Consider the following 113,087-nt stretch of genomic DNA (forward strand, 5'->3'; position numbering starts at 1 on the left):
CAGTCCTAAAGGAGTTGAAATCTTCAGATTGAACTTGGGATTTAGCAGCCCCATTTAAAAAGGTTATTTTTGGCCTAAGGCTCCATCCAATTATGAGACAATATGCAAATTCCAAACCAGTGATTATCCAATGCACACAAATTCTAATTCCATTTGTAATATGACACCTCTAATAATACCATATCGTACATGTCCTATGTACTTGGGTTATGCCTATTATTATCAATAAAATTCTTATTTACTAAAAAAAATAATAACATATCATGAAAACTAAAATGCCATTTTAATGGACTTAACTTTCATGGTTTCCTCGTATTTATTTCTTCTTCTTGCTAGGTATTTTCTCTTCTATACATCCAGTGTACTTGGAATACAACTATTGATGTTATATGTTTTTTTAACTACAGAAAAAAATATATCACCACAATGCCAAATCTAAAAGGCCAACATAAGTGATTCATTCTGATAGGTATGTCAGGGAGCGTATGCGTCGATACGTTGAAAAGGATGGCCCATACTAGATGCATGCCCCATAACTGACCAGTGACAACATTTCCGCAACCCACCCTTCCTCGAAATTAGGCGATTAGTGAACAAGGCATGTGCTTGATGGTATATGGCTTAATACAACGACTAATCGCATGGACTTGATTGCACATCACAACCATTTTAACTACTGTGTGAGCTGGGAATAGAAAGAAGCAATTCTCCTCAATTCCATCTTAAGTTCAATTTTGAGGGAAAAAACCTCATCTAGTTCACAGTACAGAGGTAAAAGCTCAAAACATGACTACAAGTTTTTCTGATTCCACTTTCCAGCCCAATGGTTTCCAGTATAAGCCACTGGCGTTGATTGATATGCTGACTAGAACGTCCCCGCATTTCTCTATTATGGCAGCAAGCAAAATTTGTACGCGTGTCAGTGATAGTTTCTTCAAAAGTTTTAGGTGCCTACTCACAACCAGTTGCTTCAGGTACAGTCACTGGGCAGATTATTTCTCTGAATAAAAGCAGCTTACAATATTTCAAATAGAGATTTCAAGGTACAACACCAAACTTTAAGCCTTGAAACTCGAGAGTAATTAACAATTGATCAAACTGTTTTACATGCTAGAAAAAAGTTAGCAAACACATCTTGCAATTGAACTAGATATGCGCAATATAAAGTGAAGGAGCAAAAACCTGTTCCGTTAACTGACTTGCAGCTTCTGCACAAACTCTCCAGTCTTGCTGAGCTTTGCCATCTGAACTTGATCTCACATGCTTCCGCCTCTTGTAAGTTTTGAAGCTCTTGCTTCCACCAGAGTTCCACTGACCACCATCATTCCCATTTCCAATTGCAGACCCATTATTCACGGCTTCACTCTTCAAGCCCTCAGTGCAGTATGTTCCATCGCCGGTACCAGTTCCCTCTTCATCACCCATTCCCTCAGTACTAAAAAGAAGTTAACAATTAGGGTTTCAAAGTCATTCCCACTTTCCGATATTGGAGATTTAGGTGAATTATCAGGACACCCACTACACAAAGCCAACAATAATAGCCAAAACAACCACAAACTAAACCAATTTTGTAAAGGAAAAAGCTACTTGGACCGAGATTTCTTACCAAGAAAGGCGACAGACTGAGGTGAAAAAGCCAGATGGCTATTTACGAAAAAGCTCCCCGAGACCCTCTCTGCTCCACATTTGAAAATCAAAGACAAAACAAATTACAAAAGAACAGTGCGGGAAGTAGGAACAGTAGCATATACTCGCCGTTCATCTCTCTATCTGTCTGTGTATAGCCTCTCTTTTTACTTTGCTTCCAAAATTCAAAGTATATACCTCTATCTATCTCTTTGAAAATGCGACATCAGAAATCTTGAAGGATTCTGTGGGTGATGGAGGGAGGGAGGGAGGAGAAAGAGGGTTTAGGGTTATGAGGGAGAGGGACGGCAAAATGAGGCAGAAATTTCGTTTTCCCAAGGGTTCAGACCAGAGACGGCAAAAGGAGGGAGAAATCTTTTTCTTTGTAAATACCCTCGAGCACCGTTTGGTAGCGAAAAAACGCAGGAAAGAAATTAACATGGAATTTCGAAAACTAGCGTTTTCTCTTGCTTTCGGTTTCTGGGGAAACTAAAAGTTCGACTAAAAAGGAAGCCCAACACTTACGCCTAACTCCTTTGAGTGAAAGAAATAGCTTTCTACTATTTCCTAGAGTCAGAAACACCGAAATTCGAAAACTAGCGTTTTCTCTTGCTTTCGGTTTCTGGTGAAACTAAAAGTTCGACTAAAAAGAAAGCCCAACACTTACGCCTAACTCCTTTGAGTGAAAGAAATAGCTTTCTAAAGTCAGAAACACCGAAAAGTATACATTTTCTCGCTTGTGTTCTTTTCTTTTGCTACATTTTCCACAGCATCATGGAAATTAATAAAAGAAATTGAGAGTCCATTTGAGGATAACAGAGAGAGAGAAACGCTTACCTGAGTGGAATTTTGATTCTTGAAGCCCTAATGAGATAATGTTTTTGCTTTTCTGGAATCCCTAATGAGAAAAAATGGGAACCCCAAAATATAAGAAATTGGTGGCGTTGGGACTCTGCCGTGGCTCTTCCGACTGCCGGTGCTCTGATCCAAAATATTTTTAGTATCTTTTTAAGAAAATAATAAAAATTTAAAAACATAGAGAGCGGTAATTTAGTATTTCGTTTGTTTTTATTTTATTTTGTTTATTAATATCCTTAATATGAAAAAATAAGAACGAAATATAGGAGGAGATTTTTTTTTTTTTTTTTAATGAAACATAGTAAGCTTTATTGAAATAATCAGCAAATCAAAGGAAGAATACATAGAATGACCTTCCTCCAATCTAATCTCATCCTCTTGACTCTCTAAAGCATACATGGCCAACACATGTACTGTCATATTGACATTTATTCTCACATGAACTGCAATCTAGTGATCAAAATGAGACAAAACAAACTTGGCATCTCTTAAGATTACTCCCAAAATATGGAACTGTGAAGAGTTAAGATTGATACTGTGAATTACTTGCAATGCATCCCATTCCAAGACTATGCTTCTCAAACCTGTCTCTTGTAAAGATGATCGCCTGTAATGCTCCATATACCTTTGCATGCTTCTGGAAGCCACCACCCTTGCTTCAAAATCCCTTATAACAATATCTATGCCAACTCTACCAATCTCGTGTTTGACTGCAACATCCCAATTCACCTTATAAGTGCCTAAAGGAGGAGGTTCTCCGCTAATATAATTGCTTCCTGAGTCACCCTTGGAAACTACTTTTGAAGCTTGGCCTTCTTGATATTCTGATAGTAATTGTTTTACCTGTTGCATTACCAAGTTTGGATGGATAAATTTGTCTTGAAAAATGAAAGAGTTTCTCATCTGTCAAATTTTCTTTGCCATCATGATAAACTCCTCTAAGGAAAACTGCTCTAACAAGTCAAACATATCAGCTACCAAAATCACAAAACCTGATGCAGACAAGGCACACTTCTGAACTTTCTTAGAAGAAATGCTTCATACATCCTTAGCTGCAGGACAATCCCATATTGCATGAATGATCGTTTCTACTTCTCTCAAACAAATGGGGCAATCTGGAGACTCTACAACTATCTTCTTGAAAAGGTTAGCTTTTGTAGGTAAAAACTCTAAGCAAGCTCTCCATGTAAATAATTACCTTTGCTGCATTAGGGATATTTAGCTTTCATATCTTCAGCCAAACATCTTATTGAGAATTAGAACTTGATCCTTGTCCTTTAACCCTTTCTACCATGTCCTTGTGCAAATGATATGAACTCTTTACAGAGAAAATACTAGTTTTAGAGCATATCCAAATAACCCTGTTTGGATAGTTGTAAGCACTAATAGGAATTTTCTTAACAATTTCAACTTCTGTACTTAAAAATATGGAATCAATCAATGGAGTATTCTAGTACTTGTGATCTGGATCAATGGCAAAAACACACTCATCACCATCTAACTCCTGCACATGACTTTGAATTCGAAAAGATGATGGTTGAGGAATCCATCTATCTTTCCAAATTCTCACATGTTGTCCCTTGCCAATCCTCCATAAAGATCATTCTTCCACAAAGTTCTTTGTTGCATGTATACTCCTTCAGATGTAGGAAGGGTCTGACCCAATTTTAGCTTCAAAAAAATTAAAAATGGGGAAAATATTTCAGCTTCAAAATCTTACTTGGGAGTGCATCAGGTCTTTGTAGTAATCTATAGCCTCATTTTGCAAGTAGAGCGTTGTTAAAACTTTTTAAATCTCTAAATCTCAAGTCACCTGCAAACTTTGCCTTTCCCATTTGACTCCATAAGACCCAATGAATTTTTCCTTCACTATGCTGCCGATTCTACCAGAATTGCTTCATAATTCTATTGATCTCTCTTAACAAAGAGAAAGCTTAAAGACTCCCATACAATAAATTGGAAGGTATTGTACCACAGCTAACAAGATCTCCTTACCAGCCTGTGAGAGGAATTTAGGTTTCCAGTTACTGACTCTACTTCTCACCCTATCTAAAATGCTACAAAAAGCCTTTGCTTTTGATCTACCTATAAGAGCAGGTAAACCAAGATATGTTTCATATGAATTTGAAGCCCTGACCCCTGCTATACTCAGGATAAATCTCTTGGCCTCCTCCTGTAACGCCCCGATCCTGGAGGTTCAAAGAGTTATTTTTGTCACTAAAAAATCATATTTCAACCATACAGTCATAGACTCCAAACTTTCAATGACTCATAGGACTCTCTGTTTCAATCAACTACTCTAATATAATTATTCTAAACACCACAAAATCTCAAAATAAATATCAACCTTCCAAAATATCCAGTTGACAAAGCAAAACAAAACTACTGAATAAAATTCTCTAATAGCCAAAGTACGTACCATATTTGTACTTAATCCACTATTCTCACGCAGCCTTATACATGCTTCCAATTCTTGATCCTCAGCTGAAACATTCAAACATCTAAAAATATTGTGAAGATAAGAGGTGAGTTATCAACAACTCAGTAAGCAGAGAACATATACTAATATGTAAATATAAGACTTTTCAGAGAGTTCAGAATGCATAAATAAATTATTTCAGTTTCAATATGCAGATTTAAGAAACATGTTATCAGAATATCAGAGTGACTTTTCAAACTGTTCATATTCAAAAACCAACTGTTCATATTCAAAGATCCTTTGGCATAACATGACTAAACATTTTCATCTTATCATATCATTTCATATCGTATTGTATCATATCACCATATCATATCATATACTATGTTTAACTCTCGTGGTAGGGTTGTGCTATCCCCGGTGGCCAAACCAGATAGTATCAGAATGTGAAATTTTCTCTTATTCATTCTCAAACTCTCAAGTGTGCACATAGGAAAGAACACCAGCAAAACCACTTTGTTCCCAAAGTGGGTGCACTCATATCATATTAGAAGAATTGGTACCAACCATATAACAGAATCAGAAGTATCATATTAGAACCAGAATCAAAATCAAAATAAAAACAGAAAGTCATGCCAAAAGTTTTTTAGATGCATATCATATCAAACAAAGTGCTGAATATATTCATATCATTTTCATATGATCAAAAACATATCCAAAGCATTTTTGTATAACATTTACAAAAATTCTCAGATTTCATATTCGCTCTTTAACACATTTCAGAAACATGTAAAATATTACTCATTTCTACATTATTCATGTCAAAAAGCATTTTTTCTATTTCATACAAATTTCATGAGTGAATATATAACAAATAACTGGAATTGTTTTCACATTTTCTTTTAAAATATAACATACACATTTTACAAACCAATCTCATTTCATTTTCCTTTTTAATGCAAATCTAGCATAGGAACTCCACTTACCTAAACTTCTAACTTTTATGAATTTTCTCACAACAATGCCAAGAGAATATCAATTATCATCTATAAAATAGTCATCAAGTACCTTCCGTAAGTTTTTCATTGAACATGTACTACGTAATTAACATCTAAGATATTAAAATATCTATATTTCTCTAATGTCTAACATTCTCAAAACCCTAAATATCATCACTTCCCCACTTCATCACTATCCACTTAATCTTTCCGACTAATAAATTAAACTCTAAATTATTTCTATAAAATAAAAATATATGGCTACATGTTTATTCAATAAAAATTAAGCTCATCTAAAATGCGTCTCCACTTAATATTCACTTAATCCAATTCTCACTCAATCACAAGTCTATATATCTAATTAAGCCCAAGTCAAGATACATATTTTTTAAAAGTCAAATCCAGCCCCAGTCACTTGTAAATCATGCTACACCTATGATTTATCCATTAAGAGCAATAATATAAAAACATTTAAAAGGGTTGTCGAGGGCTTTGCTGATAATCACATCACCAAAGTGTTTGATGGCATTTTTTTGTAAATAGCTTTAAAGGCATGTTGCTTTTCGTAAAATGCAAAAGTCACTTTTAGATTGTAAAGGACAAATATTCACTAAAGAGACCCAGGGGCTATGCGACGGAGACTCACCGAGAGGGAGTGGCAGCGAGCAGCGAAGTGGTGGCTGGCTGGGGTTGACGGTGGAGCACGACGATAGTGCACTATGAGGGAGAGAGAGAGAGAGAGAGAGAGAGAGAGAGAGAGAGAGAATTACGTACGATGGAGTATGGTGGCGTGGGGAGTAGCACGACCGATTTGTGGGGGTTGGTCGATGCAGAACCTAAGACAGGTAGTGGTTGTTTATGGCGAGAAACGGTGGCTGAAAATGAGGGACATGGGGTCTTGTTTTCCCCTTGGTCATGCTCTATTTTCGTGTGGTGAACCAGGGGCTGTTGTGGTGGTTTACAGAGAGTGGTAGTGAGGGTGCACAATAGTGACTGAGTGGTGCAACTAGGTGGCTGAGCTGTGGCGTCAATTTTATGTGAAGGAAGGGGCTCACAATGTGGAGGTTCTACCTGTGGAGGACGCCGAAAGGCATCCTCGTAATGCAACGACCTACCTTCTTGGGGGCTTCTGTTCCATGCAACAGGGCTGAGGAGAGGAGCTACGGGTGGTTGCTCAGATTTTGGTGATGGTGGCAAGGTGCTAAGGGGGGTGAGAGGTTGCTAGTGAGCAGTGGTTCAAGTCACTAGTGGTTGTGTGGATTTTTCGTGCATTGAGGTGGTGACCATAAGGAGGTGCAATGGCTCTTCTAAGGCAGTTTAACTGCGAGCTAAGGTGGGGTGATTTCTCTGGGTTTGCCTTTGTTGTAGCTAGTGGTTGCTGTGAAGTGAAGGAGGTTTGGCGTGGGAGGTTGTTGCGGCTTGCAATTGGGATGGCATGGAGAAGAGAGTGCGACGTGGGCTTCGATTCTTTTTTATTCCTTGAACGTGGAGGAAGGGTGCGGCTGTTCATCTATGGGGTCTACAGAGTGGATCTGTAACTTTGTGTATTAAGCGTGTGTATTAATATAGAAAACTAGAAACCCTATAGGAGAAAGGGAAGGGAGAAACGTGCATGCCATGAGAGACGTGCATGGGCGTGGAGTCTGAAATTGGTTCTCACGGCTTGGGTTTTGGACGTATGTGGTTTTGCCTTCCCGTGAGTTATGGGTCTCAACTCAACCTCTATAAATAATTCAGCTTGTCCTATAAAATTTTCGGGCCAATTTTCATTTGATCCATTAAAATTTGTATCCTAATTATCAAGCCCAAATAAAAATTCATATACCACCAAAATACTTTTTTGGGCCCGTAAGCTACTCCAAAATTACTTGTTAAATTTCAAATGAACTTTTCATACATATTAACCCAAAAGAAAAATTTTATAGAACCTGAAATTAGATTAATCTTGGTGCTAGATCTGGGTGTTACACCTCCCTTGCTAAAATGAATAGAAGTCTTATCTTTGTTAAGCCTTTGTCCAGATGCTTGTTCATAGAGGCTTAGAATTTCAAGCATTAGACTCCACTCCAATGCATTTGATCTGCAAAACAACAAGCTATCATCTACAAAAAAAAAAAAAACAATTGGTTAATAGAAATTTTACCACTGGCAATTGGAATATCAGTGATTACTTTATTTTCCTCAACTTGGTTAAGTAGAGCACTCAAGGTCTCTAAGCAAAGGATAAATAGGTAAGGTGATAAAGGGTCACCCTGCCTAATACCCCTTGTGGCTTGGAAAGTAGTTTGAGATGAGCCATTAATAAGAATGGAGTAAGAAATTGAGTTGATGCATCTCATGATCAAATTGACCCATTTTGAATGAAAGCACATCTTGGTCATCACAACATGTAGGAACTCTCACTCCACCATATCATAAGCTTTACTTATATCAAGTTTTAAGGCCATAAAACCATATCTTCCCTTGAATCTCTTATCCATTGAGTGCATGGCTTCATATGCAACAATTACATCATCCATTATTAATCTCCTAGGAACAAAAGCACTCTGAGTGGGGGATATTACCTCTTGCAGTACTCCTTTCAATCGATTGGCCAACACCTTTGATATTATCTTATAAAGAACATTGCATAGGGAAATTGGCCTGAACTCAACAACCTTTCTTGCATTCTTCATCTTTGGGATGAGAACAATATGAGTCTCATTTATTTGCTTGATTTCACCACCTAAGTTAAGAAAGTCCAGCACAGCTCCACATACCTCATTACCAACTGTTCTCCAGTGAGTTTGATAGAAACCTGCATGGAAACCATCTGGTCCTGGTGAACTGAGTGGATTCATCTGAAATACTACTTCCTTCACTTCATCAGCCGAGAAGGTCTTAGTCAAGAACAAGTTCATGTCTTCTGTGACTTTAGTCTTTAATCGCCTAAGGCAATCTGCTATATTAACAAGATTTGAAGAGGAAAACAAATCCTGATAGTGATATAAGAACATTCCAACAATTTCCTTTGAGGAATTAGCAACAGACCCATCATCCCTCTCGATAGTCTTAATGGAATTAGTCTTTCTCCTTTGATTTGCACAAGGGTAAAAAAATTTGGTATTCATGTCACCATCTTGTAGCCATCTTTGTTTAGCACGTTACTTCCATCTGATATTTTGATCCTCTTCTAGCAACACATCAACCTCCCTTTGTTTCTGCTTAATTCGCTCAATGAGATCTCGTGTTAGAATCTTGCAAGCTCAAGATTTCTTTCAACTTCTTTAGAATGGCTCCCCTTTCATTTTTTGCATCCTTCTTATACCACTTAATCAATGATTCCTTGTAGTTTTGGAGACCCTTTGTGACTGCCATCAACCTTGAAGAAAACAAAGTTGATTTCCTCCAACTATCTTCAACAATCTTCTTACATTCCTCATTCTTATCCTAACTCAGCTCATATCTAAAAGGCCTAAGTCTATTAAAGGCTATGTACCTGCTCTTGCTCACTTCAACCAACTGAGGACTATGGTCTGATGTTTGAACCAACCCACCATATCACTTTTGAGTAATACTATATACATTCTTAAGTTTGCAAGTGCAGTACACTTTATCTAAAAAAAATGTAGAATTTTTTATTAAAAAAATTGTTTTTTCATGTAAACTCTAGATTTATTCACTTTTTTCAAAAAAAAAAAGGAAAATGCTACTTGCCCTGCTGGGGGCTCCCGCTGGGCCTGTAGCATTTTTTTATTTAATTTTTTTAATTTTTTTTATATAGATATTTTTAATAATTTAAAATATTTTAAAAAATAAAATAAAAATTATAATATTATTAAAAAATACTTTCTTAATCATAAAATATAATAAAAAATAATATTTATTCTACTTCGTGATTAAGGAAATATTTTTTAATGATTTTTTTTTTACTTTCTGATTAAGGAAGTGTTTTTTAATGATATTTTAAATTTATTTTATTTTTTAAAAATATTTAAAAGTGTAAAAAAATCAATATAAAAAATAAATTAAAAAAATACACATAGAAAAGTACATGTTAAGCCCAACCGGAGCCTCCAATGAGACTGTAGAATGTCCATTTTAAATATTTTTAAAAAATAAAAATATTATTATTAAAAATAAACTCTTTTTCTTCTAGGATGAAATCCTAATCGAAAGTTTCTAACAAATTTAGAAAAAAACAATTTAATAAAGAAAATGCAAAAATTATCAGTATAAACTATCTCATGCTTCTTTAACTTTATTCAATAAGAGAGAGAGATAAAAATCGTACCAAAAATTCTCATTGTCATCCATACACCACACAACTTGTATTTTGCAGCTCTTCGAGCATCAACATGCCTAGTGCAGACTTTCAGCTCATTAAGCTCCTTGGACTTGCCACTTTGGATTGAGAAAATATTCAACTTATTTCATTATTATAATTTTTTCAAATTTTTACTTAAAATATAATAAATAATTCAACTTTTTTAAATCTCAATTTAATTTTTTTAAATATCAAAATAATAATATTATTAAAAAATAATAATTTAATAATAATTTTTTAATTTTTAATTTTTATCTAAAATCATCTTATTTCATCTCATCTCATCTCATCTCATCTCACTATCCAAACGGAGGCTTAATTTATCCATAATCAGATACATGATAGCTTGATATGCAAGGTTGGACTGGCCTTCGCATTGCCAAGGATCTAGCCGAAAACAATGCAGGCGCGCGTGTTCTTGTCTTGTGTTCCAACATCATCACTATCTTTTTCATGCACCTTGCCAAACCCATACAGACATCTTGATAGGCCAAGAACTTTTCACAGATATATGGTGCAGAGGCTGTAATCGTTGGTGCCAATCCCGACACCTCAATTGAGCATCCACTCTTTGAGCTCTAGTGTCGGCCAGGCAATCGATTATCCCCGACTCTGAGAGTGGAATTATAGGAACTGTACGTGAAATGTGCCTCACCTTTGGTACGAGTGATTGGAACTCCTTGTTTTATGTAGTCCATCCCGGTGGGCCTGTCATTCTTAACAAGATCCAAGAAAAGCTAGATCTAAATGAGGAAAAACTCAATGCTAGTAGGCATGTGCTAAGCTAGATCTCAACCATAACTTAAAAATAAAACACTACTTTTCAATTTCAAATTTTTAATTTTTTTATCTAATTATTACAATTTTTTCAAACTTTCAAACAAAATATAGAAAATAATACAACTTTTTCAAATTTAAAAACATGAGAAATAATATTAAAAAATTCTATTCAAACAATTTTTTAAAGGCATATTGAAGATTTCAAATACAACAGATTCAAATATGATAAAAGAACCATATCCCCTACTTCAATCATCATGAACTGTTCTTGGGATTCTTCTTTTTATTTAAACAAGAACTGCCAACCCCACAAATTTATGTACACAAGTACAAAGTAGGGGTGTAAACTCAAACCGGAAAACCGGACCGGACCGGACCGAACCGGACCGGTTTTACCGGTTTTGAACCGGTCCGGTCCGGAACCGGTTTTTAAAACGTAAAAACCGGCCGGTTCCGGTCCGGTTCCGGTTCCGGAATTTTTTGGACCGGACCGAACCGGACCGGACCGGTTGATTAAAAAAAATAAAAAATAATATTTTTATATATAAGTTTTATACAAAATATTTTATATATATTAAATATTAATATATATAAGTTTTATATATAATGTATAATTATAAATTTTATGTGAAATTTTATATATAACATATATATTCATATATGAAATAATTTCTTATTATAATTTATAAATTATTACATAAAATGTTAATACTAAATCACTAAAAGTTTATAACTAATACTAATATATAACTTATAACTATACCAATAGTTTAATATTAATACTATTATATAGTCTAATATATTAATAAAAGTATAAAACAGTTTTTTTTAAATCAAATTTTTTTTTTTTTTTATAAACAAATTTTTAATGACAAATTGTGAAATTTATATTTTTAAAAAACCGGAAAACCGGACCGGACCGGATCGGAAACCAGTAAAACCGGAAGTACCGGTTTAGGAGGGTAACCGGTACGTAATCGGTTTTGAAAAATATAAAACCGGTACATACCGGTTCGGTCCTAGATTTTATCCAAAACCGGACCGGACCGGACCGGTTACACCCCTAGTACAAAGCAACAAATTAAACAGTAGCTCTCAGAACAATCACTTTTGGCCTAACTGGTATCGTGTTTCTGTTCAATTCAGCAGATTCAAGCTACATATATTGTTTCTGGCTCTGCTGACCAGTAATATACAACCTTCAGAATCATATTTTCCCCAGTTTATGGATCAAAAAGTCAGCAAGATCTAACATTCCACAACCTACACATACCAGTCAATTTAAAAATGTAGTGAAAATAAAATTCTAGGCATTGGGAGATACATGTAAAATTAAAATCAATACTTGCCAAAAACCATCGACTTTACATCTCCCAAAAAGGCATGCTTTCTATAGGCCGATCTCAATAGCACCCAAATTCTCTTCAAACTTTAGTGTCTTTGCTGCAGTTAAAAGCATGTCCATCCCTCCACTTTTTTCTGATGCCTCTTCTCCTTTATCATTCCATCTCTTTTCAAGATTTTCAACTGGCATAGACCCCACTACACCCTTCTTTCTATGTTTAATTTCTATAGTCTCGTAAGCTCTTTTTGCTCTGCGTATTGCCTGGATCCCTGCATTACATTTTCTGCAGAACCATTTCCCTCTTGGAATTGATGTGCGCAGTGGTTTTATGCAATAGATGTGGTATGCATGATCACAACCATCACATAGAATGATCTTATCATCATCTTGATCAGCAAGGCAAACCCTGCACAGACAAGAAGGGCAGTACCAACGAGGGCCATATGATTTTAATTGCTTAGTTGTCAGGCACCTAGCATGATAGTATTTATTTGGGCAAAAGCTGTGACCACAAGCCTTCAACTTTTCACCATCTTCTACCTCATTTCCACAAATTTTACAGGGTAAAGAGTTTTTTCCACCTTTTGATGGTTGAAGCACATCGTCCATACCACAATTTGAGTTTTCTTCGATGCCAATAGAAGTTTCTTCATTTACGGCAGAAGTTTCATCATCACCTCCATTACTTAAGGACTTGGGAGCAATAAGCCTATCGCACACTTCACAATTTTGATGGGGTGATGCGATTCTACTTGCAGTGCAAACGGCACAGTACCAGCTCTTTGGGGGAATCTCTTTGATGGCAGGTTCAATGCAGGAGATATGGTACATCTCCTCACACGAATCACATAATAAATAATCCCTTCCATCTGCCTTGCCTCCGCATTGCCTGCAAGTGCAAAATTTGAACACACCACAATCTTCTGTTTGCACTGGTTTAATCTGAGAGTCCGATTGCCGGGGAAGAAACTGTTTTGCAGTGAAATCCTAGTTGAAAATACGTATTATCCAGAATGCATATAGTACAGATGAAGAGATTTGAATATAAGTCAAAGAGGAGAAGAATATGCACAATTTATCACTAAAATTGAGAGATTTACACCGTATGGAACAAAGAAAGAAAACAAAAACATGAGACTCTGCCTTAGCTTATACCCAGCAAAACTAGGAACGCCAGAGACAATTAGCTATCCAGTCTTACAGATAAAGTAACAACTAAAACCATTGCACACCTCAAATGTAAAGCAGGGAAAAAATGAGACCTTAGTTAAAAAAGAAATTATTCGATTGCCCAAGATGAAGAATAACACCATGGCTTTTAGGCAAAGTGGCTCTCAAGGACAAAAGTTAAAACTCTCAAGTACTGCCTCCGTTGAAAATCTTGCGGCTAACTCTTTGGTAGCCACTTACCGAATACAGGACAGGGATCCACATGTGTATGGGATTTAGTTCTAAGCGCAAAGAGCACAGGAAACCTTGTAAGAAAAAAGGGGAAAAAAGTAGCAAAACAGCTTCTTTTTATTATTATTTATTAGTTTTGGGAGGAAAGTAATTCAGAGTATGAGATATTTTGTGCTTGCAATCAGCTCTACAGAACATATGACTTTCAATTTGAATGGCGGCTCAAAACATGACATCATCGGGAGTTTCCAGAAGCTTTCCTGAATCTATCTTCTTCAAAGAACTATGCAGCCTAATTTATCTATATTAGTAGCTCAAACATCAATCCAAATTCATCTAGAACCAAATGCAGCATGTTAATATTAATGCTGATGCTGTTGAATAAAGAACATAGTAATACTATAATACGTAGAACCTCCCTTACCTCATGTTCACCATCTTCATATGGGCTGTGTATTCGTCCTCCCACCTTGGAGACAAAAGTAAAAAAATTGAGTTGAGATAAAAATAATATCAAACCATTAATAATGTATGAAGTGTAAATGATAATACCGGAAATAAATATATATAACCAAAACTCAAGGCACTTGGATTGGCTTAGCAATCTTTGAAAATTGGTCTGTCTCACCTGCTCATGATAGGCAGTCCTTGACATGTTTGAAAGGCTCTTTGCAAGAGAAACAAACTCACTTCCAATCTCTTGAAGCTTACGCCATACCTAAAAATATTAATTCAAATTTAAGGCATATCCAATCACAAAAAGAAACTGAATACATCTGGGAATAAACATATGTCCTTATTGTAGAAACTAAACATTGCATATGTAGCATGGTGGCTTCTAGATGAATACACTTGTGAACTGGGTCTATTTCGTTGTGCAGCATCAATGCAACACAGCAACATCCAGAAAATAAGATTTCATTACCCATCAATTCTCATGGATACAAACACACCCCAACATCCGAGAAAAGATCAGAAAAAGAAACGTGCTTAAAAACTTTAACCTAACTGCAGGCTTTTACCCCTTTCCAGACTTTTTTTTTGATAAGTAATAAGGTATTTTATTTATCAAAGAGTAGGCATATCCCCGGTACACTGGAGGTATACATGTGAATACACCTAATTAGGAACTAAAACAGTTACAAGGAAATCATGGAAGCTGAGACCATGCAAATCTAAAGCAATGGCCCACATAAAAAGAGTCTTCCACATAAAAATCCTAAATTCTTCTGAGGAACGTTCATGATCCTCAAAAAGTCTATCATTTCTTTCACACCAAATGCACCAAAGAATACATAAAGGAGCCATCTTCCACATTACTGCTATCTGTGGTGTCCCAGTAATCCCTCTCCAACTTGCTAGTAGTTCCACCACTCTTCCCGGCATTACCCATGCAATACCCATTCTACAAAAGAAATAATTCCAAACTTCTCTTGCAAACTCACAATGTAAGAGTAGATGGTCCACTGATTCACCACTATTTCGACACATACAACACCAATCTGTAATAATTAAACCCCGTCTTCTAAGATTGTCAATAGTCAGAATCTTCCCTAAAGCTGCTGTCCAGACAAAGAAAGCCACCTTTGTAGGTGCCTTACTCCTCCAAATGTTCTTCCAAGGAAAAATCTGCCTATGTTGTATGGTAGAAGATTCATAGTAGGAGCGTACAGAAAAAATCCCTTTCCTAGAAGGTCTCCATACCATCTCATCTTCATTTGTGACAGCCATATCAGCAGTATACAGCAAGTTAAGAAACTCCACCAGCTCCGCCACTTCCCAATCATGAGTATCACGAGTAAGGCTAATGTTCCATTCTTGTATGCCATTAGTAATAACCCTCAAGTCAGCCACCATAGCTTCTTTGTCCCTTGTAATTCTGAAAATAGGGGGATAAGCCTCCTTCAATGCCGTGTCTCCCATCCACACATCATGCCAAAAGCTAATCCGATTGCCATTCCCCAAACATAGCTGAGTATGACGAACAAAGGAGCACCAACCTTTCCGTATGAACTTCCATAGCCCCACACCATATGCCCCCCTCCCCTCTCTAGAGCACCACCCCCCCCGAGTACTTCCATACTTCATGTCTATCACCCCTTTCCACAAAGCTTCCCTCTCCTTATTATAACGCCACAACCATTTGCCCATTAGAGCCTTATTAAAAGCCCTCATATTCCGAACGCCCAATCCTCCATCTCTCAAAGGGGTACACACCTTATCCCATCCTACTAAATGAAATTTAAACTCGTCTCCTATTCCGCCCCACAAGAAGTCCCGATGAAGTTTCTCTATTCTATTTGCAATGCTGATGGGGAGAGGAAAAAGAGACAAAAAGTATGTGGGAAGATTAGATAGAGTACTCTTGATAAGAGTGATACGCCCGCCTTTGGTTAAATACAATCTTTTCCACCCAGCCAACCTACGCTCTATTTTCTCCACCACCTCCTCCCAAATTGTTTTAGCCTTAAAAGGAGCCCCCAACGGGAGACCGAGATACCTCAATGGCAACGAAGAAACCACACATCCCAAAATGTTCGCCAACCCCCTAATGTTACCAACATCTCCCACCGCAACCATCTCCGTCTTAGCAAGGTTAATCTTCAACCCTGATACCGCTTCAAAACAAAGTAAGATAGCCTTCAAAGCTTGAACATGATCTACATCTGCCTCACAAAACAGCAATGTGTCATCCGCAAACAAAAGATGTGAAATAATGATGGACCCATGATTGTTATCACCCACAGAAAATCCTGAAAAAAATCCCCCATCTACCGCAGCCGACACCATTTTATTTAGAGCCTCCATGATGAGAACAAATAAAAGGGGTGATAATGGATCCCCTTGTCTTAGTCCCCTCGAGCTATTGAAGAATCCCACAGGTTCACCATTTACCAATACCGAGAAACGGGCCGTTGACACGCAATGCTTCATCCACATCCTCCATCTTTCCCCAAACCCACATCTATTCAACATATAGAGCAAGAAGTTCCAGTTAACATGATCATAGGCCTTCTCCATATCTAGTTTGCATAAGATACCTGGTTCACCCGACTTGATTCTGCTATCCAAACACTCATTTGCTATAAGGACCGAGTCCAAGATTTGTCTCCCTCTAACAAAGGCATTTTGAGTCGTGGAGATAATCTTATCCATAACTGTGCTCATCCTATTAGCAAGAACTTTGGAAAGTATTTTATAGATGCTTCCCACTAAACTGATAGGCCTAAAATCTTGTACCTCTAAAGCACCCGCCTTTTTAGGGATTAGTGCAATAAAAGTAGCATTCAAGCTCTTTTCAAATCTGCCCAAACTGTAAAATTCCTGAAAAACCTGCATGACATCCTCCCTTACCACCTCCCAACAAATCTGAAAAAAGGCCATAGTAAATCCATCCGGTCCCGGAGCTTTATCCTTGTTCATTTTTCTGATTACCAGCTGAACCTCTTCCTCTTCAAATGGTCTCTCTAGCCAATCCATACTACTTTGATCAATGGTCTCAAAAGTTAGTCCATCTAAAGTAGGCCTCCACACATAAGGTTCCGACAATAAATTTACAAAATATCCAGCCACATGATCCTTAATCTCAGCTTGAACATTAGAAGTGATTCCATCAATATTCATGGACTCTATAGTGTTAAACCTCCTATGTGAGTTCGCAACTCGGTGAAAAAATTTTGTACACTTGTCCCCCTCCCTAAGCCACAATGCCCTTGACTTTTGTCTCCAAGAAATTTCCTCCAATAGTAGCAGCCTTTCTAGTTCAGAAACCACTTGCTCTTTTCGGTTTAGCACATCTCCTACTCCCTCCAAACTTTGTAACTCTTGAAATAAATTCTTCTTTTGCAAATTTACATCCCCAAATACTTGCTCATTCCATGTCTTCAATTCCTTCTTCAAAGCCTTTAATTTTCCAGCCAACACATTGCTAGGAGTACCTTGAAGTTGAAAAGAATTCCACCATTGCCTAATCAAATCCACAAACCCCTCTGTTTTTAGCCACATATTCTCAAACTTAAAAGGCCTTCTACCCCCTTGAATGCCACCACAATCCAACATAACCGGAAAGTGATCCGAGCTTAACCTTGGAAGCCTTTTTTGACACAAATCTGGAAAATGAATCTCCCAAGAAGGAGATATGAGAAATCTGTCCAATCTTGACCAGCTTTGATTATTAGCCCAAGTATAGTCACCTCCCATCAAAGGTAAATCCATAAGACCCAATTCAAAGATTAGATCCGAAAACTCCACCATAGCAAGATTGTGCCCCTCCCCTGATCTTTCACTAGGGAACCTAGTCACGTTAAAATCTCCCCCAAAACACCAAGGTACATCCCACCAAGAACATAGACCAGCAAGTTCATCCCAAAGAAACCGCCTCTCGCTATCTAAATTGGGACCATACACCCCTCCAAAAGCCCATTTAAAGCCATCCTCTGTGTTTTTGAAGCTACACCCCACCGAATATTCCCCCACAAATTCCTCTATGTTTTCCACTACCCTTTTGTCCCACATGACCAAAATTCCACCCGAAGCCCCTTTCGAAGCTAAATAAGACCATCCTACATATTGACAGCTCCATATGCTTCTTATAATTTTCCTGGTGATTAGCTTCAGTTTAGTTTCTTGTAGACAAACGATATCCATCTTCCATTGTCTTAAAAGAGATCTAATACGGAGGCGTTTGTTGATCTCGTTCAGCCCCCTAACATTCCAAATCAAAATTTTGTGCATCATTTTACAACTGAACCAGCCCTCCCCTTATTTCTTCCACGGCTTGCACTCCCCTCTTTCCCCTCATAATTAATGGACCAAGTCAGCCTCTTCAACTCCCTCTCTCTTTTCGACTCTACACCATGATGACCTGCCTCCATTGCTATTATCAGTGCCTTAAATTGTTCCTCGTATCCCTCACACGAAATCCCCATACAACTCTTAAGTTCCTCCACCTTTTTCAAAACCCAATCAGATGGAAGAGTAGGGGAAATCATATTTATCGGTATAGGGTCATCTTCTGATGGTTCATCTGCTGAAGATGCGGCTGGTTCAACCCTAATCAAAGTGCCTTCCTCTTCTATCTCCTTCTCCTCTGACCCACCCTCATATTCCCACACAACAAGCTCTTTCTCCCCCCTCTGCAACAGCTCAGGACTCTCCTTTGTCAGCCCGCAGCTTATCTCCCCTCCCTGTGAACCTCCCACTTTTGTTGAACTCTCCACCAAGCCTTCGAAATTCTCCTCTACCTCTGTCGGCATCAAGAATGACTCTGTCGGACCACCTCTTGGGTCACAAGTGACCATCGCCCGATTCTGTCCCACATCCGACCCAAGAGACTGCATCGGGTCAAGCAAATCGGGCTTGTCCTTCACTCCCGAGACTTGCTGAAAGTCTATCGTGTCGGTCGCACTGCATACCCTCTCCGCCGGACCTCCACTATCCTCGGAGGTGTCCATCGCCCAGTTCTGGGTAGGATTCGGCTCGCTACCCGTTACCGAAACAAGAGTTTCGGGCTGAGCCTCTAAACCCGATATCTCCTCCGATACAGCTGCCTCCTCCGGTTCTGCTACTGTTGCCGTTACCACTATCTTCGCCGGTGGCCGCAACCCCTTCGCCGTCACCTGAGGAAGAGCCCCGCCGTCCACAACTGGTCCCACCGCAGCATGTGGGAGGGAGGCCCCTCGTCTCCTCCAAACAGACCCGCTGGGTCTGTTTTCCAGTCTACTGGGCCTTCGCCCATCTGAAGGGCCAGGCCTAAGCTGGGCCTTGCCCTTGGGTTGCGCCTTAGGCCCATCTCGTGGGTCCACAGCTGAAGGCCTAAGAGCAGCCCCCAGTTGACACTCCTGCTCTTCAACGCACTTCTTCAAAAAGCAGATCTTTTCTTGCAGCTCCCCCAATTGATTTTGCATGTCAGACAAGACACGCACGACCATTTCCTTTTGAAGACCAACAACTCTCCTGCCATCTTCCTCACCTACGGACACGGCACCACTGACAACCCCACTAACAGCCCTCCTGTCCAGTTGATGGGATTGGTTCCCAGGCCTCCATTGTTGAAGGGCCTCCTTGTATGAAGCAGGTTTCAATGTCTTCATTGCCGCTGGTGGTGCCTGCCCTCCTGAACCAGAAGCCTCCCTTAACAACTCCGCCAGCTTCCACCATCCTCTTCCATCTTTCTCATCTGGGACTAGAATGCATCTCCGACGTCCACCCCCTTGATACTCTTCCATCACCATGAACTCTCCCTGAAGATTTGCACATCTTTGCACCATGAAACCTCTGTCCCCTTCCCGATGGCTTGCATAAAATCCTTTTCTCCTAGCATTTCTCTCATCCTCCAAGGCTTTGCTAAACCACCTTGCTGTGGCTAGCTCCATTCTCATACTTATCACAAACTTCCTCCCTTTTTCTGTGAGAAACAACCATCTACCCTCCCTAACTACCTCAAAAGATTTTTGTTCAATAACTACAACTTTCACATGAGACATGATTCTTTCTAGCCAAAAGAAGCTAACAAAAAACCATCAAATTTCATGTAAAAATTTTGAGAAAGAAAGTGTACGGAGAGGATTTTCTCTCACCACCAATATGCAACTGATTTTCCCCAAAGAACACTTAATGCAAACATCAAGATATCTATCAAACTTACATCCCTTTCCAGACTTCTCCGCCAATAGTTAAGGAGCTTTCATAATTGACATGCTAAGAAGTGTTTCAACACTATCTGGTTTTATAAATCAAGACAAAAATTAGGGTAACGAAAGTTCAAAAGAAAGGGAATGAGGTCCTATAATCTGCGTAGGAGGCATATTGTAGTATTGGGATGATGTTGTATGAGAAAGCAAGACTGGAAATATTGATCATCTTCTACTACATTGTGAGATGGCTAGGAGCTTATGGTGGAGTTGTTGAGTGGATTATGCCCTAGAGGATGGTGGAGTTGTTGGCTTGTTGGCCTCTAGTCCTTATGATGGTCACAAAAATTCAGATGTTTGGAGGATGGCTCCTTTGTGCTAAATGTGGTGCATTTGGCAAGAACACAACGCCCAAAATCCTAAAGACCATGGGAAGATGAATTTGGAACTAAAAGCCATCATTTTCACCAATCTCTGTGTTTGGCTGAGTGCTCACAACGGCTCCCAAATCTCCAGTTTAATATATTTTTTGGAATTTTGTTAGCTTTCTTCTCCTTGCTAGATGGGTATATCCCTTTCTATGCTTCTTGTGTAAGTACTCAGCTTGCACCCCTCTATGCTTTAATATAATTTCCATTGCTTGTCAAAAGACAATTGACTTCCAAAGGTAAAGATACAAAACCTTCATCAATTCAGTTCTCCATTAATTTGGGCCAAAGCTCACAATCAAAATCCTAAAGACCATGGGAAGATGAATTCGGAACTAAAAGCCATCCTTTTCACCAATCTCTATGTTTGGCTGAGTGCTCACAACGGCTCCCAAATCTCCAATTTAATATATTTTTTGGAATTTTGGTAGCTTTCTTCTCCTCGCTAGATGGGCGTATCCTTTTCTATGCTTCTTGTGTAAGTACTCAGCTTGCACCCCCTATGCTTTAATATAATTTCCATTGCTTGTCAAAAGACAATTGACTTCCAAAGGTAAAGATACAAAACCTTCATCAATTCAGTTCTCCATTAATTTGGGCCAAAGCTCACAATTTTTTTTTTTTTTTTATAAGTAAACGATTGTATTAGTGAGAATTGGCAATGCACAAGTACACAAGGGTGTATACAAGAGGTAACACCTATTTAGGAGGAAGATAGAACAAAACTTCAAGCATAAAGGTTATGATTGGTTATGAAAACTGTAAAGAATATTTGAGAATTTTTTACATTGGGTTTTGGAAAAGGAGTGAAAATTTTGAGTAAATAAATATATATATTTTTTTGATAAGTTATATATATATATTGTTAAGAGGAAATGTTTGTAATTAGCATAAGTGTGTGAGGGTATAAGTGTCAATTGTATGTAGTGTATATATATGTTTGTACATCAATATGAAATGGATAAGATCTTTCCCATATGATCTACATGGTATCAGAGCGTGGTGTCGTTGGATAGATCTCAGTAGTGTTTGAAGTAGTTTCCGGCCACTATCTGGCATCTTCTCCAGTACTGGGCACCAGGGGTGGACTCGCCGGCCTTGTCTGTGGTTATTAGCATCGTCGCCGCCGCCAGGAAGGGCCTCCGTCGCTGGCAAAAGGTTTAAGCCCAGAGTGTTTGGTTGCAGGTATAAATTATCCAATCCTTGAGTTTGAATAGCCAAAACCTAGAGTCAGAGTGTATTCCTATCAGGAATAACACATGTTTGGTAACATGTATACGGCATTCTTATCCTCGTTTAGGATAGCTTTTCAGCTTAGTTTTAAACTGGTACCGGTCCAGACCCAAAACACAGCCAATACAGACCCGAAACAACCCGGTTAAGACCCGAAACAGGCCGGTTCAGCCTGATACAGACCCGAAACAGGCCGGTTCAGATCTGAAACAGACCGATTCAGGCCGATATAGACCGATACAGGACCGAAATTGAGGTATTCGAGTTGTTTTTCGGGTACTTGGGCTAAGTATCTACATTTTCAAATCGTGTTTCTCGGATTTTTCAAGTTGAATTGTGTTTTTTCTTAGATATTGTGTGGATTTTCTCAGATATGACAACTAAATTTGAGTCACAGTTATATGATGCGGTTACCTCTTATGTTGCTCCTGGTGGGTATGGAAGTCGAGGTGGTAGAGATGCACGTGGGGAACGTGGTGACAAAGGTAATCGCACTCGAAGTCGAGATCCTTGTAAGTGTACCCATTGTGGCCGCACTAACCATTCGGTGGACTATTGTTGGGATCTACATGGTAGATCATTTGGGTCTGCTAATCAGGCCATTTGCCAAGATGCTATATCACAACCAACTAGCTCTAACTCAGGTACGATTAGTATATCAAAGGATGAGTATGAGTGGCTTTTGGGTCACACACGGACTTCATCCTCCACAACTACTATTACCCACTCAAGTATAGCATCCACATGTCTTTGCCTCATCCATTCAAGATCCGTGGATTATTGATTCAGAAGCTAATAAACATCTGACTGGTCTGTCCTCTGTCTTATCTAAGTTAGATACTGTAATATCTCCAAAAAGTGTTACCCTCGCTAATGGTTATCTTGCTAAAGTTACAAGCATTGGATCCACTAAGCTCACTGACTCTATATCCTTGTCATCTATTCTATATGCTCCTAGTTGTCCCTTTAGTTTGCTGTCCTTCAGTAAAATTACTCAAAGTCTTCAATGTTTAGTAACATTTTATCCCTCTTCATGTGTCTTTTAGGATCTCAAGATGGGAAACAAGATTGGTACGGCGCATGAAGTTGATGGCCTGTATTATCTTGATGTTAAACAATCACCCACTCAAGCCCTTACATCCACATCATCTGCTTATGAATGTCATCGTCTTCTTGGTCATCCCTCTCTTTCCCTTTTAAAGCGTCAGGTTAGGAATCTAGAAAATGTGTCTCCCTTTCCTTGTGAAGTATGTCAAATTAGTAAACATCATCGTGTGTCGTTTATACCTTGAGTTGATAAACGAGCCTCGAGTCCTTTTGAATTGATTCACTCTGATATATGGGGACCAATCAACATTGAATCAAACACATTTCAATATTTTGTCACATTTATTAATGACTACTCTCGTGTAACATGGGTGTTTCTGATGAAGGCAAGATCTGAACTTCTTTCCATATTCAAAGTGTTTTAGAAAGAAATTAAAACTCAATTTAACAAAAGGGTTCAGATTTTGCATTCTGATAATGCTCAAGAATATCTATCTAGTGTCTTTGCTACTTACTTAAGTAGCAAAGGAATTGTTCATCAAATTTCATGTTCTTATACACCCCAACAGAATGGGGTGGCTGAACGTAAAAATCATCATTTATTAAATGTAACCCGAGCACTTTTACTGCACATGCATGTTCCTAAACGATTTTGGAGTGATGGTGTTCTTACTGCTTGTCACCTTATTAACTGTATGCCTTCATCAGTTTTCGATGGTTCCTCTCCTTTTTCCATCTTGTTTCCTTCATCTCCACCATTTACCCTTCTTCCAAAAATTTTAAGTGTGTTTGCTATGTTCATAACCTTGACCCAGGTTTTGATAAGCTTGATCCACGTTCTACCAAGTGTTTTTTGTTGGTTATTCTCGGACTCAAAAAGGATATCATTGTTATAGTCATGTTCTTAGACGCTACTTCACGAGTGCTGATGTTACCTTTTTTGAGTCTATATCATATTTCTCTGACATAGCTTCGAGTGTTGAGTGTAATCCTCTACCATTATCTAATCTTACACTTTCCCCTCTTGTCGCGGGTCCTCCACCTCCACCCCCTCCCCCAGATCCTTTACAGGTTTACTCGCGTCACTCGCAGCTACTGGCTTCCATGCCTTCACCAATCATGTCTCCATCTTCGGATCCTCAGTTAACTAGTATTTCAGACTCTCCACCTATTGCTCTCCGCAAAGGTACTCGATCTTGTGTTACTCAACATCCGATTAATCAATTTGTCTCATATCATCCTTTATCTCCTTTATTTTCATGTTTTACCTCCCAACTTTCAAAACTTTCTATTCCTAAGAAAGTTCAGGATACCTTATCTGATCTGGGATGGAGGACAGCTATGAAAGATGAAATGGATGCCCTTCACCATAATGAGACATGGGATCTTGTTCCACTACCACCTGGTAAGCAACCTATTGGCTGTAAATGGATATATATAATCAAATTTCATCCTGATGGTTCTATGAAACGTCTGAAAGCCCGTTTGGTTGCTAAGAGTTACACTTAAACATATGACATTGATTACAAGAAGACTTTCTCCCCGGTTGTCAAAATCTCCTCTGTTCGAGTGTTGATCTCTCTTGCTGCTAATTTAGACTGGCCCTTATTTCAACTAGATGTTAAGAATGCATTTCTGCATGGCGACTTGCATGAAGAAGTTTATATGGAGCAACCACCTAGGTTTGTTGCTCAGAGGGAGTATCGAGGTACTGTATGCAAGTTAAAAAAGGCATTATATGGTTTGAAACAATCTCCTCAAGCATGGTTTGGGAAGTTTTCTGATGTTGTATTGGCATTTGGTCTCCATAGATGCCAAACAAATCATTTGGTATTTCACCTACATAGTGATGCAGGTCACATTTTGTCAGTTGTATATGTGGACGACATTGTAATTATTGGGAGTGACTCTACTGGAATTGCTAAGCTGAAACAGTGTCTACATGATCAGTTTCAAACAAAAGACTTGGGCAAGCTTAGATATTTCCTTGGAATTGAAGTCAATAGATTTAAAGAGGGTATCAACATATCTCAGAGGAAATATGTACTTGATCTTCTGGAAGAAACTGGCATGCTGGGTGCACGACTTATTGACATCCATATGGACCCAAATCGTAAATTCTTGAAAGAGAAATGGGAGTTGTTTGGAGATCCAGGTAGGTATCAAAGACTTGTTGGGAAATTGAATTATCTCACTATCACTAGACCAAACATCTCTTTTGCAGTGAGTGTACTGAGTCAATTTTTACAAACGCCTAGGATCTCACATTGGGACGCGGTAATTCATATTCTTTGTTATCTTAAGTGAGCACTTGGCCTTGGATTACTGTATCGACCAAATAGACATCTTAGGGTTGAAACCTTTTCAGATGCTGATTGGGCAGGATCCTATTCAAATAGAAGATCTACTACTGGATGTTGTACCTTTGTAGGAGGTAACTTGGTTACATGGAAGAGTAAGAAACAAGCAATAGTAGTCTGATCTAGTGCAGAAGCTGAATATAGGGCAATGACTCACACTATTAGTGAGCTGACATGGTTGCAACACTTCCTTCAAGAGATTGGGTTTCCAGCTCCTACTCCTCTTCAGTTCTTTTGTGATAATCAAGCCGCAGTGCATATTACCTCTAATCCTGTGTTCATGAGAGTACTAAACATATAGAGATTGATTGTCGCTTCATTCGAGATAAGATACTAAGTAGTGACATTGCTACACCTTTTGTGAAGTCTGGTGATCAACTCGCAAATGTGTTTACTAAGTCTTTGTGTTGGAGTCGATTAAAACTTATTTGTTTCAAGCTAGATTTATATGATATATATGCCCCAGCTTGAGGGAGAGTGTTAGAGGACATGTTTGTAATTAGTATAAGTGTGTGAGGGTATAAGTGTCAATTGTATGTAGTGTATATATATATATGTTTGTACATCAATATGAAATGGATAAGATCTTTCCCATATGTAACTACATATATTGAAGATAAGTGTTGTATTGGCTTTTGTGAAGCAAAGAGTAGCCAGATCCAAACTTTAAGAGCATTGCTACTTTGCTTTGAGGCAGTGTCGGGGCTAAAGGTGAATCTGGGCAAGTCTGAGATGGTTCCTCTGGGTGTGGTTTCTAATATTCTCAGGTTAGCTAGTCTCCTGGATTGTAAGGTGTCCTATTGTCCAATGAAATACTTGGGTCTCCCCTTGGGAACAACTTTCAAGAATAAAGCTATATGAAATGGGATAGTGGAGAAGATAAAGAAAAGGCTGGCTGGCTGGAAACAGGTGTACTTATCGAAGGGAGGCCGTCTCACTCTTATCAAGAGTACTCTTACTAATCTCCTCATTTATTTTTTATCTTTGTTTCCTATGCCTGTAGGGGTGGTGAACAGGGTGGAAAAACTCTTTAGGGCGTTCCTATGGGGTGGAATGGGAGAGGAGAAGAAATTCCATTTGGTTAGATGGGAGACTGTATGCACCTCAGTTTTGAATGGAGGGTTGGGTGTTTGTAATTTGAGAATTTTCAATAAAGCTTTATGGGGAAAATGGCTATAGAGATATCATTTGGAGGGGGGGTCATTGTGGAGGGACACTATTGATGCTAGACGTGGTGTCGATTGGGGTGGTTGGTGCTCTAAGGAAGTATGTGGGGGCTATGGGGTGGGTTTATGAAAGTATATAAGGAAGGGGTGGCCATGTTTTGTAAATCAAGTTCGCTTTACAGTTGGTGAGGGCAGTCGTATCAAATTTTGGAGGGATGTGTGGTGTGGAGTCCAGGCTTTGGAAAGGGTTTTTCCGGCCTTATACCATATTGCAGCTGATCGGGAAGTTTCAGTGGTTGACGTGCGTATATTCTCTCATGGTGCGCATATGTGGAATATCCTTTTTAATAGGGATTTCCATGATTGGGAATTATCTATTGTTTCAGAATTTTTCAACTTATTATATTCCACGGAGATCCCATTGACACAGCGAGATAGTTTAAAGTGGAGGTCTAATAACCATAAGTTATGTACAGTCAAGGCGTATTATAGCATCTTGACAACACAACTTGAGATTACTCCGTTCCCTTAAAAGAATATTTGGAGGTCTCGTATGCCCTCTAGAGTAGCTTTCTTCGTTTGGAGTGCAGCTCTTGGGAAGATATTGACCACAGACAACTTGAGGAAGAGAGGATGTATAGTATTGGACTGGTGCTACTTGTGTAAGAAGAATGGAGAATCTGTGGACCATTTATTACTACATTGTGAGGTAACAAGAGTGTTGTGGGATGAGATCTTTCTGAGGGTTGATATTGCATGGGTTATGGCTATGAGGGTGGTGGATTTGTTGGGATGTTAGTCAAAGTTGCAAGGTTGCAAACAAGTGGCAGCAGTGTGGAAGATGATTCCGCTGTGTATTATGTGATGTATTTGGACGGAAATGAACGCGCATTGTTTTGAAGATAAGGAACACACAAATACTAAGTTGAAGAATTTTTTTCTCCACACTCTAATGTGTTGGTTTTCCACTATTGTATTACATGGGGACAATGTTCAGGAATTCTTGTCTTTAATTTATCGCTTTTAGAATGTTTTTAGGAGTTCCTTTGTATACGTCCTGTGTACAAGGACTATGTTTATTTCATTCATATATATAATATCTCTTTTTACTGATTAAAAAAAGTGTTGTATTGGAGTTTGTGAAAAGTTGTTTTAATACAATTTTTAAGAGTATTTTATTTTGAAATTTGTAAAAGCTGTAATGATTTTTGTTTTTGGATAATGATTGAGTAATAATTGGATAAAAATTTGATATTGGAATTTCTTTTAGATTTAAAGCTGTTTCGTTTGATTGATAAAATTTTTGAAAGATTTTAAAAAGTTTTGTGAAACCAAACATGGCCAAAGTATTCTTTATGAGATAAAGTAACCGTTATCACCACACGATTACAAAAAATGTATACCATATTTCCCTAGCATAAGAACCATGAAGCATAGAAAGTGTCAAATATGACCAAAGAACTTTTGAATGGGCTACGATACAAAAAAAAAAAAGTGTATTAATCAACACATACATCAAGCAGTTTTGCTATGCAGACTCATTGACTGCAAAATGAAGGACTTTTTAGAAATTATTACAACGAAAAGTTTTTCCAAGATGTAAGGCCAACAATCTAAAAATGAATAACACTAATCAAACTCCACAACACAAGTAACCCACGAGATAGAAAAAAAAATATCTGAAAAAAAATCAATTTTAAAAGAAGGCATAACCAGTTGTTTATCAATCTCATAGATCTCAGGAAGGGCATAATTTTAAATTACTGTTTTGTCTATCTAAGGCCAGGCATTTGATACAGAAACATCATGCTCAGGATATAGAAACATACAACAGGAATAATGGCTGGTATATCCACCCAAAAGTTGTAAATGCATAATTTCTTTTCCAAAAAGAAAGGAACATTTATGAATACACTGAAACAAAATGCAAACACCAAAAGAGTGAAGTTGAATAGACCTTGAACTATTATTTCGACAGCATATATACCACATAAAAGAGTATGAAATATAAGAGCTAAACCCAAAAAGAATCTCGAGATTACCTGTTGAATATCTGAAGAGAAAAGGACAGGTGAATGTTCATAAGCTCCCTCTTTCATCCTCAAGTTTATAATACTAAAGTCAAAAAAGTCAGCCTTGATGCCTTGGAAATTCTCAAACAGCAGCTTGCACAATGAGGTGAACTTGTCCGAAATTAAAATATTAAACAAAGCACGCTGACACTTCTCAGTATTGTTATTGTGATCAGATTCATTTAAACATCCACTAGATATAGCACCTGCATGTCCATTAGCTGCTTTCTGGGATCCATTCGGCATACACCATGTTTGTGAAGCTTTGAGCCTGTCTTCATCACAATGGCCAGATTCCTGCAAAACAACCATGAAAGAGAAACGATTATAAACACAAATGATGACTATTTTCAGTAAAACACTGCAACTTTGGTTACCTTAACCACCATCGTACCATCAGTTCCATGATTAGATACAAGTGCCTTCCAAATGCACCCCCGTATACAACTTTCATCAACGCTTGAGGACCGATACATGTGCTCCAGTATAACATTTCTCCAGTGCCTCTGTGAACAGTCATCTGAACCGTCCATAGGAAGATGGACTTCTTCAACAGAATTCTTTTCTATAACCGTGTGACCAGGTTCTTTCAGAGTCTGCAAGATTTCAAATATAATTTGAGAAAAGGTAAAGAGGACCAAACCATAGGCATACAGTACCATATCCTAATGTTTCGCCAATTTCTATTCACAGTATCCAAATTGTATCATCCCCTTGTTCCCCATCAGTATTTGTGCTTCTAGGTATATATGCATAACATCATTGACCTAAAATCTCAAAATATATATGCACCGAGTTGCATACTTATTTGAGTATACAATAATGAGTGCACCATATGTTTGGATGCTGCGCTCAATGTCTTCCATTTCCGTAGTTTTAGGGATTTCAAGGAATTGTTCTTTTTCTTCTTTTCCCTAGTTGGGTGCATATTGTATACTTACAATGTACTTGGGTGCATTGAATAAGATTGCCTCACTTATTCAAAAAACACCCAATAAAGATCTATCTTAGAAATTTTCAATCTTCTCGTGTAAGAGTCTTGAAAAACATGTAAAAGAAGTGTTTTGTCCAAAATGCACAGACATTCATGTACCATCTTGCTAAAATATCACCACCACCAGCCCTAAAGGAGGTGATCACAGCTACCTTCAGTACAAGAGATCTCTGTTCAGATTCAACTTGGGATTTAGCAGCCCCATTTAAAAAGGTTATTTTTGGCCCAAGGCTCCATCCAATCACGAGGCAATATGCAAATTCCAAACCAGTCATTATCCAGTGCACACAAATTCTAATGCCATTTGTAATATGACCTCTAATAATTCCATATCGTATATGTCCAGTGTACTTGGGCTATGCCTATTATTATCAATATAGTTTTTATTTACTAATAAAAATAATAACATATCGTGAAAGCTAAAATGCCATTTTAATGGACATAACGCTCATGGTTTCCCGTATCTTTTTCTTCTTCTGGCTAGGTATTTTCTCTTGTATACATCTGGTGTACTTGGAATACAGCTATTGATATTATATATATTTTTAATTTAAAAAAAAAAAACATATCACCATAATGCCAAATCTAAAAGGCCAGCATAAGTGATTCATTGTGATACGTATGTCAGGGAGCGTATGCGTCGATACGTCGAACAGGATGACCCCTACTAGATGCATGCCCCATAACTGACCAGTGAAAACATTTCCGCAACCCACCCTTTCTCGAAATTAGGAGATTAGTGAACATGGCATGTCTTTGATGGCATATGGCTTAATACAACGACTAATCACATGGACTTGATTGCACATCACAACCAATTTAACTACTGTGTGAGCTGGGGATAGAAAGAAGCAATTTTTCTCAATTCCATCTTAAGTTCAATTTTCCATCTTAAGCTCAATTTTGAGGGAAAAAACTCATCTAGTTCAGAGTACTGAGATAAAAGCTCAAAACATGACTATAAGTTTTGGTGCTTCCACTTCCAGCCCAAGGCTTTCCAATATAAGTCACTGGTGTTGATTGATATGCTGACTAGAACGTCCCTGCAATTCTCTATTATGGCAGCAAGCAAAATTTGTGCGTGTCAGTGATAGTTTCTTCAAAAGTTTTAGGTTCCTCATCACAACCAGTTGCTTCGCGTACAGTCACTGGGTAGATTTTTTCTCCGAATAAAAGCAGCTTACAATATTTCAGATAGAAATTTCAAGGTACAACACCAAACTTTAAGCCTTGAAACTCGAGAGTTATCAACAATTGATCAAACTGTTTTACGTGCTAGAAAAAAGTTAGCAAACACATCTTGCAATTGAACTAGATATGCGCAATATAAAAGTGAAGGAGCAAAAACCTGTTCCGTTAACTGACTTGCAGCTTCTGCACAAACTCTCCAGTCTTGCTGAACTTTGCCATCTGAACTTGATCTCACATGCTTCCGCCTCTTGTAAGTTCGGAAGCTCTTGCTTCCACCAGAGTTCCACTGACCACTATCATTCCCATTTCCAATTGCAGACCCATTATTCACTGATTCACTCTTCAAGCCCTCAACGCAGTATGTTCCATCACCGGTACCAGTTCCCTCTTCATCACCCATTACCTCAGTACTAAAGAGAAGTTAACAATTAGGGTTTTGAAAGTCATTCCCACTTTCCGAAACAACCACAAACTAAACCAATTTTGTAAAGGAAAGAGCTACTCGGACCGAGATTTCTTACCTAGAAAGGCGACCGACTGAGGTGGAAAAGCCAGATGGCTATTAACGAAAAAAAAAAGACCTTAGCTCCCTGAGACCCTCTCTGCTCCACATTTGAAAATTAAAGACAAAACAAATTACAAAAGAACAGTGCGGGAAGTAGGAACAGTAGCACATACATCTCTCTCTCTCTCTCTCTCTCTCTCTCTCTCTCTCTGTATAGCCTCTCTCAGTCTCTTTTTATTTTGCTTCCAAAATTCAAGTATATACCTCTATCTATCTATTTGAAAATGCGACTGTCACGGGCTAATTTGGGAGTCGAAGCCAGAAGGGAGAAGACGAGGAGGGTCAGCCAAGGCTTGGGCCAATGCAACTACGTTCTTACTACAGCCGAGGATGGGCATCCCATCTTAATATTAACGAGTAAGTAAACAGGTCGAGGCCCAGGTCCAGTTGTCAGGACCTTTCCATTGTTTTTATTACATGATTGTAGTAAGAACGTGGAGGAGGACAAATAGAATATTCTGTAATAGGCTATTACAAGTTTGTTGCCGTTGTCCATTATATGGACAGATTTTGGCTGAATGGAAATCACTAAGAATTGAATGACAAATAAATCGTCTTCTTCGCTCCTTGAGGTTACTCAGTCTCCAAGTGAGTATGTTATTTCCTCTTCCCCTGAGCTTGAAACAAAATTGGTATCAAAGTCTCAGCCCTCTAAGATCGAATGTAATGCTTCAGGGAAGGCTATGGAAGCTGTCCTTATGTAAAAAAAACACCCGCATTGCTTTTTTTAGTCAAGCCCTAAAGGGTAGAGCACTAAATATGTCTACCTACGAAAATAAGCTCTTTGCACTAGTCATTACAGTGCAAATGTGGAGACCTTACCTTCTAAGGAGGACACTCATAGTGAAAACTGATCATCAGAGTTTGAAATTTCTCTTAAATCAAAAAATAGGGACTACCATGCAGCAGAAGTGGGTGAGTAAATTACTAGGTTATGACTTCTGGTTGAATATAAAAAAAAATGGCAAAAAATAGAGCTAATGATGCTCTTTCGAAGAAAGTTGAGGAAGAAGATGAATATGTCACACTTACTATGGTCTTTGTGCCTACATTGGAGCTACTGGAAGAAGTTAAGCAACACTATTCTGAAGATGCAAGTGTTCAATAACTACTGCATAAGGTGACTAAGGGCGATGCTAGCCCAAAATACTCCATAAGGGAAGGTTGTTTGTATTATAAGGACGCGTTGTATATTCCAAAAGACCCTACCTTTAAATTTAAACTTCTCCAGCTAGTTCACGACAGTTCTACTGGGGGCCATTCAAGGTTTGACAAAACAGTCCATACAGTCAATAGGGAGTTCTACTAGCCCCACCTAAAGGCTAAAGTCAGTGACTTTGTGAAGGGGTGTGACACCTGCCAACGTGTAAAACCATAAAACTCTTTACCAGGAGGTCTCCTGCAACCCCTCCCAATACCTTCTAAACCCTAGACCCATATCACTACAGACATCATTGAAGGCCTTCCCACCTCTCATACATTCAATTGCCTATGGGTAGTCGTAGACCGCCTCACGAAATTTAGTCATTTCACCCCTCTTGCCCACCCTTACACTGCATCTAATCTAGCCCACTCCTTCCGAAAAAACATCTTTAAAGTCCATGCATGCCCCATTCTATTGTATCTGATAGAGACAAACCTTCACTAATAGGTTTTGGATGGAATTGTTCAGACAACAAGGTGTGGAGCTGGCCTTCAGCTCAACCTACCATCCTCAGACTGACCATCAGTCTGAGGTAGTTAACAAAACTGGAAAATTATTTGTGTTGTTTTGTGGGTGAGAAGCCAAGGGGTTGTGCCTTATAGATCCTATTAGCCAAGTGGTGGTACAACACCACTAAACATTTCTCAACACAATTAACCCCCTTTGATGCCCTATATGGGTACCCCCCCTCTCCGATTGTTGAGTTACTTACCTAGATCTTCGTAGGTGGAAGATGTGGACTCTTCCCTTCACTCCAGAGAACTGATCAAACAATTGTTGAAACAGAACCTGCAAAAGGCACAGAGCAAGATGGAGAAATATTCTAATTTGAAGCGAAAGGAAAGGGAATTCAAAGTGGGGGATATGGTCTACCTATGGCTTCAACCCTACCGGCAACATTCTGTAGCCCACTGCCGCAATGCCAATCTCTTCTTGAGATTTTATGGCCCATTCAAAGTGGAAGAACACATCAGCGTTGTGGCGTAACGCCTAGAGTTATCGGAGACAACACACATACACCCCGTGTTCCATGTTACATTACTCAAGAAGAGGTTGGGCACCTCGATTGCGCCCGTTCCCCTACTTCCCCCAGTGGATTCACAAGGAATACTTAGACCAGAACTAGCGGAAATCCTAGACTGACGCCTCAGACAGGTTCATAGGAGAGTCATAACCAAGATCTTCGTGCGTTGGAGAGGGCAGACGGAGGAAGACGCCACCTGGGAACCCTACCACCATCTGAAGTACACCTACCCCCACCTTGTAGGCAAGGTGTTCTAAACGAATGGGGTGTTGTCAGGGGCTAATTTGGGAGTCGAAGCCAGAAGGGAGAAGACGAGGGTCAACATCTAGGCTTTTGGGTTTAATGGGCTCAAGGCTTGGGCCAATGCAACTACGGGCTCTTTTTCTTATGAACTAATGTAACAGACAGGATGTGCAACCCATCTTAATATTAACTAGTAAATAAATGGGCAGAGGCCCAGGTCTAGTTGTTAGGATCTTTTATGTTGTTTTTATCACGTAAATGTAGTAAATGCATGGATGAGGACAAATAGAATATTCTGTAATAGTTTCGATTTGGAACAGGTCATCCACTATATGGAGATTATCATAAGCTAATAAAATCTTAACACATTAGAGGAATTCATTTATCCATTATACACTACACCACATTATAGTGGAATCCAATTAACCTTGAAAACCCATCAGGAAGAAGAGGAAAATTTTGCCTAGAGGCCTTGCCACTCTGTCGCATGACCAAAATCAATAGACAAGAAATCGGCGCAACCCATTTTGTCATACGACCTCCAACACCTCTTTGTGTAGCTCCAGACCAGACCGGCGTAATCCACTACTGCTCATTCTTCCAAACCGGCACAACCCATTACTACCCATTCTTTCTTGTTCAGACCAAACATGGTATGCATTCCTTCCATTGTTCACAAGAAATGTTTCTGATGATGTTCATCAGAAAAATTTCTCATGCCTCCTTTTGTATTATAACCAACGGGGGTCGCAGACCAACGAGGGAAGAAAAAAATGTTTTAGAGAGAGATGGGGGATTCAAGAGGCATTCGGGGGGGAGGGGGGAAGAAGAAAATGGGAGAGAGAGAGAGAGAGGAGACCACTGTGAGAATAAATACTTTTTTCCTCTCATGAATACCATGCAACTCTACTGCCAAATGCATACCACAATAGATTTCGTGTTTGGCATACGTTGCATGTTTTCATTGGACTCTATTATGTGGGGGAAAAATGAGTTTGCCTGTGTGAATTTATTCTCATTTTGTAACAGGTTGTTACAAGTTTGTTGCCACTCTCTGCTATATGGACGGATTTTGGTTGAATGGAAATCATTAAGAATTAATGCCAAATAAATCTTATTTTTCTTCTTCGCTCCTTGAGGCTACTCACTCTCCAAATGAGTCTGTAATTTCCTCTTCCCCTGAGTGTGTAACAACGACATTAGAGATCTTGAAGGATTCTGTGGGTGATGGAGGGAAGGAGGAGAAAGAGGGTTTAGGGTTATAAGGGAGAGGGAAGACAAAATGAGGGAGAAATTTCGTTTTCCCTGGGGCTCATACCAAAGACGGCAAAATGAGGGAGAAATCCCATTGGTTAAGAGTCTTCAGACCACTTTCGTTTTCCATCCACGTTTTGTTTTTTTTTTTCAAAGTCACGTGGCTTGCCAAATCATTCGGTCAATTTTCTCGATCTTATATCTCAGTACTTGTAACATCACCCAAATTTTTCTATAATTTGGTTAAAAAACAAATTTACTAAAATATTTTTCTAAATTTTACTCATATTTAAAAAACCTCATACATATCACTCCATATTATTTTTCTATTCTATTAAAATAATCTTTCTCTATTATTTCTTTATTAGTTTTTCTACTCATTTATTTATATATTTTTAACTACTCATTTTTTTGGTCTTTAAAGAAAAGAGTGGAAGAAGATTTTTTTAACTTTTTCTTTCACATTTTTATAATTATTTAATTATTTTTGTACCCATGTTTTTAGTTTTTCATCTGTAATGATTTTTTTTAAACTACTTATTTCTCTAAACAATAATATTTTTAAAAGTAGTACTTTTGTAACAATAATATTTAAAAAAATTCATATTTTCACAATTGGTTAATTTTTATTTTTTATTTTTAGAAAAGATCATCTCAATAGTGACATTTTTTTCAAATTTCAACTATAATAAATATAAGCAAAAAAAAATATAGATGATTAGAAGAAGAATTTGTTTTATTGATTAAAATAAAATATTTGTAAAAATGAATTTATAGATAAACAATAACTCTCCATATTTAACAAGTCACCGTTTAAATCCCAAATTCTTATCCTAAAATAGGCAACCAGATGAAGATGAGATTCTATATAAAAGTTAAAAGTTTTTTTATTAAGATTTAGATCTTGAAGAAATAAAAATCATGGGTGGCTCCACGGCGACCGCTGAGAGCTGCTAATTCAATTTTCTTTTCTATTTTTTTACATTTTTTTAACTTATATTTTTTAATATTGTTTTTAAAAAAATTATAATATTATTAAAAAATACTTATTAAAAAAAATAAAAAAATCCAACAGTAAAAATACCAAAAGAGTGGTTAAAAATTATACTTATAGTCGTGGGTATATAAAGAGATGTTTGAATTCGAAGTTGACTTGAGATGATTTGAAATGAACTGAGATGAGTTGAGATGGATTGTGAATAGTAATGAGATGAGTTGTGAATAATAGTGAGATTTGTGAGTTAAAGTTACTGAATAGTAATGAATAGTAGTGAGATGAGTTGAAATGAGCTGAGATGACTTGCGAATCCAAACAAACCCTAAGTATCGTGCAGTTATTTTAAAAAAATAGATAAATATAAGATTAACATAAAAAAAAATTAATTTTTTATAAATAAATTTTATTTTCTTTTAAAACGATTATACAAAATTTATATATTCCATAACCGTACGTAATATTACCCTTTCCAAAAATCATACTAAGAAAGATTATTAATTTATTACGATTGGCCTTCCCAAAAGAAGTACAAGTGTTTGGGACCAAGGTTTGAAGCACTGTCTGTTGCATCGAAGGTTGAAGACGATGAGGTGCTTGTCGTGTACGGAGAAGTACGACGTCGCGGGGACGTGCAAGGAGTGCTACGAGGAGTTGAACGAGACGGAGGAGGAGCTGAAGAGTGAGATCGATGACTTGAGAGCCAAGGTTGCTTTCCTCAGATTCTGGTCTCCCCTTGACCACCACTACCCCGGCCGTCCCATTGTTCCCGGCTTCACCGACGTCGCCCTCGTCGCCTCCTCCGATGAGCCCTCTGCCGGACCCGCTGTCCCCGTCCCTGCCCATAAGGCCCTTCTCGTCAGTAACCAACTCAAGTCCTCTTATTTTCTCCTCCTCTTTATTTGTTCTGGTAAAATTTTGTTGGCATTGATTATTCGTATGAGTTTGCATTTGAATTTTTATACCAAGTTTATTGCTTTCTGAGTTGGTGAAACTGGGTTGATGATCGTGTTGTTTGATCTGTAAAATAATCAACTTTATTTGCCGTGTTTAGTTGCTCAATCATGCTTGCTGTGAATGTACGAGCTTTAAGGTAGTGGAGAAGACCTAAGTTTGGTTTTGGGTTCGTAATCATATTCTCTTAAACCGTGAACAGTGTGCATCACCGGGCTGCTTGACTATTTGCACTCTAGTCTGTGCATAACATGTGTTGTAAAATGAATTGTGCCAGTATCATTAATCTTTATGTATTACTCTGAGGCATTATCCATTTCTTTCAAAATGCTTCTACATTATCGATTGTGGCTACACTCGTCCCTAATTAACTGTATTTTCTACTGTAGTAATGCAAATACTGGGTTTTGTGTTTTGCGGATTTGAACCTGACTAAAACTGAGCTGCAAAGAGTCCGTATAAAGCTGTCAGTGGCAAAGTTGTTATCTCCTTAATGCAAAATCCCTTTGCACAAGTGTACTGTGCTGACTTAATTAATATTTTACCTTTGATTATATGATCAGGTTAGCCGTTCCCCAGTGTTCAGGGCAATGCTCGAGAATGAGATGGAAGAAAGCCGTACTGGCACCATCAAGATTGGTGATGTGTCGTATGATGCCCTTCGTGCCTTTGTCAACTATTTGTACACTGCTGAAGCATGCCTTGATGAGCAATTGGCTTGTGACCTTTTAGTATTGGCTGAAAAATACCAGGTAAAGCATCTCAAGACATATTGTGAGAAGTTCTTGGTGTCAAAACTAAACTGGGACAGTTCTATCATGAGCTATGCCTTTGCACACCAGCACAATGCGAAGCTTATGCTTGATTCGGCTTTATCATTGATCACGGACAACATGGACAAGCTTACTACAAAAGCGGAGTATGTGGACCTCGTGGAGAAGGATCCTCGACTTGTAGTGGAAATCTACGAAGCATATCTCTCCAAACAGGTTAATACTGCTGCTCACAAGGATTCTTCACCCGGGCTATAGGCAAGTACAGGGTTTTACTCTTCAACTTGGGATATGGGTCCATTTTCTAATGCAATATTGAATGTAGATGAACTTCTTTTTTCTGGATGAAGCGAACTATCTGGTTTGGTTGGCAAGCTTTTAATGACTTTTGGTGCCTAAATTTGAATTTGCCTAGCTTGTTTTGCTTCTTTCATTTTGCGCCCCAAATCTCATCTTTTTTTTAACCCCTTCGGGAATGATCTGTGTAAATCTCAAATTGAACGGTGGCAAACTCCCTTTTACTACATCTCATCTATGGAATATAGCATGCAAATTTTCTCGAGAATCTGATAAATGTGCGAGGCTCAGGTTTATTAAGCAGCTTCGTAATCTTCAGGGGAAGAGAGGAGGGAGGTGGCGGGTGGTGGATCAGCCTTTTACTGTGCTGGTATGATGTTTCCGCTGACTAGCAGGCACCATCTTCTCGACCATGTGCTTTTAATGTATTACTCCAGTATCTCATTGGCTTATACATGCTAGTAACGTTATGTACATTTCAAATAGACAAATTCCTAACAAGTTTGGTACAAAAGTAGATCCCACTAAAAAGAAGTTTTTTTTTTTTTTTTGTAGGATCTACTTTTTTTTAAAAGATTGGGCGGAATTTGTTTATTTGGAGTTTGTACAAATCATTATTCTATACATTATAATCACCTGTAGTTACATTCTTATTTCATCCATTCTTTATCCACGAGGGTGCTTGGATTTCTGGTTTCTGCTAAGAACAGGTACTGTGTACCGCCCCTGAGGTTATGGCATGAGGTGGGACTTCCTCCAGAGAATATGGAGGGCATGGGTTTGTTCCTCAATCTTATCACGCACTGTGTTTCTAGTGTGTTACCAATTATTGTGAATCGGGGAATTCTATGCATCATTAAGTAAAAAAAATGACAAAAAAAAAAAAAAAAATCACCTTTATATATAAGAAAGCCAGTTTCTATAGTACTAGATATACCTAATAAAATCCTATGCTGTAAGTTACAGGATAACATACATTGTCATATGAACAGAACCTTTCTCGATACTTTAATCGTATTCATAATTATGTTGCAAGTTTTGAACAATCATGTTAATGTGCTATTCTTGACCAATCTAATCAAGGGATATATGTATATTCCATAGAAAACATGTCATATTAGTTAGAGTCGGTTTGGATTGAGAGATGGGTTGAGAGCCAGTTACTCGCAGCGCCTTCCATCTTGGTGAGACTTCACTCTTCAGGAAGACTCCTTTCACAGAGAAGAGTGAATGACAATTAGGGCAAAAAGACATTATAAGTGCTTACTACCGGCTTGCCCACAATCAAGCAGTTCACATACGTTTATCGCATATTAACATAATCAAGCTTGAATAAGGCCCCTCTTCAGTATCACGTAGTGCAGATGCCCATCCCAATGCAGATGCAATTTCTTTCACTTCCCCAATAACTGATACCTTGTCACGTATATAAACACGCCCGTTGGGTCTTAGAATTCGATCCATCTCAAGCATGATGGTTGAGATATCACATTTGCGCCTGAGACAAGATAACATTCTAATATAATGCGAGCTTTGCAAGAATGAAACAAATGCAGGCCGTGTGAGAGAGAGCATAATTCCTACCTCTTTTTCTCAACAGTGAAGAGACCATTTGCATGCAACAGGTCATACGTTCTAGGGTAAGTGTCAAATGGCTCGCACCTGGAAACGAAAGTTTGAGCATCATAACTTAACTCCAAAGTTTGAGCATCTTGATGAATGATGGTCAATAGATTCCAAGAAAAGGCTACGAAACTACCTAAAAATGAACAAAAGAATCAACAATTTTCAAAAATACAGTTGAAGGGGCATAGCTAGCACATACCAGTCATGCCTAACTCCTATAAGTCCTCGGTCATAGATAACAGGCAAGGTATTGGGCCCACTAACAGGAACAACGTTCATAACCCAGCAATCAATCTGGTGATCATGCAATGCTGCTGCAAACCTGCCACATGCAATCAGAATGATTTGAAATTCTCTTTGAGCTCTCGAAGAAAGAGTTATAGGGCTTTATAAAACTTCCCATTTACTTTGCAATAGTTTGTCAAAAGTATCTAGAGTTATTAAATGATGTACCCTCCATATCCAGCTCTCATGTCCATCACATTTCTTAGTTTGAAGTCTTTCCAGCGGAAACCACGAACATAGCTAAATATTATCTCATTCCAATACTTCGACTCTGCCATGAAAATTTCCTTTCTGGATACGTAGGCGTCCATTTCTATGCTCTGGAGCCTGTCTGGTGGATAATGAAGGCGTGCAGGCCATGTAGTTACATGAGCTCCATATCCATTCTCTGATAGTGGAGTGATGCATACCTTCAAACCAACGTACCTGCAAAAAGTACCACTATGATACCCCCATATTGATGAGTGTAGGTGGTTCATGGAACTCACATTGTTTTGTTTGAAAATGATAAGTTCTTGCTCTTTATAATAATTCCACTAGAGTTCCAATTGTACTATTGACTAGTTCTTTTGGAATATTGACCTAGACGTGATTTGGATCTCTCTTGAAGTGTTACAAATTATATAAGAGTCTATCTCAACCAGAAGTGAAGTGGGGAGATTGTAATATCTCATACTAACTGATGAGTGTACGTGGTGTATGAGATCCTACATTGTACCATTGTCCAGATGTGGGTTGTAACTTATAACTCCCCAGAAAATTATTGGTTAAAAATTTACATGCAAAATTTCAATCAAGATACTGAAGTTAACATCATTTGGTATCTTTTCTCTGCCAGAAAAATGTTACAAAAATGCAAGAAATCTCTTCAGTTCCAGCAAAGTTCTTTCCTTTCATAAAAGATATCTAACAACAATAACATAGATTTGGGTACTATCTTGGTCTTTTATTCATTCTATGGGCTATCAGCCAATTTTAGTATTGAAGTCCTATTCTTTCTCTTAAATCTCATCAATTTCCTTCACTGCAGTTTGCCCCATAATTTTTGCAACACTGAAATTCCATTAGGAACATAGAAAGGACAGTGAACAGAATAAATAATGTTTCATGCCCTACAACTCAACTCAACTAAAGACAGGCTAAAATTAGAGTCCATGAACCAAAATGTGGAGATTTTTATAAATGAACAAGCTAGGATTCCGCCATGATTTTAATGGTTGGAAAAAAAAAATTGAGGAAAAACACAACAGCATCACACGTCATCTGAAAAGGAACAGTTGTGCCATCTAATTGTTGATTTTGATTGGCAATATGAAGATTTATACACTGTCATTCCACTCAACTAATGTAAACCCAAAGCAGGGGAAGTGAGTCATACCAAACATTGTCTGGATCATCATTGGAATCACATAATGGAGGCTGCACTCCACTTTCACGATTAATATAGCAGCTGTTGTTCAAAGGTTTTTTCCATATAGCAATGTATCCCTTCTTCTTTACTAGTTCCCAACAAATGCGAGTAGTCAGATCCTCCATTTCTGTAGATATAAGCCACAGGGATGAATATTTGAATCCAAAGATATAACGTTACTCTGTTCCTTAATATCAAAGGAAGATGACAATGGTGCCAACAAAACAGGTATCACCAGAAGAGAAGGCGGTAAAAAATAAAAAGGAAGCTCTTGGATGTGCAAGATCATCCCAGGGAAAGACATTACAAAACAACACACTAATGATCAATAGCAGCTTGAAAAGGTATATTTAGAGTAAAAATTTCATGATGAGTTACCTTTCCATTGTTTCTGTAGGTTCTCTTCATGTTTATAAACAGGCTCTTCTGCCCACACAAAGTACCCTCCTGCCCTTAGGATCCTGTTGGCCTCAAGAAGCAGCTTTCCATCTCCATTACAAGCCAAAGAAAAATGGAAAATTGGTGTCAAAGAGCTTTGGCTAACAAGTCTCACATACATTTACTTTCATGTTTTTACTTTCCTTTGATTCAATTTGGAAAGAAAATCACCAAAAACTTCTGATAATTAAGAATCACTTAGAGGGAAAAGCAAGTACCATCAAGGGTCCAATTAACTCCACAGCCTAAACAATGGATGAAGTCAAAAGCCTGGCTTGGATACAATAGACGCCGAGTAGCAAATGTTGCTACCATGGCAGGCACACCACGCTCTAAAGCAAAATGAATCTGGTTCTCATGGATATCTTTCCCTGCTATTGACAGAGCAGTCACATTATGCTGCATCAAAAAGGCACCAAAATCTGCTACTCCACTCTCAACATCCAAGGCTACTCGGGTCTTTTGGCCAAAAGCAATTTCAGGAACCATCTGCCAATTAAGAGATTGCAATCAATGCCATGCAGATTCAAACTAATACACGACGAAAAATTCCAGAACAGAGTCGCAGACCAACCTTAAGAATCCGATTCAAGTGTTTATCTGCCCTGCCACCTCCCAGAAAAATGTACTTGTCATTTCTTATTGATATCCATTTGTAGCTACCTTTATTTCCAACCAGACCTGTACGTGGTACATTACTCAACCACACCTGCAATTATGTCTCATACTCAGCCCAAAAAAAAAAGCCCCCCTCAAAAATTTATACTGGATGAGCCACTGATAAGCTGTAGACTGAAAAACAAGGGACAATGTTCCAATAGAACAAACTGCCATACATTAGCAAGCACCAATTTAACCAGGTCCTAACCACTTCAGCTACATTTTCAAATAGTGTGCATAAAAAACTTTGAGAGATCTGATCAGAATAGCATAAATCAAGTGTTAGAAAACAAGAATAGCAAACAGAGATTGCAGAGGGTATACAGTGAGGCAATTGCTAATCTGTCTCTTAAATAAATATTACCTCCCACTCGAATTGAGTTCTTCAAAAGAGAATCTGGCCTGCATTACTGTTCTCAGGATACAACATTGTTTATATAGTGTGCAGATTATAAATTCTGAACACTAAACTTTAGAACAAATAGATGCAATAATAGCAGTTGCAATGTTTCAATTTGAATTTAAATGAAACAATTACTATCTGAAAAGGTGTAGAAATAACTATAATTAACAGTTAACAATAAATGAAATAGTTACTATCTATGTGTCGTGCGTGTGTCATGTGCGTGTGGTCGGTGCTTCGCACTGGATGACACTACTATTGTGTCTACTCTTATATTCCATTTTATGTATAGTGAAACTCATTCATTTATAAACTAATAAAAGTTTTCTTATCTTTTCAACGTGGGATATTTGAAATAATCCAACGTTCCCAAAAAGAAACTCACACATAGTTATCATTAAAAATTAGAGGTTTGCATAAAGCAATTTAAATAGCATTCCATGACGTGATAGGATGGAAGTACCACTTCATCCATTACCTTATAATTTTTTCAAAATAATGGCTCTCCTAAGTCTCCTTCCCCCCGAAAGCCCCAATTAATGCAAATTTCTCACCATATGAATCGGTATTACCCTCTAGCTTCTCAATTCAAGAACGCAGTAGTTTCACACATCTTCAAAGGGTAAATATTTCAGAGCTACTAAAATATGAACTTGCTCATTCAGCAATATTTTATAAAAATAGCACCAAAATTATCACAAAAATTTAGATTTCAAAGAACCTATAAGATTTCGAACCTCAAATCTCAAGCTAGCTCTAAACGTAATCCAATTAGAAAAAAGACCATCAATTAATTTATCTCGAAGAAACCCTTCATTAATCCTTTTATCTAAATTCCACTTCCATTAGGCTAAGCCATAAAAAAATATCCATGATTTGTACATTTCTTAACTACACAATCCCACCGAAAAAAAAAAAAAAAATCCGAAAATTACGTAACCATGAATCGTTCTAACAAACAATGGAAGACATAATAATAATGGATACAAATCTTAAATAAATAAGTCTCATATAATTTTTTTTATAAAAAATTTAGTTTCATTAAAAAAAGAGAAATATACTTTTTTTTATATGGGCTTAAATGTTCTTGTCGAGCTTGTAGTCATATTTCTCAACCACACAAAAGCACACAATCTTTGTGAATCAACAGTACCTCGTCTCGACTCCTCGGCCAAGGTATCTTGACCTGATAACCCTTCGGCCTCGGCACCAAGCAACCCAACCCCTTCCTTTCCTCCGGGCAATGCCGCTCGTACTTCTCCACGCTGTCACTCAATTTCAGCCGCCTGTTCACATCCACATTGTCCATACACGGAACATACTCACTCATACTCTGCTCGCAAACCTCGTACTTCTCAACCTTAAAGCTGCCACCGCCGCCACCCTTCTCCGCCTCCTCCTCTCTCCCACCGCTCGTGCTCCTCAACTCCTCCTCGGTTACACTCTCGTCTATGGCTCCGACCTCGAAGTCCAGCGACATGACCCCCGTCTCGTCCACTATCCCCATCCTGATCATTATGTCCACCCGAGCCGGCTTCGGCGGCGGAAAAGGAGGAGACGGAGGCGGCGTCGACGACAAAGATGGCGTTTCAGTAGCTAGTGGCAGTGGATAAGTAGAATGAGGAGACGGCGCCTTTCTGGTGACAGGCGAGAGGGAGAAGATAAGGGAAGGGTAAGTGGAAGAGAAGCGGTCGAAGAGAAAGAAGATGGAGAGGGAAAGGATGGTAAAAGCAGTAACCTTGACGAACGTCGGAGCTCTAACAGCCTCGCACAAGGCGTTCATGAACGTTACGGGCTTCATGGATTCCGTTTATCCGTTTGTTTCTCGATCGGGAAAGCATGGGAAAAACTAAATGGAGATGGATTAATGAATGTTAAATCGAGAGGTGCAGTGCATTCCAGAGCGTTGACGGTACGGAGAGGCGCTGGGAATATTCTGAAGGTTATGAGATGGATAGCGAGAGCGTGGCTGAGACTTTGTTTGGATTTCAGTGAAGGTGACGTCTGTAAAAGTTAATACTTCACTCCCACGTGCTTGTTTTGGGATACTTTGCCTGTAACTGTAAGGTATCGTTTGGGTTTGAATGTGCAAGGACGAAAAAATGCTCATTATGTGGATATGATGAAATGTGGATTTTCGAAAAATTCTTAATGCAACCGAACCGTACAATCGGTGTGTAATTGCCACATCATTTTAATGAAGCGGTGTGTTTCATTTAAGAGTCGTGCTATCATAAGTCTCATATTCTATACATCTACTTAAAAATATGTCATTTTACCTTTGTATCATATTTTACTTATAAATATATCTAGAATCATTTTCATTACGTGAGTAAAAAAGTAAAATGACATGTTTTTAAGTGGATATTCAGAATGTGAGGTTTATGTCTAGAATTTTTCTTCGTTTAAAGGGGGATGGAAATCAGTAGTATCATGCAGAGAGGTAGGACTGAGTGAAACGGTGTGTTTCAATTAAATCAAAACACATCATTTTGACACTTCTCTCATTTGGGGTTGCTTCCAATCGTTCTCCCTTCTTCCTTCCCCCTTCTCCCTTCCTTCTATGTGTGTCCCTTCAACTTTCTTTCTGCGTGCGACTCTGTTAAAGCTAGCAATATTGTACATTTCTTCCTCCACCCACCAAATTGTTCCCTCTCTCATTCTTAGTTCTGTGCTCTTTGTCGTGCGTTTTTGGTTTAATCTTACCTTGTAGGTAATTTCCTCTCACTTTCTCCTTTTTTATTTTTTGGTAAATTCCTTTTGCTTTCTAATTGATCTTGAACATTTTTTTTTTTTGGAAAATATTTATGTGCCATTTTCCTGTCATTTCCAATTTTTCAGTCACTCAAAAGCATTGGTTTGAGCATTTTTCAATCACTCAAAATGCTATGCATAAATAGATTTAGACATTTTTCAGTCACTCGAAATGCTCTACAGAAATGGGTTTGGGCGACAAAAATAAGGACTTCTCAGTTTCTTCCTCCTTCCTTCTACGTTTCACTCGTAGTCCCCTTCTTTCTTTTACTCTAGGTTTTAGTCGCTGGGTGAAGTGTTGTTGGATTCAGTTCGATTCTTTCTTCTTCTCTCGATTTTCATTTCATTTTTTTCTGTAAGGTGATGATGTGGCAACTTGCTACGTCAGCCGGTTACACGACGGTTCCGCAAAGGTGGTTATACGTAGCGGAATCCGTGGGATTATATGTTGCTATTATTTTTCATACATTGAAAATATCTAAGATAGATTAATAGAGATTTTAATCTATTTCGATCATAGAGCTTTTGTTTTAGAAAAAAGAATTGAGGGAGCCAATATAGAGTACTCCTAAGCATCCTTTCGAAAAAGTACTCGAGCTCAAAGTGGGAGTAATTATTAGATATTTTTAAAGTATGGATATTATATGGTATTCTTATGTTAGATAGGATCTTATATGTTAATTAAAACTTTTACTTTTTATTAGCATTGGAAGCACATCACATTATGGCAGCAGGGTAATGTTTCACAGTTTAATGAATCTTCCATTTTAATTATATGACATGTTATGATAGAATGGGATTACCACTCATCTATATTCTGAGAGTGATAAAAAATCTTTAATTAAATTTTTTTTAAAAATTAAATAAAAAAGTTTAAATGGCAACCAACCTTAGAAATTTGGCAAGCCATCCAAAAAGTGGTTTAGGAAAAATTACTTTAATCTATTTTTAGAGTTTAAATTTCCATACATCCCACTGTTGAAATATATAGATATAGAAGGAAATTAAATATTAGTTCCTTGAATTAAACCCCACGCAAAATTCCTAATATGCCAAGAATAGTATTTGTATATTCACTATTCTTGTGATTTCATGCTCATCCTAAATGTGCAGTATAAAGGACGTGTCTGACTACCAGTCGTGATCGTTAACCTGCAAATCATTAAATGGGCGGCGTGGTGCGTTTGTCACACCTCCAATGCTTAAGTCAATAATGTGTAAGAGATAATAATTCAAGAATGCTTAATTAAATTGATCGAAAGTTACCTGTTGTCCTTATATATAGGTATGAAAAATATTGGATGAATACTATAAACTGATTAACTTTGCACAATACTTAGTCATTAGAAGGTTTATTCTTGATGTATTAGAATTATCCAATCACCACATGGTCCATATCCATAATGTCAGGTTTATCACTCCCTAATAAATAGGGCAGCTAGGGGTCTTTGTTAAGCTATACGACTCTTTTGAATCATCTGTGGTTGATGGACCTTTAAAAGAAATGATATTTACAATCCTAAAATGTGCAAGCTCCATGCACTTACTTTAAAAGAGTGAGAGAACAGGGGACCCATATGATGAAATTATTATTTTTAATAGAAATGATATTTGTAGTCATAGAATAGGTAAGCGCCGCAGCACACTCATTTTGAAAAAAGTGAATAAATATGGGATCTAAATGAAAAAATTAATTTTTACAATTCTTCTATAGACAATCGGGATGTGTAAGTGTTGGGAAATTGGCTAGCCACGTCAGCTGAGATATTGAAAAAAAACTAAACGAAAAGGGAAGAAATAATGGGTCTTCATCTTCGTTGGAAGAACTGCAAAAGAATTGTTGGAGCTGAATGGAATTTGGAAGAGAGTCTAGATCTGCGTGGGTCTCTCGCCCAACTAAAGTTCGTGTGGGTAGATCTTCAGTGTTGGGTCTCTCGTCCATTTCTGTTTGTGGGTAAATCTTGCTAATGTTGGATGACATTTCCAACTCTTGTTCGTGGGTAGATCTTTAAAGAAAAATGGCAAGAAGCACCTCCAGAATCTAACAAGGAAATTTCAATTTTCTTTTCCAAAATAAAATCACGAACTACACCTTTTTTCTTAACACCAAATTTTGGTTCACTGAGCTGAGTTTCTATACACTTGGAATTTCAGTTCAATTGCTTAATGTGTCTCAGAAGTTCAGAATGGGATTTGTTGAATTAGACGAAGAGAAGAAGACCATCATTTTTTCTTTTTTACAAATTCCTCTTTAAGAATGAATACAAGAGAATAAATCTCTTGGCACTAGACACAACACAATAGCCTTGTTGCAACCCTTCATTGGTAATCTTAGCGCCCTCCCATCATCCACATCAATATAGACATGGGTTGTCTGAAATGAAAAGCGTGCAAGATCCTTAGCCATCGACAATGGAGTAAGGCGGCACTATGGATGAGAGAAAAAACGCGGCATGCGTAATCAGAGAAAATAGATTCTTGAACCAAAAAAAGAAGAAGATAGATTCTTAACGGAAAAAGAAGATCGAAGAAAATTACCCCAAAAACCTGAAAAGAGAGGAAAAGCAACTACACCCTATTCAGAGAAGGTAATAGGGGCTGCTATGGGTGTGAGAGAAAAACCACCAGAGAAAAAGAAAGGGGAGAGAGAGGGAGGAAGAAAGGGAGAAAGTGGGACCAGCTTTGTCCGACGATTGCGTCCCGACTCCCCACAACTAAATGTATATAGAATTTTTCTAATTTTTATAGTGGACCTCACTCTTTTTCAAAAAGAGTACGCAACGCTTATACAACCATGATTGCATATAACATACTCTCTTTTACTCTTTTTTAATTGTGGATCTTACTTATTTTCAAAAGAAATGCGCAGAAGTTTCACATCTTAAAACTGTATATAACATTACTTTATATATAATTGCATAGCAGATGTCACAGACATCTAATGATAATAGACAATATATCTATAGAATATTCAATATATAAGTGTCTTTTTGTTGAATATTCCTTGATGTACAAAATAATATCACATGCACCTCCCGTACCTATATATATATAAATTCTATTCATCATCCATACAAACCACACACCATAATTATTTTTATTTATTTTTCTCTTACCAAATGTATAGTGTATGGATGATAAGTAGAAGAATTCAATTAAGTGTGGTGTATAGGGATAATGAGTAGTAAAACTCACACATATATATAGCTAATTGGGGCAAGGAATTGTATATTTCTTCTGTAACACCATTGACCTTCTCTTTGGCACTTTTTTTCGATCAAACCACTTATTTGGGTAACAACCAAATATTAAAATACATTTTTTTTTTTTTAAACTTTTATATGTAAAGATTACGGGTATGTTTGGAAATACAACTGTTCTCAAATATTCACAAACTACTTTACTAGTATTCGCAAATAGTTTACTACTATTCACAAATTATCTGAGATACTCTTGCAAATATTTTCGTCTAAAAAATCCGAATATATTGTATTTAAAAATGAAGTACTAAGAGCTCGTTCGGCAACATACCTATTCTAAACACTACAATAGATTTGAGATTTTGTGTTGGTTTAGAATTTGTGACAATCGAGAAACCGTCACCAATATAACATTTAGTGACCGTCTAGTCAAACCTTCACTAAGGCTGATAAATAAATTGACCAATGTTCGAACATTAAATGTTATACATCCGCGCTTTAACAATATGCTATCGTTTTTAAGATTAGTACATTTGAATGTAAATCATTATAAGTGCGAATGTTTAATCAAATGTTAAAAGACATATGTGCGAATGCACTGTTCTAAAATTAAATTTATATTATCTAGATTAATTACATTCGAATGTTACTATATTCATGAGAATGTTACTACTATATAGTTCAAACATAATGTTTTATCGTGCGAACGTTATACACTAATGTTTTATCGTGCGAACGTTATGAACGTATGTGTGTATGGTTCAAACGTTTATATATTGGAATTTAAATTTGCAAATTTAAATATCCAGATCAAAAGAAATAACATAATATTAAACACGAAAGATAACAAAAAATACATAAATACGAAATATATTAACTGATATTATTCTTTACAGAGAGATAACAAAAAACACATGAAATGATAAAACAAAAGTAAAAATGGATCTCAAAGCTACGGGTACACGTTGTTTAAATATGTATGAATTTTGTCTGACAACGTGTTGACCTTTTTGTTTAGGATATCTAAACGATGGCCAATTGAGGATATAGTACCTTTACTGATGTCTGAAGAGACCCAATATGTCGATCGATGTGTGCAGAATATTCAACACAATTGCATTGATTCAAGCAGAGTGCGCATCCCCTGTATATCCACACATCGACTCCCTACTAGTACTTCCGCTATGGGGAGCGACATTAGCCCCAACCTAGGTTGGTGACAGAAGATCTGATGGAGACCCAACCTCACGTCGAGCACACCCCTTCACATGTCCAAGGCTCTACCGATGTGAGGTCATGTCGAACGGGCTTATTTGCTCTGCCAACCACTCCTCAACTCGAGGTGCTACTCCCCATTACAATAGCAATCTAGTAATGATCACCCCTATATGAAAGATTTTATGTGGAGATGACGCTTGCCTTATAATGGATCCTCGCAAATATCTGCAATGGCAAGTCAATAGGTCTCCACGTGCCAAACGTAGAAGAAACTGCACACGAGTCCTACTGAAGGTGGCCTCCTATGCCATAAGATCTACGTTTGTTGCAAGTAAGAGTTGCAACATCTGTAGCAGCGTGTTCTAGTGGAAGGAGTTTTTCATCTCAAATAGGGTGCAATACGTCCCCATGAGAGTCGAAAGGTCCTTATCGCAGTCATCATCCTGAGGCTAAGTCCCATTGCCATATGAAGAGTCTACATCTATGCCCGTTAGATCGACCTCGATAGGTGCTCAGCCTGGTCCAATGTAGCGAACGACTCGGATACTCAAGGGATCTTGAGTCGGTTGGCGAAGACGTCCCCCGATACCTAGAATTGAACACCCCATACATATATGGTATGAGTATTTGCATCCTATGGCATGTCTTGCATCTGCATGTAAAACTTGCGGACCATGAATGGGTAGATCTTCCCCCTCAATGTGCATATGCTGGTCCACATTTTGGTGATTAAGAGGGACTTTAAACTCCTCCCTTCCCAAGTCAAGCAGTCAAATTTTTTGATTTTGATTTCGTGTTAGACCATTACTATTCAAACACCAACGTGTGTGGGATTCCTTCCCTACCTCGTTTTCGTGTTGTGAACTGATGAGACATATCCTGCAAAAACATAAAACAAAAATAAATGATTGAACTTATATCATGCTAAATACATTTGAACGTATGTTCGAATTATTTTATTTTAAAGTTCAAATGTATAGGAATACATTCGAACATATACATATACGTTCGAACATGACACACTAACGTTCGAATTTCAAGGTTATATGCGAACGTGAAAAATAACAATTGAACGAAATGCAAAATATTCAATCGAACATACATCACTATTCAAACGTTAATAGTGTTACAATTTCAAGGTATAGTATTATATATTATAGTATAGTCTAATATATGTAATACAATAATATGTTATTGTATGGTATAGTACTATATATAGCGTTGAGGGTATGGCCTATTCCTAAAAGTCCCTCAAGTGTTACTTTAGCATGTAACATAATGACTGTTCGTATGGTATGAAATGGGAGTCTTGACGACACATTTAGCAGAAAGTGAAATTTTTTGTTATGTTTGAATGGTTATATGTTAACGTTTGAACGTACTTAAACTCATATGCGACAAATTACCCTTTAAAAATAGTCCTTTAAAAAAATCTTTGTAATATGTGTTGCACATCCTAGAACGCTGTCATTCTGGTTATTTAAACATATTACAACGATAAAAGTTGCCGCAATGGGACAAGCATATTTAAAAACAAAAAAACTAATGCCCTAGATAAGTTTGGGGCGTCCTTAGACCAAGGGGAGACTAAAAGTTTCCCCATATCGACTTGACAATGAGAAAGAAAAAGAGAGATAGAAAGAGAGATCGAGAGATAGATAGAGAGAGGGAGGGAAGTGGAAGAGAGGGTTAGAGGTTGTGATAGAGAGGGCAGAGAGAGTGAGAGAGCATGAGCAAGGAAAGATGTGAATAACTTTTTCAATTAGTGATTTTACTACTGGTGTTTTATGTTGTTTACTAATTATTTTGTGTTGATTTTGAAGGAGTGCTTGTTTGAGCGTCATGAATGGGTCTAGAGAGGAAAAGTTGGCTAGGTATATTTCTTGAAATTTATTTGAAATTTATTTTGACATTTTTTTGGAAATTTGTTTATATGTGTTGATGGTAGTATGTTAGAAATGAAAAATTAGTTCAATGTGAATGTTGTTAGATCTAGTGGATGATGGTTTGTTGGAAACATGTTTGGGGTTTAGCAAAAATAAAGACTTCACCTAAACTTGTTGTTTGTTATGTGTGAATGGTGGTGTGTTAGAAGTAAAAAATTAGTTTAATGTGAATGTTGTTAGATCTGGTGGATGCTGGTTTGTTAGAAACATGTTTGGGGTTTAGCAAAAATAAAGACCTCACCTAAACTTGTTGTTTGTTATGTGTGAATGGGGGTGTGTTAGAAGTAAAAAGTTAGTTTAATGTGAATGTTGTTAGACTTTGTTCATGATGGCTTGTTAGAAACGTGTTTAAGGTTTCAAATAAAACACAAAAAATAACACAATTTTTTCAGACTTTAAAACAAAAATAATAGTCAAACAATTTTTTAAATTTATAATATTTTTATTCAACTTTTTCTTTTATCTTTTTCAAATTTTAATAAAATATTATAACTCAAATTATTTTACTACTATTTACAAAATTCTCATATCATCTTGTCACGACGTTACCCAAGCATAACCCAACATGCATCATCCCACCAGCCCAAGTTGATGATCAAGTGGACCATTGACGTCTAGCTTGGGGAATTATACATGATAAATTAAAAGGTCTCATAATTTTCATGAAAATTTAGGTCTCATTTGTTTTTAAAAATAAGATAAAATGAGTTGAAATTAAAGTTAAAAAATTGAATAAAATATTATTAAAATATATTTTTTAATATTATTTTGATTTTGAAATTTAAAAATGTTAAATATTTTATTTTAGTTTGTATTGAAATTTAATAAAATTATAATAATTAGATGAGATAGAATGAATTAAAAAATTTTTTAAAAATTATAATAATTAGACGAGATCGATTACAAATTCTAGACCATATATGGCTCCACGCGCGTACGTTGACATGCATGCATCTGCATGATACGAGATTGGCATTAATTTGATGAATATCATTAGTCAACAATATATTAATCGATAGGAGTTTCGCAGCAATTCACAGAGAATATGCTGATGATCGATCAAGTTCCAATTAAAAAGATACAATAATATTCAACCCATTTTTAGTACCTTTTACCTATCATTCACACCACAACTGACTTTTCCTGCTGCTGAAATTGAAAAAATTGGCCCTATTTTGAGGTCAGGAAGGCCCAGGCTAGGCCGCGGTAGCTTTTAATTAGTAAGTACGTAGCTCAGAAAATCATGTCACGCGTATCATTCAACGTTGCAACGGAAATGTTTGGTCTCGAATTCGGATCAAAAAATATCTTAAAAGTATTTTTTTAATAATTTTAATAATTTTTTATTTTTTAAAAAATATTTAAAATAATTAAAAAATATATATAAAAAAATAAAAATAAAATTAACTATTTGATAAAAATAAAATTAAAATCGTTTTGAATTACTTTTTCGATAATCCTAGCAGAACGACATATACAGCCTAGCTAGCTAGGGCAGACGTCTGACTTTCATGTACGTGAGGACAACTTGGTTATTAATTAGTCACGAAGAAGAATGTAATATTTGTGAGCTTTCCTCGAAGCTTACTAACCTTATTTTTCAAGAAAAATAATCCCTGATCTAAAGATCAGTACAAGAAAATTAATAAAACGTGGAAGACCAATATCTATATCAATCTAATTAGCTGCATGCACGCACGCGATTCATGATACCGTGTTGAACGCAATATGGTCGTCAATACTAAGAAGTTTTGATGTCGGACAAAATAGTAGTTATTCTACAATCTAATTTTTTAACAGATAATTCATAAGAAAGAAGACAAGAGAATCGCTTAAAAATACAGAGAAAATGCCTCTGATATTCAATTCAAAATTATCAAAATTCAAGAATAGTTCTGTTAATCCACAAGCCGAGTTGTAATAGTTAAAAATTCACTGTATCAGAAATTTACTAAAAATAGCGAAATCTCAATAACCATGCTAAAATTAAATACATAATAAAAAAAGTAATGATCTGTCAAAAATCTAGCCCAAATCGAATTCAGAATCACTTCCTAAACAATAAATGAAATATTACCATAAAATGTAAAAAAATAACTAAAAATATGAATTTAGAGGGAAAAACAGTGTAATTTGGCCTTTGATGCACACTAAGTGTAGCCGGTGCCCACAACGTGCGCATTGAAATGAGCTTTCTAAATTGGGGTCATATGCGCGATTCTGAAATCCGTAGCCAAAGTTATGACCAAAATATTGAAACGTGTCCAAAACCATCACAATCAAGGAAATATCACGATTTCCTGTCTTCTTTGAGCTGATCTGCCACCTCAAGTTATTTCAGCACAATCAATATACAATCCAACAACTCAACATCATCTGATTCAAATCCTCTTGCGTCAAGTTTATATATTATATATATGTATATATATATATATATGCCATTGTATATATATAGCATGCAGAAAAAGGAGCCACAAAATCCCTTTTTGCATCCCTTATACTGTACGTACGCGGTCGACTATGAACTACTTTAGCTAACACAAATATGAAACCAAATATTGAAATTATGGATTTGATCATGATCTGTATGATCACATGAGATAGATAGATATAAGATATTGGCCAATATATATACTTGTTTCCTGCAGATAACTTTCGCAATATGGACAAGATCAAATGATCTGGATTGAGACTCAATCGAGTTTTGTGGTTGTAATGCCATTTGGCTAGCTGACGTAGTACTACTTGTGCATGGGATCGATATTATTAATGCCGGAATATCAAGGTTGCGGCGTTTTCCATTTTCATGGTCATTAACTATATACATACAGAAGGATATTGCGCGCATGTGTGGGCGAGAACATTTACTTATTCTTTGTTTGCAGCATTGAATTTTCATTATTTGGTGTATTAATAGCAATCATAATAAGATCAAGATTTTCATTGAGAAAAGTAGTTGAAAGTACATAATACATATCGCGTATATATATATATATATATATATATATATTGTAGAAAATTAATAAGAACAACGTAAGTATGATGATCAGTACGTAGTAGTACACGTATGAAATGATCAATGATCAAGAAATAGTAAGAAACATCATGTTCTTGAATTCCTCGAAGTCAAGTTGGCCGTCCAAATTGGTGTCGTAAACATGAATCATAGCCCGGCAATCTCGGCCGCTGCTCTCGTCCCAAAGCCCCAGCCGTGACAACACGTCCTGCAGCTCCTCGCTGGAAATGAAGCCGTCGCCGTTTAAATCGAACACTTCGAATGCCTTGACAAGGTCGCTTTCTTTATCGGCCTCTTGATCGGCCACCAGATCAACTTCGCTAGTACTGCTGCTAATGTTAATATTGTTCTTCTCTGATATGGAATCGTAAAAGAACAAGAACTCGTTGAAGTCGAGGCTTGGTTTTCCCACGAGTGGTTGGAGCTCCTCTAGGCTGAATTTGACGCCAATTTTCTCGAGAAGCAAGTTGATTTCCTCCAGGCTCACGAGTCCATCTCCATTCTTGTCAATCTTTTCAAAAATCTGTTGTAAATCGTTGGTGTTGAGGGGAGACATGATGAAAAAGTCACCATATAAAAGAACACATGAATAAGCAGAACGACATATGCTTGCGCGCTGTTCGAGTAATTTTGTGGTTGCCTTCAATGTTGATGAATACGGTATATATATATATATATTGTATAATATTTATAGCCCAGAAAAGTCCTGTTTTTGTCTTTCCATGGTACGGCGATCTACGTACGGAATGATATATTTTCAATAAAAAACAATGAATATATTGTGCTATTGGCCTTCGTACAAGGGGGGCGCGGTTGACGAAGGAAGTTATCAAGAAACTTCGTAGGAAGTGTTCGGAAAGACAACGATCATTCAAATATTTTAGAACTAGAACTTTCCAATATATAGCTGCATGGGTTGATCTTTTAGCTAGGGGAGGTTTCGATACAAAAAGTTTTTAAATTCATCTATTTCATATTATCTAATTATTATAATTTTTTTAAATTTTTATATAAAATATAATAAATAATTTAATTTTTTCAAATATCAAAATAATAATAATATTAAAAAATAATATTATAATAATATTTTATTTAATTTTCAACTTTCATCTTATCTCAACTTACTACTTAAATCTTCGGCCCCTAGTTTTCACAAATGTTTTAATAATAAAAAATTTTTATAAAACTAAACTCGCAGATTAATATAATTTAATGTGGTACGTCAGATTGTAAAATTATTTAATTTTATTATAAAATAAATTTAACATATCATGTAAAAATACATCAATTTATAAATTTATTTTTATAATTGTAGCAATTCTCTTTCTATAATATCTCCCCCACCCTGCATCTATAGTGTCAACATATTCTCTAATATTCTAGGACAAATAATTAAGTCTTGGGCAGGCACAATCGGACAAAATTTTAGCGTATCAGACCGGTGCCGGCCAAATCGTGAGTCTATGAAATTAGAGTTTTATGGTGGAAACTTGTTCACGTAATATTGTCCTTTTCTTTTGTTTTTTAATAATTATTGTCTTTTTTTTTTTTTTAGTGGCACGTATATGATTTAATATCCTTAAAAAAAGTTTAATTTGAATTAGATTATTAATGGATGGATCATGTAATTGTAAGATAAATATATATGTATATATATATATATTAGCTTACTTGTCAAGCTGAAGGGTAGTACTCTTCCATACTTTCGAAAAATGTTTTATTCATTAACATTTATAATTTATTAAATAAAATCTTATCAATTTTTTTTTTCATTTTTTACACTTTTTTTTTTAAGAAATGATATTTACAGTTATGGAGCGTATAAGCGACGTACACCTCTCTTAAAAAAGTGAGTAAATATGAGACATACATGAAAAAATTAATTTTTTAATAATAGATCCCACTCTTTTTCAAAAAGAGTATAGGGCGCTTTCGCACTTCATGACTGTATTTAGCATTGCTATTTTTTTCTTGGACATACTAAGGTGTTTAAATGTAATTAATTACAGTATTTCTTTACCAAATTTCAGGACTTGTTAATAAAACTAAGATATGATATTCTATTTTAACTAGTAACTAATGAAAAGAACTTATAAAATTTCATAACTATATATGTGCAATCATTGATTTGACCAAATAAATACGCTACTTATAATTCATGCAAATAAAAATAACTTAAAATATAATTAATAAATAAGCTCTTATTGAAGATGACAAAATTCAGAATACCATCGTTTCTTCTTTAGCCATGAAGAACCTTTAATATTTGTGGACTTTGTGGAGTTTAGCCCTTTTTGCTTTGCTTTGTTATATTTTCTTTCTATACGTTATTTATTTATTTTTCAAACAACTTTCATCCCAATAAAAAATACTTTCAATTTGAGTAAATATATATATATATATATATATATATATAATATCGTAAAATGCAACCCTTCAATATCATGAAGAGCCATTTATATAAATCAGATCGAAGATAAATATATAATATAGCTAGCCATTTATATATTAAAGTGATCATATGATAATGATTATTAAGTCATCTGCAATCTTACATTTCTACACATCGTATTTGATTTTTCAAAATCAGTGGTAGAAAAGGAAAAAGAAGTCACAACATTTTCCACAAGCACTTACGTGCTGAGCAAATACTATTTCCTTGAACAGTACAGGATAGATATACAGGTTTTGACCTTTTAATAATCTTGCCATCAAGGTTAATTAAATCCAATAACGTGTTTTGAAAACTCGACCTAGGCCTTTGGATAACCACTGCCAATAAAATTTGAGAAATGATATTTACAGTCGTTGAGCGCGCGAATATTACACAATCACTTTAAAAAATTGAGTAAATACAAGATTCACATAAAAAAAAATTAATTTTTTAATAATAGACTCTACTCTTTTTCATAAGTACGATTATGCGACACTTGCATATTTCACGACTGTATGTAGCATTACTCATAAAATTTATGCACCAAATTGGATAAGATTGTTTCTGACTCTGTCCTGATAAATGGGGGGAAATCTTTGCAAAAATTTGATAAGGAAATTAAAAAAGGAAAAAACAAAATCTAACCCCTTAAGCTATTCGAAATATTCAATTATTTCACCTAACCTTTTCAGACCCAGCTAGCTTAAGCAATATAAATTTGTTGTAGAAGATAAAAAGAAAAAGGAAATTATTTCTGGCTTGAGACATGATATGTTAATTTGGATAAGTTCATGACTTTCACGGCTCCACGCAGAACTCGCCAGGTTCTGTGTATATCTTTTCAAGCTGCTCTATCTTGTTTATTCTGAAACCCCTGATTCTTAGTTCTTCAGGCACCGAAGCATCTTTATAATCAATATTTTCAAGAATCCATCCTTTGTTCTGTACCGAACCTCGTACTTTTACCTGTTTAAAAAGATCATGTTAATAAAAGTACTTATTCGTTTGATCTAAACATACTAAACCATTGACATTGTCACCCATATGAAATTAGTTTAAATAACCGAACCAGATGGCGCCAACAGCAGAAAACACATCAGATGAACAGAAAGAAATAGAATGAGAGCACACATCAATAGTTTCTATAATGAAGTTTTGGTGAAAAATAATATCAAGAAAATATATGAGTCAGAAAAGGCAACAGGCTTGGAAAGCATCCATATTGACGTCAGATATATGTGGAATTCATTCAAAGTTTTTTTACAAATCAGCAACTGTTCACATCACACACCCCACAGCTATAGCTTTTCATAGGGTGTGGAGGTGTTTTTCATAAGGTGTATAGATGTTTTTATAGGGTGTGAGGTGTGAGATGGTAAATAGTGGCCGATGAAAAGAATTTTTCATTCAGAAATTTATGACCAACTTCGTAATATTTGCCGCATTCATGCTAAAGAGAGAATTTTGGGAAAATTTACTTCAAACATGCAAACTATTATATTCACAAGGTTTAGAGGAAGTGGCATCCAACTTGACACCATTGAGAAAAGCGAAAACAAAGAGCAAGCTGTGTGTCTATTCAGAGTTTCCAAATCCATATTTTTTATCAGCTTGTCCTGGCTTACCTTTGCATCATCAACAGCATCAATGAGAAGAACTCCATCCAAGGAGAGATCCTCAAGAAAGACATCACGGCCCTTAATGACCATGGTGGACCTCTGAGAAATGGTGCAACTTCCACACACTTTCCTTTTGATTTCTGCGAAAGTAAGACCCCATTTGGGCTTCCATGTGGTACGAGGCCAGACTTCTACCTCTTGCCCATTGAACACCTGTACTACTGGATCAGCAACTTGGGCACCAGCCTAGCAGACAGACAAAAAGCAGAAACGCCATAATTTAAACAATGGAGAGAGAGAGAGAGAGAGAGTCATTCAAAATCTACGAGCACTTTAAATTTGCATAGATTTCTTGCAATATTATTCGGGTAGTTCTGTTTACAAAACAACTGAAGTATTCATACATCAAATCCACGTAAGAATATGAGCACACGTCTGTACATATATAATATCAATGCATATATATGTTAGATTTGTTCACATTTCTTGGAGAAGTGCAGTTTCAATAAAACAAATTTTTTTAACCTTCTTTAAACCACGCATATACTTGGAGTGGAACATATTTTAGGTTTTGGCCATTTGAAAATAAAGGTAGCTGGAGATTATTCAGTAAAATAGAATACAAGGAGCTAGGGATCATTGCAGAGTATGTCCACCCCTCCAGCATCTACCTGGCTGGGGTGGGGTCCCACATCCGCAAACGGGGACCCGCACACAATTGGGAGCCGGGTCACCCAAGGTTTACCCTATCCTCCCTGCCCATATATATATATTTAAAAAAAAAAATCTTCAATAAAACGTCGTTTCTTATTAGGGTTTGTATAAAAACCAAAACCCCTCCCCCCACAATGTCTCTCTTTTCTTACTCTCTCTTTCCTCTCGCGACCTCAATGTCTCAGACCCCCGTTGTCCGTCGCTCTCTCTCTCTTCCTCTCAGTGCCGACCTCAGCCTCCCGGCCCCAGTATCTCTCTTTGCCAGAGTTTGGCTTAGGATGATTTTGGATTTTTTTTTTTTTTTTTTTTTAAAGTTGGCTTGGGTTGTGGTAGAGCCTGAGCTGTTGGTGTCGAGGCTTGGGCGGGGGATCAAACGGCCATGGAGGCCATTCCGCCCCCTAGCATACAGATGGGCCAAGCCCCAGGGGGAGGGAGCACCCTTACAAAAAGGGAATCATTGCAAAGTGTGAAATATGGTTATTAAAAGACCAACTATGAAGTGGAAGGCTTACCCAAAAAGTGCATCATGGAGAAAAATCTCATGATGTGGGATTAGAGAATATATAAATTGTGAAATCACAACTTGTAAACCTAAACTTAAGTTGATGGGAAGTGGTAAATTTTATGAATTGTATTATATCTTAACACTCTTGCTCATGTGTGGATCAGACTCTCACTTCATAAGTAGGCCAAACACGTGAAATATTTAATTAAATTGGGTGAAGTGTAGAGTCAGGCTAAAACTAAGGACCTCTACTCTGATAGGAAGAGATAGATTTTATTATTTATATACCCTTTGTACGCTTTTCTATACAAGTATGACAAAAGGATTGTCACAATTCCCTGCAACTTTGATCTATTTTTCATCCTGTATGATCTTTAAACTGTTTCTGTATGTACATGTAATCAGCAAGTAATCTTATACCGTTCTCCATCAGAATGCCACTTTTTCAGAAAAAAAAAAGAAACTCAAATGAGGATCATGTTTCATGATACCCAAACAGCCCCTGATGAGTCAGCCAGGTCACTGGTTCAATCGGTAGAGCTATCTTGTTATTTGGTTGTTCTGAGTACAAGTTGGATGTGCTATTTCCCAGTCAATAATGGTATAATCTTTGACCTTAACCAGTAGTTGAATTAGGGAAGCATCCAACATAGGACTAAAGAAGACGCCATGTATTGATAAGCTGACAGAAGTGAAAATGCAGGATGAAAATCTGGCCATATCTAGTACACAGTAATCATGTATGCGTTGGCATGACCACTTCACCTGGGGTCACAGAGCTTAAGTGAATGGATTCATTCAACCCTTCCAATCTAATGTAACAATCTCAGTTACAATCACAATTTATGATGCTTAACAAATTTATATAGAATTAAAATATTAGTTACCTTTTTAAGAATAAGGCTGTTTGCACGATAGATGGCCATTTCTCCAGAAGTTGCACTATGATATGGATTTCCTTTTGGTACCTTCAATTAAATTCAAGAAAACGAATAGAAACAGAATAAAACCAAGTTGGTAAGCCCAGATCTCGTTTAACCTCAATTAGGTATAGAAGATAAAGGATAAAGAATTGTTAAATGCTTAAAACATCTACTAATAGCCAGAGAAAACTAATAAAATGGAGTAACAAAGATAAGAATGGAAATACATGCATAATATCCAATGAGTACTTAAATGGAAACCAGGCATATCCGTCCATAAGAAATAAAATTAGTGGTTTACTGAGCTTCATGCTCAATAGATCGGAGTTATAACCACAAATATACATAACCTAGAAGATAAACGACAGGCGTTTATTAGGAGAACAATAAATATATCACCATATAAACACGTCTATTTTTAACAGTCTTGAGCCACCAGGCTTCTAATGCAGCCCTCTGGACTCAACAGGAAATCTAACGATATGCAGACCAAGATATGCTTCGTTACTCTAAACACGAACTTCCAGCGCCAATTTTTTAGTTTGGGCATCAAGAGGAGCTAGACCAGATATGACTTCTCAGTTTGACGACCGGCCAAAGTGTAGAATCCATAAATCTATACTTCAAATTTAAATTGGTGTCTAGAACTTCTAATATATGGTATCTTTTCTTGCTCTTAATATATGAAATTCTGCAAGACTAAGGCCTCATTTGGTTACATAGATGAGATGAGAAATCTGTGAATAGTAGTGAGATAATTTGTGAATACTAGTGAAATGGTTTGAGTTAAGATTTTTATGGAGTTTTGGGAAAGGAGAGAGAAAATTGAATAAAAAAATTATAAAGTTTAGGAGGGTTGGAATATAAGTTTTTAATATCATTTTGTTTTGGGATTTGAACAAATTTAATTGTTTTTTGCGTTTTGTTTAGAAGTTTGGGAAATTTGTAATGATTAGGTAATGATTAGATGAAAAAGTTGAAAATTTGAAATTGAAAAATGTTTGTGTTTGAATGGTGTTTGGATGTTGAGATGAGATGGGATGGGATGGTTTGAAAGGTTTGTGAAACCAAACCAGGCCTAAATGAATTGGCTATAACTACCCTGTTAAACAAGCTTTTGTATAAATAGAAAGGCATAGCTATTGGTACTACAAGTTTTAGGATAGCTTAGACGATTATGTAAACAATGGAAGTGTATCCCCAAGCATAAATTTCCATTCGATAGACCAGACTCCCATTACCACTATTACTATCTTTGTCAACAAAATCACAGGCGGTCCTACTAAACAATCACATTGTGTTTATCACTTGATCTTTGAGGAGCTCTTGCATGCATGGGATTAAAAAATATGACATAACTATATATCCAGCAGCCATGGAGAAAAAGGGGGCAGTCTGTTTTATTTTATGGCATGAGTTTGACCAGTTCCAACGTCATAAAATCCTCATTCTGTTAATCAAGAAAATGCACTGTACCACTTGAGTTTTTAAAACCACTACATTATCAACCAACAAACTGGTCAGACGTGGGAAAAATATAATTTGTTGAAAACCACCCAGTATATCATTCAAGTACCAAAACAAGGAACAGCTGAAAGGGTAGTGAAGATACTCTTACCTTAGCAGCATCCTCAGGGTTGTTCTTCACAGGTGCATAAGCAAGCCATGCATCCATGACCTAATCATCATAGTACAACTACCAAACAATGAGGGCAACGATGAAAAAACTACATTAATAGCACATGCTATCACAAAATAAATATGAAGAGCATTCTTCAGATAGCATTAAAAACACTGAGTAGATCTAAACATCTAAGACTCAAGATTAAGGAAGGATTGTGAGTGGCTTGAAACCATAAATTACCATAAATTATGAGCGACACACACTCTCACTCAGGAAACCATAAATTACCGTAAATCCAACCCTTGCTGTTGGAGGCAAAGTTTTCGGATAGTCTTGCATCATACACTCTAGACGAGTTGAGGATTTAAAAGAAGTTTTGCTAGCATCTTTGTATCTGCAGTAAAATTGGATATAAGGACGATGGTAAACAAAAAGGAAGCACTAGCTTATATTTGCAACATCATGTGTGAGTGAGAGTGTGCGTCGCCGAACCTCCAAAAAATTGGAATCATGCTTTGGATTCTTTAACAACTTTTCCAACAAGAATAATCATGCTGAATCTAACTTCTATAGCCTTCAAAATTAAAGCAGTTTTCTATTTAAAGTAGGACTTGGCTATAACTACCTCATTCCCTAAACATTGCCATGAGCAAAATAATTTAAGAAACAACAACATTTCTCCAATGCTAGAGGGTCATAACCAGCAAATAGAAAATTTACAACATGGAATATATGAAGGTGTGACTAACACATTTAATCGATTAGTCAGGTGAATTATTGTCAATTTATCAATTCAGAGTTCTTCTACTCAGCAGCCACACACCATACACCTGTTGAGGGAAAAAAATAAAAAGATAAAATATAAAAGTAGGTGTGTGGTGTAGGACTGCTGAATAGAGTTTTTCTTCGATAAGAGTTATGAAGCCCACATGAAAAAGTTCACAGATTAAACAACACTTCAAAGAAAAGAAAACTTGATAATTTTTGGAACACTTGATCACTGCAAGCAATTAAGCACACACAATAATTTAGAATTTCTAACCAAAATTTGGAAGTAAATAGAGAAGGTTTACTTTGGGTTAACAAACTCCTTTATAGCACCTCCTGTTTTAGTGAGCTCCTCAATGTATGGACCAAGTTCCAAAATCAACTGGAAAAAGTCATACAAGTCAAGCCTAGGCATGTAACAGTTCCAAAAGAGAATGTGCAAGTGAAACATATGAAAATCTCAATCAAATGCTAAAGCCAAGATACAAAGTCTTATAATTGATATCGATGATAGCTGAAATGTATAATAAAGCAACCGGTAACTTTTATCTGAAAGAAAAAACAGATGTTGGTAGGACTGCTAAAGATTAGGCATGTAACAGTTCCATTAAAGAGAATGAGCAAGTGAAACATAGAAAAATCTCAATCAAATGCTAAAGCCAAGATACAAAGTCTTATAATTGATATTGATGATAGCTGAAATGTATAATGAAGCACCCGGTAACTTTTACCTAAAAGAAAAAACAGATGGTGATGAGACTGGTAGTTCGCCAAAAACCAACGTAACAAAAATTCTCAAACCTCCTTTTCTTAATTGTTCCTATGATTTCATTAAAATGTACGACCAAAAAACTTAAGTTAGTAGGTCAAGAGGTCTAATAGATACTTCTAATCATAACAAAATATACATCCAACTGGTATGGATTCCTTATGATCACCTCCTATGTCCAGGAGGAAGCCAATAATTTGCGCATGCAAAGCACTGAATAGGGAGCTGCAGAATACACGAAAAGAAGTTGATTTTTTCCCTTTATGTAGGCATCGGGAGATTGGATCTAGTATAAGAAGAATGATTAAAAATAGAACAAATACTCTTTATGACCCAATTAAAACAAAAAACACTGCTTGACGACATGTAATATACAAGAACAAAAAAAATAAACCAAGCTTTGATACCATGGTAAATGATGTCACCCAGAAGCTGAGGCTAGTATGTGGAGAAGCCTAATAAGTACGTATACCATTAATCAAGCATGCGTGCACGCACACACACAACTGAGAGAGAGAGAGAGAGAGAGAGAGAGGGAATAAAAAAAACACCGTTTCACTCTACAGATTCTGCACTAGTTCTATATTTTTATGCTCTGGTAACCATATTTATGAATAGTAGTGATACAGACAATCCTTTCCTTTGTTTTAAATGGAGGGCATAAACAATAATACTCCTATAGCTATTTTACAACTTCTTTTACAAAAATATCATTTATTTAAAACAGAGTTGTATTATTATGTTTTGAAGTTGTATCAGGCCTTAAGGTGAATTTGGGTAAGTCAGAGTTCGTTCTAGTGGGGGAGGTGCGGAAATATTAACTGTTTGGCAGACCTATTGGGTTGAAAAGTTGTTTTTTTACCTATGAAATATCTTGGCCTTCCATTGGGAGCGTCGTTTAAGACTAAGTCCATAAGGGACGTGGTAGTTGAGAAGATTGAGAAAAGGTTGGCAGGTTGGAAGCGATTATATCTTTCTAAAAGGGGTAGAATTACTCTTATTAAAAGTACACTTTACAATCTCCCAACTTATTATCTATCCTTATTTCGTACCTTGTTAGTTGAAAGATTATTTCGTACTTTTTTGTAGGGTGGAATGGGTGAGGAGACTAAAATTCACCTTGTTAGTTGGAACAGAGTTTGTGCTCCTATTTCAAACGGAGGTTGGGGGGTTCGAAATTTAACAAGTTTCAACAAGGCTTTGTTAGGGAAATGGTTGTGGAGGCCAATTGGAAGGGGAATTTTTTTTTTTTGATAAGTAAACAAATTTTATTAATCAATGAATAGGCATAGCCAGGTACAATACAAAAGTATGCCCTAACTATGTAGGCGCAATAGAGACAAGAAAATCATGTGGATCCAGGCCATTAAAATCAACAGCAATGGCCCAAGTACATAGTGTTCTAATAAATAAAGTTTTTAGTTCTGCCAACGATCTCTCCTTGTCTTCAAACGTCCGATCTTTGCGCTCTTGACACAAATACCACATGATGCATATATGGACCATCTTCCACACAACTTTAATTTGTTGAATGCCTCTTAGATTTATCCAGCTGGCCAGAACTGCCACCACTGTCTCAGGTATAACCCAAGCCAAGTCTAGTCTACTGAACACCTCATTCCCTAACACTCTAGCTGTCTCACAATGTAGTGGGAGATGGTCCATAGACTCGCCCCCGTTCCTACACATGCAACACCAATCTGCGATGATCACCCTACATTTCCTCAAATTGTCGATTGTGATGATCTTACACAAGGAAGTTGTCCACACAAAGAATGCGCTTTGGGAGGAGCCTTACGTCTCCAAAACCTTCTCCATGGAAACTGAATATTGGGCTCTTGTGTGAGAGACTTATAAAAAAAGCGAACCGAGAATGAACATTTACCAGCAGGTATCCACCACAACATATCTTCTTGTTGGTTGCTTGGTTTTATGGAGTACAAAAGGCTGAAAAAGTCTTCAAAGCTGCACATTTCCCAATCTTGTGTTGCCCGACTAAAACTGATATTCCACTAGATTTGCTCCCCCGATATCACCATGACTTCAGCCACTGAAACATCTTTCGCACTTGCAACCCATAAAAGTGAAGGAAATAAGTCCTTTAAAACACTGTTACCGCACCAAATCACTCAAGAATTTAATCCCAGAACCCTCACCCAAAAGAAACCTTATGTGTCAAGTAAAGACCCCCCATCTCTTCTTATGTGTTTCCACAACCCCACTCCATAAGCCCCTCCTCTCACTTTTACACCATCCCCCCCCAAACCTCCATATTTGCTCTCAATCACCAACTTCCATAAGGCTTTTGATTCCTTATTGTATCTCCACAATCATTTTTCAAGTAACGCCCAATTAAAAATTCTCATATTTCTAATACCCAAATCACCATTGGAGATAGGGCAACATACCTTCTCCCACTTGACTAGGTGGAATTTGAACTCCTAACCCACTCCACTCCACTCCACAAGAAATCACGTTAAAGTTTCTCAATTCGAAACATCACATTTGCTGGGATAGGGAATAGAAACAAAAAGTAAATTGGTAGATTAGATAATGTACTCTTGATCAAGGTAATCCTACCACCTTTCAACAGGTAAAGTCTCTTCCATCCTGCCAGTCTCCGCTCTACTTTCTCAATCACTGTGTCCCACAAAGAAGACTCTCGAGGCAGCCCCCAACGAGAGTCCAAGGTAAGTCATAGGAAGAGAGGCAGTCTTACACCCCAGAGTGCTAACCAACTGTCTTATATGATGAACACCACCAATTGGCACCATCTTTGATTTGTAGAAGTTCACTTTCAACCCCGACGCTGCTTTAAAACAAAGGAGAAGGGCCTTCAGTGCTCGAACCTGGTTATGCTCTGCCTCACAAAAGATAAGTGTGTCATCTGCAAATAATAAATGAGAAATATTAAGACTATGTTTGGTTCCTTGACTGAACTAGTTCAGATTTAGACCTCTTCTAACATCCAAACACCCAACTTTCAAATCACTAAACTCATCTCAGCTCAAAACCTCTTTAAACGTAGGATCCACAACCTTTTTCAACTTCTCATAAATACATCTAAACTCATCTTAACATTCAAACACATCTAAACTCATCTTAAGTTGGCCCCACAGAACTCACTCTACCATCTCAACTCACTACTATTCATAGAGAACTCAACTCAGCTCAACATTCAAACGCAGCCTAATAATTCCCCTATCCAAGGTTCCAATTGAAAAGCCAGTCATGAGACCATTATTAACCAATGCCAAGGTCATTCTGCTTAGCGCCTCCATCACAATAACAAAAAGTAATGGAGACAACGAGTCTCCTTGTCTTAATCCTTGTGTGCTATTAAAAAAGCCAGTTGGGCTTCCATTCAAAACTAAAAATTTCACAGTTGATATGCACCAACAGATCCAAGACCACCACCTCTCCCTAAAACCACACCTCCCAATAAGGTAAAAAAGAAAATCCTAGTTAACGTGATCGTATGCCTTCTCCATGTCTAGCTTGCAGATGATCCATGCAGTGCCAGCTCTCAGTCTACTGTCAAGGCATTCATTGGTGATAAGAACCGCATCTAAAATCCATCTACCCTTTACAAAAGCATTTTGGGATTTTGTAATTATCTTCTCCAATACCTCACCTAGGCGATTCGCAAGTACCTTGGAAATTATCTTATATACCCCATTTACTAAGCTAATGGGCCGAAACTCCCTAATCTCCACAGCCTCAACCTTCTTCGGTATCAATGTGAGAAAAGTAGCGTTAAGGCTTTTCTCAAAATTTCCAACCGAGGAAAGCTCCTGAAACACCCTCATAAGTATTCCTTTAACACATCCCAGCATGTTTGCAAGAAGCCCATAGAAAAACCGTCAGGATCCGGTGCCTTGTCTTTAACCATTTTCCTCACTACTTCGTAAACCTTCGCTTCCTCAAAAGGTCTCTCCAACCGACAAACATCATGCAACCCAATGGAGTCAAAACCAAGCCCATCAAGCGTAGGCTGCCATCCCACTTGCTCAGTAAGTAACTGCTCAAAGAAATCAAATACATGATTGTGAATTACCTACTTTTCCCTACAATCAACACCATCAATTTTCAGCATCTCAATGTTGTTGGTTCTCCTGTGAGAGTTAGCTATTTTGTGGAAGAATGTCCTGCTTCAATCTCTTTCATTTAACCACAATGCTCTTGGTTTTTGACGCCAATGAGTCTCTTCTAATAAAATAATCCTCTCAAGATTTGCGGCCAACATTGTTTTCCAAGTTAATTCTTACTATGAAAGAGTCCAATCCTCTTGTATCCTCTCTAACTCTTGGATCTCCATCACCTTGCTTTTCTCGTGTTCCCCTATATCACCAAACGATTGCATGTTTCAAAGCTTTAAATCTTTTTTAGAGCTTTCAGTTTACCCACAAAGGTGAAGCTAGGGGTACCCTATATCTTATATAAGGACCACCACTGTCTAACCCTGTCCTCAAAGCCTTCAGATTTCAGCCATATATTTCCAAATTTGAAATACCGATGCCTTCTTTAGAGACCACCACAATCCAGCATGATAGGCCAATGATCCGAACAAAGATGAGGCATTCTCTTTTGCCGTATATTCGAAAAATGACTTTTCCATTCTGGAGATATTAAGAATCTATCCAATCGAGACCACGTCTAATTATTAGACCATGTGACAGACCCGGTTGCAGATCCACAATCAAATATGCACTCCGAGAATTCTGTCATTGCTGGCTACACTCTTCTATTTCCAGAACATTCACTTGGAAATCTTATGACATTAAAATCTCCACCAATGCACCATGGAAGGTCTCACCAGCTATGTATTCCAGCTAATTTTTTCCACAATAGTCTTCTGTTGTTGTCTAAGTTTGGTCCATATACACCTGCAAAAGCCCACATAAAGTTATCTGTCACACTCTTAAAGGAGCATGCTACTGTGAACACCCCTATAAATTCCTCCCTTTTCTCCACCACCCCTCTATCCCACATCACCAAAACACCTACTGACGCCCCATTCGAAGCCAAATACACCCAATCCACGTGTACACAACTCCATAAACTTCGCACAATTCTTTTAGTAATTAATTTCAGCTTTGTCTCCTGTAAACAAATAATGTCCGCCTTCCACTCACAAAGCAAGTTTCTTATTTAGAGACGCTTATTGGCCTTATTGAGCCCGTGGACATTCCAAGACACAATTTTGGGTTTCATTGGGGGGAGGCCAGCCCCTTCCCTTTTGACTTGTCCCTGCTAGAACTACCCTCTAATTCATCGACCATGTTAACTTCTTAAGCTCTCGCTTTTTTTTTTATCCAACTTTCCTGTGTTGTTAATGCCCCACTTCAATGGCGGTAAGCAAAGCCATGAACTGTTCCTCAAAACCTTCACACTCCATCCCCACACATTGTTGTATTTCCTTCACCTTGTGAAATATCGAGTCTGAAACACGAGATTGAACTGGTAACATATAATTCAAAGGGGTAGGCTCACCCATTCTAAATTCCATCAGCAAACCCTGAGTCTCTTCTACCAAAAAATTTTCACCCTCCCCAACAAGCCCACTTAGCACCTAGACAAGTCTCTGGGAATTCTCTTCTTCAGAAAAAGGTAGTTCTTCACTGCCAAAATGTGAAAGGTCATATGAACACACCCTTCTCTTTCGTCCATCTTAGAATCATCGAGGAGCTGTAATTGAGGGTTTGCCAAAGTATACCCTTCTCCCCAGCATCCCATCGGCACTTTCTGGCCACCACTCGACAATGAAACGACACACGGTGGTGTAGAAATGCCCACTGGAAGTTCTACTGTCGTTTTTTGGACACACGTGTACTGCCCACCTACTGACTGCTCCATCGCCGTCGCCGGCGTCTTCTGTGTCCCCATCAACGGATCCTCCGCCGTCTACGTACTTCGCGTCAAAATTTCTGATGGGAGAGTACGACTTCAGCCAATGGATGGAGCCCCTATGCATTCTCTCCACACAGGTTGGGTTCTTCCATCAAACTGCCCCATGGGTTGTGGCCCAACCTGTCGGCCCACTTGGCTTCTCCTTTCATTATTTCTCCACACTAGCCCAACCCCTTACTAGGCCCAGCACTCGAGCCTGCCCCCATAACCTGCTGTTTATTTGTGACCTTGTTGGGCCTCTGATCACCTAAGCCCACCCCAGCCCCTATACTTGCATGTTCCTTGTCTCTTTCCTTATTTGCCCCAACACATCTCAACACTTTTTCCACCTCATCCTGCAGCTTCCTCAATTGTGCCTACATCTCCACCATCGTACTATGTACGTCCATCTCCTCCAGGCCGACATCTTCCCTGCCAACGCCCCTCTTCCGTAAAGCCAAACAAGGGGCTCGATGCATATTTCCCCTACTCGCGGTTCACGGTGAGTCACCGCCGGCATAAGCACCTCCTTATAGGACCGTGTATTCGATTGAAACTCTTCCACCATTGGCCTCATCTATGCTCCTTTGCGAGACCCACCCATGTTTCTCCCTTCCTGTATACACTCCCACAATGCCTCCCTCAATCTCCTCCATCCCCTCCCCCCTCCTCTTCAGGTATAAAGATAAAGCTTCGCCTTCCTCCCTCACTATATTCTACTACCGCCATATATCGACCACGGCTATTCAAGCACCGCTGTGCTATAAAACTACAATATCCTTCCCTAATCGTCGTGTAAAACTCCTTTTTTTCTCCTTTCAAACAGTCCTCCAATGCTCTCCCGAGCCATTGCACTATGAGGGAGGTTAAAGATCGAAAATGTATTGTGGAGGGAAGTTAAAGATCAGAAATATGGGAGTGATAGGGGGCTTGGTGTTCTAAAGAGGCAAGGGGGGCTTATGGTGTGAGTCTTGGGAAATTTATTAGGAAGGGTTGGGAGATTTTTGCTAATCATATAAATTTTGTTGTTGGTGAGGGTTCAAGGATCCATTTTTGGCTTGATGTTTGGTATGGTGATCGGGCTCTTTCTAGTACGTTTCCAGTTATTTTTCATTTGGCAGCCAATCGGAATGTTACTGTTGCTGATTTGTTAAACCGTTTCAATGGAACATTGCAGTGGGATGTTTGTTTAACTACAGCTGTACAGGACTGGGAAATTGATGAGGTCTCTGATGTTTTCAGCTTCTTACACTCACCGGGGATTGGTGGTAATGAGAGGGATATGGAAGCATACGGGCAGTAAAAAAATTTCGGTACAGTCTTACAATAAGGCGTTGACTGTTCAGCATTGTTCTCCTTTTCCTTGGAAGAGTATTTGGAGTCACATGTGCCTTCCAAAGTTGCTTTTTTCATATGGACAGCATCACCCGGGAATATTCTGACGATCGATAACTTGAGAAAGTGCGGTCTTGTTGTTATGGAGTGGTGTTTCATGTGTAAGAAACATGGAAAATATGTGGATCATTTACTTCTGCACTGCGAGGCGGCAAAGGCACTATGGGATGGTGTTTTCAGTAGAGTTGGGATGGCTTGGGTGATGCCTATGAAAGTCGTGGATTTACTTGCGTGTTGGCTTGGATTGCAAAGTTCTCCTCAAGTGGCTGCTGTGTGGAAGATGGTTCCTTTGTGTCTCAGGTGGTGTATTTGGTGGGAAAGGAAGATGTTTTAATAATAAGGAGAGCACTATGGCGGAAATTCTTTGTGTTTTCTTTATTCCAATGGTTTTCAGCTATAGTGCTTAATGGAGATTCAGCTCATGATTTTCTGTTTTTGTTTCCTTCTTTATAGAATGTAATTAGGTGATTTCTTTTGTATACTTCGTGTATGCATGGGCTGCACCTATTTCATTTGATGAATAAAATTATTTCTTACTTATAAAAAAAACAAAAAAAAAGAGTTGTAAAAAAGGTTGTGTTTTAATCATTTTCTATTTATAAATATGAAAACTGATGTAACTTTCTATAAAGGTACTTTACAGGACATCCACCCACTTTCCCTTGCCTTCTGATGAGTTGGGGAAATTTTGAAAATTAATTTTGAGATTTTCATCAGAAGCTGAAAAGATCCAGTGGATTTTTCAGTATACTTGGCAGCACTCACTGTAAACTTAGGTATGGCACACTCCAATAAACTAGACCATAAATTTGAGAAGATTAATATTGGGGATAGGCACCCTATTTGATCAGAAGATGATGAGTTTTCTCCAGAAGCTTACTTGGTTTATATTTCCTGGGAAAGGAGAATAGCCAGTCTCATCGTTAACATCTCCATCATCATGTCCTGTTGCTCTTAGTAGAGGATCAAGCTGATTGTATTCCACATTGATCACCATTGTCCTCCCTGAAGCAATTTAATTTGTAGAGGAATGATTAAAGACTAGAATAGAAACAAATTCTCCACATGGACACCACAATAAATTTCACATGTGATATACCATTTTCACACAAGTTAAGCAAAGTAATTAACATAGCAAATAACTTCCAGGCAAAGAAAGCCATGATACAAGTTGAAAATTGTGAACCACATACAACTGAATGTATTCAACAAAACAGCAAAATACCATCGGCATGAGTAAGTTTTGTAATTCCTCCAATAGCTTCTTTTGCTTTACGTGGAACAGCAAGAGAGTTAACATGGTATTGTCTGGCAGCACTTACACCCAGAGCTGCTGGGATTGCCTACATTCAAACAATAATCAATGCTGAGAATGTCTATTTTGCAACCAAGCACAACCCTAGCAGAGACATTTTTTATATAGGTAACCCAACCAGAGAGATGTATCGATCAAAAATAAAACATAACATTGAATCAACAAACCTTGAATAGAAGTCCATTTGTATCTTGGAAAAACAGAACCCATCTCAAACCAGCATCGTGCCTGAAATAATCATGAACTACTATAATCTTGAAAGTACCTTTTTCCAAGCCAGTTTTGAAATAAATGCATATCATGGGACATAACAATTTATCCAGTACCACTTGCTCTTGTATATGTCCCGTGTCCTTGGGTTATGACTATTACCATCAATAAAATTCTTGTTTATTGATTAAAAAAAACAATTGTATCCAGTACCATGAATTTCCAAAGGTAACTTTAGGCTGTCAAACTTCCAGAAACAAAATTTTAGGGAGAAAGCTATAGTCATTGTTGATAAAAAGATTGCAAACCTACTAATTCCACTTCAAATAGAAGCAAAAAAGGATGCCAATAAACAGAAATTTGAGGTGCAAATTAGATTAGCTATAGTTTTACATTATGCAGTGGCTTTCTATCTGCCATAAGTCCAGAGGTTATTTATGTGACTCAGCCAGAAAAGAATGAGATGCAAGTGAAGGCGCGCACGCATAGATCTCATATTTGTACACAAACAAGCAATCAAGATAAACAGTAAAATTACAATGTTTAAAATACTGATTAACTCATAAGCACAAAAAGAAATTCCAGAGTTGAGATGAGATCTTAAGAATTACCAAACTTTCAGAAGGCCGCTAGAAAACAGAAGTGAATGCACATCACCATGGCCATGAGGTTTTGTCTACCACAAACAGAAAAGGGTTTAAGGAACGAATATGCAATAAAGTTCCAAGGTTAAGAATTTTATTTGATGCCAACGACTAAATTATCAAGTCTATTTAACGCCATTGCTACCTGAATCCTGTATTTGTTACGTGGTTCAACTGCAAGCCTGGCATCATTATCATCCAAGCATGCAACCTTTTCCTGTAATGAATGGAAAATTGATTAGCGAATGAACCCATTCTACTACTATAATGAGCATTGTCCCGTAAGACGTCAACAACCAATCAAATATCTGTTTTAAAATACCTGTTTTAGAAGTTTTACTTGTGTAGGTTCCATTCCAAAATACGAATTTGATTCTAAAAGCTCTGCAGTGCGTGTATGTGTGTCATCTGACGTCATTATAACCAAAGGAATCCGCGTTTGACAATCACCTACAAAAATATCATAAACATTATTACTTTAACCAAGAAGCGAAACTAAGAAAGTAGTTTAATACAATTCTTTTATAGGTAAAAAGAAAGTAGTTTAATACAAAAATCACCCTCATTCACTAGTTTGCATTGACTAAGTGAAATCCAATAGCCAGTGACATGAGACATTTAATATAGGTCAGAGGGGATGTCATGGAAGATAAAGTAAGAGATAAAAATATATGTTCAGAGGTGGAGATAGAACTTAATTAAGGAAAAGATGAGAATGAGTCACCAAAGGTGGTTTGCCAAGTGCATAGGAGATAGATGAATGCACCGATGAGAAAAAGTAATTTAATTCAAGTTCAGAGAAAGCGATGATGAAGACCACTATGACTAGAATTGATAGAATAAAGAAAGACAACCTGCCTTAATTTTTTAGGTTAATCTTACTTGCACTATCTGATAACATGCTTGCATTTGCCTACCTTGCAAATAGTAGAAATTTAGGTATGTAATGTTTGAAAGGTTCAAGTAACTTAAATGACTTATTGGCAGCACCACTGGTGTAATGAGGATCATCTCAAGAAATTAGCTTCTGTTCAAAGTGATTAGCAACTCTTGTAGTGTCCTAACTTGCAGATGCATCATTTTGAGAGTCTCATTAAGCGTTAAGTTCAGATTTATGTCCAGTACGTAAAAGAAATGAGCCAAACAGCAGAAGAAAGATTGGAGACTAAGCTGGAAATATTTTCATTCCATCTTTCCCTACATTTGCACCAAATAGGGTTAGCCACTTTTCCCAACAGAAATGACTCATCAGTCTTAGAATTTCCAGAGGCAGCTTTCTTTGGATATTGAATATCTTGGAAACATTCATAAGGGGGGACATTTCATTAAGAGAACTGGATTGTTCTGAACTATTTCATGGTGCAAAAATCTCAAATTTTCAACTGCTAATTGACCATTCATTTGCCTCTGCCATCTGAAGCTGCTTCCCACTTACTTGGTCTTACATCATGCAGCTATTAGTTCCTTTCATTCAACAGCATTTTCTGAAAGAAGACAAAACTCTAGGAGAAAAATGACACTATATAAGAATATCAGAAGCCATCCAAGGGGATGGTCCTATGTCCTGTTTTATTCCTAGCACCACCTTAAAGTTTTGTCAGATATGATTTTACAGGACACCAAGATAAGCACTTCAGAGATAATTGATCCTCTTTCCACATAATATCTAAATGTCCTGTAGATCCAACAAATGATCCATAGAAAATCAGGAAAAACTGACACTAGATTACCAAGACAGCATCTTATGCAATCTCTAGATATTGCATGACAAATAGCATTGGTTGGTAACAGACCTTGTGCGAGTCTTCCACTTGCTTCTTGAAGAGCAAGAATAGACTCGATGTACTGCTGTAAGAAACCTGACCCTGTAGTAGTCTCTGCCGGAAGAGCCACCTGCAAGTCATAAAGACAATTTGGCTGAAGATATTCGCACCAATATTGATCAAAATATGGGAGAATAAAATCATCAACCCACTAATCCGCTAAGGTCACATGCATCTATTAATCCAGAAATGAGATCAATTACACAAACAAAGACACGTGTACAATGAAATTTCTATCAAATAATCAAGACAGCCATGTGCCAACCATAACTGACTTGAAGGAAGTATTGTGTCAATAAACATGTCCTTACAAATGAGGACGCGAGACAATACAAATGCATTAATAATATGTTTTAAATTGCTGGAAATTAGGTACAAAATGAAAAAAAAAATCAAGTAACATAATGTGACCTAATGAAATGTAGACCGACAGATGATCACTAGAGACGTCTAATTGAAGACCTTTGAAAATGGAAATAGGTTAAAAAGAAGGAAATTAGACATTTAAAAAATACAATTGATGGTTAAGCCAAATCTGTTTAAGATATCTGGGTTGTCATTATGTGGGTTGTCATGATAGATGAAACATAAGAACATTATGATCAACAAAAGAACTACGTGCAAATGTATTTAATCAATGATTAGTTACCTTTATTCCATTGTATCCCAGACGTTCCCCAAGTCCTCCAGCAACAAGGACAAATGCAGTTTTCCGGGCCTCCCTGACCCCTGACTCCTCAAAATTGATAAATTTTTCATCACCAAAAGTCAAAATCTCACCTTTCGGAACCTGCAAAAATTATTTTTTTCATGTATCCACAAAGATTACTCTTGGAAAAGAGAGATTAACAGGCTCAGCACATCTTAAATATGTGTGTATGGGATGAAGAGGTCAAGAATAGCTATGCATGGTATTGGCCCATTCATTTTGATGAGCATCTAGAGATTGTATCAGAGAAATAAAACAGAGGCCTTGTTGCTCATCACCATCCACAGTGCTTCCCAAATGAGCACAGGTCTGAAGGCAGGGAGTTCAAACCACAAGCTACAGGATGACAATGACTATAAACATCTAGAAAAGTAAAAACAATCCTGCAAAACCAGCACTTGAGTGCAAGCATGTAATGATATACATATAACAAACTACTGATATTTCTATTAGGTGTTGAGCACTGAAGTGGAATTTGAAGCTATAGAATTGCTAGTTTACAAAAATGTCAAATTTGTACGTACTTGCACGTCTTTGTGCAGATAGTAAGATGCATTTTTCACACATACTATAGGAACTCATTTAGAAGAATAAATTCTAGTTATTTGTGCCTATTTACATGGACTGGCTCACGAAATGTAAGATGATTGTAGGTCATAATTCATTGGTGTAATATAAATATATAAATATATATATATTCACTTACAGAAGGTGTGAAGCCATCAAAAGGGTTCTTTCCTGCTTTTGAATCCGCTAAGAGTTCTCTGGCAGTTTTAATATACGATTCCAAACCCCCAGGATAGCTTGAATTAAGCCGAGCCACCTGAAATAAACTTTCAATGAGAAGAAGAAATGGAAAGCTGCATGGTTAGTTTAGAACTGATCAAGGCCATTGTTAAGATAAGTTTAAAAACCCAATAACAGAGCTTAAAGGAAACAAGAATGAATTGAATTAGAAGCAATTTTGTAGGAGAAACCCAACAAATTGGCAGTTATAAGAAGGTTCTCACTTCACTCATGCACCAGGCCTTGGGTGCATCAATTCCCGCACAAGGCCATTGTTAAGAAAAACTTAAATCAATTCCCGCACCTATCTTCTCAGCCTTCCACTCTACCCTATGTCTTCCAAGTTCTCACTCACTCATTCTCAAACGCAACATTTTCCGTCGCTCATCCTACTGTTCGAATCAACCCAATGCAGATTTTTCAAAGCCAGAATCATTTGCATATCGAATTCCTCATTCTTTTTCATATTTAACAATTTTTTTAACATACGTGGAATATACAATTAAAATTCACATAAATCGATCATGACATGAAGAAACAGAACCAAGAACTTTGAACAAGGACCTTCTCCAATTACACTCGAAAAGACTCAGTACTAAGTCTAAAACATTTCACAGAGACTCAATTTCAAATACAGAGCCAGCAAACAGAAATAGACCAACAAAACACAATTTTGAGACAAATCACAAAGAAAGAACGAAATATGTATCGAATCCAAAATTTTAACATCATAAGCAATGAAAAAAACCAAACCTGATCGAAAAAACCTTTCTTTTCCTCATCATCGAAACCGGGCTCAGCCCAATGATCAAACACATGACTCTGGCCCATCTCCACCAGCATCTTCGCCAGCTCAATCTGCCCAACCACCACCATTCCCAATGAAAACCACCCAAAATCACGAAAACCATAACACATATATAAACAAATACATATTGGCGCAAACGGACCTCATCCGGGGAGAGAAGGTGGAGGTTCTCGTGCAATTTAGGAGCAGAGGAGGCGAAACTCGCGCTGATGCCAAGCCTGGAGAGGCTGTCAGCGGTGGATTCGAGGGTTGTGGAAGACATGGTTGCAAGAGAGAAGTCGCAGAGATGTTGCGGTGTGATAAGAATGATAGTAGGAGTAGGAGTTTTACGTGCGCAGAGAGAGAGAGAGAGACGGAAGCAAGTTAAGAGTTACAGCACTGCGCGGGTTACATGGACCAGAGAGATAGGATACAACAAATGTACGTTATATTTTTGTTTTGGTGACCGAGCAATGCTACAGCTAAAGCATAGACTGTGCAAGTATTACCCAGTCAGTAATGTTACTTGCATTCACAATTCTCCTACAAACTTTTTATAAAAAAAAATAGATTTTATTAATAAAAATTAATTTTTTTATAGTTTTTTAAATAAAGTATATTTTTTTACAAAGGTTCGTAGTTTGAGGATAACAAAGGGTGGTTTTCTCTTGAAAGATAAGGTTTTTGAATGAATCTCAAATACATGGGGTCCATCGAGTCTCACTCAGTTCTTGTTTTTATTATTATAATTATTATTATTATTGGGGGCTAAAGTCACTCTTACCATGCCCATTACAATGGAGGGCCCCAATCATTTTTTATTTATTTTTTATTCCCCTAGTTTGTGCAACAAAGGTTTGAGGGATTAAGCATATTCTTGGCCACGCATAAGCATATTCTCAGCACGAATCTTATCTCTTTTCTAATGGGAATTTGTTCTTGCCTTGTACCAAATGACTGATTATACTTTCCAAATTGAAAATATAATGGGTTTTTCATTAACCTAAGAATCTTTTTCTGCAAAAAAGATAATATATAATTTGTTTTCTATTTATCTATTTGAGTTAGACTTGCACCCAATCAAAACGTAATTCTGGTTCCTCACTGATTCCAACAAGTAGTAGTGCTTTGAAAATGGAATCTGCTGAAGAGAGATTGAGGTCATTGATAAAGTGTCTGTCTGAATGATTTTAAAGGTGAGATAATTGAAAAGTGATTTTGCTAATATCATCTGCAAATTGAAATTATGGATGAATGGAACATTCGCATTAAAAATTAGCTAACAATGAAAGGGGACACCAGAATTTCTAACGCTCAATTCCATATGATATGATATTAAAATGCTTTATTGCTTCAGTAAGTAGCTTCTGTAAATGTACAAACAGAGCAAATGCCCGAGCAGCATACAAAATTGTTCTGCAATGGCAGAAAACAAGAAACTGTCAGTTCCAAAAAAACAAAAACAAAAAGAAAAAGAAATATTGTTTTATGGTATTTACAACACACTCTATTCCTCCATGGTGTTTGTTGCATGCTTTCACTTAGCAGTCACCTTCTGGAGATACTTCTTCAGTCGTCAAATTTGTTATTCATTATACGAACTGGTTTTATTAGCTGATCAAGATCATCAAATTGTACATCTGACAAATCACTGTCACAAAATGTTTGCTCGCTTGCTGGATCATTACTTTCACCAACTTCTTCATCACTGACGTCGACGCCGATGTAATCAGCAAATTTTCCTTCGAGTAAAATGTCGTCATTGTTTTGTGAGGAGTTTTTTTCAAAAACTGTTGTTCCATGCTCAGAAACATTGATATGCATAGAGCCAAAGTAACGCCCTCGAGCATTCTTCTGTGCGCCCACCCGTTTCCTTTTCTTTCCCTTACTTCGGTTTTTTGGGTGATGAAGTTTGCACTTGGACCCTTGAGGACAGGTTCCTGTTGCTTCAAAAACGGGGCAGACATAGCTGTGCTTCTTCCGACACTGTGAGTGCAGAGATATTCCATTTACTCATTCTGAAGTTAGTGAGGGGTTGTGTGCATGTGGGGAATGAGTTTTTTTTTTTTTTTTGGGGGGGTGTAATTCAAGAATTAAACAGAAATCCAGGATTTAAAAGAATTGTCGAGACAAGACGCAGACAATTATAGAGCCTTCCAGAATAAACACCAAAGTGGAGCTGCTGAGGATTGGAAAAAAATGTTTGACCAAGGCGAAAAATAAAAGTACATGCTTATCCCTAAGAGGTCAATTGCTTGAGTCAAGTTGGACCAGATATAGCATGATCTACCCAATATTAAATGGAAGAGATTCATATCCTAATACTTGGAAGGAATTAAAGATGTGATCCAAGATGGTTGTTAACATAATCTATGGCATGTCTAAATGGATATTCATAATCCCTTCATAAACCATAAGGCATAAGCACTTTATAAGAAGCAAGAAAGACAAGTTCAATATACCTATTGTATAAAGATTCTTACTACAGACAATTTGAGGAAATGTCGTGTAATGGTGTTAGACTGGTGTTGCATGTGTAAGAAAGATGGGAAATACAGATTTCCTGCTTCTACATTGTGAGATGGCCATGACCTTGTGAGATAGTTTTTTGTGGGAATAGGATTATCATGGGTCATGCCTCGTAGGCTGGTGGATTTTCTAGCAAGCTGGGGAGAACTCCAAGGCAATCCACAAGTGACAGCAATATGGAAGATGGCCCCTATATGTATGTGTTGATGCATTTGGCAAGAAAGAAATGATAGGAGCTTCAAAGATCGCAAGAGGACAATGGATGAGCTTAAGGTTTTCTTCTTTAAAACCTTGTTCTTTTGGGCAGGGATCATTGATTTTAATGGACTTAGGTTGCGCTTAGATGCTGAGATGATCTCAGATGATCTGAGTTGATCTGTGAATAGTAATATTTTGTGGATACTATTGAGATATGTTTGAATGTAAATAGATTGAGATATGTGTTTAAATATATGTTTAAATATATGAAGTAGGTTGAGATGGGTTTAACTTTTTTATAGGAAGTTGAAAAAATAGTTGGTCCCATCAATAATTGGTTTGAGATGGGTTGATGTGAGTTTGAATTTCAAACATAGCTTAATGTCCATGATTTTCTATTTTCGCCCTAGTTAGGTACTTATCAGTTCTCATATATACATCTTGTGTACTTTGACTATGCCAAATTTTCCTATGAATAAAATTTCTTGATTACCTATCAAAAAACATATTGTAAAATTGATATCAATAGGAGGAAAAAAAAAAAAACTCAGTATACCTCGTTACCATCAGCGCAATAGCCCCTTAGAAATCCTTCACAAGGAGAGGCCTTTGGATTCACATTCACGTGTCTATAAGGACAACTTCTGTTGTTGCATAAACCTGTGAGGACATCTATCAGAATTCTGAATGCATTTAAATACTTCAACTAGAGCAAATTTAGCAAAAAGCACCTTGTAAAAAGTAAGAACAATCAGGCATTCTTTCTGGAATGACCTGCATCAAGATATACCGTCAACAAAAAAGTATAGAATTATCGAGTTGGACCACATCAAGTTTTTAACTGAATATGTAGTTAGACCTTATGAGTCAATTTGCAGTTGGGATTTGAACATAAACCATTCAGAAACTTTGTGCAGACAGCAATCTTGGAGGAATCGTGGATATAGGGACATTTCCCATCATCTTTATTGCATTTCCCAAATCTCGTAAAGAACTGACAGTACTTTCGTTTTCTAGCTAACCTAAGTCTGGCAGTATGCAAACTCCATCTAACTTTCTCACTTGCCAATTTGCGAGTTCGTTTCTTTGGATCTCTAATAAGCTGGTTACCATTGCCAATCCGGACATACCTGCCAACATTGGAACACATATATCCCACTCACTAATATATTCAAAATGGTGAGACACTAAAATTCACATTTTTTTGCACCAAGTGACTTCAATTATGAGCGCACCCACATTTACTTCCATTAACTGGAGAAATCTATCAAAGGAGGAAAAATAACAACATACTCATCATTGTCAATCACTAATCTCCTTGGAATGTAAGATTTCTTGGCATCTTTTTCTGATGTAGCAGCAGTAGAACCTGTACACTCATCATCTACATCACACATATGCAAAAACTGGTAAGAGTAATTTAGTGACTACTTATGTGTGTGTGTGTGTCAAAAGAGACTAACTAGTGACTACAACATGATAACTTGCCATAGAAAAAACAAAAAACCCGAGCACAGACAAAGTAGAAAACTGAGGCCCAAGTTCATCAATGACCAAAGAAACCAAGAATAGGCCACCTGATATCCTCTGAAGCGTCTGCTTTGTGGGATCCATCTTGTAGCGAACTGAACCAATGCGGAATATCCGTTCTCCTACAAAATCATTGGATATATGAAATCTCAATTTATTACAGTTAAAGGAAGAAACTTTGCTGAACGTCCAATTTGTAACAAAATTGATCATATCCAATAGTACAGATATCTCCGAGATTTTTTTGATCAGTTAGAGAAATATAATTGTAATATATCCATGAGACAAAAATCTCACAGATTTCAAGAAGTGAAAATGCATCCGAACACCAGAATTCATAAATGGCCAATGTGGGTTATCTCTATAATATGAAAAGACTCACGGGAAGAATGGTTTCTATTCTTTGTCCGAGAACTACTGCGTGCAGCACCATTCTGTTCTCTTTTCTTCCTCTCAACCGCAGCAACTGCCAGTGTAGCTTCCTATAGAAAAGATGATGAGTACTTATTAAAAAGCAATAAGAAAGCTCTTTTGTGTGAGAACCAACTATTACTCAACTTAAGATAACTATAAAGGGTGAAATAATTGTCTGCATGGGTTGCAGCTGAACTAACCTCATTAGCTTTCTTTGAGTTCTTCTCAATGGATTTTGACCATTTAAGACTAGACCCACCAACACTTAATACCTTAAATTTACGAAGTGAAAATCCATTGATTGACCTTGTATAAACAGTATCCCTTCTTCTCAAGAGCAGCAATTTCCTACTGAAAGAAGGAATATATTTGCTTAGGCGAACAGAAACAGGCATGATAAGAAATGCAACCAGCTATAAATATTTCTTTCAAACAAAAAAAAAGGTACCACATGCTGATGTACCTGATCATAGATAAGGAACTATTATTGGAAATGGGAATTTGATCGTGCACGAAACTCCTCCAGTATGTTCCTCTTTTCCAGGGAAAGAGGTGAGGCATGACCTTCTGATGATGCAAAGAATCACGTTCATCTTTAGAGGACTGCATGCCACGTAGTGTCCACACCAAAGAGGATTTCATAGGTTTACATGTCTTTGCCACAACTGCAAATAAAAACATAACTTGTGCCTTTCAGTAACTCCTGACCACGTAAAAGCCAACTACTCTTTTTTTTACAAGTAAAAAAAAAGGCCAACTAATCCATGTGAAGGCACCAATGTTTCAAAACTTCTCCATCAGTAGTAAGTTGAAAACTTAGAACACTTGGGACTAGTGCCACAAGTGACATTTAGTGAATTTGCAAAATAACACCACCAACAAACCTACAGCTTTGAATAACAATTGTACCAAATCAAAACCAATTGAGATATGATGTCTATAGTTAAAGATCATAGTTCAACTTATAAAAAAAAAAAGAGTTAAAGATCATAGTTCAATCCTCAAATCTGGCAATGGTGGTGATTTTATATCATAATACAAAAGCCATGTCCAAGATAAAGGTCAACATTTGCATAATGGACATTTAACATTTTTTATCAGTATTATGGTCATTTAACTGAAAAACCAAATGGCACTGTAGAACCAAAATAAGTCTCTATAATAGGTAATTACCAATATAAATAAACATTTTATGTATAATATACCACTTAATAACAAATACAATAACTTCCATCATAAAGTCAGATCGCAGAACATCATACAACTTCTACTGTGAATACATAGTATCAGCCATGCCAGTGCTCGTGCTCGTGCTCGTTGGCTGGCAAACACGGTGGAAGAGTGCTCTCTTTTAGAGGGAAGGAATAATTTTTTCCAGACTTATCGTATTGGGTCTTTGTCGTTGGTTGCCCATCGGCGTTCCAATAACTACAGATGTTATTTAAAAGTCATTGAGTATGGTGACAATGGACAACAAGGTCTACTTGTGTTCCCGGAAGGGCTGGAAGGAAGGGGGTGGAAAAGCCTTTCCATGGAGATGAAGCATGCTCTGTCTCTCGCCTTTCCAAGGCTCCAGTGGTGGATCAAGGTGATGGGAAAGGGAAAGGGAAAGGGAAAGGGTTGGGTAGGCATGCTAGGACGTATGTTACGGCTACAAAGGGTGGTAGAGTAGGAAGTTGGGTGGCGTTGCAGGGTGGTACAGGCCATTCTTTGGCATCACAAAATGGAGAAAAGGACAAAAAGCATTGGGTAGCAGGGGAGTGTTCTGTTGTAGAAAGGGTTGGTCGAAACTCTGTACCTGAAAAAGATAGTGGTGGTTTGTCCGATATCTACACAACGGAAAGTGAGGGGCAGAGAGTCTTGTTTGAGCTGAGGGAGGAGCTTGCGGGCGTGAAGGAGAAGTTGCATTGTCTGAATAAGTCTGTTGAAGATTTTCTAAGCAAGGTGGACTGGGATTTACATCCTAGTCAGGGCCTGAGCCAGGGCCAAGGTAACTCTGGGTTTGGGTCAAGGCAATATACGAGGCACGAAAAAGGCAAAGCAAAGATGGGCTTGTGCTTGGACCGGATAGGCCCAACTCGTCCCAAAATGGGTTTAGCATGAGTTATGCCGAGGAGGGCGATCGATCTATTAGCTAGTTGGAGAGGGATTAGGGGATACCCAGATTACAGATGTGTGGAAGATGACTCCCATATGCCTACTTTGATGTATTTGGAGTGAAACGAATGACCGAAATTTTGAGGATTGAGAGCACTCTTTGGAAGAGTTTCAGTGTTTTTTTGGAAGACTCTATTTATGTGGGCAATTGCTATAGATTTTAATGGTCTCAACTTTCATGATTTCCTTGTAACCGTTGCTAATTCTAACTAGGTGTAATCACATGTATACTTCCTGTGTACTTAGGCTATGCCTATTCTTTTTTTTTTATAAGTAAAACCAGTATTATTAACAAAGGTGGGCAACAACTGCCATTTACAAAAAAGTATGCCCTATTTACGAAGGCGCATTAGAAACTAGAAATCATAAAGTTCCATGCCATTAAAGTCCACAGCAATGGCCTAAGTACAAATAGTCTTAAAAAAGAAAACTTTTAGCTCCTCCATCGATTTATCCTATTCTATATCAATAAAATATCTTATTACTTATAAAAAAAAATACATAGTATCAACCTGCAAATTTATCTCTTTATCTAGGATGATGTATGTCATCAAATGAGTTGCACAACACTTTATTACATAACAAAAACAATGGGAAAAAAGCAGCACTTATTTTTTCAAATATTGCATGTAAGCAACTATGTACAATCACCAAGGGAAGAATATGACAATATCAACAGAGGAACATATGTGATACCCCACATGATAAGGATAAGGGTAAGTGGTATATGGGATCTCACATTGCTTGGAAAGAAAAAGTTCTTGCACTTTATAAGATTCCAATGGGACTCCAATAGTATCATTGACTAGTCCTTTTGAAATATAGGTCATGTGATTTGGGCCTTTCATTGGGGCGTTACAAATGGTATCAGAGCCTATCTCAACCAAAAATATAGGATTTGAGCCGTGCCACCTACAACGAATAGGCCTGACGAGGTTATCGGGAATTTAAGGGGGGTAGTTGTGATAGCCCATATGATAAAGATAAGGGTAAGTGGTGTATGTGATCCCACATTGCTTGGGAATGAAAATTTCTTGCACTTTATAAAGTTCCAATAAAGCTCCAATTGTATCATTAACTAGTCCTTTTAGAGTATAGGTCATGTGATTTGGGCCTTTCATTGGGGCGTTACAACATATGATTGAACAAAGCTACCCACTCACAAAATACATTCCGAAATTTCATACGGTAATTTTACCCAGCACTGAAAACACTAACTCTATGTGAATGGATTCTTTAATGCCAAACACTAACTTTAAACTAAATGCCAGCATTTGTGTGAGTGCATGCAGACTAATTGGTTGGGTCAGACAATAGTTGTTTGTAAAGATAAAAAAGACAACACATGATTAATAAGTTCTTCAAACATATTTCTTTTACACACCTCATTGTATTTGGATACCTTTGTGCTTATAATAAAATTCTTACTAATAAAAAAAAAGTTCTTCAAACATTTTTTTTTTATAAGTAAAAAAAAGTTCTTCAAACATACCCTTATGTAGTCGCCTCTTACTAAATTTTCGGCTAGAAACAACCTTAGGAGCCTGTTGCCTTTCTGAATTTAAAAGGTCATCACACACGGCAACTGATTGCTTGATCTGATTTTCCAAAGAAGCCCTAATAAGCTGATTTTTGCTCCTCTTGTAATAGCCCTCAGAGCCTGCTTGAACTTTACTGCCATTTTGTACAGACAGATCACAAGGGCTTGAGGTTGCAATCAGCTGATTTGATTTGCGTTTTACATATACTATCCTCCTTGTGTTAAAAGACGAAACATTCCCGTCACTTAGCTCAGTTTGGCTTTCCAAGTTGTTTGATGTGCCAGAAAGATTTTCAGAAATTTCAGAAATCTTCAAAGAATCTTCAGCGGTCTTTGTCAAATTGTTAGCTTCTGTAAGTTTCATGGGATCTGATGTAGTTTCACAGCAAACACGATAAGGATGCTCCACCTGTGAGGAAGATGATTTATCCCCAGAAGAAACAGCATTTTGAGTAGGTAATTTGGTGCCATTGGGTAATGGAGGTGTCCCAGGCCTCTCAATAGGAGCATGCATTCCTGTTCTCAGAAGGTTCTGTGGGTCAGTATCATCAAACCTACCATCAGACCCTGTACTCTTCCTCGACTCACCTGTAACCGAAGAGTTCGCCCGATATACAGATGAACTCAAACCATGAGAACCCTGATGTTGTGCAGCAACTAGAGCAGGTTTTCTTACAAGACTGTTGCCTTTACGAATGTAAGAAGTACTTAGAGGCCTCCCATTATCTTCCACCAACTTCCTTCTGGGAGGAAAGGTATTTGAGAAAGGCTTATTTCCTGACAGAGGAGGAACAGAAGGATTACCAGTTCGATGCCAAGTTCGGGGCTTTCCAATATGGGTAGAAGAGGCTGTCTTCTTTGAATTGTTTGAAAAAAATGATGAATGGCCTCGAAAAGTCTTAGGAAGGGAATGAATCAGCTGTGTCTTGCTTCCCATTAATTCTGCACTCGTGAGATTTAGACTGTGAGATGTAAGTTTGGAATCTTGTGATGGTAATGGCACTGTCTTCCCCATTATTGGGTGGTCAATTTCAGTTGCAAGGTTGAGCTTGGTGGACTGTGGAAATGAAGTATGAGCAGGTGTATTGGAACTGACTTCAACAACAGTTTTCTGATTAAAATTTTTGTCATCCCCACATACCTTCTCATTGGAAAGTTGGCCTGGTGATGCTTTGCAATTTAACATGTGTATGCTCAGGACTTCAGCCGAGATTTCTGGAAGACCTATATCTGGAAGTGTTCCAGACACAGCATCCATAACTTCATCATTAGTGTTAGATGAAGAAACTCCAGCACCATCATCAGATAAAGACAGATAGTTTGACCCTGGAGGTAAATCATCCTTCACAAGAAGATAATCAGATTCCATATCTGAATTGGAAAGTCTTTGGTATAAGTCTGGGGACTGAGGTTCAGAAGTAACTTTGCACTGAGGCGTCTCACCATGAATCAGAACTTTATTTTTTGCATCATGTACCTCCATTTTTTCTCCACCACTAGTGTCTATATCCATAACGTCATTTTGATTAATGTTATCGGCTATAAATGGAGCACTATTTTCTTTCTGCTCACTACCAAACCCTGATGGACAAGGGGACCGTGCATTTGGATCCCCAGCATGTGAACAAGATTCAACACCTACATCGAAAAGTTTCAAATAATCATCTGATAAGACATCCCTTGTTGCACCCACAGCCTCAGCAAATCGTACCTCTGAAGTGTTCTCAATCAACACAGTGAAACCAGTACTACAAATATTGTTTATGCTAGACACTGCTACTTCCCCTTCTTGTTGTGTTAGATCATCATTGCTAGTTAGGGACACTTCTGCACAACATGTGGATGTGCCTGTGGGTCCCTCATTGGTCTCAGATACAGTCGGCCTAGACAATGCTGAATCAGAGACAGAAACCCCTCTCTTCTTTTTGTATCTGGGTGAAGTCTCATTCAGATAACCATGAACATCATTTTTTACTGTGAACTTAACTTCAGATAACCCAGGTACTGAACTTTTTGCATGCAGCTCACTGATGCCATCGACACCAGGTAGTACACCAACATCCAAACTTCCAACATCTGAAACTGCAACTTCCACGGGACATGAACCCTTAACAGATAAATTTAAGGTTGTATTCGCTGGGGTTTCAGGGCAAACTGAATCATTGACAGGCTCTACATATATGTCAGTCAAATTTGAGAAATCTAACTGAGTCCTTGTATTTCTCCTCTTCTTAATCTTAAGTGTGTTACCCTCACAAGCTCTGACCAAAACCATGCCATTTAAAGATTCTTCTACTCCAAAACTCTCATGTGACACAGTAGCCCCACCTGGAGATGGATGCTTGGCAGCATTATTGATGGTCCCTCTGTTGAAAACATTATTCTTCTTCTCTTCTAAACTACTATGACCATTGTCAGAATTCCTGGTGGCATCTCTGCTATGGTTGGAGCATTCTGCATAAACAAGACCCTGGCATATATCAATTTCTTCGGAACTCGACAAACCAAGTATCGCACTGCTTCCCACCAGTCCCTCATGAATTTCTTCCACAGTACTATTTACAAATGATGTGGTGAACTGATTTGTACCGGGCTCTGTTTTATTCGCATCCTTGATGCCAATATCACAAACTGTACTATTCTCTTGTGACTTAACCATATCATTTTCAAAACCCAATTTGCCATCTGTACCATGGAGTGAACTACACGAATTAGTTATATCCTCATGAATTTTGATTTCCTCTGAACTTAAAAAGGCAGAATTAATATTTTCATTAGTAAATTCTTTTTCTCGACCTTTCTCAAGCAATAAAGGGAGTCCCTCAAGATAACAGTGCCTGCTGACATTTTCCACACTACCAACGCCAGAAAAATTTATTTCATTTGATGGCTTACGTAAATCATTGTCAGAATTTGAGATGCTTTGCGAGCTCTGAACTGAATTATCCGCATTTATAGGACTCTCGTCAATTTTATTCTCTTCACGACTTGAAGAAACTAATGGAGAAGTTGAATTGTTCAAATTTCGCTTGATGCTAGGTACACATATCCTACTAGAATCAATATTAATTCCACAATCATATGATAATGTGGGCAATGAAGATATATCTGCCACGTCATTTTCAGGCAAAACATTTACCTTATCTGTACAAGGCTGCAAAAACGCATTGGACCTTGAAGTCATGCCATCAGAAGTTCTTATCTGTTCCGAAGGTGTTGCATTCTTATCAGATCCAGAGGCAGCAGCTGGATTGTGAGTGGAGTCATCTGCTTTAACGGGTTCATCAAAATTTTTTGTTTGTTGTGAGCTAGAAATACGAGATTGACGGTTTATAACTTTCTTCACAACTTTCTTTACAACTTTCTTCTTCTTTATAACCTTGGGGGCAGTTGTTTTACCACAGCCAGCAACAGTACCATCTTTATGCGAAACCAGACCCTTAGGAGACCTTTCCACTGCACTCTTCCCTAGTGACACACTGGCTCCACTGGAACAAGGCTGTGAATTACCATCATGAACACTCCCAACAACAGAAGTCATTACTCTCTTTTCAAACTGTTTCGAGTCATTTCTAGAAGTGGAAGCCTTATTAGCAATACCTGTGGAGCTATCCATATTGACAGCGCCCACATTGAGTTTATTCAGTCGGGAATTTGAACGATCTCCATCAGAGACTTTCCTAGTTTTTTCATTTCTAGGGGTCAAATCTGCATCAGAAACAACTGCTGAGCTAGACGGTGCCACAATTGCCTTGGCCACCAATGAGTTAGATTTGAAAGAAACATCGAGCTCTACAGGGCTTCCCTGTCTCTCCTGTTCGTCTTCTTCTTCCATCCCATATCCCGAATTCATATATTGATCTCTACCTCTAAAGGAACCAGAGTTGGTTTTATCAAAATAACCAGAATAATGTGACCGCTCACTCTCTCTACTCCTGTGATTAGGTTTGGCCATCTGAATTCTCAGAAAAGCACTCTTCTTCTGTATTTGTTTCCTCGGGGTGTGAATATGATTATATTCACGACTACCCTCCCTGCTCCCTCTATTATGATCATATCTTGCAACGTCCAAACCGTAATACTCATGCTTCGTTGAACCAATGTGAACCCCTTCACCATCACCAATCTCATTGCTTCCCATCTCATACAACAAATCACTTGCGTCTCTGGAGGCTTGTCTATCATGACCTCCATCACTTCTACCACTCCTATATGCCTCATTATCATGAACCGAGCCAAATCGGTAATCATAAACACCCGAGTTTGGTTCAATATCCCTTGAATTAGAAACAAATCCAAAATCACGAGAAGATGTATCAGAATTAGATAGAACATGACCTCGGCGATGAAAATTGTCATCGCCACGACCCCAAACCAAGTTTTCATGTCTGTGGTTTGGATCAAACCCATCATCGTATTCTACTCTGAACCTGGAACTACCCTCTGAATCATGCCTAAACTGATCGGCCAGCCGATCAAACAAGCGCTGACGCTGATGTGCGTCGTTTCGATCCAAAACGAGAGGCGGGTGGTAAGGCTTCTCAGTGGAGCGGTGGTGGGTATCGGGCAGAACCCTAGACGGGTCAGAGAAATCGGGGCGGGTGCGGTCTAATTCTGGCAACCGGTGACGAGGGCGGTCATCAATTCGGCGAACTTGGGTGAAATCTTGAACTGGGTGGGCATAAGTGGCGGAGGAGAAAGCGAATTGGGGCTGATTAGGGTTGTATTGTTTGTGGTGGTGGTGTTGTGATGGAGGAGGAGGAGGGGGGGGAGGGAGGGATTGCTGGTAAGAACGAGGGAGAGTTGAAATATGAGGTAGAGGCGGCGGTGGCTGTGGCAGAGGCTGAGACTGAGAAAGGTAGCGGTTGTGGTGGTGGGGATGGAAATTGGAGGTTTCGGGGAACTGAGGGTGAGGAGTGGAAGCAGAAGCAGGAGGAGGAGGAGGAAGAGGAGGATGAGGGTGGGGAAGAGGAGCATACCTGGAGGAATGGTGGAGGAAGTGAGGACGAAGATCCATGGAGGCGGACGGTTGTTCGTGGTCTTCTTTACTTCGATGCCGATGATTCCTTGCGTTATGTGCGTACGAACGAGCTCAAGAGTTTTGACTACTCGCCGGTTCCTTGAGTTTAAAAGATTTTGCGTGTCCAGTCAAAGCACTTCGATTCGACGTGCCCACCTTTATCTTAAGTCTTATCCAATGGCTACCAGCAGGCCACGTTATCGAGCAGTCTCGGACCGTTTCCAACCGTATAAAACTAAAAAATAATAATAATTACAGTCGTAAATATATAAATATTGTATAATTATTTTTAAAAAAATAAATAAATATAAAATTTATATAAAAAAATTAATTTTTTAATAATAAATTTTATTTTTTTAAAATAATTACACGATATTTATACATTTTATAATTATACGTAGAATTACTCATAAAAATAAATGACACTTATTATCTTCACACTATATATTAATATAAAATTTATTATTTTTGTTTTTATTTAAACACGTATATTTATAATTAATATGTGTGTTTAAATAAAGGAAAAAAATTAATTAATCATATATCGGTGTATGGTGTAGGGGATAATAAATATAATTTTTCAAAAATAAAAAAGGATGCTACTCATAAGTCATTTCACCTATAGCACACCTGCCACCTGATTTCGGAGAGCCACGTCACAGTTCGGCTAGGCCAAACACCCCCCTCTTGTTGCTTCTCTCTCTCATATGCTTCTCATCTCTTTCATTATCAAAATGGCTTTTTGAAAAATAAAATAAAAAAATCTGCTAATCTAAAACCCCTCTCTCTCTCAGATCTTTTATAGTTCTAGTTGCATATAATGAATTTTCGATTGTAATTATTCGATTTATCAACTTCACAGACGTACACCATAGCAGAGCTGGTTGCTTGAGACTTTGTCATCCTTATTTTTTCTATAAAGGAATTACTAAAGGGAAGCAAGTCCTCAAATAGATAGTGGGTGGTCTATTCATCATTGGATGGAACCTCATGGTGACTACAGTTATCTACATTGTGATAAATTTGGTGATCCCTCTGCGCATGCTGGAGGCAAACTGCTCATAGGGGACGATGTTGTTCATGGTCAGGAAGCATACACATTGTAGGGGTGATGGAGAGAAGTATGATCCTTTCAGGCATGACATTTTCTTAAATGATTCTTTGCACCTTAAGCCCTCAAATATCGGTGCTACCCAGGTGGTCTAGAGAAGAGACGAGCATAGTACTTATATTCCCCGACACCCAAATTGCGCATACTTATTTGCACTTTGAAAATCCTTCTTAATATCCCTTAGTGAAAATCAAACCCAAGCGTATTGGAAATGTGAAGGGAGTATGGTTTGGAAATGGGAGTAGGAGATACTAGAGGAGAAAATGTGAAGGAGGAGGAGGAGACACAAAGGAGAAGAGGAAAGTGTTCAACTGAGACAGGAGGAAAAGAGCTGACATTTGTAGTTTTGAGGGCAAAAATGACAATTCATAATTGTTGACATGTAGTGTGTGCAGTGAGCTCTTAAGTCAGCTTCTGAGTGGCATTTTTTATAATAAAAAAAAATCCTCCAAAATTTCAATGAAAAATGCTACTCATAAGCCAGTTTAAGAGCTCACACACCACATCCTACATGTCAGCAATTATGAATTGTCATTTTTGCCCTCAAAATTACAAACGTCAACTCTTTTCCACCTGTCTCAGCATGCCGAACACTTTCTTCTCCTCCTCTAGTGTCTCCTTCTCCTTCGCATTCTCCTCCAGTATCTCATTCTCTCATCTCCAAACCATATGCCTTTCACATTTTCAATAGGCTTGGGTTTGATTTTCACAATGGGTATTAAGAGGGATTTTAAAAGTACAAATAAATATGCACAATTTGGGTGTCAAAGAATATAATACAGTGCTAGTTTGTCCTCTAGACCACCTGTGTAGCACCACTTAGGGGATTAAGGTGCAAAGAAATATATGAGAAAATGTTATGCTTGGAAGGATCATACTTATATCCATCACACCCATAATGTGTATGCTTCCTCACCATGAACAGCATCGTCCACTGTGAGCAGTTCTGCCTTCGGCATGTACAAAAGAATCACCAAATTTATCACAATGAACATAACTGTAGTCACCATTATGATATCACATATAATAAGGATAATGGTAGGTGGTGTATGAGATCTCACATTGCTTGGGAATGAGAAGTTATTACTTTTTATAAGGTTCCAATGGGACTCTAATTATATCATTGACTAATCCTTTTAGAGTATAGGTCATGTGGTTTGGACCTTCCATTGGGACGTTACAAACAGCAACGCCAAAGATTCAAAGCCACTAACATCAATTGTATACTTAGCAACTTTTAGCAATTAATATAAAATACAATTTTCAAATCAATTGTACGTATTCAAATTAATTTTCAAATCAATTAATATATTTAGCAAACAACCCAACCAATTTTCAAATTAGTTGTAACTTTGTAAGTTTATAACTTAGGGTTTCCCTAAATTAATTTGGGGTTTCAGATCGAAACCCCAAATTAATTTAAGGGTTTCAAACATAATCAAGAGCTTCGGATTGAGACCCTAAATTAGTTTAGGGTTTCAATCCAAAGTCATAAAATCACACAAAAAATAACACAAACATCAAAACACATGCACAAATCGAATCTCCACAACACACAATTCACAATGACACAATCTCATCCTCCAACTCCTCCATTTAATCTCATCATTCCTCCAATCTTCATAACTCAACAAAAAATAAAAAATAAACACCACAGATTCAATTAACTTACATTCGATGACAGAGATGCAAACGAACGACGACGGAGTAAACGACATAGTGCGTACAACAGACGAACGGGGACAGAGCAAACAGAGATGAGAGAGAGAGAGAGAGAGAGAGAGAGAGAGAGAGAGTTTTCATAGGACAAAGAGAGTCTAGAGAAGGGGCTAGGGGAGGGGGAGTTTGGTATGGGTGGGCTGTTTTAAAAAACTCTCTAGCCATAAAATGACGTCGTTTTATGATTGGGGTTTTTATACATATATATAAATATATATTATAGCAGCGGGGCCGAGGGGGGGGGGGGGTTCGGCCCAGTCCGTCCCTCGCCTCTACTGGGGGGCCAGATGCAAGCGGGGCCACCTGCCCATGCATCTGGTGGCACAAATCCCCACCCCTCCCATGAGGGAGCGGGGCAGCAAGGTGTGGAGCCTTACTGCCCACCCTTACTACCAATCCAGCATTTCATGCCTAAATGAAACATATCGAAATCGCTTCATCCTTCCCAAACAACTGCTCATGAAGTACCTATCTATAAAAGACCGGCTTGCAGATGTCCTTACGAAACCTTTACATTCTCCTTGTTTTGTCCTGCTATGGTCCAACCTTACCGTCACAGTCTCACTGCTTTACCATTGAGTTTGCGGGGATGTGTTGAGACATCCTCACAAGAGACCAGTACAAACTCTACAACTGTTCCAAATATCCCTCAGCCAAGCATCTCTCAAGATAAACGTCAATTGCATCAACAAACTTAGTTTGAATTTTAAAAATACTAAGCTTGAATTTTGAAATACTTTTAAATGTTTTTATGTTATCTTATCATCTTTTGAATGTATTTACAACAACTATAAATATTTCTATAAATAACAAGTACCAATCTCACCTAGATTTGTGACCTTTATACTTTTACAGAGAACAGTAGATTGAGAAAGAGAGGAGATTGAGGGCATGTTTGCGGATTGTGAATGTGGGTGTCAGTGGCCATGGTTGGTGCATGCATGAGACCTCTTGACTTGAAACTGTGACAGTAGACCAGGACATCACTACAAAGCAGTAGTTCTAATTTCTATAGCAGCCGCTTTCGCGGGGAAGACACTCTTCAGACTTTTAGCATCTAACACTATGTTTGGGAGGCATTATTCCTTTGCTTGGTTGCAATTATATTTTTCCTGAAAGATGGATTCTTCTGAAAACATTAAGGTATTTAGAAGATGGTGATGGAAAGTGGAGAGACTCCGTATGGTTGCAATTATACTCCAAAATTTCATAAGGACGTTCATAATCAGGGAGACATATTACATGAGCAAAACCCCACATTAAAGGAATAAACACAAAGGGTTAGAACCACGTGAGGTTCAAACATGCTTGGGCCCAAAAATGTGGGAATGCAAAAGAAGATGTTGATTTAAGTGGAGAGGAATCTAGGACAAAAGTGGCTTTGGAGGAAAAAAGCAGACACAACATGGTTCGATAATAATTGCAGCAAGTTGAGGGATGACCATGACTTTTGAAGATAGATTTTTTGAGACAAGATAATAATAAGTTTACTATCCTTCTATAACTATTTTACTACTCTATAGTGTATTTGAAAGAGTCCGGTTCAAATTACTTCTCTTCATTTCATTCCTTTTGTTGCTTTTCAACTCAATCCCTAAATTCTTATTTTGTCTTTTCTATCTCTTTATTTTGGATATAGGAAAATCTATCCCACTATTTTGTGAAGGAATAACGGAATAAGATATCACTATGTCTCTCATAGTTCCAATATATATATATATTGAAGGTCCATTAAATATATATTTGGATTCAAAAAGTTTTTAAAGATGTTTTTATTGGGATTTGAAAAATAAAAAGTCTGTTTTGGTCCTTGGAAGAATACTTTTGTGAGAGGTTTTGAGTTTTATGAAAATTGTTTTCATTTTTATTTCTTTTCAACATCGAGATGTATTAACGATTGAGATAGTTTTAGCCGTTTGGAAAGTAAGAAAATTTTGAGAAAATTTTAAACACCCTTTGATCCTGAGCATAACTTTAGTCTAGTCCCAGGAACAGCCCTTTTGTGAGCAAAATAATCACATCATAGTTAGCATGCATCAATGGTCAGATAACAAATGTAAATATGCATTCAAATCATTAATAAATTCAAGCATGAGAACAGCCGAATTTCTCTTATTAGAAATGACTTGTGCTCACTTTAGGAAAGAGTTTTCTAGAATTACAACATGTCCATCCTACAAAATTAACATATTCCACTCTCGATCTGCTTGAGATCTAGGAATAAAACTGACACTCTTTTTGAGTTTTTTTCCTCTCTTTTTCTTAGAGAGTAGACAAACTCCCAACAAATGGGGACAAATTTCTCAACTATCAAGGGAAGGAGGAGGGCACACCCACAAACAACCTCTCATCCAAAACCCTGCAAGATGAAAGAAATCCAGGGGGCCAAAGGCCAATGCAAAGGAGGGGAAAAAGCAAAAGGATATACAAAAGAATCACAGAAACTGAGATAAACATTTTTTTTACTAGCAAATTGCCAGTATTGTGGTTAGTCAAAGCTTGATGAGCGGCTCCACCTGCCTTGTAAGTAGTCCTCCAATGACACACTTTGCTCAATGCTGCTTAAGGAGAGTGAGTCATCCTCCACATCGAGGAGTGCAAGGTTCAGATGTGACTGCAGGTTAGAACGTGGACAAGCTTCACCATCAAGCATGTCTGAATCCTCTGCAGCATTAACTTGTAGCCTTGCCCACTTGGTAACCTCATTATCACCATGAAGGAGCTTCGAAACCTGTGGCCAAGAAGAATACAGGATCTAAACTTGTTAACGATATGTTTGTCCCATGAGGAAATCAAATATTTATTGACAGGGTAAACCAAATTTTATGTACTAACTTGAAAGTTCAATTGCTAGAGAACTATGAAGAAGAATTAGAGATGACTTACAAGGCTCATTTGTGGCCGCGCTCTTGGAGCACGCCTGATACAAAGTCTTGCTGCTATAACCATCCTCTCCATCTGGTCCGGATTGTACTTAGTCCCCAAACTCGGATCTAATAATTGTGACACTTTTCCACCATTTAGAATTGGCCTAGCCTGGACAGGGAATGTGGATATATATAAGTGAATCCATCTTTAAGAGGTACTATCAAGAGGTGAGTTCAGTGCTGTTAATAGATCCATGAGTAAAGAAGAGGACATACCCACATGACTAGGCTTTCTTGGCCTTTCGGATAGTCATTGCTTATAGGCTTTCTTCCCGAAAGAAGCTCAAGGAGTACAACACCAAATGAATAGACATCAATCTTTTCATTCACTTTTCCATACATAAAGTATTCAGGAGCCAAGTAACTGCAGAAAGAAGTATTGTTATAAAATAGTTAGTGATAATTTTCATTGTTATCTAGGGGGAAAAAACTCAAAATTGGGACTGTTATTTCTTTAGGGGGAATGCTAGGTATTCCAGATAGGACATGGCCTCTAAAACTATTTGAGTAGAAATTACAAACCCAAAGGTGCCAGCAACATCCGTGCAGGTTATGTGTGATGAAGAGGTTGATGCCCATTTTGCAAGTCCAAAATCACAGAGCTGAAGAAACGAAGTAGAATAATAATGAGCATTCCCAAACTCAAAAGAAACAAAGTAAAAGATTTCGATAAATACTATATACACCACCTGTGGCTCAAAGTCATCAGATAACAGTATATTTGAAGATTTAACATCCCTGTGGATCACAGGTCGAGCACAGCCACCATGCAGATATTCTAAGGCCTCAGCTACACCCACAGCCACTTTATACCTCTCACTCCAACCAAATGCTAGCGGATCTTTCCTATTCCCTGATTTAGAAGGAATCAGAAACGTTCAAAAGTAAATTAGAAACCATTCAGTGATTAAAATAGCCTCATACTTCATATAGTTTAGAATAACTGCAATAGGTACCGTGAAGGTTCTCTTCAAGGCTTCCTCTTGATAAGAAATCATAAACCAAGAGAAGATTGCGATCCTCAAAGCAGAACCCCAGAAGAGAAATAATGTTCTTATGGTTTAAGGTAGTAATAATCTCTATTTCCAAGACAAACTCTTTTAAAACATCTTCAGATGGCTTTAAGATCTTCACAGCGAGTTCCTTTCCATCAGGAAGGCAGCCCCTATAAACCTGACTGCTGCCTCCTTTCCCAACCAAATTATCTGGAATTACAGAGGGAAATCAAACCTTGTTTAAGTAAACCATATTAACAGAAAATGGACCTCAAGTAAACTATTTCAAGTACGAATTGTAATCCATGACAAACCTGTCAAGAAATTCGATGTTGCTGAGATAAGTTCCTCGTAATTAAACAGTCTGCAAGTGGATGAGTATTTCTCATGAAACCCCTCCAGCTCCTTTGGTAGCCTCTTGGAATTGTATTCAGGAGAAGGAGGAGCAGTCAATATCTCAGTACCCACCGGAACAATTGCGCCACTTTCACTGTCTAAACTCGATGATTGATCTTCACTTTGATGACAAGTAACTTTTTTATGATCCGAATTGCTGCTAAATGAATAATGCCTGCTTGGCAACCGCAATGCCCACTGAACCACCGAAATCTGCCGCACCATAGACCTGTCAGAAGCTTTTCGATCCGACAGAGTAGCTCGATGGAGTAGTGGCCAACCGGGTTTTAGTTCAGGCAATTCTTTGATCAACATGGAAATTGAACTACACGCAACCTCTTCTTTCTGAACTGGCACTAAAGCCAAAGACTCACCTTCACCACCTAAACCGGAGGGCTCTTCTGCAGATTGCCTACAAGAGTTATCTGGAAATTCAGAGTTAGGTGCACAAATTGAGCACTTCTGCTTTACAGGACTGTTTGTACAAGCCAGAACAACTTTAGCAAAGCTTTGCTCTAAATCTTGCTCCTTTAAGCTCATGTTGGCATTGCCCTCGTTCACTACTTTCGAGTTCTTACTCCATGTCCCTTGCATCATCATGCTCATTAAACTATTGGGGCCATATTCTTCATTTCCTGCATTAAGTACATAACTAAGAGAAGTGTACTATAAACATGACAAAATTCATTTGAAAGGACAACAACAAAGTACCAAAGATATACAAAACCTTTTGAGTGACCGACAGTTTTTGGAGAGCCTTCTCTCTTGAACACAACTTTCCCATTATTAACAGCAAGAACCCAACAATCCTTGGACAGTTTTCTAGCACAGTACTTAGCCACCGAGGTTGATGACCGGATTTTATGGTGGTTCCGAGCAGTTCCGACAATAATCTCAGTAGCAGAATAGGATTTTGCTTCCCGAACTAAAATTTTTCGTTTCGATGTACCTCTGCAAATCTTAAGCTTGAGATCCACCTGCAGCATTACCACCAACCCTCTCCACTCATTAAAAGTATACGCTTTCAGGGAGATAACTACAATTTATGTCTGTGTCCAGCATGGGGACCGAAAAGAAAATATACGAGAAACTCTGATTTTCATTTTCTGTTATGCTCGGTTTTCTCACTAAACAAGAAACAGAGCAGGTAAAGTAGAAAACTTCAATGGATGAAACACGAAACCTAGAAAAAATCACCAAGTTTCAAGCTTAAAAATTTGCAAGAAACCCTACCTGTTTCAGATTGCAGAAACCTTCATAGACAGCAAGAACAGAGTCAAAGGCTTTGACAAGCGAAAGCAGAGACGACTTCCCATCTCGATCCACAATTTCTACACATATTATCAAATTGAACCAAAACCAGTTATTCCCACATTCCAACTCATAAAAAACTATAAATTCAACGAAACGAAAAACAAACTATGAAACAGGACGTTTTTCATTTTCCTTTACCATCCTTCCCAAGGACGTGTAGAGCAACAACAAGGTCACCAGGCTGAGCCACCTTGACAAGAGCCCATGTCAGCAGCTCTCTGCTGGGCGAGTCCAGTTTCACCCCCACGACTACCGTCCGGCCACCGGAGTCGCCCGAAGCCTGGGCTTCCGCTGCTAAGCCTGTTTGCAGCATTTTCATCAGGTGTTTCTTCCTCAAACACCGTAATTTTCCGGACCCAATTCCGACCACCTCTTCGTTTTGCTGCCGGTGATCACAGTCATAAATATATGTACACTTTGATGGGTTTGGTTTTTGACATTCAAGTTGGTTTGCTTTTCAAGCTCGCGCACCAGACTACGAAAGAGAGAGGTGGGGGAGAGGGAATCTTTAGTTTACACTCCGTTCTATTTTAGCTCCGAAAGATCGCTTTCGGATTAATATATCGTCACCGTTGCTTTTAATTAGTCAGTTTATACCTTTCGGCCAATTGATCCGTGTTCATCACCTTTTTTTTTTCAAGCAATAATTATTTATAAAATTTAATTTCTCATAATAAAAAACGAATATAAAATTTAATATTCATTTTTCTTATAATCTATCTACATAATACAGAATATTAGAGAACTGAGATTTGTATATCTTAAAATTTTAGATAATTATTTGATGAGATTTGATGTCATTATCCTTATAAATATTAGGCATGGATAAGGATAATTTCAATTTCTTTTAAATATTTAATATTCATTTAATTCAAAATATTAATCATTTTTATCAATGTATTTATAGGAAGAATTAGATTTACAACTGAAACAATTAAATATCCAATATTTTTTAAAAATAAATAATTTCTATTTTATGGGAAATTAAAAATATTTTATTCTAAAAATAAATAAAATGTTGGACCAAATCAATACAATAAATAGCCATGATAATGGTGGGTAAAATTCATTAACTTAACTTAAAAACCATGAATAAATTATAAAGAATTCTCCTTGACAAAAAATAAAATAAAATAAATTCCTCTAAAAATTCTGAAAGATCTCAACCATTGAGATAGCTTTTAAGCAAGATAGTTCCAAATGTAGCGGATCATAAAAAAGACTTCCCATTAATAAAATATTTTTTTTCACTTTATTTAATTTTTTTAATGCATCCTCTTGATAACATTGACTGAGATTTCTCATGGGCCAATGAGGGACCAACAGAATGTGTTCATTTTACCTTATAATTCTACAGAGAGCGGCGTTTTTAACGTTTTTTTTTTTTTTTAACATTTTTATCTTTATTTTTGCAAGAAATGTTTGATATGGTCAATCTAATTTTCTTTTCTTTTTTTTTTTATTATTAAGTAGTTGAGAGATTAATTAACTATGTACAACTTGACAACTTTCTTTAGATAATTTTGCATTATATACATGGTTCGTCCATACACCATCGTGATCAGTACTTGGTGCCTCTTGGATATGCCAATTAGCTTTTAACTTTTCTTTTCTTTTCTTTTTTTTATTTAAACATCTTTAGCACCAATTTTCTAGTCTAATTAGCTCCTAAATTTAATCATTGTGACAAAAAATAAAAGAATAATAATAAATACAATCGTGTGTAACGCCCTAATAGATGATCAAGGCCCAAACTATATGATATATATTCTAAAAATACTAGTTAATGATACAATTGAAATCCTATTAAAAACCTTATAAAGAGCAAAGACTTCACGTTCTCAAGTAATGTGAGATCTTATACACTATCTACCCTTATATTTATCATATGGGGTATCACCATCTATCCTCCTTAAATTTTCAACATCCTCATTGGGTCAGTCCATCGTAGGTGGCACGATTCAAGTCCTACATTTTTTGTTGAGACAGGCTCTGATACCATTTGTAACGTCTCAATAGAAGGCTCAAATCACATGATCTATACTCTAAAAGGACTAGTAAATGATACAATTGGAGCCAAACGTCATACAATCGTTTTGAAAAAGAGTTAGGTCCATTATTAAAAAAAAAATTTTTTATGTGAGTCTCGTATTTACTTATTTTTTTCAAAAAGATTATACGGCGATTGCGCACTCCACAACTGCAAATATCATTTCTCAAAATAAAATAGGAGCCGAAGAAAATAAAAACAATAATTAAAAGCTTTTTTTGTGCGTGTAAAAGATGCATGAATGAATGAAATTTGTACAAGATGTCAATATATATACATACAGTACTCTCGTTCTATTATAGATATCATATATATATCATATATATATATATATATATATATATATTGCATTGCTATTTGTATATACGATTCTCTATATATAGTTATAAATTATTACTTGATGCCTACGTAGAATTATGATAAATTAATCATTATTGAGTCGTGCAAGTAATTTATTTTTTAAGACTTATATATTGCCCGTCACGCAAATCACGTACAAAAAACGCTTATGTTGTCAATGTGTCATGGTGTGTTTGCTTGTGGCAAAAACTAAAGACTAGGAAGATACATGAATTAATATTGTTTTAAGTAGTTTTAGTATTCTTTGTCTCTTAGACATATTTTAGAATAATATTATTAGATACAGTCTTAATTTATACAAGTCTCGTGTATTTTTTTTTAAAAATAATAGCAGATCCACTATTAAAAATCTTATTACTTTCGTGTGAATACTATATTTATCAATATTTTTTAAAAGAAAATATGCAAGACTTGCACAAAATAGAACTATAAATATCATTTCGTTATATTTTATTTCCTTAATATTTTGTACCTCAAAATTATTTCTATTTATTGTTTCAGATTCATTTATTGTATTTCACTAATGTATTTCATTTTAGAGTCGAGCTACTCCATTCAGAGTAGCCCGCTCAATCTAACCACTAGGCCAAATTCATCATTTTATTTTTTTCAATTTTTTATTCACATTTTTTTATCATTTTAAAATATTTATAAAAAATATAAAAAATATCAATACACAAATAGTCACTTATTTAACTATTAAGTAAAAAAAATCAAACTATATGAGATGTCAAAATGAGGAGGTAAAATGAGTAAGTAAAGTAACATTTTTCTTCATTTTATTTCCTTAAAGAAAAATGTATTTTATTATCCTTTTAATCATAAACATTTCATTTTTTGACATAAGATTAAATAATTAATAAATAATAAATAGATCAGTTAGCGTTGCATCAAGGGAGGCAAAGAGGATTGCAACTTCGAACTAATACATATTGCTGTATTAATGATTTGTTTTAGTAATATCATAACATTCTTTGTATATAGAATTTTATAGAATCTTGATCAAATTTTAAAACCTATGAAATGAAATGAATTTTATAATATTTATTAAGTATTTAAAATTATCAGAGAAATTTACTCGAATCGGTATAAATGTTGTGTGATTCAATTTACGTATCTATCACTTTCTCACATAAAATCTAATGATTAATTATAAGACATACAAATCCTTTCGACTAAGACTTGTTTCTCCATATTAAAAAAATTAAAAAAAAAATGGAAGAAAAGAAAATAAGCATTCAAGCATAGATAAAATTTTTAATATAGTTATTAATTGTGTAAATATCACACACTTATTTTAAAAAATAATAAAATTTATTATTTTATATAAATTTTATATTTATTTATTTTTTTTAAAAAAATACAATAATTACGTATTATCATCTCTGTATTTTTTTTTGTAACAATGTTACAATGACATTAATGGGAGAGTTTGGTCGGTGGAATGGATTGAATGTGCCCGTGAGTGCACCCTACCTTAAACGTACCACGCTCCATTGCTATTCACGTGATTTCCCAATCAGATCTCAGACACGTGGCAATCTTCATTGTTTGTGAGCCCCCACACTCTACCTGCCCCAACACGTGCACCACAAGCTGACGGCCACGTGCTCACCACCAGTAGACAGTAAATTTAGTACACAAAAAAAAAAAAAAAAATTAAGTTAATTTACAATGTATTTGTTTTTTAAAAAGGTACGTGCTATGTCCATCTCCCTACCGTTAGGGAAATTTTTTAATTTTTTAATTTTTTATATGTATTTTTTAATATTTTTAAAAAATTAAAAAAATAATATTATTATTAAAAAATACTTCTTTAATCATTAAGTAAAAAAAATAAAAAAATAAAAAATCACAACAATAAAATAAAACGATAGAAATGAAAATATTTTCTTTTTAAAAAATAATGTCCATGACATGACAATTCTTTTAATACGTTTATTAATAATTTTAAAAAATTATGATTTTTGGTTAAGGGGTTAAAACTATCTCATTTTATTTTATTTTATTTTATTATTATATATTTTTTAAAATTATATATAAGATATAATAAATAATTTAATTTTTTTAATTTTAAAATAAAAATAATATTAAAAAATAATGTTTAATTTAATTTATCTAAAATCATTTAACGATAAAAATAATAGGATCAACTACAAGTAATAATTTTATTTTTATGATTTATTCCGATAAGAATATTTTTTTTTTAAATAAACATAATAGATCTCCAGCATGAACCCCCAGCGAAAGAGCTAACATTTTCCTTTATTTTTTTTTTACCGAAATGTCCTTGTAGATGGAAAAAGCTGCAATCCCTTCGTTTGGAACTATTATAGAGAAAAGGCTAAAGGAGCCAATAATTGTCGGAAAAAAAAAATATATTTTAATGTCGATCCTTTGGAAAATTTTGAAGGGTGTCGGTGGCACTCGTTGTTTTAAGAGTTTTGTTATATATAATTATTTTTATATATTTTTTATTTATTTTATTAATTTGATTTATATAAAAAATAAATGCATATAAAATTTTATGTATTTAATTATTTTCTTTTTTATTCATTTTTAACCTGACCGCCAAACAACGAAAACTCTTGTTCTTTCATTTTAATATATTATTCTCCCTCCCTTAAATTATTTCTTTGAATTACTATTTTAATCTATTTTTACATATATTTTTTTATAAATCTTGGTATCCATATAAAATCTACGAATTGACGTGACACTATATAACTAATAACGTCAATTATTTTTTTATTCCCGCACTACAAGAAAAATAGACTTTTGTGACCATTTAATTACGGTGAAAAGGTTATTTGTAATCAAAACAGATTCATTTTGACTGTAAATAGTCATTTCGCTAGAATTAAATGGTCACAAATAAACAGTTTTCTTGTAATACCGAAACTCGTTTGCCTTTCCCACTTCAGTCCCCAAACCCAACCCTAGTCCGTGGTAATTTGGCGTCTCGTTCCTAGTATTTTTCCCATTCACTAGCTGTAGTATACCCAAACGACCTAGAAATTACAAGAAATACTAAAAAATTATACCCAGCTGATCCAGCATAGAAAATCACAAAACTATAAACAGAAATCACAAAAACTATATATGAAAATTATACCCAGCATCAAAAAATTATATCAAAACCATCTTGAGACGATATATCCACAAAACCATAACTGATCAAGCCTAGCTAACCGATCATTTGAGCAAGCCTAAATTCTTTTATACCCAATCCGACGACGATGTATAAATTAGGGCAACTCGAATGTGGAAAGAGAGAGATACTTGGCGTTGGCGAGGGCTTTAATTTATTAGGTCTATCGACAACAGTTGTGGCGACGGAATAGGGTGACGGGGCTCTAAATATGCAAGAGGTCTAGGAAGGAAAAGGGGCGGAGAAGGTCTGCGTAGGGAAGGGAAAGAAAGGAAAAAAAATAACTTGGCATTCTTTTGTGTTGATAGTGTTTCTTTTTTTTAATTGGTATGTCCATTTCTTTCTATCTAAATTATAATGCTTTATTGTAAAAATATAGTTAATAATTTAAGAATAATGATGTGTATAAAATTTAAATATTATACAAATCTCGTACAGTTCATTTTAAAAAAAAAATGAGCTCTATCATCTAGAAGTGTAAAAAAGTTACTTTTTTTAGTTGGATCTATTTTTTACAATAGTAATATTAGATACGGTCATGAGTTATGTAAATTTGTATAATTTTTTTAAAAAAGAATGAAGTTTATTATTAAAAAATTAATATTTTTATATAAATCTCATATTTACTTTTTTTTTTTTTCAAAAAAACTAATTTTTCTTTTAACAAATTAAAACATATGCAAAATTTACGTACTTTAAATTTGTACCTATTATTACTATTATTACTTTTGTTACTTTGTATTACCTATTAAGTCATGGACTCATGGGCTCCACGTAGATGGATCCGACTGGCCATGCATGTGGGGTCCACCACCTTCCCCGTTGTAGTGACTAGTCAGTCCCCTTCGGATAATTTTATCATAAGTTTATTAATTTGTTAGCGGGGTCACATATATTAATTATAATATCTAGCTATATATATATATATATATATATATATATATATATTTATATGATGTATTGAATCTTGAACATGAAGGTGCACTGTCGGTGGATTGAAATATGGGGGTTTTCACGTGTCAATTAGGAATTAACAAATATCTCACTTAATTCCATGTACGCAAATATATATTAGATTGATATATATATATATATATATGAGCAATGCTAGGTACAGTTTCTAAATGAGGACTGCAATGTAAGTCTAGACTATTTTAACTTTAAAATTTTTTAAAATTACAAAATTATCCATCTTAAAATGATATTTTCTCTCATTTAATAATGTGTCTGCACATGCAGTCTCTACTTGAAGACTGTAAATAAAATTTCTCTATATATATATATATATATGGTCGTGGGCAATACTTGTACGTTACATTTATACATGCTTCTGCCCAATACCGCAAAATTCAATTATTTTTGCTCTGAAAATGGCGCTGTTTTAGCCACGGTGACCTGAAAAAGACATAGATATCAAATATAGTTATACGTACGTATATAGCTAGAAAACAGAAACTGTGAACAGAGAGAGAGAGAGAGAGAGAGAGAGAGGGAGGTCATGTTTTGGTTGATAGTACTTGTTTAGTATAAAATATGAGATATTTTTATCATCTTACTTATGATCAGTCTTAGAAATACAATATCAAGCGAATTAATCGAAATGAGTGAGTGAATGAGTGAGTGAATATATATATATATATATATATATATATATATGAGAAGTAATATAATTTTAAAGACATTTTATAAAAATAAATTCATAAATTAATATAATAAAAGTAGTTTAAATCACAATCTAACGTGTCACATCAAATTACGTTAATTTGTAAATTATTTTTATGACATCTCTTTATGATTAAATTATTTATATATATATATATTGGAAAATACTATGCTTATTGTTGGAGGCTTTCGCTCGGAGCTCTTGTTGGTAATATATATATTTTTTTAATTTTATAATTAAGTAAGTATTTTTTAATAATATTATGAATTTTTTAAAAAAAATTAAAAAATTATATAAAAAAACAAATAATTACATTAACAGAAAGTCTCAACGGGAGCTCCCGTGGGCGTAGACCCACCCATATATCTGAGCATTGCTATTCATAAGCCTATACACCACACACCATAATTTTATTTATTTTTATTTATTTTTTTAAAGTTTTTTTTAGTTTTATTATTCTTAAAATAATTGAATTATTCTATTCATAATTCATATACCACACATTTGATAAGAGAATAAAATTAAAGAAATTATAAAAAGAATGGTGTATGGTGTATGAGGTTTAGGAATAGAATTTTTCTATATCTTTTATTCACGCATGGAGGTTGTTCGTAACTTCGTACGGATCTTGGTCCTACCAAGACCACAGCTTTCAGACAAACGTATCAATTTTGAGATCAGATCGTATATTGATGGGCCTGATAAGATTATAAATTAATCTATGGTTCTGATTTTTATAATAATAATAAAAAATAGACCATATCTGATCATCATGCATTGTGGGGTTCCAATAATTTTGGCCCTTGCATTTCATGTACGTGAATTTTTGTGAAGATGGATTCAGTGGCTTTCCTTTTCATCACGGACAGTACAGCCAAAAAAAGCTTTGGATGAGCAGAAGCTTGCCTCCCTTCTCTTTTAGGACCTCCTCTTTTAGGACTTAAGATTGAGTTGGGTTGAATTGAATTTTTTATAAATTATAATAGTGAGTTAAAATAATTGAGTAAATTTTATGAGTCTTACTTATGATGAGTTTAAATATATTTAAATATTAAGATCATGAGTTTAATTAGATATATTTATGAGAAGTTAAAAAAGATTGTAAATCTAATGTGTAAAAAAGTATTGATCAGTTAAAAAAGGTTGTGAGTATCGCGTATAAAGATAGTTTGAGTTTAAATAAGTTTAGTGATTTGAGAATTAGACTTTTGGATGTCAAACTTAGCTTAAAATTAGACTGAATTGAGTTAAGTTCCAAATAGGGCCTAAACAATGCATGCATCTCACATTTCATTTGGCATGCTTGAGTGATCCATCTAAATTATTATTTAAAGTTTTTGTATATCTGAATTCTAAGATTTAGTTATGTTTGAGAATACAACCGTTCTCAGATATTCTTAGACCACTTCATTACTATTTATAAATTATTCAATACTATTTACGAACTATTCACTACCATTATTCACAGATCATCTAAGATACTCATATTCAAATTACGGAATCATAAAGTGGCCGAGAGAGATAAATAAATAAAGTGAATTTTACAATACTTAAATCTTATAATATATTGATACCTGAAATTTAATCAAGAGAAAGTTTGGCAACTCAATAATATTGTACATAAACAAAAGTACTACTCCATCTTATATATAATATACTGGTCAGCCCCAAAACTTTTAACATACATTACATCAAAATGTTTGATTTAGTTCTTTGCAAGCAATTTCACAGCAATTTGTAACCCTAAACTCCATTAATCATGTGGGTTCTAAGGGTCCCTTCTCATTGAAGCATTGCACCCACCAATTAACCCACCTTTTAGCCAAGAGGTTACTCCATCAACATATATATATATATATATATATATATATATATAGGATCGATGGAGCAATAAAAAAAACTGCAAAGTTTCAACAAATTTCTCATAAATTTAATTGGATTTCACCAAACCACAATACTTTCACATGATGATTGATATAAACATGAAAAAACGACAGTTTGGGGGCATACCCATGAAATCTCTGCCTAATATATATCAGGAAAAAGCAATATATATATAATTTAAGATCAAATTAACGCTAGCTTGCTGCATGAATATGGTTTCTAAATTCTTGTGGCGGTTACGTGTAATGATTCTTGCTTAGATCATCAAGCAGCTTTGAGTCAGTAGTACTATATAAAACCCCAACAATGGCCGTTAGAAAAAGGGTGAGTTGGAAGAGCAAAACGACACATTAACCTAAAAAGAAAGAAAACGATATATATATATATATATATATATATATATATATTATAAATTAAAGCAACAGCGCAGCAAGCATGCATGCAAGAGACCAGACGTCCAAATCCTCCTAATTTTCCTGTTCATCTTTAATTAATTCCTGCCCTATTAACATTTCTAACTAATGCAGATTGCAGAAAACGAAACGCAACTTGACAGTTGGTGGGCGGGCGGGCTAGTTTATAACTTCCCATGCCAGTTAAACTGTACGTTTGTTTCTCTATAATAACATTAATTAACGTAAGTTGCAGACTTTTCTTTTCTTTTTTTAACTTGGCTAAAACGTAATCTACAGAGTCACATGAACTATACCTAACTTAGAGTTGGCTGATCATCTGCCTTTCAGGCAACAAAGTCGGATGATTCATTGCATCTTTATATAATTTATGTAAATGGATGGATGTTGATCAGTCAATTAAGTTATTTATTGATCACTGCATGTAGCTTCTTAGATATATATACATATATATATATATGTTGAGTTTTCAAAGTTAAATGGCTTACAAAATACTTAGATATGAAGATATAAATTTAATTATTTATATTATATTCTTAACACTCTCTCTCACGTGTGTGATAGACTCTCTTTAATAAGTAGACCCAACATGTAAAATTAATTGAATAGAGTGTAGAGTCAATGTTTAAACTGATCGAGACTTTTATTCAGATATATATATACTATGTGAAATCATTAATTATTTCAAAAATTTAAGCTGATAAAAATATGTAGATTTAATTATTTATATTATATTCTTAACATTTTATTTGATCATGTAAGAGAATTATTGGCGATAAGCCCACTATATGAGATTGAATAGGGGGTCTACAGCCTACAGCTTCAATAATTTTTTTTATATAAATTATTATTTTTAACCAATATTCTTAACTTTTTCGAAAACCTTTTATTTTTTTTAATAGTTACAAGGCACTAACTAGAATAATACATTCTAGAATGTGGAAAAAAGTAGATTTCTTTAAGAAGTATTAATACTTTACTGTAGACATAAAGACTACAGCCAATTCAAGCCTAGCCGCAGCATTTGAAATATATGGTCCTAGAACAGGGTCTTGGACCCAAAAGAAAGATATGTGCAGAAGATAAAATTGGTTGGGGAGAAGAACTGAAGGAGTGTTCTTTTTCAAAACATTAGATAGGAGAGGCCATAGAATCAATGTGACCACGTTTTCGTTGGTTATGGGTCACAGCATGACCTATATTTATTGCCCAAAGCTATCAGTAGGTTTATCTCTTTCTCATTGCATGTGAGAGTTTTAGATATTCTTTTTTAGAAAAATGTTAGATATAATTATAGATCAGTGTGTAAACGGTCCACATTCCTGTTTAAAAAAAATGAATAAATTTAAGATTTATATATAAAAAAAAAAAAAAAAATTTAATAATAGATTTTACTCTTTTTTAAAAAGAAAAAAAATGCATGATGCTTGCATATTTTATGACTGTATTTAGCATTAGTATTTTTTGTGAGATTTTGTCCCTCAAAATGCAGCTTATTACTCATCTCATAAAACCGATTTTACAAGAAAAAATTATTCATTTCTTATAAATATGTCCAAGACCTTATCCACTAATAATATGAGATTATTTCTTAACACCCTCCTTCACGTGCAGACCAATATTTTTTCTGATTCTTGTTACGGAATAAGTAGTATAGGTTTCCTATTCGTCCTGTAGCAGACTTTGATACTACGAAAAAATTTATAAGATTGCATAACCATACTTGCATTATTATGTTTGAGAGACTGATTATTTTCTCTCCGTTTATTCTTCCTAATATTATTATTAAAGAGATTCCCTTCCTAATAACCTTATTGAGCCATTCCCTTCCTTTGCTGATGAGCTTATAATTGAATGATATTTTATTCTTATTTCTTATCTAGAACAGTTTAATTATACTACTTCTTACCTCAAAGTGCACCCTTTTTAACAGGAGTGGATATGAAGAAAGAATTAAATGAGGATGGGACAGGTTTATCCAGGATTCATTTTGTGAGGCCCTGAGGTACAGCTTTGGAATTCTATCAGGCCCAGTGTAAGGATAGGGCATCACTGAAAAGCCCATCAGTGAAGCTGCATCTGGGCCACTTGTTTGGACTCCAATCATTGGTTTTGAAACAGATTTTTTTTTTTTTTTAAATAGCAATTATTGTCACACACACAACTCATGGAACAATTTCTCACACGCATGCACCTAAAAACCAAGTATAGATATAGTTAATTATGAGATATAAGGCCAACGGCACGTGGCCTGATTGCACAAGACCCACATCTCTAAAATGAAAAAAAAAAAAGAGAGAGATATAAGACATTATTTATCATTGATTTTAATGATCGTTATTGGTCAAAATATTATTGGTTAGGTATTGATATTTAAACACACACATATCGATGTGTAAATATATGTTTTTAAATAGAATGATAAAAATGACAAATCACATGGTATGTAGTGTGGAAATAAAAAGTAACGTTTCTCTATATCAAAATTACAGTTTTAATAATTAGAAAAAGATTTATACAATTCTATAATGTACGTTTTAAAAAAAATAGACAAATCTACTATCCACATAAAAAAAATCTACTAATTTTAATAGTGGTATTATTTTTTATTATCTAAAAAAAAAGAGTGCTATCTAATAATTATTGTAAATAACTAGGAATGAAAAATAGGATCAATCTATTTCAAGAAAGCAAAAAACTCATTTTAGAAAACAAAAAAATAACAAAGGAAATATAGGCACACGAGAGAATCCATCGAATTTGTAGCATTTATTAAGTACCTACCTAACTTCAAGAAGTGTCCAGATTGGGTTTCTTTGACCTACGTGTTCCAACTTCCCTATATCTCCAATGGATGGCTCTACAGCTATCGCTTCTAGTATTATTGGGAGCTATCGTTATGTATAAAATATTATATTTTTTTATTTTATATTTTTATACATATATTTTTTTAATATTAGAAAATATTTTTTAAAAAAATAAAAAAATTATAATATCATTAAAACTATTAAGTAAAAAAATATTAAAAAAAATATATAACGGGACTGAGAGCTGAACCGGGAGCAGTGACAGTAACTTTACTCATCTCCAATTATCAAAGAGATGATAATAATAATAATAATAATAATAATTTAATAGATACATTGTCACAATAAACCTTTTAATCCGGAACTTTTACGCTAAGATTGCATATATGCGCACCCAGAATTTGCCCCACGATGTTCCACGTGTCCAAACTCCAACCAAAGCTATTTGGTGGCCTAGAAAAGGTTATTCCTCCTTTAACCTTTTATATCAGAGCACTCTGCCATCCTCAACTGGTGTTAGCAAAAGAACTTCCACGGGTCCCTCCTAATCAATATCATAAGGAAAATGCTACATGCCCCACTGGGGGCTCCCGCTGGGACTGTAGTATTTTTTTATATATTTTTTTAAATTTACTTTTATATAGGTATTTTTAATAATTTTAAATATTTTAAAAAATAAAATAAAAATTATAATATTATTTAAAAATATTTTCTTAATTACGAAGTAGAATAAAAATTAATATTTAATTATTTGTATTTTACTTTCTGATTAAGGAAGTGTTTTTTTTTTTTTTTACTTTCTGATTAAGGAAGTGTTTTTTAATGATTTGTTTTTTACTTTCTGATTAAGGAAGTGTTTTTTAATGATTTTTTT

At 36.6% G+C, this 113,087-nt stretch overlaps 8 protein-coding genes across 12 annotated transcripts in view; 1 reads left to right on the forward strand and 7 right to left on the reverse strand.

The window, feature by feature from the left end:
- LOC109019080 (PHD finger protein EHD3-like) overlaps positions 1-2,618 on the reverse strand; it is an 8,646-nt gene extending 6,028 nt beyond the window's left edge. The window contains exons 1-2 of the mRNA XM_035691081.1: positions 2,464-2,618; positions 1,183-1,435 (exon numbers count right to left, since the gene is read on the reverse strand). Coding sequence (XP_035546974.1) covers positions 1,183-1,425 — 243 coding nt within the window. The 5' untranslated portion in view covers positions 1,426-1,435; positions 2,464-2,618. The remainder of the gene's footprint in view (positions 1-1,182; positions 1,436-2,463) is intronic.
- A 9,464-nt stretch (positions 2,619-12,082) lies between these two features.
- Positions 12,083-31,667, reverse strand: LOC109019079 (PHD finger protein EHD3-like). Of its 2 annotated transcripts, none has more exons than XM_019001303.2 (7): positions 31,378-31,667; positions 31,014-31,266; positions 29,049-29,267; positions 28,642-28,968; positions 14,362-14,451; positions 14,158-14,202; positions 12,083-13,301 (listed from the first exon to the last, which is right to left on the reverse strand). In XM_019001303.2, exons 2-7 carry the CDS (start codon positions 31,254-31,256, stop codon positions 12,378-12,380), a joined length of 1,848 nt encoding a protein of 615 aa, XP_018856848.1. In that variant the 5' UTR covers positions 31,257-31,266; positions 31,378-31,667; the 3' UTR covers positions 12,083-12,377. The 2 variants fall into 2 exon arrangements, with proteins under 2 accessions (XP_018856848.1, XP_018856847.1); XM_019001302.2 differs by having other exon boundaries at positions 12,083-13,319; positions 31,378-31,665.
- Positions 31,668-36,648: 4,981 nt separating this feature from the next.
- LOC109014786 (BTB/POZ domain-containing protein At4g08455-like) lies at positions 36,649-38,461 on the forward strand. The gene is made up of 2 exons (XM_018997286.2): positions 36,649-36,998; positions 37,658-38,461. The coding sequence occupies exons 1-2, from the start codon at positions 36,729-36,731 to the stop codon at positions 38,123-38,125; spliced, it is 738 nt and encodes a 245-aa protein (XP_018852831.1). The 5' UTR covers positions 36,649-36,728; the 3' UTR covers positions 38,126-38,461.
- A 601-nt stretch (positions 38,462-39,062) lies between these two features.
- LOC109014785 (probable methyltransferase PMT10) lies at positions 39,063-44,932 on the reverse strand. Of its 2 annotated transcripts, XM_035690512.1 has the most exons (10): positions 44,726-44,932; positions 44,141-44,624; positions 42,499-42,633; positions 42,143-42,413; positions 41,865-41,975; positions 41,454-41,613; positions 40,244-40,501; positions 39,990-40,112; positions 39,749-39,826; positions 39,063-39,662 (listed from the first exon to the last, which is right to left on the reverse strand). In XM_035690512.1, the coding sequence occupies exons 2-10, from the start codon at positions 44,501-44,503 to the stop codon at positions 39,458-39,460; spliced, it is 1,704 nt and encodes a 567-aa protein (XP_035546405.1). In that variant the 5' UTR covers positions 44,504-44,624; positions 44,726-44,932; the 3' UTR covers positions 39,063-39,457. The 2 variants fall into 2 exon arrangements, with proteins under 2 accessions (XP_035546405.1, XP_018852830.2); XM_018997285.2 differs by having other exon boundaries at positions 44,141-44,932.
- Positions 44,933-55,089: 10,157 nt separating this feature from the next.
- Positions 55,090-55,766, reverse strand: LOC108983002 (probable calcium-binding protein CML44). Its single transcript, XM_018954508.2, has one exon. It carries the CDS (start codon positions 55,675-55,677, stop codon positions 55,189-55,191), a length of 489 nt encoding a protein of 162 aa, XP_018810053.2. The 5' UTR covers positions 55,678-55,766; the 3' UTR covers positions 55,090-55,188.
- A 2,280-nt stretch (positions 55,767-58,046) lies between these two features.
- LOC109004826 (UDP-sugar pyrophosphorylase-like) lies at positions 58,047-78,472 on the reverse strand. Its single transcript, XM_018983529.2, has 17 exons — positions 78,199-78,472; positions 78,002-78,106; positions 77,169-77,285; positions 76,403-76,543; positions 75,724-75,823; positions 74,253-74,380; positions 74,076-74,147; positions 73,898-73,962; positions 73,244-73,304; positions 72,987-73,104; positions 72,642-72,766; positions 64,014-64,090; positions 63,229-63,334; positions 62,935-62,994; positions 61,281-61,361; positions 59,181-59,420; positions 58,047-58,521 (listed from the first exon to the last, which is right to left on the reverse strand). Exons 1-17 carry the CDS (start codon positions 78,316-78,318, stop codon positions 58,354-58,356), a joined length of 1,884 nt encoding a protein of 627 aa, XP_018839074.2. The 5' UTR covers positions 78,319-78,472; the 3' UTR covers positions 58,047-58,353.
- Positions 78,473-79,360: 888 nt separating this feature from the next.
- Positions 79,361-91,537, reverse strand: LOC109004825. Of its 3 annotated transcripts, XR_004801710.1 has the most exons (11): positions 86,356-91,537; positions 83,170-83,371; positions 82,907-83,057; positions 82,675-82,774; positions 82,340-82,414; positions 82,056-82,146; positions 81,622-81,892; positions 81,494-81,536; positions 81,319-81,422; positions 79,542-80,021; positions 79,361-79,451 (listed from the first exon to the last, which is right to left on the reverse strand). XR_004801710.1 is itself a non-coding variant. In XM_018983528.2 (10 exons), exons 1-10 carry the CDS (start codon positions 91,418-91,420, stop codon positions 79,605-79,607), a joined length of 6,516 nt encoding a protein of 2,171 aa, XP_018839073.2. In that variant the 5' UTR covers positions 91,421-91,537; the 3' UTR covers positions 79,361-79,604. The 3 variants fall into 3 exon arrangements, 2 of the variants coding, with proteins under 2 accessions (XP_018839073.2, XP_018839070.2); XM_018983528.2 differs by having other exon boundaries at positions 79,361-80,021; positions 82,907-83,054; XM_018983525.2 differs by having other exon boundaries at positions 79,361-80,021.
- Positions 91,538-96,316: 4,779 nt separating this feature from the next.
- Positions 96,317-100,379, reverse strand: LOC109004828 (probable receptor-like serine/threonine-protein kinase At5g57670). The gene is made up of 10 exons (XM_018983531.2): positions 100,024-100,379; positions 99,805-99,902; positions 99,299-99,548; positions 98,490-99,206; positions 98,137-98,385; positions 97,870-98,033; positions 97,703-97,782; positions 97,397-97,544; positions 97,140-97,289; positions 96,317-96,984 (listed from the first exon to the last, which is right to left on the reverse strand). The coding sequence occupies exons 1-10, from the start codon at positions 100,202-100,204 to the stop codon at positions 96,742-96,744; spliced, it is 2,280 nt and encodes a 759-aa protein (XP_018839076.2). The 5' UTR covers positions 100,205-100,379; the 3' UTR covers positions 96,317-96,741.
- Between the last annotated feature and the right edge of the window lie 12,708 nt (positions 100,380-113,087).

The sequence above is a fragment of the Juglans regia genome, chromosome 6 (genome assembly GCF_001411555.2).
Source record: "Juglans regia cultivar Chandler chromosome 6, Walnut 2.0, whole genome shotgun sequence".
NCBI lineage: Eukaryota > Viridiplantae > Streptophyta > Magnoliopsida > Fagales > Juglandaceae > Juglans > Juglans regia.

Bases quoted from the DNA above. Each gene is read 5' to 3' on its own strand.
- LOC109004826 (XM_018983529.2), bottom strand. From the start codon at position 78,318: ATGTCTTCCACAACCCTCGAATCCACCGCTGACAGCCTCTCCAGGCTT. The intron at 74,381-75,723 runs GTCTGTTACCAA...ATATTTTTGTAG, and splicing joins AAGTGGAAGACTCGCACAAG to GTGATTGTCAAACGCGGATT. The intron at 73,105-73,243 runs GTTTGTTGATTC...GTTTGAATGTAG, and splicing joins CAAATGGACTTCTATTCAAG to GCAATCCCAGCAGCTCTGGG.
- LOC108983002 (XM_018954508.2), bottom strand. From the start codon at position 55,677: ATGTCTCCCCTCAACACCAACGATTTACAACAGATTTTTGAAAAGATT.
- LOC109014785 (XM_018997285.2), bottom strand. From the start codon at position 44,788: ATGAAGCCCGTAACGTTCATGAACGCCTTGTGCGAGGCTGTTAGAGCT. The intron at 42,634-44,140 runs GTACTGTTGATT...ACATAATTGCAG, and splicing joins GGCCGAGGAGTCGAGACGAG to GTGTGGTTGAGTAATGTACC. The intron at 41,976-42,142 runs GTACTTGCTTTT...CTTGTAATGGAG, and splicing joins AGTTAATTGGACCCTTGATG to ATGGAAAGCTGCTTCTTGAG.
- LOC109014786 (XM_018997286.2), top strand. From the start codon at position 36,729: ATGAGGTGCTTGTCGTGTACGGAGAAGTACGACGTCGCGGGGACGTGC. The intron at 36,999-37,657 runs GTCAGTAACCAA...TTATATGATCAG, and splicing joins CTGCCCATAAGGCCCTTCTC to GTTAGCCGTTCCCCAGTGTT.
- LOC109019079 (XM_019001302.2), bottom strand. From the start codon at position 31,256: ATGGGTGATGAAGAGGGAACTGGTACCGGTGATGGAACATACTGCGTT. The intron at 28,969-29,048 runs GTAACCAAAGTT...GTTGTTTTGCAG, and splicing joins ATGGTACGATGGTGGTTAAG to GAATCTGGCCATTGTGATGA. The intron at 13,320-14,157 runs GTAAGGGAGGTT...ATTTTCAACTAG, and splicing joins ATGAAGATGGTGAACATGAG to GATTTCACTGCAAAACAGTT.
- LOC109004825 (XM_018983525.2), bottom strand. From the start codon at position 91,420: ATGGATCTTCGTCCTCACTTCCTCCACCATTCCTCCAGGTATGCTCCT. The intron at 82,415-82,674 runs GTGAGTCTTTTC...ATGATTTTGTAG, and splicing joins GAATAGAAACCATTCTTCCC to GAGAACGGATATTCCGCATT. The intron at 81,423-81,493 runs GTGCTTTTTGCT...ATGTCCTCACAG, and splicing joins TTGTTCTTACTTTTTACAAG to GTTTATGCAACAACAGAAGT.
- LOC109004828 (XM_018983531.2), bottom strand. From the start codon at position 100,204: ATGAAAATGCTGCAAACAGGCTTAGCAGCGGAAGCCCAGGCTTCGGGC. The intron at 99,903-100,023 runs GTAAAGGAAAAT...TAATATGTGTAG, and splicing joins ACACGTCCTTGGGAAGGATG to AAATTGTGGATCGAGATGGG. The intron at 97,545-97,702 runs GTTTGTAATTTC...TTCTTTCTGCAG, and splicing joins GATGTTGCTGGCACCTTTGG to TTACTTGGCTCCTGAATACT.